We start from the raw sequence: 144,179 nt of genomic DNA, 5'->3' as shown, positions 1-144,179 counted from the left end.
AAGTCTTTATCTATTGCTTGCTTTATTTTTCAGTTAAAGATAACAGAGCAAGGTCAGTGTAATAGTCTTGACGAAAACCAAATTACGGAAGTGAAAGAACCTGATATTTATTGAGATATTTGGTCAGGCGATTATCGAGCAATTTTTCAAATACTTTACTGAAGAAAGGTATGATGCGAATGGCTTGATAACTGGATATTTGTGTACGGTAACCTTCTTTAAACACAGGAACAACTTTTCCACTTTTCAATTCTACAGGTAAGATACCAGTTTTGAAAGCTAGGTTGATTATAAATGGTAAAATATCACAAATAGCATGTGCAATCATTTTTACATGGTCTGGAAATATATGAGCGCACAAGGTAGAAGGAAAAGCATTTGACAGGAAAGACGCTCAACTTACAACTGAAGTTTTATTAGAAAACATTCATTGCACGAGAACACAAACGCGCAGGCACAACCAACTGTCACTTCAAGGTACCACCCCCTCCTCCCCCAAAAGAAAAGAAGGTATACGTTTATATACTTGAAGCGCTCCAAAAAGACACCTCTTTTTCACTTATTGCTACCGAAGGACCACTGATACACGTGCTTGAGTTAACCCTTATCTGTTCGGCTTCCATGATTTCTCTGGTGAATCTGTGTTTATATTTGCCCAGAATTCTCTTGCTGCCAAACTGCGGATTGCACTTACAATCTCCGCAGTGCATTGACAAGTGCGTGCCACCTGCGAGAACCTTTAAGGACGTCGCATGTTCTCGAAGTCGATCATTTAAACAACGACCCGTATGTACACAACCCCTGAAATACACAGTGTAAACAGCCTGGCATGTTTTTCAGTGCAACCGCTCTTGTTCACCCTTCCACGATTTCCTATCACGGGGCACAGTTTTGCCAGTTTGCAGGGAGCCGTGAGAACAACGCGTACTCCTTGCTTGCGCCCAATCTTCATCAAGGAGTGAGAAATCTTGTGCACATAGTGCATAGCTACAACTGTTTTTGTTGGCCTCGTTTCCGCCGTGTTGGTGGTACTTAACCTGTTTAACATCTTTAACATCGTACTGCCTACTGTCACAAGCAAGCTGTCCGGGTAGCCCGAACTGAGTAGGCATCTTACTTGATTCAGGAAACTGCGTTCCATTTTATGTGGACATGATTTGGTGAGTGATGAACTAAGGCAAGAATTAGATATCGCACTTTTCGCCAGCTTGCTCTGAGAAGAGTCAAAGGGTAACAGACCCATCTTTGACCGCGGGGAAAACTCCCAGCAAACGTGACCAACTGCACTAAAATCAATGTTAAGATCTAAAAACGGCAAAGCCTCTCTGGCTGGTTGTTCATGTGTGAAGGTTGTTCATGCGTGAATACCGTTTTCACCATGTTTCGCACGCGGCTACGTTATCGCGTGCGCCCATGGCATTTGTCCTCGTGTACTTATCTCGACAAACTATTGCGTGTGACAGATTTATTTATTTATTTATTAGAATACCCTCAGGGCCCGTAGGGCATTACAGAGGGGGTGGGTACAACATATATAACACACAAGAAAAAAAGACAAAATAAAGAAACAAGTATCAGATGCGCAAATCAGGAAGGCAACATAAGTCAACTAAAAATGTATAAGAATTCAAGCACATACAAGACAAAGATAGATAGTGGAAACTGCGTATAGTTACAAGCATTGCTGAGAAATTGCAGTCTTGAATAACAAAGGGTCTGTTATTGATACAACGGAAGAGGGAAGATTACGCGCCTTTCAAGTTTGAATGAGCCGCTGCTGTTCAAAAAAAATCATGCGTACAAAAAAATTCACGTTCATGGTGTTTGTAAAAGTTGCACAATAAATAAACCTGAAATGTAAGGGCTTTGAATTCCTAATTCATTCATTTTGAGAAAGCGCGAATTTAACTGTTCTTGAAAACTAGAGTGTAGTTCTGGTGTAGTTGACCACTCCTGAACTTCACGCGTCGCATCACCTATGTGGCCTTCGTGCGCTGATTACTTTATTTATAGTGGCAAGGTGGCGGTAGTGGTATATGTGAATCTAGATTCGGGAAGGCGTGGCCTGGCTCATATGCAATGATTATTCCAAAGCACTTTTTCCTTCTCAGTTTCTACGAACTATGGCTACCTTCTTACGTTACAGGACCGCCTCGAAACCATGACCGCCTCGAATATGTTCACATTTGATCTGCCCGTCGGGGATGCTACCATCGTCACAGTCGTTATTTGAAAATTAATTTATTTTGCTGATTTTTGAGCACTAAATTTTGTACCGGATTCTATTTGTTTACGCTTACTGTAAAGAAGCAGCTCGCATCTTTTCAAACATTGTTTCGGCAGATACGCCCAAGGTAACGACAAGAGGGAACGCACGGGCAGTGGCAGCGAATTCAGCTGGCTAGGCACAAAAGTGAGACACGTTGGGGCATTCGAGCTAGCTGCTGCTGCACCGCCTACTTCCAGTGTTCTCGGCGATCGTAATTCAAATTGGGTTCTCGAATGGTGAGTTCTTGATTGATTCATATGTGGGGTTGAACGTCCCAAAACCACCATGTGAATATATGAGACGCTGTAGTGGAGGGCTACGGAAATTTCGACCACGTGGGGTCCTTTAACGCGCACCCAAATCTGAGCCCGCGGGCCTACAACATTTCCGCCTACATCGGAAATGCAGCCACCGCAGCCGGGATCCGAACCCGCGACCTGTGGGTCAGCAGCCAAGTACCTTAGCCACTAGATCACTGCAGCGGGCGATGAGTGAGTTCTCTTTGCGGCCGTCAAGCTTCGTCGTGCTGCGCGGATAGTTTGCAATTGGAGCCGGTGTAAGCCACTGCCGATGCCTTTGCTGCCATGTTGAACCTGCGCCGGCTGTTTAGATGACGACGTCTGAGCTAGTGCAGTCAAAGCCGTGAAGCGCGAAGAGGATCCGCCTTCGCGCGGCAGAAAAATTGCTCTCGGACCTTTTTTTTTGTTTTTCTGGTCTCACGACGTGATTTTCAGGCTGCTTAGGCTGCAAAGCGAGTTCATTCCCGGTGAGTTTTGCCCCTTTCGCTCACTTTGAGGCTAAGTGTGAACCCAGCCTAAATTTTCTCACTATGATGACAAAGGCAGCAGACTAAAGAGGTTATGTATCGCTACATAGTGGGCATCCCAGTGCTTCAGAATGGACTATCAGTACAAACATGCTGACGTTTTATTCAGGTTTTATGTGCTGGCTTTTGGGGCATTGGAATCTGATAAGGAGACAGAAAAATGCGACAGATGAAGGCTTCGCCTTTCACACGGTAAGTGAACTGACTAAACTGAAAGTCTCTAGAAACATGCCTGTTTAATCTATCTTTGACTGCCCCGCCGCAGTGGTCTAGTGGCTAAGGTACTCGGCTGCTGACCCGCAGGTCGCGGGTTCGATTCCCGGCTTCGGCGGCTGCAATTCCGAAGGAGGCGGAAATGTTGTAGGCCCGTGTACTCAGATTTGTGTGCACGTTAAAGAACCCCAGGTGGTCGAAAGTTTTGGAGCCCTCCACTACGCCGTCTCTCATAATCATATGGTGGTTTTGGGACGTTAAACCCCACAAATCAATCAATCTATCTTTGACTAATGTTGTGATTGGCCACCATGTTTTGGCGCCGCTTAGATGCGTGGAATGGTTTCAGCTAGATCTATCTTGGTTTGTTTCTGCTTTGCAGTGCTTCATGAGGTGTACACAATCGGTGACAACAAAGCAGTTCGGCGAATCCCTAATGCCATGGGCTCATCTCGCCTCACCAGAAACCCTTTGGACATGTACGATCGGCGAATCACCTTGAAAGAGATATTTGCCGTCTGCTCCACTCCACTATGTCCACAACGTCCCAAAACCACCATATGAATATGAGAGACGCCATAGCGGAGGGCTCCGGAAATTTCGACCACCTGGGGTTCTTTACCGTGTACCGGAATCTGAGCACACGGGCCTACAACATATTTGCTGTCTGGGCTGCCTAGAAAGAGTGGTCCCATCTTCGTTGCTTGGGCCATTAAAATGCACCAGACAATAAGCCGGGCGCCAGGTAAGAATCTTCGGAGACGTATCGCACGTTCTACGGTGCCCTTCAAGTCTTCGATTCCCGCACCGCGCAGCCTGCCCTGTAGCGACGCCTCCTCGATGAGTCATCTCTGCGTGTGAGACTGCACGTCGTGGCACTGTGCTAGTTTTGTCTTGTATTTTGTGTGTTTCCCTCTCGCCGTGCGACAAATTGGACGTGTCTGTTTTCTCTTTCCTGTGTTGGGAAGGGGGTGGTAACTGACTTTTCTACTCGTGGGCGGAAATGAAGATGACAATTTCATTGGACTGTCCTGGCCTCAATTGTTTTCTCTGCAGAGAGTCTTGGGAAGACCAGCACATAAAAACGCGAGCACAAGACGCTCCAAGAATACTTCCTTCATTCTTGTGGAGTCATGCTACGTTCAACATGTAACATCGTGTAAATACATAGTTAAAGTCTTCAGCTCCCACTTCTAAGCTCGTTTTCGCCCTGAGACTTGGATGCCCCCGGTCCCGAGCAGATTACCCCAGTCGCAAAAATATACAAACGCTAAGTGTTCTGACAGGCGAGTGTGCACGCAACAAGTAAATTGAATACGATGCTAATTATGCCTTTCCCATTACTGTTTTCATCTATAGGCTGTCTATTCTTAGGCGTGCCAGTGTTGCCATTTTTTTCTTTCAGTAGCTTTCGCTCGCTATAATTTATGCTCACGTACGTGGACGTGACTGCAACTACATTATGCGAGCACAAGAACCTATGTGACGTTCATGGGCCAACTGCGGCGTAATGTATGCTCTTCTAAATGTGTGCTTTACCAAAGATGGAACGGTGAAGCACACCTGAATATCCGATCAGTTGTGTCGAGAATTTTGCAGCGTCTTCTTCAGCCTCTGCATTCAATTCATCGAGATTTCAATGTGAAAACTTGCACTATTACACACCCTGCTCAAACTCCGCACATTACTTTTTTGCAAATCACACTCAGTAATCTAAAAAAGAATAAAAGCGAGCCGGTAGGTACGTATACAGTGGGAAAACAGTGCTAAATAAACACGGACAAGAAATCACGCAGGACCACGGCTGTCTGCGTTTTGCGTGATTTCTTGTCCGCGTCTATTTTGCGATGTTTTTAACTACGGTCCAGTCGAATTATATGGAAATGCGCAAGTTGCTGGAGTTGTAATTCCTGAAGGCTTGGCACCATTGTGCAATACGTCTGTGTATGCTGTCCATAAGGCGCACGTTGTCGCCTTTCCTAATGCTTGTTCACGCACCCTTTTCGCATCTTTCATTGCAACCCCTTCTTTATATACTTTGCTATGATGTGCTTCCTCGAACTTTCGGATAAGCCCTGTCACGAAAATACGCATACTTAACAAACAGAAGATGGGTGACTGGATTCGCAAAAGAAATTTGACAAAAGTTGACATATTCTGAAAAAAGAAAAGAAATGGGCCCTGACACGATCTATTCGTGCAGTGTATTTGCCAAGAAAAAAACTGCCGCCAGTCAAGATGGTCCTTTGTATGCAGCTCAAAGTCCACTCGCATAACAATCTATATCCGCCTTCTGCACCCACCCCCATTGCTGGCTGGTGGGTACAGCGGGCCGTGGCCTGTCAATCAAACCTAAATCAGCAGGAGGCGTGCGTTGAGTTTGGGTGAATAACACAATGCTCGTCCTTCTATTGTCAAGAAACACGCTCTCCTTCACAATAGTTCAGTGTTAGACCTATGAAAGAAGCTTCATTCGTTTCTTTATTTTTAGTAGTGTTTTTATGAGATTACCATTTTTTAATGTACTCTATTTTTATTTCACTTTACTACTAGAGACTTGGAGGAGGCGGCAGCTTCAGTTACCAGAATCCAGAATCACTCATATGTGCTAAGCCTAACAGGTCACAAATTCTGCCAGCTGTACACGTGACGTGATGCAGTTGTGCTTCCTGAAGGAAGCACAACTGGAGCCGAAAGAGCTTAACAGAAAATTCGACAGCCACACGATGAAGCCGTAACCTTACCTTCAGTGGCAGCTTTGATTGGTGTAACGAATGAACAATATGGCTGCGACAGCGAGGCGAGTGACATATTGCACTGTCGTCTGCTGTGCGTTCCGATGGACGATGTCGCACAGCATTTCTTTAGCATTTTACTCCGGAACTATTCAAAATGCCCCTTGTTATCATTTAGATGGTTTATAAAAACTAAAAATGCAGCAAACCCAAGCAAGCGTTCAGAATCCTTCAGGTCCCCCGTTTTTACCCTTTGAGTGTGTGGTGTGTGTTCACCGATGAATAGAATGTAGTAACGACGGCTACAAAAACACTAAAACTCACACAAACACAAAAATAAGCAGAAAGAAAAGGGTCGTTGTACTACTGACCGCACCGAAGGATAGTGGTGTGAAGGCGGGGACTGCAAGCGTCTGGCTGAGGTGTCGCATCAAACGTCCCCTTATTTCGAGAAAGGCTTCGCAGAAGAAGCCTGGTGGCAGCGTCTGCTAATCGATTAAACGCTGACCGCTTGGTGACAGCGCAGTGTCAGTTGTCACTTTCAGTTTGACCTGCACGATCCGCCCATTCATAACATCGAAATGAAAAGACCTTATACGCATACATAGAAATCAAAGAGGTCATCGTATCACCCCTCTTTCCCTGCTGCTCACCTTGCTTGCTGTGCCTTGCTGTTGGTCATCAGCCTTTATGCATGGTGGTGTTGCCGAATGTGTTTATAGATAATTATTAGCTACCGTTCTCTTGATTTGCTTTCTAAAGATTTCTTTTTTGATGCCGCCGCTCCATGTAATCTTCGCATATGAAGAAGTCAACAAAAAGTCTGGAGTGCGGCCTCACAAGCGACCACCTGCTGGTAATACACGCCCTCACCAGGGCATGAATGGCCACCCTGGTGAGTACTTGGCCACTACCCATCATATCAAAGCAGGATTGAACTCCTGGCTCTCAGTCCCCAGCGGCTGCAAATTCACTTTCCTAGGTGGCGGTCAGACCTGTGACGCAGCAGAAGGTGCTGAGAATATCTGGGTCTGGACCGGTCTCCATTGGAATCTGAACTTGACTAGGTTCAACGATACAACGCAATCTTGAGAAGACATAGTCCAGTAGGGCTAATCGAGGAAATAGACGGCCTTAAATGGGATGTAATAGGGCTCAGAGAAGTTAGAAGGACACGTGAGGCTTATACAGAACGGACACGTCCTATGCTGCCGTAAATTAGTTGACAGAAAAAAAGTATGAGGGTTTTTTTATACACAAGAATGTCGCTGGCAACATAGGGAAATACTCTAGCAACAGTCAGAAGGGGGTAAGTATCGTAATTAAGGTTCACACAAGGTACACGACAAAGGAGGTACAAGACCACGCGCTTACATACAGTCATGTTGATATTTTGGTTGAACGTAGTTCTACGTAGTTTCAAAGTCAACAGTGTAAAATTGAGGGACCGTTAAATTTTCACCTTCAAGAGTTTAACGCGATAGTATCATTCTGCCCCTAGTGCGTACTTAAAACACTTATAGTGTACGAAATCTTTTCCAACTTGCTATGCACCAACTGCGAGGCCTTCATGGTGCAGTAGCGTGTGCGCGCTTTGTCATGGGGGACCAGCTTGAAACGTTGAAGTCATTATATGAAATTCCCATGTTCTGAGCCCGATGTCAGTCTACACTTCGACCACGCATTATTGCGACAATATTTCATGCTGTATTGAGAAGCATGCATACTGAACGCGTGTGTTTGCAAAGCATGAAAGTTTCTTTCACCGCATTGCCAAGCAGATGAACTTATTTCCACTCTATTCACAAACAGAGGCTTGGATGTGAACACCTGTTAAATTGTTCTCGCAGCCATGCCTCAGCTTCTGATGCTTGAGTGGCATATTTTTCTTAGACATATTGCAGAGAACCTTGGAAAACGAATTACCGTCTAGTCCCCACGACATGTTTTCTTTCCTTCGAAAAGGAAGAAGCCTACCTTATGATGTAATAATGTTACTGAGACTGCACAATATATTGCAAACCCGGTGTGCCTTAAAAAGTTCGGACGCAGAAGTGCGATCTGCGCGATAATATTTTCGGGAATCAGTGTGCTATTTTTTGAATTCCTCAAAGCGCAAGAGAATGCACAAGAGTGGAATGCATGCCTTGAAACAATTTTACAAAATGAAAAGCATTGTTTATTAGTCAGCTCGGAGATGACGGTTCATCTCTGAATTTCGTTGGCGTATTTTGTGATACGCTTGTATTTTGTCGAATATGTGAAATGTGAAGTCTGGATATTCAGGGCAATAAAGAGAGAATAATAAAGAGGCATTACTGTGTGCTAGAACACCAGCTTTCCACGTAAACGACGCAGGTTCGATTCCATCTCAGACCCGAACTACGCGAGTTCGATCCCCAGTCGCATGCAGACTTTTTTATTTTCTTCTTTCTCGGTTTTCAGGACACGCAAAATGCGCAATTTTCGCGTGACGCAAAGATGATTATTTTTTGCTCGCTACCAACGATGCCGACACCGACGCCAGAATTTTTGCAAAAGAGCTATTGAACGCTGTAATGCTTATTAATAAAGTAAGGACAGTACACTATACTCATGGGCAACTTCAGTGCCAAAGCAGGCAAAAAACAGGCCGGAGACCAAGCAACAAGGGAATATGACATCGTGTCTGGGTATGCTGGAAAGGATTTATTAGTAGAGTTGGCAGAACGTAATAATTTAGAGAGTTTGAATACCTTATTTTTGGAAAACACGCTAAATTTAAGTTGCCGCCGCAATGTCCTAATTGCGAAATCAAAAACAAAATAGACTTTATTCTTACACACAGGCAGTTCACGAGATTTAGAGGTAGTTGGCAAAATCTGATGCAGTGACCATAAAAGTGTAAGAGCTCAAATTACCCTATATTTAAAAAAGCAAATAAATAACCTGATACACAAGAAGCCAATTGATGAGATAGCAGTGAGAGAGAATGTACATGAATTCAAAGTTTTGCTTCAGAATAAATTCGTGGTTCTAAACGAGCCAACCGACGGTAGCGTCCACAAAATAAACTATAATCTTACAGTATCTTCAGCGAGTGTGCAATGGAATTCATAGGTAGAGTCACGAGACTGGACACTGGCAAACTATCTCAGGAGACGAAAGATAATAGCAACACACGACAAACAAAGAAAGCCTCAAATGCTACCGACAAAATAGAGCTATACTAATGAAATAATTGTTACGGGGTCAGTAGCTTAGAAACAGAGGAAAACACAGGCAAGAGTCACGATGACTCAATGACACAATCGCGCTCCAGTCAGCTCTTTATGCCCTTCGTCTTCCTTCACTTTATATCTGTAACAATACGTCCACCATACGAATGATGGATTCCACCATCCACCATCGTGATGAATTATGGTACTGCAACGATTAGCGGCACATGGTTCATGGTGGCGTACGGTGGATGCTGGAGTGCCCGCACTGCTGGAGTGCTCTACAGGTACGTAGCGCTAGAAACACCGCGACGACTTGCCACATACTATAAATATGGTATAGAAAGCGATAAACATTCATCTGTTAAAAGAAACTCGACCAAGAGGATTGGAACATGCAACCTTCGCATCACCAACCGAACACCTTAACTACACCGCCAAAGTTTTTTATGGTGTACAGTGGCTAGAACGAAGATACAGCCATCCTGTCAGGTTAAGATCAATTGTAGATAGGTTTTACGCTCTGAATTCGATTTATGAAGCAGTGTCTAGGAATACCATCCTCGCCAGCATCAGCGCTGCATATCAGCTCATCACTTTTTGTGTTGCTAAACTGATGTTCCTGTTGGCATTGTACCGCAACTGCAAACGATTGGTTGTGTTAAAATCTAAAACACTTCAGCATATCATTGCGCGTGAAGCATTTAACATATGTTTAGCGTCATTTCATGACGTTTCACTCAATAAAAAAGCAGCATCACGCTTCGTATAACGTTGATTCGCAAGGTACGTGAGATCTGCCAAATTAATTTTTTATAAAGCAATTTTTTGAAACAACTGATGCATTCGTGAGAAAAAGTTGAAACGAAATATAGTGAAGTATTAGACAACAGTATCAAGGGGTAATGGATTATTCAATGCCGTCATTTTCTACTTCCATGTTGCCTGAGCTGTTGATTTACGATGTAACTAATAGACTATGTTAGACTATATATTATTAGACTTCATAGACCTTATACGTGTTCATAAAAGCATCCGTACTTGGAAATGTGGGCTTGTTAGGAAGACTTTTGCAAGGATGAATCCCAGCAGACGGGGAGGTCACAATTGTAGTTGAATTGAATTGAATTTTATTCATCAAGCGTGAACATGGAAAAGTGCATGGGTACAGATTCACTGGGAGGTCCCAAGGTAAGAACCGCAGGCGGGACCTCCCATGATGGGAAAAAAGTTCATACAGAAATCAAAATACTCAAAGAGCGAACATGCGGTGCTTTTGTGTGTGTGTGTGTGTGTGTGTGTGTGCGTGTGCGAGTCTCTGGAAAACGGGTGAGAGATAATGTTAAAAAAATCTAAAAGCTGTTTTTCAAGGCCACGGTATGGTTATATTGTAGGCTTAATTAAAACTGTCTTAAAAATGAGGTCTCATTGTAACTACACGACGTAGACACGGTGTCGGCGCCTTGAGGTCTTAATACAGTCTCGGTGTATTTCAGGATTATTGACCATCTATTTGAATACTGTACATCTTCCACTAAAACCCGTTACGGTGGTTTACTAACAGGGCCACTCGGCTGCTGACCCTCAGGCCGTGGAATCAAATCCCAGCTGCGGCGTCTACACTTTGGATAGAGTCGAAAATGCTGCACGCCCTTGTCCTCAGATTTGGGTTCACGCAAGCCCCCGTATTCTAGAACGTCCCTTCACTCAACTTTCCGCCTTCACTTGAGAAAGCCGATGGGAGCACCGTCTATAGGCAGGGCAAGTAACTGAATATCAGCGTTTATATGCTGGGATTCTTGAGAAGCGCAGCGTCATTTTCAGTCGAGCAGCGGCACAGTGCTCGACTCTGTCAAGTGAAGGGTGAACGTCAAGTCGAGGAGTGCTTGTGAATACGGCGGTAAATAATCCCAGGCGGTCGAAATTTCCGGAGCCCTTTACTACGGCATCTCTCATAATCATGTACCGGTTTCGGGACGTTAAACCCCAAAAACATTTGTATTGATACTTCTTCCACACGAAAAATAAAGCCAATGCTTCTGATGTTTCTGGGTGTCGCGCGTACTCCACTGCTAGGAAAAAACAGGCTTATAATCATAATGAAAATGGCTATAATTGTTAAAAATAGGAAGGAACAAATTTCAGGTGCACAACTTCTGAAGTTCACGAAGATAACGTCTAGGTCACCCTAATGAAGTTGACGCGAAGAAAAAGATTGTTTTAAAAATCTGAGCGTCTGTGTTGCTTGCATGATTGTGCGACCATGCTTGTTATCTTCTTCCGCTGCCCTTCTAAAGGGATAACAAATAGGCTGATAGCGTAAATCACTTAAACGACTGTCTTCAATTATGTCATCTGCTCGAAAAATTATGTTATGAGTAATAGAAAGCGCATTTCCATGTACTAGTTAAAACTGCTACGGCGTAGCATAATCGCAATACAATGCGGTATACCCGCTGATATTAGCTACTGCCGGAGCTGTATACATCGAGGTCAACAACCCCACTTTGTGTTAAAGTCCTGAGAAAAAAAAGAGGGGGGAGGGACCACAATAGGAAATTAAAGCACCTTTCGCGCTCCCTGGTGAAGAGAGGGAAATCTTGTTCGCACGAGCGCTATGTGACCAGTGGTTCCTTTCATGTCTCACGCCACAACAAAGCAAGGCTGGCCGCTTTCTTCCGAGGCCTGCCCTCCCACTCACTCTGGTCAGCGGGAGCCCAGAAATCACGACTCCGATGTTCGCGTGATGAGTGAAAGCGCTCGCCGAGTACGTCTGCTTCGTGAAGCGGTTAATTGAGCGAGAAAGCTGGAGGAAAGAGCTGCGTGAAAGCCGAAGTTGCTCCGTTATACGCGCGCTCACAAAAGCGCCAGGGTGCACTCCAGGAGTCAAGGTGCCAGTCTGTGCAGCCGAGAAAGTGCGATCGCTTTAGGCCGTGGTGTGGGACGGCGCTTATTGGCGGGGCTGCAAAACTGCGTCGCCAATTACGGGAGGTGAAGCTGCCTGCCGGGATCATATATGTATATTGTTGTGCGAGTACTGTCAGTGAGTCTTTTGAAGGCACCGCATATGTCACCAGTACTACGTACAATCGGAAGGACCGAAAGAAAAACAACAAGAGAGAAGGCAGGCAGGATGCACACGCCCGTTTTGCTATTCTACGCTGGGGCATTGAGAAGGAGGAGTATAAATTTGAGCGAAAGAGGAAAAAGGGAGGAAAAAAATTGTCAGATTATCCATATGAGGCTACCACAAGAGCTGTAGTATGTTTCACATGATAGTCATTTTTCTAGACAATCCTGGATCAATTAGAAGGAAGTCACGTGCGTTGTATAGCGAGACCAAAGCAGCGCTCCGTTGGATTTCAATGCCATCGTTACAGCAACTGACTGTGCGAAACAACATCATAAATTCCTGGCAACGGAGGAGTCCCCAGGTTATTTCAGCCCCCCGGTTCAACAGTTTTACTGGAGTGCTGCGTCTGACATGTTAACCCCAATTGCATCCTTGTTCTCTTAGCATAAGGGTGCCAAGAAGTTTTAAAAAGGCCACAGCCAAACAGAAACGAAGTGCAGGTGTAGAATTAACAAGCTATTGCTGAACATTTGGTGAGTTGGCATAACATGCCTTAGAATAGGGTAAAAAAACAAAAAAAGACAATATAAAGAACGTTGCAGGAAATCTTCTGCACTAAGAACCACCCAACCTCCATTTGAGGCCTAAACCACAGTATGTTTCCGTGAGCGTATCGCGGAACACACGAATTTTCTTCTATTAGCGACTTTACAGCGACTTTTGCCATATGCAGGGACACATAAAAGTTTTTTAATACAAATACCGGCTTTTAATACAAATACCGAATAGCAGTGCCCGAATTTTACTACCTGCCAAATTTATTCTGCGTTTCACTGAACCCTTCTTTAAGTACTCGAATTTTTATTCCTGTCTGGAATCTTATTTCAATGGATTCTATAAACAGTCGTTTCTAGTTGAATAAGCTTTTGTAATAGGATACAAGTTGCAAATCACTGGGAGGAGGGGTAGCAATACATCGCGGCAATGCTCGACTGGTGCCACACTTAAGGCATCAGTAGTGACATCAAATGGCTTTCAGGTTTGAAGTTTGAAGTTTATTGAAGGGTAAGCATACACATAAATGAACAGATAAACCGAGTACAGTAGGATGTCCCAGAGTAAAAAGTGACGAGGGGACCTCTTAACACATTGTGAATAAGATTATGCATAATATGCAGCAGACAATTGGCGTTGTGGCGAATTTCTGAATACAATGTACAGCGTGACTATGATGCGAAAAGGATGGTCGTACCAATACAGATGTAGAAACAATGATACGAAAAAAATTATACAACAAGAAAAGGATCCATAAACACCATCGCTAAACTATAATGCCACGTTCATTTCCTCAAGTTTTGTTATTGCCCCGTTACACTCTACGTAATTCTCAGCGCAAACCACCTCTGCAGTGTTCGAGAAGCTTCGTGGCTGTAGTAGATCATTACGTTAAGGTTACGTCCCCTCCGCGAGCATCACAGATTATTCTGAAACCTAGGTAGCCGCTATTGATAACGCTACGACATTCTGTGGCAAGTGTACACATGCTGACACGCTTCACCACTTGTCAGTTGATCGACGGCCGACGCGCTTTTCACCGCTATAGGTGCCAGTGTATTACGCTGTAATCTTACTTTTCGTTTGTTAGCCACAACTGTGGCCCAAATAAACAGTTTCATCTTCGATCTATTGTTTGATGCCTTCCTCCACGTCACGACCTCGTGACAATACATTCAACTAAATATCGAGCGTCAAATATATATATATATGTTGTGCGAAGCGCATTTCGGAAAAAGATTGTCAACAACACAGTGGACGAACAGCTCATTAAACAGGACAACGAATACACAGGGCACTCATTATCTTGTGCCTTGTGGGTTAGCTGTGCTGTTTATTAAGCTGTTTTGCCGCAGTGTTGTTGACAACCGTTTCCCGGAGACCAAGTGCACTTTGCACTACATATGCAGAAAATAGATGCGCAAACTTCAGTAAAAGCATTAACCTCATATCCTCCAGTTGTACCTTACTACAACGCGTTGTTGCGCTGCTCAGTTCATGCTAAAGAGAGATTAAGGAACGCAACCCACGTAGACAAAAAAAAACGCCCTGTCTTGTCACCTTTCCTTTCTCTGTCTATGTGGGTTGCGTTCCTTAATAATTCTTTATTTATTCTCTGTACTTCTGAAGAGTCATGTGAAACACCGTTTGGTGAACAAGGACATATACAGGATAGGAAGAGATACACAACTCTAAACAGTATGGCCACTGTGCCTCTCTTGTGCATCTATTTGCCACAACCAAGTACTCCAGCTGGGAACGCTTTTCAAGAACGGACTCAGTAGTTGATAGGCACCAAAAGAATAGGGTTATGTTGCGATGTTCAAGTACCTTTGAAAAAAACCCCATTGCAAAGATTGTCGTAAAATGAAACGGACAATTAAAAAAGGGTGGGTCTCTGCATTCAGATGATTTCATCACTGATCAACTCGTAGGAACATTGCAGCCACTCTGAGCTCAATGCAAGAAAATGCGGGTCCGTGGGGGCTCACGTTGCTAAAAGCAGACTTATTCGTGGGGTCAGTTGGTGTGCATGATAATTCGACAAAGAGAAAGAGATTACATTGGAATATGAACAGCAAGTGAAGCTCTGCACGAGTAATACAGAGTCCGTTGCTTACAATAACTTCTACGGGAAGCGTTTGTTCAGCATGTCTACTCTATTTCGTAGCTATATCTGCTAGTAAATTTTTCTCTGAGGGGAAAGCGAGGCTGGTTAGTATGGTCGCCTAATTGAAAGAGAGCGAGACTAAACAACACAATGCAAGACTGTCTTTTCATTTGCTTGATGTATAGCTAATGTTCTTTAGATTAAAAAGACATGGCGCTACTTTTTAGGCATGTCCTTCTGGCTCAAGTGGTAGCCCGCGTGTCTTTATTTGACACTCAGTCCATGGTCTCTGTTCTCGCTCTCTTAGTGTATGGTGTTTTTTTTGTCGCACTCTCCTTTATAAACTAGACATAGATAGGTGAACCTACTAGACACATATCCACCCCGAACAGTTTGCCAGGCACGTGTGACTGGCATGTATATAGCTCCGGCTCCTATTCACTCCGAAATGAAGCGGATCGAGTCGCCGCCTGGGGGTCACTGGCTGAAGCGTATTTTGTGTGGAATCCTCCCTTCGTAATCTTTTAGCCGTATAAAGGTAACATCGTGAACTTACAGCGCAACACCAGAAAAATACAGGACAGGGAAGGAGCAAAAGAGAAAGAAAAGACGGCACTCCTTTTGCTCCTTTCCTGTCCTGTATATTTCTGGTGTTGCGTTGTAAGTAAGTTCACAATAGATCCTAACCAACTTGCCCAACGAGCAAGAGCCGAGAGTTGATAAGAAAACAAAATTATATTCTCAAGTATGGCAGATCAAATGAGACACAAACATGCACAGTCGGCAATAGTTCAGTACAATATTTCACAAATCAAACAGCTTGCTACCAAATACAATCAGCTACACTTGAAACAACGGACACAAACAACAATACGCGCTAAAATGCAATCACATGCATCGAACAACCAAGACAATTAAAGACTGAAGAGTCCGAAAACTTTGCAGTCCAATGTCCTTGGAACAAAGTCTGAATGTTACTCTCCCAAGAATCACTCCCTCAAAGTCCAGCGCTGTTGTCGATCTGCTGCCCCCGAAGTTTCTCTTCCAGGAAACCTTGCGTGTTCAATTGGCTGCTCTCCTAGCAACAAACTTCTTCGCCGGTAACACGTCAGTTTCCCACGCGTTGCGATTGCAGGACGCGTCTTCGTTCTTTGGCGGTAGACACTCTTCTGCTTGTAACCCAAGCCTTCACCCTTCAGGTGGAAACCCTTTTCATTACCTGCTTTGTCACAGACGACTAAAGCTTTTACCGACTCAGCGACATGACCTACGCACACCTGCTCAAAACTTTTTTCTTCTCCTGCCTAGGCACACTGGCGTAAACTGTCTTCATCTCCTGATCACCACTCTTTGCTGCTCCCTTAAATACATTTCGCGCTAGATTCCTAAAAATTCGAATTGTTTCGTCGGCGCGATGCACGACCAAGGCTGGGAAAGGGCGATTCGTTTCGAGAGCCGTCTGTGACACGTGATGTATTTCTGCATCAACACGCCCCTTTCCTTCGAGATCCTTTTAGTATTAGCTCGGCGGCCGATGTGAGGATGTTGGTCAGCGAAACTACACTTCCGAGGGGGAGAGACGGCACGCCCGGGGAGTTTATGGATGCTTGTTTTTTACTTTAGCGTTGACCTTGAGGCATCTCTGTGGTGCTTGGTAGTGTCACTGTCGCCAGAATTCGGCGGCGTGCTCTTTTTCTGAGCGCTCGTTTGTGACAGACGACTAGGTCCCACCTTGTGCAGCTTTCAGCTTTTTATGCTGCGAGAGTCGTCATTGAAGGTGCGATGTACCTTGTCGAATTATTAGTTTTATAGCGTTCTTCGCACCAACTCATCCTTGGGTTTAAACTTTCTTCCGTCAGATTCTGCTTTGGTCGACTGCGCTTGCTGCGAACTCACGTTATCTGTATCGTGCTTTGCCTCAGATGATGGCGCTTTGTGTAGAGTGTTTGCTGCCTCTGATGCTCACTATGCGCCTTTCTCAGCTGTTGTTGTCCTGGTGTCCTGTACCTTTTCTTCAAAATCATCTGTGCTGTTTATGCCATCATTCACATGTGCGTGCCGTCGGAATTTTATGCTTCTGTTCAGCGTCATCACTTTTGGGACAGTCTCGCTGCTGTTTATGTGTTCAATTCTTCGGAGAGGCCGTCATCCTAACTACGTGGAGAACGCCTAGCAGCTACAAAATTCACGAGTGCGTTCTTATATCTACTATTCCCAATTAGACGGCCTCGATCTCAATTTGTGCTAGAACGCCTCCCAAAGCACCTACTGATGCTCTGGACATCTTCTCGGGAGCCATTGACTCCGAGCTGGCACCAACTTAGCGCCAAGAGACCATGAACCTTCTACAATGGCTCTTCATTCAATCGTGACCCCTCAGGCTTGGACCAAGCCTGCATGGTCGTTCACCGTGTTGACACCGGTCAACAAGCCCCGCTAAGACAGCATCCGTACCATGCGTCATCTGCTGAACGCCGTGTCATTGACGAACAAATATATGACATGTTGAAACGTGACATCATCGAGCCCTCCAACAGTCCTTAGATATCGCTGGTAGTTCTCGTCAAGACAAAATACGGATCCATCAAGTTGGCTACCACAGACTCCACAAGACAACTCACAAAGACGTGTACCCTCTACCTCGCCCCAATGATGCCTTAGACCACGTACAGGGAGCCGAGTTATTCGTTAGATTTGCGCTCCAGCTGCTGGCAGGTGCCCATGGCAGAGGATGACCACCTTTGTAACTCCGCATGGAGTACATGACTTCATCATTATGCCCTTCCGCCTTTGCAACGTGCCTGGCATTTTCGAAAGGATGATGGATACCAATCTGTGTGGTCTGAATTGGAAAACGTGCCTCTGCTATTTGGACGATATTGTGCCATTCTCAAGCGAACTTGCGACCCACTTCAGCCAGCTCGAGCAAGTTCTTACGTCGGTACTTTCCACGTCGGGACTTCAACTTGACTTGAAGAAACGGCCCTTCAGCACTCGCAAGCTTATATTCTCCAGCCATGTAGTTTCAAAGAACGGTTTTCTTCTGGACCCTACAAACCCTAATACAGTCGCAGGGTTCCTAAAACCAATCACCATCAAATCCCTCTGAAGCTTCATCGCCCAATGCTCGTACTTCCGGCGTTACGTCCAACATTCAGCCTTTATTATCGCCCTCTTGACCAATCTTCTTGCAGGAAATTATGATTTGTTAGCGTGGTCGCAGGCATGTGACGATACATTTCGGGAACTCCGGCGGCCCCTCACAATGCCTCCCACACTGCAACATTTCGATCCGTGTATTCCAAAAGAGCTTCATATGGACGCTAGTAGTGTAGCCCAACTCAAGGATGGTTTTGACGAGTACGTCGTTGCCTATGGCAGCCGCATCCTCAGCAGAACCGAGAACTACTGTATCATAGATTTGGAGTGCCTCGCCATCATTCGGACAATCGAAAGTTTTCAGCTATATTTATATGGAAGTCCGTTTCATAATGTGACAGACCATCACATGCTTTTCTGGTTATCTTCACTGAAAGATCGAAATAGTCGGTTCTCTCGCTGGGTATATACCGCGTTATATACCTCTCATGCCGGGAGCATTCCAACGCCGTTGCCTCGTCACGCTCGACGTTGGCTTCCGAGCCTGTCTGCTCGTCTCTCTCCGCCAGTGCTGCCTTGGCCATCAGCATTTCTGACATGCCTTCTGAGCAACGTAAAGACGCTTGGATTTCTTCCCTTTTGGACTTTCTCTCAAACCGGACGCCCGCTCCAGTTTCCAGGACGCTACACCGTCAAGCTATACAAACTTTTCTATTCAGGATAGCCTGATTTACCGCCAGTACTGCTGCTCAATCAGCCGTGAGTTGTTGCTCGTCATTCCCCGACATCGGCGCTCTGACATCTGCGCCACGTTCCACGAAGACCCGCAATGTGGCCACGCTGGTGTACTAAACATACACTCGCTAGCAGCTGTGGTACAACTGGCGCAGTATGTACCATTCTATTCGCCGGTACTTAAGGCCTTTCCCTACGTACCAGCGACCCAAGTTGTCCGCTTAACATACCACAAGTCCCTTGCAGCCATTTACATGTCCAACAGGAGCTTTCGATTGCGTCAGAATTGACCTTTATGGTCCACTTCCCTATACTACGAGTAGCAACCGCTGGGTCATTGTCGCTATTGCTCACCTAACGCGGTACGCTGAAACATCTGCGTTACGTTGTGCTACCGCAAAAGACGTTGCATGTTTTATGCTGCAAAACTAGGTTTTGAGGCATGGATCATCTCGGCAGTTACTAAGCGACCGCGGCCGCGTTTTACGGCGAAATTTGTTATGAGATCACAACACGGCTCTCGTGCAGCACCGTAGTTGTCCGCCGCTGCTGCCACTGGTGTCTGTGACACCATCGCACGAAATTAGCAAAAAAAAAACCAGTACGAATGACACAGTGGATCTCAAACCCTGGTTTGCTGGGTGCCAGCCCAGTATTCTACCACTGAGCAACGCCGGTGCTTGGGACTTGTTGGCAATCTTGCCTTAGGCAGGCTTGATGATGGGAAAGCCATCACGATAATACGAGTTATAAAGCGTTTTAAAACAGCGAAAGAACAAGCAGTCGTCGCACAATGCGATTGCGTAACGAGTGGGTCGTCTAGTGCCCCAACAGATTACTAAAGGTTGTTTTAGTTGAGCAATTAATTGTGGCATAGCCCCGCCGCGGTAGTCTAGTGGCTGAAATACTCCACTACTGACCCGCTGATCACAGGATCGAATGCCGGCTGCGTCGGCTGCATTTTCGATGAAGGCGAAAATGCTGTAGGTCCGTGTGCTCAAATTTTGATGCACGTAAAGAACCCCAGGTGGTCAAAATTTACGGAGCCCTCCACTAAGGCGTTTCTGATATTCATGCAGTTGTTTTGGAATGTTAAACTCCACTTATCAATCAAATATGGCACATAGCCGCTTCAGGCATAATTCATCATCGTTGTCAGCCACTGCATGAACTATTGGCCCATTATTCCTCGCCATTGTTAATCTAATATCTCGATACTCTGAAGACTGACAAAAATAGTATAGCAAACGCCAGCCTACTACACTAAGTTTTATTGTTATTCTCGTAGTTGGCACCAGGAGAATGTGCTAGCAGCAGTTACCCAATAAGTGGTTAGAAAATGCTCTGAAAAGCCGCTCTTCAAGCTTTCGCTGTGCCTTCCGCGCCGGCCTGGCGTTTTTTGTCTCCGACGCTATGAAAGCGTTGTTGAGCGAGGGTCCCATCATAGATCGCACTACCACGGCCTATCACCCGCAAACTAATGGGATGACAGAGCATTTTAATAGTACACTTGGTGTTGTGCTTGCCGTGTACGCTTCATCCAACCAGTCAATTTAGTATAGCATACTGCCTTTAGTGACATATGCGTACAACTTTGCAATGCACTGTACTTTCGCCTGTCTTTCTTTTTTATGGACGCAAACCATCAACATTGGACACGATTATTTCTTATCGGCCAGATCCTTTAAAGTTGACAACCGTTTCATGATCAGCTGCATATATTGAAGAATGTCGAAAGCTTGCTCATGCTGTCACGTTACACGACCAGACGCGCCAAAAACGTCGCCACGATGCATCAACTAGGCTTATATGAGGTTTGCTCGAAACTCGCTGGTGTGGCTATGGGTTCTTTCTACTCTGCTGGGACTCTCCCACAAGCTTTCTTTGAGTTACCATGGTCCCTATCGAGCTGTACACCAAACATCACTTGTCGACTACCTCGTAGAGACGCTGAACATATTTCCGAACAAGCGTCTTCATGGATAAGAAATCATACACGTCTAAGGGATTAAGCAGTACCATGATCCTTCTGTGTACTCCTGTCCTTAGGTCACCATGATGTCTCCCTCGTGGCCTGGTGGTGATTGTAACGAGGGCAGTGGATACGTAGCTTGAGTGCAGAAAGAATATCGGGTACGTGAGCTTGCATACAGTTAGTCCTTGTGCTAATTAGGTATTCCGTTCAGTCAACTCCCGCCTGTCGAGCAACCCGCTTCACTTCATCAAACACACCCCATAAAAACAGTTTTGGTGAGAGGTGCTCGGTAAGATAACGGCTCCCCCGACGAACGACTACTCACTGACCACTGAGGAGCTACGCCGATACGAGGAGCTTCGCCGAAGTCGATGACTTGCTGGTCGGCCACCTGCGGTGGCTTTTCACGGCAACAATGACGACCTGTCATTTGCTTCCCGTATTTCATGGAAGACCTACATCGAGCACCCTACCTTCACCGGACAAGCTGGGGAAGATTTTGACACATGGCTGAGGTCCAACGAACAGGCGAGTGAGTTTTAATGGCTGGTATATATGCTACCGGCCAGTTTAACAATGTGCGACTCTTTCTCAAGGGAGCCGCGTTTGTATGGTTTGAAAACCATGAAGATAGTCTGACAACAGGGCAGACGTTTGTCGATCAAGTCAAAAAATTGCTTCGGGGAACCGGCAGTGAAGAGAAAGGGCACCGAGCAAACTCTCCTGCAACAAGGTCAAGCCTCCTGTAAATCCTGCATGACGTATATAGAGGACCTTTCAAGGCACTCGACCCCCGGTTGACAGAAGAGGATAACGTTGGTCATCTTCTAAAAGGTCATTTTCCTGCATTCAGTTCTAAAAGGGATCGTGGAGGATGTCTACAAGTTTGATTGATTGATTTGTGGGGTTTAACGTCCCAAAACCACAATATGATTATGAGAGACACCGTAGTGGAGGGCTCCGAAAATTTCGACCACCTGGGGTTCTTTAACGTGCACCCAAATCTGAGTACACGGGCCTACAACATTTCCGCCTCCATCGGAAATGCAGCCGCCACAGCCGGGATTTGATCCCGCGACCTGCGGGTCAGCAGCCGAGTACCTTAGCCACTAGACCACCGTGGCGGGGCTATGTCTACAAGTTCTTCGTTGAAAAATTACAGTTTGGAATCTGAAAGTGACGTCATTAAGCACTGCAATTTAATTGAAGCGCTGAAAGAGCGTCGAATTACACCAAGGTTCGGCCACCTGCCCAAAGTCGCTAATTTCGCCATTGTCGCCGTGCACCTAGCCCTATCGGACCTCGCGTCGATGATTTTGCAAGTAGGTAATGAAGAGCTCAACCAATGTGAGGCGGCTTCTCGGCTGGCACCTAATGCCCAATAATCCTTTCCTTCCCGCAAGTTAGGAGCGACGGCATCTCTCATAACCATATGATGATTTTGGGATGTTAAACCCCCCATATTCAGCAACTTAGGAGCGACGGCTATCAACGCCACCTCCCTTGATGCATACTGCCACGTTCCATTTTCGAAGTTTTGTCATCGCCTCGAAACACTACACAATCCTCAACGCAAACCGCGCCTGCAGTTATCGAGAAGCCTCTGGACTTTAGTAGATCATTTCGATAAGATCACGCCCACTCTGCGAACTATACAGATTATTCTGGAACCTACGCCACCGCCAGCGATAAGGCTAGAACGTTCGATGGCAAGAGTATAAATGCCGACGCACTTCGGTGCTTGTCAGTAGTTGATCGACGGCCAACGCTACTTTCACTGCTATCTGTGCAAGACTGCTACTGTAATCGGACTTTCCGTTTACCGGGCACAGGTTCGCCCAAATAAACAGTTAAATCCCTACACAAAGGCCTGTATTCACAAACGCTCCTTCACTCAAGGGCTCCCCTCGACGTGACGAAGTCAAGGCGGAGCGTGCTCCTCCACTAATGGAGCCGCTGCCTTTCATGAACGCTCCTCCGCACTTCCTTCGCCAAGGGAGGCCTCGGAAATGCTCCCTCTACTTGAGTGAACTGCATGGACCAAGAAAAGCGCCTGATAACGAGAGTATTCGCAATTGCGGTTAAGAAATGCCTATCTTTATATAATAAATGAACGCTTTTCTAACTCATTCTTTTTTTTATGAATAGACATTACAGCAAAATACATGCATTTAGATTGGTAGCATGGTTTCCCTAAGCCTTGAGCCGGTAGAGTTAGCGAAACCCCCGCTTCAAGTCTGGCAACAGTTGCGCCCAGACAGCAGCTGATGGCGTTTCGTATGCTGCTGAACGTTTCTACGTGCTTAGTTTATTTTGTCTCGTGTGCGTCTATTACTTGCAGTTTATATTTACGGTAGAGTCTGAGTGGGTGTTTGAGGCCCTGCTTTTGCCGGGGTGACTAACGAACTACGTGAGTGATGGCAGCAAGCAGATTATAAGGTTTGTTGCTTTGTTTACTTTCACTTTGCTGAGAGCCTTCTGATCACTAGTGTAGCCACCGAACGTGTAACGCGGTGGAGTGAGTAATCTCTACTTTATATCACATTACATTGTTGTACTTTTAGAATTCACCTCCGACAAAGATTACTTGTACGTGAATTCGTCTTCGCTACGGGAGTACATGAACAGTTCCTGATTTCAAGGGACTGTTCTATGTTCATTTTTCTCGTTTACTGCAAATTTCAAAGTGCGACTTTCGTAGTTGTTCCTCTGCATGTGATAAAAATTTTGGAAGACAATGCTCGCAACTTCTATTCAAGGTTACACCAGAGTAGCGTTGATCTGATTGATATGTGGGATTTAACGTCCCTTGGCACCATTTGATTATGAGAGACGCAGGGTAGCGTTAAAATGTAGGCATGGTAAACTCGTGGCTGAGCGTTTGAATTAGACTGCTATGCAAATTAAGAAAAGCGATCGTGTGCCTTTCTTCAACTACTGGCGAAAACATCATATTAAAGTTGTTGTTTTCTTCAATCAGCAGCATATATAGTCGGTTAACAATGCATGTTTGTGTTTTTGTGTCTCAATTTTAACATTTTAATCTTCCAAGGATACCTGAGTAAGCAGTTATTTTTTCCATCTTCTTTTCGCCCTGCACTTGTGGATGCTCTAATATGACAGATTCGAATAGACGTAACCTTTAAATCTCTGTAGCTTCCGTCTCCAAGTTCACGCAGCGGCCCCATTTTAAAGTTTGTGTCCTGTCTTCTTTACCTGCAAGCTCAGAAGCACACTCGTTAATGCAGGAATGACCTTTGCACTTATGTGTGGACTTTTGTTTGTAGAATATTATTGCCAGGAATACTTCTTGAAAATGACCGTGTTTTCTGTGCTTTATTCTAAAGTCTCGGCAGTACATTATATATAGGAGATGCTTTATTCTTTTGGAAATGATAAAATTGAAGGCGCTTTTGACTTTTGGCGCTGTTCTGTCTTAAAAACGACCGTGGTGATTCACTGAACCTTGGAGAAAGTGTCGTCAAGAAGCAGAGTATTTTACTCAGCTGATTTAACGAAGATCAGTGCAACAAAGTGCTAAAAAATGCTCAAGAGTATTGGAGACATCGCGGATATATCTGGTCGAACCCCTGCAATTAAGATGTCTACTATTGTTGCAACATTAGCATGTCTACACGCTGGAACCACGCCATCTCAGTTTCATGGAAGGGGAGTGGTGCTGGTGTATATAAAGCAAGCTTGATTTTTGTAGAACTGCTCTCCTGTAGAATCAGAGAAGAGGTTTTTGTGATTTTGTCTCATCCTGAAAAGACGAACATGACAATAATTATGTATTCAAAAATACACAAAGTAGAAATTACAAATGGAAAAATAAACCTTTATTACATTTGGCTGATGAAGAGCCATGTGGCAAACACAAGCGTGCAACTGCAAAGTGTGCATTAATCAAGCATATGCAGCTGCACACTGTCGAAATAAATTTCGAGATTTTAAGACACCATAAATAAGATCGAGGTAGTAGACACCATAGCGTGTCTTATGCAGTGCAGCTGCATGCGTTCAGTGCAGATTTTGTCCTTTTGTATACAGTCGAGCAAACTGCAGTTCAGTGGGAATACGCCAAGTTTTAGGAAACCTTTCCTCTGTGTTCTTCCGTCGGTAGCCTGGCCCCTGCACAAAAGAGGCAAGACATAATATTAGAAAAACGTAATAGCTAAAACACAAAAGCCGCATTTTTTATTTCTCAGGATCCACTCATTCATTATATTTCTTGCGTTAAAGAACCGACATGGTTGAGTTATTGAGCTTTGCCTATTTTGACACATGTTTGGCTCAGGCACTTGGGCAGCTCACCAGCCATATAGTTATGTAATTCGATAACCTAATTGCACGAATCAATGGCGTAGCCAGCAATATCTTTTCGGGGGAGGGGGTTCAACCATAAAAAAGCAATCCTATATAGTATCTGCTGTATTTCCATTTCGTACGTTTCCGTTTTTATACGACACTCCATGCATTCTTGCGTGCGTGCGCGTTTCACAGAGCACGAGCCTCTGCTCGATTCCCTAAATCTGGGTGTGGTTGTTTATTAGTATTGTGAGCTTCATAGACACAGTATATCAAAGCTATGTTTCACCACTCGTAGTAGCAACAAAATCACACGTATCGGGCCCTATTGCATTGTGTTTTGTTCTTCCTAAACTGTCTCTAATAGTGATCTGACCCAAGCAATGGGAAAATGAACAAAAAAAAAACAAGAAAAAGGAGAACTTACCTTCTCGTAAATACAGACGATCATCTAACGAAAGTGTGCTTCGCCGTATATTTCGGCTAGGGTAGCAAAGATTCACTGGAGAGGAAGCTGCTCAGGAGTATGGTGAATGCAGCGCATCGAAAGTTTGCTAATATGTTTCCTCTCAGCTTGTTTGTCAAGCTTTCGTGCCACGCTTGAACAGGTGTGGTGTGCAAGCTTCATCAAAACACTTGAAAGCACTGGTATCTACAGTTTTTTAAGTCTTGGAGCACTCGCACGACGAGTACACGCACGCCCGAAGGCAGGTAATCCACTGGCTCATACACAAAACACAACACATCACGGCACTGGTAAGCGCTCCACTTGACACTACGCCCACCTGTCCTGGCGCCACAGTAGCCGTTGTCGAACCATTAGAAGACAGCTCCGTAGTGAACGTGCACCGTCACTGTTGAAAGAACGCGGTGGTGGCAGCCAAATTGATCGATAAACGCTGTCGAAGCGAGACCTGCTCCGCCATGGACGCGATGTTGGTGCAGAAAGTTCACTCGAGGGACGATTGAAGGTAGCTCGATCGCTCCCTTGACAATCTCGAGGAAATGCTCGAGATTTTCTTAAGTGAAGAAAACGTTTCATTGATTGATTTGTGGGGTTTAACGTCCCAAAACCACCATATGATTATGAAAGACGCCGTAGTGGAGGGCTCCGGAAATTTCAACCACATAGGGTTCCTTAACGTGCACCCAAATCTGAGTACACGGGCCTACAACATTTCCGCCTCCATCAGAAATGCAGCCGCCACAGCCGTGATTCGATCCCGCGACCAGGAAGCGTTTCAAGTGAAGGGCGGTTTGTGAAGGAGAAAACGCCCCGCCACTAAGGAGCGTTTCGAGTGAAGGGTTGAGTCGAGGAGCGTTTCTGAATACGGGGGAAAGTCTCCTGTCTTCGGCCCACGTCACGACCACATGACATCTGGTGGAGGGGCTCCTTCGTTCATGTACCGGACGCCCCCGTCAAGCCGTGAACCCAGCCCACGTCGCGGAGAAGACACCGACGCCAACCAGGAGCAGCAAACAAGCCGCCGACAGCAAGGTCTACCACCGGAGAACGGGCTTCCACAAGACAAGGCGCGAAAGACCAAGGCCATGACCTCGACTGCAGCGATAATGAAAACTGCACCGTCCCAGCCCGCGATAGTCATGCATCAACCCAGGGAACCACCAACTTTCCATGGGTCATCGTTTGAGGACCCGGACACCTGGCCAGAAACATACGACCGTGTGGCCACCCTCAACCACTGGGACAATGAAGAGAAGCTCCGTCGTGTGTACTTCTACCTGGAAGACACCGCAGGGACCTGGCTCGAGAATCAAGAGTCCACGCTCCGAACGTGGGATGTCTTCTGCGGCGCATTCCTGCAAACGTTCGCGAGCGTCGCTCGCAAAGAGAGGGCCGCTGCTTTACTAGAGACCCGGGTTCAGCTACCAAATGAAAAGGTTGCCATTTTCACAGAAGAGATGACCCGCCTATTCCGTCACGCTGACCCAGACATTCCTGAGGAGAAGAAAGTTCGTTTCCTCGTACGAGGGGTCAAACAGGAGCTCTTCGCGGGACTAATGAGGAAGCCACCGAAAACCGTCCAAAAAGTTGTATCCGAGGCGACCACTATCGAAAAAAACCCTGGGCATGCGCACCAGACAGTATAGTCGTGGCCTGACTCCTGAATGCGCTGCTGCTCAAGCTAGTGACTCCGAAGACCTGTGTGAAACGATCCGAGCGATCATGCGGGAAGAGCTGCGCAAGCTGTTGCCTTCGGCGCAGCCTCAAGTGGAATCGATCACCGATATTGTGCGAGAAAAAGTTCGGCAATCGCTTCGAATTCCCCAAACACCACTGTCCGAGCCAGAATCTATGAGCTACGCCGCCGCAGTGCGCCACAACGCTCCTTCTCGTTCACGCCAAAACGCCGCCCCGTAGCACTTTCGTCGCCAGACGCCACCACCGCCACCACCCCCACCGACGTCCTATCGTTCGCCAGCGGGCCAGCGCCGAGGAAAATGAACGTTTGGCGTGCACCTGACAACCACCAGCTCTGCCACCACTACGACGAGGCCGGGCACACATACCGCCGTTGCCAGTATTGACAGATGGGACTGCGTGGCTTCGCCGTCAGTGCACGGCGTCCACAGCAAAGATAACGGCCACGTGACATCGCCGACTACCTGACAGGAACTCAGTGGACACCACGAAGCCCTTCGCGTTCGCCGTCGCCCAGCCACCGCACGTCACCGCACTTCCGGCAGTACTCTGGCCTAACGCGGAGCCGGTTTCTTAGCCCTTATCCGGGAAAATAAGGGCAGCAACTGATGGAGGTGCGGTTGCTGTGCGACGAACTACCGAAGATCCTCGGACGACGACGACGCCCCGACGGAGCTTTCCGAACACAACGCCAACCAGGCAAAGCCCTGACGGTGAAACCTCACTTACCGAAGGGGACCTGACGACGTAACATGGAAGCAGCGGAACAACCCGACGCAGCCGTCACCTGACGCCACGCCATGACTGTAATGCGAGACGGCGAACTAGCGTTAAGACGTTCATATCGACGGCCACAGTGTGACCGCTCTCGTCAATACTGGAACCGACTATTCCGTCATCAGCAGGTGGTTCACCACAAAGTTAAAGAAAGTTAGGACAGCTTGGGAAGGCCCTGAAATCCGCACAGCCGGAGGCCATCTCGTAACGCCTACAGGAATCTGCACAGCGAGAGTCACCATTAACGGCCGTATTTATCCTACAGACTTCGTAGTCCTACAGCGTTGCTCGAGAGATGTCCTCCTTGGCATCGACTTCTTACACCTCCATGATGCTGTCATCGATTGATATGTGAAGTTTAACGTCGCAAAACCACTATATGATTATGAGAGACGCCGTGTTGGAGGGCTCCTGAAATTTCGACCACCTGGGGTTCTTTAACGTGCACCCAAATCTGAGAAACCGGGCCTACATCATTTCCGCCTCCATCGAAAATGCAGCCGCCTCAGCCGGGATTTGATCCCGCGGCCTGCGGGTCAGCAGCCGAGTACCTTAGCCACTAGACCACCGCGGCGGGGCATGGTGCTGTCATCAACCTAAGAACAAAGTCGATAACGTTATCCACAGAAGCAGCACTACCACCGCGCACGCCGTTAGGAAACCATGCATTGAATGTGCTGGAAGAACAAGTCACCATTCCGCCTCGCTCTAGCGTCATTATTTCAGTCGGCGCTCCTAAACCACGTGACTTGGAAGGCGTCGTTGAAAGCAGTCAGCGTCTGTTGGTCACCCGAAATATTCGCGTCGCAAGAGGAATTGCAGAGCCGCGGGGAGGCAAAGCACGGTTATGCTCACAAATTTCAGCAATGAGTACAAACATGTGAACAAAGGAACAACGGTCACATAAAACGGAGAAATTGTCGAGGCTTCCATTGCTTTCGCCCTCGCCAATTCTGCGGAACCTGCTCAGAGGAACCAAGCCCCTCCCATAGCTTTCGACGTCAATCTCAGACTTCCGAACCATAAGCAATAACAGCGCAAGGCCCTGCTCCTGCAATACGAAGATTGCTTTTCGTCGTCATCAAAAATTCGGCAGACCCAATCACGAAACATTGCATCATAACTTGAGAAAATGACAGACCATTCTGTCAGAGTTCGTACAGGGTTTCGACGCGAGAACGTGAGGCCATGAAGAGACAAGTTGATGAAACGCTGCGGGATGACATCATCCAGCCGTCCAAGAGTCCATGGGCGTCCCCCGTGGTGTTAGTGAAGAAAAAGATTGGGACCCTACGTTTCTGCGCCGATGATCGCCGCCTGAACGAAATCACAATAAAGGGCGTGTATCCTCTCTCACGAATAGACGACGCACTTGATCGGCTCCATAAGGCCAAGTACTTTTCGTCAATGGACCTCAAGACTGGCTATTGGCAAATCGAAGTCGACGAAAGAGGCCGAGAAAAGACGGCGTTTATAACACCGGACGGCCCCTTCGTGTTTAGGGTGATGCCCTTCGGTCTTTGCTCAGCGCCTGCAACTTTCCAACGCGTTATGGATACAGTACTGGCAGGATTGAAGTAGCAGACTTGCCTCGTGTACTTGGACGACGTTGTCATGTTTTCCTCCACTTTCAATGAGCATCTTCGGCGCCTTGAAGCTGTACTTCAAGCCATCAAGACGTCCGGACTCACACTCAAGCCAGAAAAGTGCAGACTTGCGTACGAGGAGCTCTTGTTTCTGGGGCCCGTTATTAGCAAGTCTGGAGTTCGTCCCGATTAACAGAAAACTGCCGCCATCGCCGACTTCCCGCCGCCAACTGACGAGAAGGCGGTGCGCCGATTTCTGGGCCTGTGCGCTATTATAGGCGGTTCGTGAAACACTTCGCCCGCATCGCCGATCCACTCACTAACCTTACCAAGACCGACGTGGAGTTCAAGTGGGAAACGCCGCAGGAACACACTTTCCAGGAGCTTAAACATCGTCTCCTGACGCCTCCGTTACTTGCTCATTTCGACGAATTCGCCGAAACAGAAATACACACTGACGCAAGCAGCGTACGCCTTGGCGCCATTCTTGTCCAGAGGGCTGACGGACTTGAAAGGGTTATTAGTTACGCCAGCCGATCGCTATCCAAAGCAGAAGCCAATTATTCCACAACAGAAAAGGAGTGCCTTGCCATCACCTGGGCTACGTCGAAATTTCGCCCCTACCTCTACGGCAGGCCCTTCAATGTTGTGAGCGACCACCACGCCTTGTGTTGGCTAGCCACCTTAGAGGACCCTTCAGGTCGCCTCGCACGATGGAGCATGAGACTTCAAGAATATGACATTACCGTCGTTTACAAGTCCGGCCAGAAACACTCCGATGCCGACTGTCTCTCTCGTGTGCCTGTCGACCAACCACCACCCGACGACCCAGATGACGACTACTTCTTGGGAACAATAAGTACTGATAACTTCGCTGAACGACAGCGGGCCAACCCAGAACTTAGGGCCCTTATAGAATACCTCGAAGGCAGGACCGCCGAAGTCCTAAAGGTATTCAAGCGCGCACTTGCGTCATTCTTCCTGCGAAATAGTATTCTCTAAAAGAAAAACTTTTCACCGCTTCGAGCCAAGTACCTTCTTGTGGTGCCTTCATCTCTGCGACCAGAACTCCTTCAGACCCTGCACGACGATCCGACGGCAGGGCACCTCGGTGTTTCTCGCACGCTCGCGAGGATACACGAAAGGTACTATTGACCACGTCTTACCACCGACTTCACTCGTTATGTGAGGACACGCCGGGACTGTCAGCGACGCAAGATGCCGCCGACAAGGCCAGCGGGATTTCTGCAGCCAATTGAACCACCTAGCCGACCTTTCCAGCAGATTGGTATGGACCTACTGGGGCCGTTTCCGACGTCAGCTTTCGGAAACAAATGGATCGTGGTATCTACCTTCTACCTCACCCGCTACGCCGAGACAAATCCCTGCCCAAAGGCAGTGCATCCGAAGTAGCTAAGTTCATCGTCGAAAATATTGTCCTACGTCACGGCGTCCCGGAGATCCTTATCACCGACAGAGGAACGGCATTTCCTGCTGACCTAACTCAGGCCATCATGGCATACAGCCGGACAAACGACCGCCGGATGACAGCGTACCACCCACAGAACAACGGCCTCACCGAGTGGCGAAACAAGACGATCGCCGATATGCTGGCAATGTACGTCGATGTCGAACACAAGACGTGGGACGCCATTTCACTTTCACTTTCACTTTATTTCCTTAAAGACCCCACAGGGGGGTGTTACATAAGGGGTGGGTTGTACAACAAAGATACAAAAGCCACAGGTTAACATTGCAGATGCATTGACACACTTTGAATAAAACGTGATGGACAGGTGATTGAAACAACATCGTGGGGAAGGTCATTCCATTCTTTGGCGGCGCGGCAGAGAAATGATGCAGAAAATGTTGAGGTGCCAGATCGGGGTCGGAAGACTTCAAGTGGATGGCCAGTGCGGGGAGAAATGCGTGCGGCGGGAGCGATGTAAGGTGGTTGGTGGAGTGAGCTGTGATACAACTTGTGGTACAGTGACAACGTAGCAATTCTGCGGCGAAGGGAAAGACTTAATGAACCGGATTCATTTTTAAGGGATGAAACACTGACATCGTAAGAATAAGAAGAATGAATGAAGCGAGCGTCACGATTTTGAACTGCTTCGATAGCGTTGATCAGATAAACTTGGTGAGGGCTCCAGATGGGTGATGCGTATTCAAGTTTGGACCGGATCAGCGACTGATAGGCCACAAGACGAACGTGATACGGTGAGTGACGTAGGTGACGTTTTAGGAATCCTAATGATCGGTTGGCTGATGAAATCATGTTAGTGATATGCGTTCGCCAGGAAAGATCAGGGGTTAATGTTACACCAAGATACTTATAGGATACGGCTGTTTCGACTGGCATGTTAGCAATTTCATAGGAAAATTGGAGTGGGTTTTTGCGGCGGTGGAAGGAAACTAATTTGCATTTGTTAGGATTAAGGGTCATAAGCCAATGGTCACACCAGTTTAATACTTCATTAAGGTCATTCTGTAGTGCTGCTTGATCAAAAGTGTTGGTTATTTTGCGGTAGATGACACAATCATCTGCAAACATACGAAGGTTGCAGGATAAATTGTTAGGTAAGTCGTTAATGTAGATTAGGAACAAAAGCGGGCCAAGGACAGATCCCTGTGGCACTCCAGACCTAACAGGAAGCGAGTTAGATTTGACGTTGTTAACGAAAACAAACTGAGAGCGGTTAGTCAGAAATTGAGCAATCCAATTAAGAAGTTCAGCCGGTAGATTTATTTGAGAAAGTTTTTTTAGTAGGCGCTGGTGTGCAACTTTGTCGAAAGCTTTAGTGAAGTCAAGAAAAATAGCATCAGTTTGGAGGTTACCATCGAGGTTAGCATGCAGGTCGTGAAGGAAAAGGGCTAGTTGGGTTTCGCATGAGCGGCCTTTTCGAAATCCGTGTTGAGAGGAATGAAAGAAATTGTTAGAATCAAGAAAATGCATGATATGAGTGTATATGACATGTTCCATGAGTTTGCAACATACACTGGTTAATGATATGGGGCGATAATTTAACGGGCAGTCTCTTTTACCTGTCTTGTGAACCGGAATGACCTTCCCACACTTCCAGTCGAGAGGCAGAATACCTGAGGAAAGTGACTGGGAAAACAGCAAAAACAAAAACTCGGCTGATATGTGCTTTGTGTTCTTTAACAGCTTGGATGTAATTTCGTCGGTACCCGCCGAGGATGACAGTTTCATTTTTTCTATTAAAGACAGGATACCATTGAAACCTATGTTAAAGGGTGGCATTTCAGGCAGATTAGCAGAGACTAATTCTGTTTCAATGGGGTCAGATTCATTCGTAAACACAGACGAAAAGGCGGTATTGAATATATTGGCACATTCTGAACAACTTAATTCTTGACCAGTATCATTAGTAAGGGTGATGGGGGGCGTGTTGGGAGGGTTTATTATTTGCCAGAAACGCTTCGGTGAATCAGCAAGAATTTTCGGAAGTTCCGTATGAAAAAATGAATACTTGGCGTTGCGCACTTCACTTGAATATGCTTTCTCGGCAACCTTGTATTTTTCCCATGCAGAATCAGTGTTTTTATTCTTCGCAGCCCGAAAGAGGCGTTTCTTCTTATTTTCAAGCCTTTTTAATGTTTTAGTAAACCAAGGTTTTTGGCGGGTGGGACGAAAGCTTATTTTAGGGATAAATTGGTCAGCTAGCTGGTTTAACTTGTTTTTGAATATTAACCAGTTATCGTTAATGGGTCGCTCCCAGATGCCATCACGGAACGTCGGAAGAAAAACTTCAAGTTCTCGGGTGATGGCCACGTAGTTACCCTTGTCATATAACCTAATAGTTTTAGTGCAGGCTTGGCGCATTTGAGGAACGAAGGTAAAATTAGCGTGAATGACCTTATGGTCACTTATTTCATCAAGATATGTTATAGAAGAAAGGCTCTCAGGATCAGTTGTTAAGATTAGGTCAAGAATGTTAGCAGTATCTCGAGAAACACGTGTAGGTTGTGTTATCAACTGAGTGAGATTAAAGTTGAGGCAAACATCAAGGAAATCATTGGCCTCCTTAGCATTGGGTGCTGATGAAGTTAGATTACACCAATCAATGTTAGGAAAATTGAAGTCCCCCAGGAGGAGGACGTGAGCATTTGGGTATTTGGTCGTAAGTTCGGCTAAAATACCATTAAGCTGGCGCGCGAAATCTGGGCTACTTTTGGGAGGCCTATAACAAACACCTAATAGTACGGAATGTGGTACGGAACGAAAAAGCAACCACAATATTTCTAGGTCGGAATCAATGTTTATAAGGGAGCATGAAAGTTGTTCGTTAGTAGCAATCAGGACGCCGCCGCCCCGGGTGCCGGGACGATCTTTTCGAGAAAGATTAAAGTGAGGCAAGTCGGTCAAAATTTCGCTGTCGGTGACGTCAGAGGTCAACCACGTTTCAGTTAGTATAAGTAGGCTGCTGTTAGATGAAGATACAAGGTCGGACACGTGGTCGCGTTTGGAAAGATAGCTACGTATGTTGGTGAAAATGACCGAAAAAGAAAGATTGGCTTTGTGACCAAAGACGGGACAATTAGAAGATCTGGGGCGTGAAGGCAACTGCTACGAGCTTTCTTCTACATTTTCAGTTGCCTCGTTAAATACGTACCGTTTGGAGCCCATAAAAAGGGTCTTATACCGTAAAAGCAAGGGACCTGATTTTACTTTAGCAAAAGCCAGTAGGTGCTTCCGTGCGTTCCGGACCCGATGCGAGAAATCCTCCCCGATGCTAAAATCTGTATGTTTAAGCTGGGGGCCCTTAGCAAGGACGGCTTCCTTGGTTTTGAAGGATGTAAACTGCACTATAATAGGCCGACACCGGCCTTGCGAGTGGCGGCCAAGACGGTGGGCACGCTCAACATCCTTGGATTCGACAGTTATTTTTAGGTGGTCCCTACAAAACCCAGTAATACGCTCCTCAGACTGCGCATACGTTTCGGATGGCTTGTCGTCCGCTAGGCCGTAAAACAACAAGTTGTTTCGTCTGGAACGATTCTCCGCGTCGTCCAGTCGAGCCTCCAGTACAGAGACCTGTGTAGCTGTCTGGGAGGTGGCGGTGGCCATGGCGTCAAGATCGGATCGGAGTGTATCGACACTACTGTAGTGGGATTCTAGACTGTCGATTCTCTTGCCAAGTTCAGAAATGGCTTTATCAGTGGTAGAGAGCTGGCTTTTTAGGATTTGTACGTCGCTAATGAGCTGGGATTGACCGGAAGACAAGCTTTTTAGTTCAGTCATTATTTGCTCAAGGGTGGTCGGACCAGGGTTAGTTTCAATATCTCCACCCAACAGCAACAGCAGAGAAAACACAATGTTCATACAATCAGAAATAATGCAAACACAGCACTGGGGGCTCGGTAGCTGAACAAGGCATCGGTTGCTTGTTTTTTTAGCAAAAATACAGTGATGATTACTGACCTGCATCACGAACAGCAGTGGATTAGACTGCGTCGTGGCACAGCCACCGAGCCCACAGAGCGCGGCCGGCTGGTGGGGGGGATTTATACGCCGTGCGCTTGTTGAAGTCGATGACGGTGAAGCTGTGGGAGCTCTTTCGAGCGTCCAGTTTCCGGACTGCAGCGTCGATAGGGCAGTGGTGGCCAATGCTGGAAGTAGGCGCCAGTCATCTGCGTTGACGGACCTTGACGGGAAAGGGTTGCTCGCATCGATGCATGATACCGGGCCCAGAAGAACGGGTACGAGCACGCAGCTGATAGCGCGTACGAAATCCTGCATCACGAACAGAAGTGGATTAGACTGCGTCGTGGCACAGCCACCGAGCCCACAGAGCGCGGCCGGCTGGTGGGGGGGATTTATACGCCGTGCGCTTGTTGAAGTCGATGACGGTGAAGCTGTGAGAGCTCTTTCGAGCGTCCAGTTTCCGGACTGCAGCGTCGATAGGGCAGTTGTGGCCAATGCTGGAAGTAGGCGCGAGTCATCTGCGTTGACGGACCTTGACGGGAAAGGGTTGCTCGCATCGATGCATGATACCGGGCCCAGAAGAACGGGTACGAGCACGCAGCTGATAGCGCGTACGAAATCCTGCATCACGAACAGAAGTGGATTAGACTGCGTCGTGGCACAGCCACCGAGCCCACAGAGCGCGGCCGGCTGGTGGGGGGGATTTATACGCCGTGCGCTTGTTGAAGTCGATGACGGTGAAGCTGTGAGAGCTCTTTCGAGCGTCCAGTTTCCGGACTGCAGCGTCGATAGGGCAGTGGTGGCCAATGCTGGAAGTAGGCGCCAGTCATCTGCGTTGACGGACCTTGACGGGAAAGGGTTGCTCGCATCGATGCATGATACCGGGCCCAGAAGAACGGGTACGAGCACGCAGCTGATAGCGCGTACGAAATTCTGCATCACGAACAGAAGTGGATTAGACTGCGTCGTGGCACAGCCACCGAGCCCACAGAGCGCGGCCGGCTGGTGGGGGGGATTTATACGCCGTGCGCTTGTTGAAGTCGATGACGGTGAAGCTGTGAGAGCTCTTTCGAGCGTCCAGTTTCCGGACTGCAGCGTCGATAGGGCAGTGGTGGCCAATGCTGGAAGTAGGCGCCAGTCATCTGCGTTGACGGACCTTGACGGGAAAGGGTTGCTCGCATCGATGCATGATACCGGGCCCAGAAGAACGGGTACGAGCACGCAGCTGATAGCGCGTACGAAATCCTGCATCACGAACAGAAGTGGATTAGACTGCGTCGTGGCACAGCCACCGAGCCCACCCGTACGTGACCTTCGTACGTGTTCTTCCGTACGTGACCTTCGCATACAACATGGCGGTGCAGGAGACGACGCAGATATTTCCATACAAATTGGTCTACGGAAGGAGCCCGACAACGACGCTCGATGCCTTGTTACCCAACGTCACCGAAAAAGAAAACCTCGATGTGAGTGAGTACCTTCAACGCGCCGAAGAAGCCCGACAACTCGCGCGTCTCCGTATCAAGAATCAACAGGCGACTGACAGCCGCCGTTACAATCTTCGACGACGCTTCGTGGAATACCAGCCAGGTGAACGTGTTTCGGTATGGACGCCGATACGCCGACGTGGACTAAGTGAAAAGCTTCTGCGACGGTACTTCGGACCGTACAGGATAGTTCGACGTTTCAGCCTACTTGAATACGAGGTTTTCCCCGACGACATTACCAACTCTCAACGACGCCGATCACGACCTGAAGTCGTGTATGTCGCGCACCTCAAGCCGTTTCATGCGCGTTAACAAACTGAAACAGTGTTTTTTGGTATTATTATTGTATCGTAATTTATTCAATGTACTTTCTTGCATTATTGTTGCACCTTCATCTTTAGTTAAAGCATCGGGACGATGCCTTTTTCAGAGGGAGGCAATGCCACGTTCCATTTCCCGAGTTTTGTTATCGCCCCAAAACTCTACATAATTCTCAACGCAAACCGCTCCTGCAGTTATCGGGAAGCTTCCGGAGTTTAGTAGATCATTTCGATAAGATCACGCCAACTCTGCGAACTGTACAGATTATTCTGGAACCAACGCCACTGCCAGCGATAACGCTAGAACATTCGATGGAAAAGAGTATAAATGCCCACGCACTTTGCTGCTTGTCAGTAGTTGATCGACGGCCGATGCTCCGCTCACTGCTTACCTTGCGCTGGGATTCCCGCGACCAGGCACGCTGCCAGTCGTCGACCCCATCTTATCGAGCATCAAGCGAACCCCTGGACAACCCCCCGGCTCTGTCCAGGCCTTCATCGTGAGCCAACGCCCGGGCACCACAGCGCAAGCCGTGGGAGCCAGGGCCAGGACGAAAGTGTGATGGCTTTCGCAGCGCCGCCGCCGAAAGCTCATTGCTTTAACTTCAGCGCTCCGGAGGGGAGCACCGTCGACGACATCATAGATGCCCTCGAAGAAGTAACCGGCCCAGCCGGTATCAAGTCCCTTCAGCACAAGGGAGGTGCAAAGTTCGGCACCGCAGCCGCAAACGTCCATGCAGCCACCAAGCTGAAGAGCCGGGGCGCCATTCTTTTGAACGGCGAATCAGTTCCAGTAGTCAGCGTAGGTCCTGAAATAGTTCACTTCACAGTCTTCCGGGTACCGCTGTGGGTAAGCGACGCAGCCTTAGCGACTGCTCTTTCCGCCTACAGCAACGTGCAACATATCCACGAGCCAGTGTTCAAGGGCCGCCCAGGGGTTGGCACAGGTGTCCGTGTGGCGCGAGTGGAAATGAAAAGCCAAATACCGAACTTTCTGACAGTCCAAGGCTACAATGTCATGTGTGACTGCCGGGGTGTCAAGGAAGTGTGCTCTAAGTGCAGTAATGCTGGCCACATTGCCAAAGATTGTGCCACGCCCCGTTGCACCCGCTGCAACTTGTTTGGACATGCGACACAGGGATGCGTAGAACCGTGCCGCAAGTGATCGGGCAGCCATGCAACAGCTGACTGCGTACGTCCGAAGTCCTTCGCAGCGGTTGCAGCAGCGGCAACCGAAGAACAAGCATGCACCGACCTCACGCCTGCATTGCAAGATGGTTATCCGGCGCTCGAGCCTGCGAGCGACACTGACACAAGCGACACTGACGCCCATGCTTAACCACAAGACGCAGGAGACCTGCCTCCCCTGTCTGAGAAAGCTTCGTCAACCCTTCACACCCCGTCCGAGACCAGCGACTTCTCGCCAGACGCCTATAAAGAACACAGCTCATCCAAAGTCGAAGCCCGAGTGCCCGTACTTAGCAGAGACCACGAGAGCTACAGCTCTGACACAGTTTGCATCACCAGTAGCCTTGAGGCGCCGAGAGCTTCGATGGGATGCGGCACCCGAACGATGGGACGTGCAGACGCTCCGATCATCGGCCCAGACAAGACCACAACGGTGATTATGCCACCGACGACGACGAGCGCCCGCGCCAGCAAGTACTCGGCTCAGACCCGCAAACTGAGCCTGTCAAACCCCATTCACCAGATTACAGGTGCGGCTGCCGGTGCGAGTGTCGGTGCCAGCGCCATGGAAATAGACTGTTCAGCCACCAAACGAGCCCACCCACCGACCACGGACTCGGAGGGCTCTACGGACAGTAGTAAGCCCCAAAACTCGCTAATGCTCTGACGACGTCAGAGCATTTCTCTCTTTAGTTTTGTTCACTCGTTGAGCGCTCGCCCCACCCCCTGCAAGGGGTTTCTCTGAAGTTTGCGCGCACTCCCCCTATTTTCAAAATGGCTGCGGTGCATTATCTCTCCTTAAACGTCAGGGGTTTCAGACGACGAGATAAGCAGAGAGAAGTCATGCACTTCGCAAGGTCACGTCATGTCGATATCCTTTTCTTACAGGAATGTAATTTTAGAACCCCTTTTGATGTGCAATCATTTTGTTCACATTTTGGAGTCGAGGCCTTTTTTGCTGATTGATTCAAAGATGTGTGGAGTCGGAGTTGTTTTTTTGACACCAGCGTTACGTCGAAGAGCACAATGTTTTTATGGTTTGGACGGCCGCACTAGCAGTAGACTTTGACCTTCACGGCAGACGAGTAAGGGCGCTCGTAATATATGCCCCAGCTCAACGTGGGGGCACGGCCGACTTTTTCAATTCACTCGACTCATTTATGTTTGACAGTTACCCCACTTTCTTAGTTGGAGATTTCAACTGTGTTGAGGACACCGGCAGAGATGCGCGTGGACGCAGACAAAGCAGACAATATAGCGGAGTTAGCGCGTTGCGACAACTCATCCGCAATTTCAAGCTCAAGGGTGCGTGGGTCGACACTCACGGAAAGGACTTCGTTGCAACATGGCAACGGGGTTCCAACATGACAAGGCTAGATCGCTATTATTTTCCAGAAGTGGTAGCCACTCATGTCCTTAGTTGCGAGGTCCTACATTTCCCACCGGAAGTTCCATGCATTACAGACCACTTTCCAGGGTCTGTAAAACTTTTCTTTGAACAATACACTACATTTAAAACCATTGGATGATGGACACCACACTCGTGCACGACCCGGAAAGCGTAGCATTACTGCGCAATGCACTAGAGCAAGCGTGCGATAGGCTGCCTGAACCCCGCAGCTGGTATGCATTGAAACACAGTTGGCGCGCCGAGCTTATCAAAGCGCGGCGCGAAAGAAAAGCGCGCCTGACGACAGAGATAAACGACACGCTACGAAAAGCGCGCATTGTACGCAGAGGCAAGACGCTGACGTTCGCAATGCACGACTATCTCAATGAGTTAAAAGCGCGGTACGAACTTTTGCTACGTCTTAGTTCGCGCACGGCTGCGCAGTCTTTTATCAACGGACGACCAAGGTTTCAGATCCAGCGGTTCTTCGAAGTGTTCGCAATGGCTCCTTGGGTGAACACATGCATGTTCCTTTCGTTCAGTTGCCGAACGGCAAATAGTCTACACGAGCAGAAAACATAATAAGTATTTTTGAAACACATTTTTCGAATCTTTTCAGGGCGGAGAACGCAAGCGACGTGAACTACACCACCATAGTTAACGAGTTTTGCGCGGGAATTTCCCGCGTACCGGAGGAGCTCCGCGATGGTCTGTGCAGCCCAGTGACGCTGGATGAATTACGCGTCGTGCTTCAGCACATGAACGCAACCGCCACCGCCGGCCCTGATGGGATACCTTTGAGTTTCTACAAAACCTTCCTTGAAACAATACAAGACCAACTTTTGACAATGCTAAATTGGCTTCTTGCTGACGGAATCGGACCGAATACGTTTCGTGAAAGCAGAGTTATACTCTTGCTTAAAAGCGAGGGAGAGCCGTCCGACCCAAGAGTGTGGAGGCGCATTTCTCTACTTAACTCGGATTATAAGATATTGACAGCCATCCTTGCGAACCGCATAACAATCATTCTACCGGAAATAATAAGCGACATACAAACATGCTGCATCCCAGGTCATACGATCCATACCTCGCTTGCGCTGACTCGCGATTTATTCACGTATGCTACAAGAACACAAATATCTGGCGTTTTTGTTTCCTTGGACCAGGAAAAAGCTTTTGATCGCGTAGAATAGAACTCTCTCTTCGCTGTGCTTGAGTGTTATGGCTTCCCAGCACATTTAACCGACACCCTCCGTTTACTCTACACAGACTTAGAAACGTCATTATTAGTGAATGGCTATACATCTGAACCTATTGCATTAAGTAGGGGCATTCGACAAGGCTGTCCTCTCTCCGAAATTCTATTTGTATTATGCATAGATCCATTATTGAAACAAATCCAGAAATGTACTTTGATACGTGGTTTCCCTCTTCCAGGCTTGGGCGAAGTGAAAGTAGCGGCATACGCCGATGACATCTCGTTGTTTATTCGGAACATAGATAGCTACAGAGCCTTTCTGCGAATATTCCACACGTGTTGTTCCCTGTCGGGAGCACGTCTTAATCCCGGAAGAAGCAAGGCATTGTGCTTTAGGATGCACAATGAAGAGTTCCCTGATGGCGTCCAAATCGTTCAAGGCGTTAAAGTCTTAGGTGTAACTTTCCTTTCGACTGGAGAGGTAGCCCGCACCACATGGAAAGAAATCCAACACAGAGTGGTCAGACGCATTGAAGTCGCCAGAACGTTTCAACTACCTTTTACTGAAAGAGCTTATCTAATTAAGTCCAGCATAGCAGCGCCACTGCTTTATGTAGCCAGAATTGCACGACCATCTCGACGGGTTTTGCTGAGAGTGGAAACTGTGTGCGGCTCCTTTTTTTGGAATGGCCACGCCGAAGCTGTTGCCAGAGCCCTTGTCCGCCTACCAGTAAAATGGGGAGGGCTCAGTGTACCCTACCTTGATGTAATGTGCCGCATGTTGGCTCTCAACACCTGGGCACTCTTAGAGAACTCATCGTATCGAGGAAGGCAACTTGTAGTGTATCTGCTAGGAACCTCTAGAAGACTTTTTGATTTAGCAAACAACACGGGACCAGCTGGTGAGCAGCCACCAGCGTATTACACACATGTTTTAAAATCTTTGCAACACTGGCGAAACGATTTTCCTGTTCAAGAGCTTATGGAAATGTCTCCACCGACATGAGCGAATTAACAGCGTTTAAAAGCCTATCTGAAGAACAACGGCGGAAATGCCGGGCGAAAAGACGCTGGACTCTTACATACACGTCTCTCCCCTCCGAGGTCCGCGACCTAAACTGGCTCAGGGAATGGGGGGCTTTACCAACGGCCGACCGCCTTGCGGCGTGGGGCGTGGCACCCTCCGCCACATGCCCGCAATGCGGTCGCGTCGAAACACTGAACCATGTCTTCCATGAATGTATAGTAGCGCGCACTTCTTGGCGCATGGTTACCAGGATGTTCCAAACAAGTATGCAGTGGAAGTCTAGCCACAGGGATAACTTTGTCGTACTCTTTATGGCTATCGGAGCCTTCGTCTTATGGAAACGAAAGGGACTGGCCTGCCTGAGGGGACGCCCCCAGAGAGCCATGTTTCCCCTACTACATCGGCTAAGAAACATAACGCTTATGCATCTTAACGCAGAACTAGTCATGCTGGGAGAGGAGACTTTTCTCCGACGGTAGTCTACGTGATTTATTATCGTAAAAAACAACAGTGTCCATGCCTTTCCTCTCGTATTGTGAAGGTGGGCTAGAGCTTGTACCACTGTGACATTACAGTGTGTATTTTTCTTTTCCTCTTTAGAAACATGTATTTTTGTGCAATATTGTTCTTGAGCACGAGAGCAAATTGTCCTCACAGGTGAATGCAAAATATCACGCTACACTGTGAATGACCTCACCTTGTTTGTTCACATAGCCTTACTGTTCATTTAAGTTTATTAATCTCGATGTCATGAATGTCCTGTCTTTGTTGTACTTTTTTGCATTGTACGTCGCTGCATACGCTATAAGTTCTCTCGCGGTATATAACAGCTTGCATTGTACATACGCATTGTTCACCATTGTCCATTTTTATGTGTGCACATAGGCTGTGAAAGATATATCCGGAAATAAAATTCTCTTGAACGCTATCTGTGCAAGACTGCTACTGTAATCGGACTTTCCGTTTAGCGGGCACAGGTTCGCCCAAATAAACAGTTAAATCTCAACACAAAGTCTCCTGTCTTCGGCCCACGTCACGACCCCGTGGCAATACAGCTATATGCCTCGTCCTCTAGAGCCACTCCCCAATATGCATTCGTATTATGAGTTTTATGATGACTACGCACGCAGACCACCTGCCGTGTCTTTACAGGGGAAAGGCTAGGCCAGTCATCCTTCTGCTGACATCGGGGCACCCCTCAACATCCCATACACGTTGGACTCTGGAGTTCGGCACGAACGTAGCACCGTCTGTCGACGCAGTTTTGGGTAGTGCAAAACCCAATTCTTCGCGCATCTAGGTGTAACTAACGTGAACGAAACAACGATGGTGATAAACAATACCTGTTTCACATTGAACACTCGGAAAAAAAGCTACGATTCTCACTGCGTTTGTCGGATGCGATTCCGAACCACCATGATGTGTTTTACGGTTATTTCACCAAAACAACGATGAAAACAAGAGCAGACGTAAACACCTTCACGTGCTCTACGAAGAAAGACCCCAGTCGATGCTACTGTTGCGTTCTGAGTTGCCCCGGACGTAATGGACTTGAGTAGCTTCAGTGTTACCGATTTCCGTAGCTGTCGCGAAACATGATGGTGAGAGCGCTGGACACGGGCTGTGGCGAGCGCGTTGGGTAAGCAGATTCCTCGCGTTCTCCGCCGCTGCTTGCATCATAAAAAACTGATAAAGTAGGTCTCCTGTTATTGTTTTGAGTAGCCTTGATGAAAAGCCGTGGCATTTTTGATTATAAAGTTGAACAGAGCTTCTGACCACGGTGAGCGTCGTGCCACACAATACACGTGACGCGCGTGATAAGCATCACACACGCCATAACCATCAATAATCTGATATGGTTGCCGCCACACAGCACAGCACACGTAGTTTAAGGTTCTATTTTTCTGCTTCAACAATCGAATGAGGAAAACTGCATTATATAGGTATTGCAAGATGTTTGTCATGACCAAAATAAGGGTTTTCTTACCGCTGATGTTCGCAATTGCCTGAGCTGTCTCGGAACCCTTGGTTTGGCCTTGCGTTGTACACCTAGAAAGTGGACACGCATTTATTTCCATTTGCACTATATACAAACGGAAAACAACCATCAATAGAACATTTTATGAGGCGTTATAAAACATTTCAGCGCACATGAAGCGAGAGATAAAAGCAGAATTCAACTGCAAAGGAGAAAATTGCCGGGGCCACTCGTTCTGAATGAACCAAGCTTCGTATGATTGGTCGTAAGAAACGATGCTCGTGGATGCACCTCATTACTTTGGGAAGATACATATGCCCAAATTTACGCATTTAGGCGTTACAGAACGCAAAATGTAGTGCTTGCCTCGAACTCGATGTCATGCAATGCTCGCTTGCATTTAAATTATGAGTTGCAGCACGCCGACACAACTGAAGCATCTTTTGCATTGCACCCGCAGTTTGCTTTGATGAGCTTCCTACCCCTGTGAAGCGAGGTTGGATGGCCTGAAGAAGCTTGCCAGGTCTTTGATATTAAGGAAACCACGCGTTCACGCCAACAAAAAAAGAAAGGCCTATGCATGTTTTTCTTCGAGCGGCTCTTTTTGCACTACCTAGTTATGACCTCTGACTCTGACAGCAGGCCAAACCATCGGACTAATCTCCGCAGTGACTCACCGACTTCTAAGTGGAGCTTGATGCCGCTACCTTCACGCTACCGAAGATCTCCTCGACGACGTCAACGTTACCGCCCCCTGGAAACTAAGTGGCGTGACCATTAGAGGTGAGATCGCCAGTCATCGTCCGCTGCACGTCGCTATGCCACCGCCAGTGACAATGCGTCACAATGGGATTTGTGTTTCTGTGTACAGTGTTATGACGCTAGCTTCAGTGGACACGGGAGCGAGGGTATTGATTGTCAGCATGAAATACAATACCCAATTAGGCTGCAACGTGATGTTTCAATAGAATAATGCAAGCACAATTAGTGCTGTAAGTGGAGAATTGCTTCGATCCGTTCGTATGAGCACGGCGAACATCTATTTCTCCGATAACGTCTATCAAGCCGAACTCACAGTGCTCGCACTCGCTAATTAATGCATAATGTGATTCTTGGTCTAGAATTCTTGCAGCAGTGCGGTGTCACTCGCTAATTAATGCATAATGTGATTCTTGGTCTAGAATTCTTGCAGCAGTGCAGTGTCACTCTTGATTGCGATAGCTTTGAGAGGTGAACATTAAGAGGCGAAGTCTAACCTGGCCCTGCATCAAGCGTAACCGAGAAAAAAAGTGACCAGAAAAAAGAAAGGCAGTACTTTCTGAACAATATAATTGACATTTGATAAAGTTTTACTTGATTTCAGAAAGCATTTGATAAAGTTTCACACTAATCACTACTGCCTAAGCTTAGCGCGCTGAATATTGACCCTAACAATCTGCAATGAATTCAATGCTTTCTCACTAATCGCACGCAGTATGTTACTGCAAATTACGGTTCCTCGAATCCTTGAGGAGTTAAATCCGGTGTACCACAAGGTTTCGTTTTGGGTGCTTTCCTTTTTTTTAGTTTACATGAATGATTCAGCAAGTAACATTAAATTATCCATAAAACTGTTTGCGGATGACTGCATTCTGTACCGCATAATAACTAAGGAAGATGACAAATTACTTCTTTAAGCTGATATTATAGCGTCTCTGATTGGTGCAATATGTGTTTAATGTATCTTAAGGTTACTAAGTGTAAAAGCTTGACAAGCACACGCTCTTCTATCTCTCCAAAACATTTCGACTACACAATAAAAAGAACTAAGTTAGAGCAGGTTATTAGCTACAAATACCTCGGTGTTTACATAAAAATTGATCTATCGTGACATTCTCACAATACATACATTAGAAACGCCAACCGTTCTCTTGATTAGCTCCCCAGGAACTTTTTCCAAGCACCCCCACAGCATAAATTGCAGCTTTACCAAACATTAGTCCAACAAAAATTAGAGTACGTGTCTGTCATTTGGGACCCAGCTCAATTAATGTTAGTTGTAACTTTAGAAGCTGTCCAAAACCGCTCAGCCAACATTATTCTTAGCTGATAAGCTCGTACTGCCAGCGTGACCTCAATAAAATCAACTCTACAACTTCCTCATCTGGCCACTAGAAGAACTATCTTTCATCTGTCACTCTTGCACAAAATTTTCTTTCATAATCAAGTAATTGAAGAGGAATTAACCGGGCAACCTGCATATTTTTAACCTCGGGTTGACCATCCAAGTAATGAAGCCATTCTATTTTGCCACACCAACCATTTTCTGCAATCTTTTATTCTGAAGAGAATCAGAGATCGGAACAACCTTCCCTTCTCCATTGCAGCCACTAAGGGTCAAAGACTGTTCAAGTCAGCAGTTTCAAAACACTTTATAGTGGGACTATAGGCTACTGTTCTGTAGGCCTGCTCTTGTCTTGTTTTGTAATTTTCACTATTGTGATGTGTTGTGCTTCTTTCGATGCTGGTAAAACTTTTGCCGCTTTTATATTGTACCAACGCCCTCTGTAATGCCGTCAGGGTCTTGAGGGCGTGGTAATAATAAAAAAATAAATAACAATACACATACATACTTCTGTAATGTTGGTATGGTGCCTCACATATGCACAATAATTGCTTTTAATTGACAATCGCACAAGTATGAACGTTAAACCTTGAGCAATATTGGCTGGCGCTGCAGATGGGGTCGGCCGTTTCGAGTATCGTTTGGTAACTTTGTTGTCATTTAAGATACCGTTAGAGATTGGCAAACAGACAAATGTACAGACAGACAGACAGACAGACAGACACACCAAAGTTTTCGCGAAGGTCCCCAATAAGGACTATCGTCTTTAATAGATGGCGCTGTATCATAGACGTACATACAAACTGCAGTTGAGTGAGGATATTCTAGATGACGCTGTACTGCTACTCTACGATTGCCTGCTGTGTGAAATGTGCCTAGGTGGCGAGAAAGAAGTGCCTCCCTGACTCTCCAGAATCGTCACCGTACGTGGCGGATCGTTGACCGGGCATGGATGAAGCAGAACCACGGTCGCGGAGCGCCGCGGCTGCTCGTGCTTGTCACCTCACAAGTGCGGCATGGACGAAGAGGAGGGGAGGGCCTCGGTGGCTCGTGCTCGTCATCAGACAGAAAAAAAGACAGACAGACAGACAGACAGACAGACAGACAGACAGACAGACAGACAGACAGACAGACAGGCAGACAGATGTGTGGACGCTATAAAAAAAGTTCTTGATTGGGCTGGTTGGTGCTGCATGGTAGACGAAGAAAGTTCTTAACAGCGCAAACGACCGGAGGGGATAGAAGAGACGAGAACAGAGCGCTGAACAAACAACCAGAGTTTATTGAAAACCAACTGCCATATATAGGAAAACAGAATCTGCTCATAACCCCGCAACATCGTAAAATCGCACATACATGTGCCAAACGGCCTAACTTATCAAGAGTCAGTCTTATCAGTGAACCATGGATAACTAATTTCACAGCCGTGAAGAAAAAGTGAAGGTGGATCATGTCTGTTGGCGGTACAAGCCACGCTCAAAGAAAAGCCTTCTTCCTTTTATGTCCACCCATTCTAAGCTAGTCAAGCGTAGTATCACCTTTTCCTGCCTCAAGGTAGCTCTAACTCGCTATTGTAACCACCAGATAGAATGCAGTTTTTCAAGCCAAGTTCACCACCTTCAACAAGCAGGTTTTCGTAATCCCCTGCTGACTTCCATCGCCGAGACTCTCTTTACGTCACTAAGAGTGCCTGATAAGAGACAAAGCAACAGCCTACTTAACAAGCCACATTCTAGCATGGCTGTCATTCCCTGCGTACACGAGGTTTCGCACAGGCTCGCTGGGCTATGTCGCAGGGTTAACAGTGAAGTACCTAAAAAAGAAGCATGCACTAAGAAACACGCTACGCACTCTGTTGAATGTGTTTTAGCGATTGTATACAAGATATTGTTTACATGCGGGCTCTGTTACATTGGTCAAACAGGCCGATGCATTATAGATTGAGGGAGCACGCTTACTCTCCGTTCCCAGCCACTTGGCGGGCCATTGTAAGGAGTGTGATTGTCAGCCAACTCTTGACAAGTGTGTGATTATGGGGCGATGCGAGAATCGGAGCGAGAGTGAGATTAGTGAAGCCTTCCACATTCAACAATTTGGTGCTTTCTGGGTTAGCGTACCTTCAATTGTTCTTCCCTGCAGTCAAATTAGTTATCTAGGGTTCACTAATATGGCTGGCTTTTAATAAGTTTGGCCGTCTGGCACATGTATGTGCGATTTTGCTGATGTTGCGTGGTTATGCGCAGAATCTGTTGTCCTGTATATTCCAGTTGGTTTGCAATAAACTTTGGTTGTTAATTCAGCGCTCTGTTCTCGTCTCTTTTGTCCCCTTCTTTTGTTTATGCTGCTAAGCTTTTTCTTCGTCTATTAAGAGTGAATGCACGCGCACGCGGATGGACACATGCACAACGGGCGTGTGCACGGAAGCACGCACGGACGGACAGACAGATACTTCGCCCCACTCATCATCAGTCACTCCATGAATGTGCTGTGATTTTCGGGGCGAAGCTTATCTTAGTCTAATCTTGTTCTGCATCAGGCCTAACAGGCAGTATGAGACAGACAGACAGACAGACAGACAGACAGACAGACAGACAGACAGACAGACAGACAGACAGACAGACAGAGAGGCAGGCAGGCAGGCAGGCAGGCAGACAGGCAGGCAGGCAGGCAGACAGACAGACAGACAGACAGACAGACAGACAGACAGACAGACAGACAGACAGACAGACAGACAGAAGCATGGATGAAAGCACGGACAGATGCATCGACCGATGGATGGCCGGACGGATAGATGCACAGCCGGACGAAAGGATACGTGAACGAACGGATGGAGGAACACGCAGATGGACGGATGGATGAACAGGCAATATACAGACAAACAGATGGACGGACGAATGAACAGACGGACGCTTCACCCCACTCATCATCCTTCACTCCGTGGATATGCTGTGATTTTTCTTTCACTCTTTGCCTACCAACGAGCTACCTGTTCGCACACCCTCGCCCTCTGTGACAATTCCGTCGTAAAGCCACATTCCTTGTCCAGCGTTCAAGTTACTGTCAGTGCCGACAATGATGTATTCGATGCTATTGCTGAGCCGACACCTTCAGTTGTTGGAAATAAGGGTTTGCTTTTGCCTCGTTGTGCTATCTTTGTGGTCAGTGGCACAAGTACATACATTGAGGGTGTCTGATTTATCCAACCAGATTGTTGTGTTTCCAAGCGATATGCAACTTGCCTCATTGGAAGCGGATATAAGCCTCAACATAGACGCCTTAAGCAATGACGTCTGGCACGAAGCCCTATCGCACGAGACTAGCTCTGATGTCCCTGAAGACTCTTCGCCGTTTGTGGATGTGGCCAACAAAGCACTACCCTCTGAGCGGCGTCAGACCATGCTCAGCGTGCTTGGCAAACATGCGTGGTTGCTTAATTTCGCTCAGGACGCTACCAAAGTTCGTGTTCCCAATACGCGGGCTCGCCACAGGAGCGACGGGAGTCCGCACATCCCATAAGGCACAATACAGACCGCGTGTCCGCATCGGAGCTCAAGGTGATCGCCGACCAGGTAGAAGACATGTTGGCTAAGGGCGTCATCTAAGATCCTTCTAGCGCTTGGGTTGCGCTGGTCATCCTCGTGAATAAGACGGATACTGGGGGTTTTGCGTCGGCTACCGGCGCCAGAATGTGTCAAAGAAGGACGCGTGTCCGCTTCCCCGTATGGACGACGTTAGCGACTGTCTTCATTCGGCATCTTACTTCTCATCTGTGGACCTCCAATCGGGCTATTGGCAGATTCTCACGCGTTCGTCGACAAAGAAAAAAAAACACTTTTGTCACACCAGATGGCATGCTTGAATTGAATGTCATGCCGTTTGGTTTGTGCAATGCTTCAGCGACATTTGAAACCTTTATAGACGCGGTACTGCGTCATCTCGCATGAGAGATTTGTTTATGTTACCTCAACGGTATTGTAATTTTTCGTCGCGCTTTTGCTGAACACAGTAGTCGAATTGATGTCCTTTTGGCATGATAAGCTGCCCTCACCTTGAACTCAAATAGGTGTCACTTTAACCATTGTGAGGCACCTATACTTGGGCATCTTGTGTACAGACATGGTGTGCGTCCAGACTCTCAGAAAGTTGCTTCAGTCAACAGTTTTGAAAAACTACAGTAACAACGTAAACTAAGTAGTTTCTTGGGTCTCTGCTCATATTCCTAACATTTTGTGCACAAGTTTGCTAATACTGCACACCTATTGACTACATTACTACGCTAGATAAGGATTTGATACGGACAGCGGTGTGTGATTTCTCGTTTTGTGAACGGAAGTTCTTTTTCTTCTATGGACTCATACTGCGCCATTTCGACCCTAATGCCACAACAGAATTGCGCACGGATGCGAGTGGTATCGGTCTCGGCGCCATGCTCATACAACGCTTCGATTGCGCCGAGCATGTCATCGACTAGCCAGTCGTGCGCTGAGCAAGGCTGAGAAGAATTAAACCACCCCTGAACAAGAGTGCCTGGTGGTGGCTTTTCTGTGCATAAGTTCCGTCCACATCTCTACGGGCAGCACTTCACGATTGTTACTGGCCACTATTCACTATGTTGATTGGTTGGTCTCCGTGACCACTCTGGCCGCCTCACGCCATGGGCACTACGTTTGAAGGAAAGAGAGAAATAAACGTTTATTTAGAAACAGTGTTCTGAGCGAGTCCCGGTGTCACCCTAAGGTGGGAGGCTTCCCTAGTCCAGGAACCCTCTGGCTTAAACTGCCCTCTTGGCTCTGGTGACGAGTTGTCGCTAATATTCCAGGTCCTCGAGGACGAGGTTGGCCTCCCACCCTTCTATTAGGTAGTCGTCGTTTGTTCTTGGGGCTTGGTCTCACTCCAGTTGCATGTCGTGGTTAGCATGGCGCTGGCATTCCACAAGCAAGTGTGCCAGGGCGTCTGGTACGCTGCAGAGCAGGCACATGTAGCCATGTGTTGTTGGGTAAAGGCGGTGCTTTAATATGCCTTTTATATTAGTGTTGCTTTGTAGGAGTCTGAAAATCACGCTCTCTGTAGTTAGTTTTGGATGAGGTGGAGGGTACACCCGTCGCTCCAGTTTGTAGTGTTGAAGTTGCGACGAGTAGGTGTTTTCTACTACCTCCATCTCTGCGGCCACGGATCGGGTATCCTTTATTTGACTTTAAAATATCCTACAAGATTGGCCGCCATCGTGCAGACGCCGATTATCTCTCGAGGCTTTCCCTACCAACCACTGTATGTGACGTCGACAACTTTGACGATTTTCTAGCTGCCATAGACGGTACTGTTTTTCCTGACCTCACCACCTTTCAGGACGGTTAGCGCAACAACTTCCACTTGGATGATCTTTTTGACTCAGCCACGCAACCGACAGGTAGACAAGGCTTTATCGTCCGAAATGGCTTCCTTTGCAAAAAAATGCACTGTTGATGGTGCCCGCCTGCTTTTAGTGGTCTATGAAAATTTGAGAACGCACTTCATCCATGCTAAGCACGACGACGCATCTGCGGGGCATCTGGGCTTCGCCAAAACGTACTATAGCCTACCGGCTCGATATTTTCGACCGACCATGCAATGCAATTAAAAAAATGTAGCCAGTTGTGATAAATGCCAGGAATTCAAGGGACCAAGTACTGCTCCGGTTCAACTCCTCCACCCCGTGCCATCACCCACTTCAGCTTTCGAAATGGTAGGAGTCAATGTTCTCGGCCCATTTCTACGCCCATCAAACAACCACTGAATTATAGCCTGCGTTGACCACATGTCAAGTTATGTGGAAACCAAAGCGCTGCCATCGGCCACGGTCATTGATAAATTGAGGTTTCTTCTGTAATACTGCGTCATGAACGACCTCGTAATATTCTGGGTAATCGTGGTCGCCAATTCGTAGCAGATCAGTCGAAGAGCTCTTGCGTCTCTGTGCTTGTTAATTTCACCACGCGACCCCGTACACCCGCAGACAAACGGTCGTGTCGAGCGCACCGACAGAAGCTTTACCAACATGCTTTCAACGTACGTCGACTTCAGGCACAAGAACTTTGATAACTTCTGGCCCTTTGTCACCCAAAGCCTATAACACTGCAAAGCATGAAACCTCCGGCCACAATCCCTTCTACCTTCTTTATGTCAGACCACCCCACTGCTTCCTTCACACCTATCTGCCATTTCATACATATGCGAACACTTCTATTGCCCAGACTTTTTGCCGCACAGCAGAAGCACGGTTCTAAATAATGCTTTTTCTTCAGTGTTTCAAACAACAGCCTATCCCCATGTACCCCATGCCGATTTTCCGCCCATGGAACCAATTTTTGTTGGCTGGGTGGGCTTAACTAGGCTAATTCAGGGTTTAAAAATGTCTTCTGCAGGCCCCGATGAAATTTGCTCTAAAATGTTGAAATTACCAGAAGTGTATTCATCCATTGTCCTTGCAAAGCTTTTTCATCAGTCATTACAGTGTTCTTCGCTACCCGCTGATTGGAATTCCGGAAAGGTGGTTCCCGTCTATAAGTCAGGTAACCCGCATCTTCAAGAAAACTATCGACCAATATCTCTCACAAGCATTTCCTGTAAGCTACTCGAACATATTATTTTCTCTCATTTAATGGACTTCCTTGAAACAAATTCTTTTTTTCATCCTTCCCAACATGGCTTCAGCAGAACATTTTCATGCGAAACCCAATTAGTATCTCTCACTAACGATTTCTTTGCCAAATCTGACGAAGGTTACGACACTCATTTCATTTTTCTTGATTTTCATAAGGCGTTCGATACCGTTTCACATGAACTTCTCCTCATTAAAATAAATCAATTGAACCTTGACCCAAATGTGCTTGGCTGGATTAAGTCCTTTCTCTCTAACAGGTCGCAATCTGTCACTGCTAACAATTGTTCTTCCGATACCTCTGCCGTAACATCAGGTGTGCCGCAGGGCTCTGTGTTAGGTCCATTGTTAGTTTTGATTTATATAAACGAGCTTCCTAACTGTGTTAAGTTTTCAACCATTAAATTATTTGCTGATGATTGTGTGCTGTATCCCAAAATCACTAACCCAACTGATTCTATCAGACTTCAGAATGACCTAGATAACGTGTCTCTTTGGTGTCGTGACTGGCGGATGAAACTTAATTCAACCAAATGTAAAAGCATGCGTGTATCTCGAAAAACTTCGGCTTCTAACACTTGAATGTATCTTCCTAATGATGCTCCCCTATCCTCAGTGCACTCGTGTAAATATCTTGGGCTTAACAATACTAACAATCTATCCTGGCAGAAACACGTCGAATACGTCACTAATAATGCTAACCGCATGCTCGGATATTTGCGACGAAACTTTTCTTCCGTACCCATGTCAGTGAAACTAAACCTTCACAAAACGTTAGTACGCTCTAAACTGGAATACGCATGCGCCATCTGGGATCCCGGTCAAGTAACCCTAATTCTCACTTTAGAAACCGTTCAAAACCACGCAGCCCGTTTCATTTTGTGCAATTATTCCCGTCATGCCAGCGTCACAGCCATGAAAAAAACTCTGAACCTAACCGACTTATCGTTCCGTCGAAAATGCTCTCGTCTCTCTCTTTTTCATCAAATTTATCATTACCATCCATCTTTAAAAGAGAGCCTTCTCTCTTCCCCCTCTTACATTTCACCTCGTTTCGATCATTGCTTTAAAGTAGGTGTGCCATTTTGCCGAACAAACCACTGCAGTGATTCCTTCATTCCCAGAACAAGCAAAGACTGGAACTGCCTTTCCGCTGCCACCGCATCCCTCATCGACCCTGCAAACTTCAAACTCTCCATTTTGCAGCAATTGTAACATTTCGCTTACTTTTTGTTGTGCAACCCCCATTCCTTTCTGTAAAACCTTCGGGCATGGAAAGTATTCAAATAAAATAATAAAAAATAAAGCACGTCGTCTAGCTCAGCTCCAAACGTTGGCGTCTCAGGATCGTTCCAAATTCGTCTATGATACACGACACCAAGATGTGTCGTAGAAAAAAAGCAAAAAAATATGGCTGTATGCAATTTTTCGTAAGCGTAGCGTGTACCAGAAGTTGATGGTATGTTACACTGACCCTTTCGTCAACGTCGATCGCCTAAGTGATGTGATGTATTCCATCACTCGTCTCCTGCTTCATGGCTACCGTTATTGGCAGTATTGGCACACCCAGCTTGTGAACTTCTGCCTAATGCACTTTCATCCTCTTGACTCTTAGCGCACGTAATATTCACCCAGGGGCTTCGTCTGGGAAAAGCGGACTGTTACGCTGAGGTGGCAACTTGTGAAGGATTTAAGAGGAAAATGAAGTGTCCTGTCTCGGAAGCATGTTCGGTGTCAGTGGGGGTATCCTTTGCTTTTTATTATTGAATAAACACACCCCATCGTAGCAATATGTACTGAAATAAGGCCAGTTCGGCCACTTGTCCAGGGTGATGTGTATCGTCGTTGTTTGTCTTAATCGCCAGGATCATGACGCCATACGGGCCGCCCTTTAGTTGAAGCACATCATAAAGTGCACTTCGCGTCGTCTCACACTTGCTAAGTAATAAATATTGTGTGAATTCCGCGTTTTATTTACTGACTGAATAACGAAGTTTAGCATTGTTGTTAGGTGTCTAACAGCGGCGCTGTTACTTATAGGAGAAGTTTTCATTTGGCTTTAGTTAACCTTTATTGTACGACCTTGGTCTCCTACAGCGAAATATTTTGGTCATTCGAATTCTTACGCTTTGGTACATAAATTGTCTCTTTAAAACAGCAGAAGCTCAATTGATAAGGAAGTGAATAAACGTGAGTCGCCGCACGCAATTTTAACATTGCACAAAATTTACACAGGGACATCCGTGCGCCTGGACATAGATTAGGTTTTTGCAAATCTTGATGGTAAGCAATTAACTCAGATGGTTTGCAATAAACTTAAAATCATACAATTTCCCTCAAAACAAAATATATACACTATACTAAGCACTCTTAAAGCGTTGTAAGAGACTGACTGAAGTAGGGGACATCATTTTCTTGAAGAAAAAAAAATGTTTTGTGCCGTCAAATTACCGAACATTAGTCGCATAAATGTCAGGCAGATAATAAATTGTAGAGCACTGCGAGCTGAACTATTGCCTTTTTATACTACTATCAGCCACGATATTTTCCTGAATAAACTTATCAACTGTCCTACGTTCATTGCATGGATAACAGGATAAAAAATGCGGATGCGTGTTCGTGGTTCCTATCACCGAAGCCAACAAGATTTCTTTTCTTCCCCGTTTTTTTTTTTAGTATCCAAGACCGGCATGCACGAAGCAAAAAATCACTTTGGCCGCCCTACAGCAGAACGGGCAGGACACAAGCTCCACACATACAAATAAAAATGCAAGACACGTGACATATTCCGAAAACGTAGACAGTATCCAAGCGATGGCGTTTCTCTCACAGCTATTAGTAACGTCCGAGCTTTATGCATCTGTTCGGCAATGAATGAGATGTATATTACGAGTACATTGCAGTCAAAGCATATCATTTGCCGACAATCGGCTCACTCCACTCACAAAGTGCCTTTGTATGCGCGCATCAGAAGCCTATCCACACTAGCGTAGCGACGGTGCTGCCACCTATAGTGCGTTCTCGGGGTGACTAGTATTTATGAACTACGATTACCAGAATCTTATCTGGGGTTGTGCTACTGTTCGAAAATTTCAAATGATGAATTGAATTGAGTTTTATCTGATTGGGTACCCCAATTGAATAATTCATAATTAAAATAGTCAATGTATTTTGAAAATTTTCCGAAAAATAAATACTGATGAAACGTATCGAAGGGATAAAGCACTGAAACAATGAGGGCTAATGTTTGTGGATGATTAAATAAATTGCCGAGATGCATGCTGCCCAGCATTTTACGGGGCTATCGACGCTATTTTGATGATAGGATGAAGACGTTTTCGCTTGAGAGGTCAGTGTCATCGAAGCAGTATTCATAAATGCGTTATCTTCTTGATGAAATTTGTCATGGCATTGACTGATTAATATGTTGAATAATGATGTTAAAGGCTGCTTGATAACTATCATTTATTTGAATACTGTAGTAACTGTTGTATTTAAACCTTCCGTTACAAAAAAAATATAAGGGTCGCATTCTAGCAGTATAAGAACTTGGTTTAAACTACATAATTCGTTTATTCTATTTTGTCGTCTGGAAGTATTCGCGTGTTGTTTGTTAAAGCTTGTCGAATACTTCCTTAAAATACAAAGTTGCGAAATCGTGCAACTCTTCTGAAATTGCCTACGTCGTCATTGTAGGGTTGCCTTGAAAATGGCTGCCTAAATATTCTAAGATTATTCGGCTCATGTTCGTACTTGTTGTGGTGTCTTCATTATTCTATTCATATTCAATTCGATTTAATAACTCATTTTAGCACATGCATGAATATATCTTTAATTGAAAAGGCTCAGTTCTGCTGATGATATTACAGAAGGGATAAGTGACTAGTTTCATCACATTGTAAGCAATATATATAATCGTGAATAGAAACAAAGCCAAAGCACAATATAGTTTTATACAGCACAAATAAGGTATATCATAAATTGATATCTTGTTTAAACTAGTCCTGATGCATATTGATACCGATGGCGGTGCGATAGTTGTTTTATTGCTGACTGTTCTGCTATCCAACTGCTTGAATCTGCCCTGTTCTTTTCCAAAGCTGTATGTTTTACGTTCCCATTTGTACTTTCCTCATCATAAGGTTAATTACCTGCGTTATGCGCTTGGCCTCTTCATATTTCTCCCAAAGTTCATTTGTTACTTTACTTTTATAAGGTTGAAAGCCATTTCTCACAACTACTCGACAATAGTGCTCACGTGATATTTGTATACATATTCAAGCATTAATTGCTTTCTGACGTGTTTTATTGACGCGTACCCTTCAGCGAATGTCTGGACGTCACAAGTAGGGCTTAGGGACCCATGGCTGCAAAGCAGTCTCTTTCCGAGCAAGTGCAAGTTAGGGTCGCGATGTGGCCAGCTTGCTTCACTGCGTCGACCTCATCTCGTATCATTCACAACAATGCCTACAACTAGCGCTGCTTGACCAGAAACATGCTTTTGACATCGCTCCTACACTGCTACGAGCAAACGATGTAAGAAAAAAGAGACACACACGGAGCGCACCCCGTCTGCCTTTGTGTTCTCGTTACGCGCAACAGTTTACGAGTGATGATAAACCAACAAGCTCAAGTTGATTGCCTGCTTACATTGTCGAAGGAAAGACGAAAAAAAAACAGACGAAACTGTTTCAACATTATCTTTTTCAGCACCACAAAGAATAGACAACAAGGGATTACAAGGGGGAGACATCCCCTCAGGTACTTGCCGTTTCGTTTCAACTTCGTTTTGACGCTCTCTTAGAGCTCATCGTAGTGGAAGGCCTTCCACAACGTTAGCAGGTATATATATATATATATATATATATATATATATATATATATAAGGAAAGAAGTGTATACCAAAGGGCTCGTTTTTCTGTGTTTTTTTACAAAATATTAATGAGATCTAACACACAATAATGCCAAGTAAAGTATAGGGGAAGATATTAGACGAAATAGTAAAGTAAATATGAAGAAAAGTGGGTGAAAAGATAACTTGCCGTGGGCAGGATCTCACGATATATCGGTGGGCAGTATATATATATATATATATATATATATATATATATATATATATATATATATATATATATATATATATATATATATATATATATATATATATATATATATATATATATAATAATATATATATATATATATATATGGGTGTGCCGAAAGGAACGTGTAAAAAATCTGGGCAAATACAAGGTTTTCGTTGCCTTCAAGTTTTGTTTCAACAAACAAGAGTTGCCAGACATGCCTTGTTCAGTGTCATACTCTTTTTGTGCTCCATCTCGTTCGCGCCTGTTTCTTTACAGAATACGTCATTACCAACTCGCCCACATATTCAGCTTGCTGATGGAAAAAAAAAATAAAGCATAGACGAGGTAGGGCAACTAGACATTCATGACACTTGTTCGCGAGAGAGAATCGAGACCCAGGTACGAAACTACAGTTAAATTAGGAACTACTAAAATGTATACTTTCACCATTGTAAAAGCATGTGTGTCACTGCTACGACGAGGCAAATGTTACATGCGGAGAAAAGATTAAAGGCTGCTGGGCACGCTCCTTCTGTGCTGGCTGGAGGATTCCACCATATCACTCACTTTTCGCACGGAGAATGAGCTACACACTCGAAGGCGTCAGGGGCGTTCCTCGAGGACGAGGTAGTGGTCTGCGACTGACAACCCACCATTGCTTCGGGACTGCGCACATGTCAGGAGACGCCGTGTGAGCTCGTGTCTGGTTCTTCTTAATGACTTCAGTCGTTAGACCTGCCGGTGCTTGCCCGGTGAGAAGTTGAGTGGACAGTTGGTTACAGCCCCTTAGGCGGGTCTGCGTGGCGGAAAACCCCTGGCTAAGGCGTCTCAGGCCCCGATGTTAGTCTGACACTCACACGCTCACACTAAAAACATAAACTCATGAAAAGAACAGACTTCAACAGGCGTTGGTTTTATTAAAAAAAAGGTATTTTCCCTCTCTTTTTATTAATTGTTCCCAAAGAGGCACATCGATGTGTCCTTCTCAGTCCTGCCGTGTTAGGCATCAGAAGCTATGTCGACCAGCTGTATAGCAAGCCTCCAGAACAATTTGTAGCCGCCAAGAGAACATTACAAGAATATTAGATTGTCAAAGCACTCGTTTTGAAACCTCCGATACCTATGAAAACACGCACATGGTGTAGTGATTGACTATGAGTGTCTCTCTCTTTCTCTCTCTGTGATCCACGGGCTCTGAAATTTTATTCACATGGTACAAGGTTTTTTGAATGAAAAAATTATTTTGAGCATGCATGACAAGTATCGAAGAGCGCAGAAACCAGCTTCCGGTGAAATGTACTGGTGAGAAAAGTTCAACAAAGGTAGACCAGAAAAGCGTAAAAAAAATGCTGCTGATCCCTCTCATTAGAAATCGGTATTACACCAAAGTGAAACGCGTCTTCACAGAGACCATTTAGCGTTTATTATGCGTTGTTTTTCCACAATAGAGAAGGTATGAACGGTACAGCAACGACGTGCAATGTCATGCGAAAAACGACCTCACAAATTGCAGCGCGCACTTTAAGCAGAAAGCCCGCACGAAACGAGAACTCGCAGGACGAGTACGGACAAACAACTGTCGCCGCCCGACACTTTAGGCAAGCTGCTCAAACAGATAGACGCACGAAACGAACGCGCAGTGTACACCTGGGCGAACGCCTACAACTGTCAGAAATTTTACAAACTAGTGTGTGCGCCACACGCCCCTTCCGTAAACGCGGCCGTGCCAGCAAGCGAAGTTACTTTCTTGCTCTGGTTACCCACTGTAACTTCTAGGCAAGCTTGCGGTGGAAGCACAACAGCTTCGAAGCGCCTGAATCCCAAGATAAGCGTGCGCGAGACTGAGCGACCACGCCTCAGCTCATCTATACGCACCTTGACCACACCATGTGGAGGCGTGCATGCGCTCAACACATGACTCTCGCGCCATCTCTCGCTACTGATGACAAAAATGCGGTGACATCGCTGAGGTCTGACGGCCACCAGCGGCACATGGCACATAAACAGCTTGCTATTAACGAGCGCAACACCTGTTTCCTTTGTGGTGTAGCGAGTTACGTCTTGCGCTAGAGGCCGGAGGTCACTGGTTCAACGCCCCGATAAGGCTGGCTTTTTTTCTCGGTATTCCTTGGCAATTTGTTCTTATAAATTTTTGCTACTTCATATCCAAGATGGGAGACGGGAAAGGCCTTTGTCCTGCAGCGGACGTAGTCAGGCTAATGATGATGATGATGATGTTGATCCGAGGTGGAAATATGTCAGCGGAACGGTGGTGGACGCTGGCATTAAGCACTTTCTTGTTAACAAAGATCACTATCTAGTGACTCAATACAAGTGGTTAGCCACTAAAGTTTAAACATGCGGCTACAGGCGGTTGAAGACGTCACAGCCGAATCCAAATTGCTACTCTAGAAATTCTCTGCAATAGCAGGCATCTGCTGCATTGTATACGCTTCCGTTATTACCTCTTAGATGTTCCTCTGTTAACAAAGTCATTTATTCGGCTCGCCGTTGTTACTTTCATCCGGCTTGAAAAGCTGCTGGATCCTCGGTGCGCAGTTGCTGCTTGTTCTTCGCCAGCCATGCCTGTTCTTTTATCCAGTCTGCTGTATCGGCCCGGTGAACATGCATTCGTTCACAGATCGGCTGTCACCGCTGTTCTTGGAATGTTCATTGCTGGTCGGGCATTCGTATGACCGGTAGGATCCCCTTCCCACCACCCCCCATGTGAAATATGTAAGCTTAACCATCCTGCGACATTACACTCTTTACTAGCCCATGAGCCCTTCACGTGTTGCGTCTTACCATCCCTTCTTTGGCTGTCGATCTGCTTGATGGCTTTCCTTGGCTTAAAGGCAATGAATGCGCAATCGGGGACCAGGCGGGGCCGAGTTACCTCTTTGTTAGAAGCGAAGCTCCTTAGACCCGCATCCACCGTCACCGTCGTCATCCAATCTCCCCATCGCATCAGCATTTGCGCCCCTCTTGCACTTGTCTCCATCTTTCTCTTTCCTTGTCTATGTCCTCACCCTCACAACGGCGAACAAGCTAGACCATCGCTTCAGCCTCTCGTCTTCAACCCCGTTCCATTTTCTGTGGTTCCATTCTATCCAGAGGCTGGCTCGCCCTGCGCTGCGTGCGCGGCACACTAACTCGCTAAGTCGTTGCCCCCAACCAGCGCAGCAGATCATGCAAACACGGAGGGGGAAGCGCTTTGCAGTTTGGAGCCAAATTGCCTTGCTTCTGGAAAGATATAAAGGTGTTTGAGGTGTCCCGACTTCATTCATGTATTCGTGTTTTCACTCCCTGTCTCTTTTAGAATACCTATGAGACTGATCGGAAACTATAAGGCTGACAGTATAAGTGTTATGGTAACAAAGTGCACGAATAGTTGGAGAGGCGGATAGGAATTATTCTATACAATGATTGGGAAAAATAGATCTGATCAACGGCTGAAAAAGCAAAAAGAAATTAGTAAAAAAGACATTTGATCATTCAAGAAAAACTTTGCAGATTTAAACGGGATCGGGTTGTCTTAGAAAGCGTAGCGATAAAGCAAGACTCAGTAAAGAAAAAGAACATTGGGCATGCGGTAGAGAACTAAGGAAATGACGCCGAACGTTCTGGTTGAATGTGGAGATATCTATACAGGCAAGAGCCCACATGAAGCCTTCCGTTTTAGGGACAACACAGGAAAGCTGAATACGTCTGCAATAAAAATCAGTAGAGGTTGTTAGATTATTAGAAGCAGAAAACTCCATAGCAAGGGTAAAACTAATGAAGTACCAGTTTCGCCGCGAGGGCGAAGCAATTAATGCGATAGCAACAACTTGGAACGTAACGCTGAGAACGGCTAGAAGATCGAAACTTGCAGTACGCTGTTCACGCAGAAATGACCCACTAAAACAACACACACAGGACGGGAGCTAACAACGCTTATAGTTCGACGCTTAATGCGCTGTTTAAACAAAAACAACGCACAAAACGTAATCAAAGGTACAAATATGTGTGCGAACTAACGAGTGTCCTGGGTTGTAAATTTGCTGTGTTTGAAAAGCGCACTATTTTCGCAAATAGCGCCTGCCCCGCTAAGGAAGTCATCTTTGTGCGCCCCGCAACTAAACCCAATCTTTCCGGTGAAAGGCGAACGCGCGCGAGTCTCCCCACCGAAGGATAAGCGCACGCGCACAGGCACCTTACCCTCTCCCATCCGCGAGGCAAAGTACGCGTGGGAGATAAGCACGTGTTGGCGCATCGGCACTAGCTGGGGTATATATATATATATATATATATATATATATATATATATATATATATATATATATATATATATATATATATATATATATATATATATATATATATATATATATATATATATATATATATATATATATATATATATATATATATATATATATATATATATATATATATATATATATATATATATATATATATATATATACTGTGCTTGACGGCGGTGGCGGTGGCTACGGCAAAAACAAGCCGAGACTGTCCATGTAATTGCTATCGCAATAATAGGTGAAAAAACTAGTACATTCTGCCATAACTCGCGGAGATCTGTGATTTGAATTTGTACTCTTTAGGGCGATTTTTAAGGTAAGGTATAACAGAGTGAATGTGTCCCACTTTATCTTCTTCAGTAAAAACGTGTTTCTCTTCCATGCGTTCAAATCAGTGCTATGATTTACTGCTGTCATGGGTTATTGCATTCCCCCAACCCCCAGAAAAAAAAACATTTCCTAAGTTTATGATATGTCACGTTGGTGGTGACACGTTGAGCTGAATTTTTTTGGCTATGTAGCATTGAAAGAAATTATTGTTGAATTGCGTACGACACACCTCATGTTCTAGATTTATAGTGCTTCCATCCTTCTTTTTTTAATTTCGAGAGTAGAAGCTGTAATTTGTTTCAAAATTTGAGCAGTAAATTAACCAGTAGATATGTCAAACCGTACTTGAACAAAAATGAAGCCATTTCTTGTCAAGCCCAACTGAAAGAAGACCCCATAAATGTTTTGTTTTTTTTCAAGATTTCTCAGTAATTTTACGTTTCAAAACACGTTTCATGAAGAGAATCCCCCAAAATTTCTTTTTGTTTTCTGTTACGACTGCACTACTAGCTGCACTAGTTGCAACGAGAGCAAAAGCTGTGGCTACAACGGTGTTCCTGACTAAGAGGGCGAAAAAAAAAGAATAACAAGATTGATGCTGTATAAACAGTAAGTGGGTGAAAAATAACACGAATATACAGGACCTAAGAGTCTAGCTAATACCTGAAAAGTAAATGAAATTTGTAAGTGCTTATGGAGAATTTAGAGCATTCGGTGACACTACATTCAGTATTGCATTGATTCAGAACAACAATTTTTTTGAAGCGTGGGGATTCAAACACAACTGAGGTGCCTACTTTTACTTACACCGAGAGAAGCAATGGGAAGGGGCGAAATGTCTAGAAACAGGCCAGACAAGGCCACTGGCACATTACAACAAGCGCAGGTACCCACATTGCAAATGACGTTACAGCAGAGTTTTTTGCTTTTTGGTGCAATTTGTGAAACGCCCCTTTGTACCTCTAACTTCGGGCTTTTTGTTGGGAGAAATGTCACACATATTTCGTCCTGGCGCACACATGAGGAGGAGGAGGAGGAGAAAAACATTATTTATCCCAAGAGGGAAAGGTGCGGTGGTGGAGTGTCAGAGGAGCCTATCTAGCGTAGGTCTCCGCTACCCTCTTGTCCCAATAAAAAATCTGGTCCTGGACCTCGGGCGCCGAGCTGCACATAGCAGCCTCGTACAGCTTCTTACTATTCATTTGTACAGAATTAGGTGGGCGGTTCCGAGTACACCCTCACGTGATATGGTATATGTTAGCTCTTTGTTGACAGAAAATGCACAAGGGAAGAAGTATATCGCTGGGTGTATAAGATGGCGAAAAGATGGGATAGAAAACGTAAGGATCTGTAACTGGCGTCACAGTATTTCATGGTAGCGCGAAGCTCCATGGTTCAAAGGGGGGGGGGGGTATAGTGCGCTGTAGGCGGTAGTGATTGTCATATCGTGGAAGGTCAAAAGACGTTCTTTTGCGCTGAAAACGGCCGCGTAGTTTAAGGCGCCACCAGAGGCCGGAGCTCGGCCGGTCATTCCTCGAGCACAGGTATGAGCCATTTCATTGCCATTCAAGCCCGCATGTGCGGGCGTCCATATGAGAGCAACGTCTTGCGTGGAAGGATGTTTCTTAAGAATTGAAAGGGCAGTTGATGAGATGCGACCTGCAATGAAGTTACGTATGACAGTTTTGGGGTCACTTACAATCATAGTGGTAATAAGGATGGATAGGCCTAAAGCAATGGCAGCCTCCCCTGCCTCCTCCGAGGAGTTGACAATGAGGAGTCGTGCTGCTCGGGTAGTTCGCGACTTGAGCCGATGCGAGCCGCCGCCGATGTCTTCGCCACCACGGTGAATGTGTAGCCGGCTGGATAGGTCTCGTGGCTTGATCTAGCGCAGTCAAAGCCGTGAAGCGGAAACCGGATCCGGTTTCGCTAGGCTGGAAAATTGGTGTCGCAACAATTTTTGTGCACCGGCCGCACGGCGAGGTTTTCCGGCAGCTTGGACGGTGACACCAGCCAGTTTCCAGAGAGTTTCGCCGCTTTTGCTCTATTCGAGGACAAGTGTGAATGCGCCATAAGGATGGTCACGCCACACAACACCGAATGGAACTCGGCTATAAACTTGGCCGTAAGCTGCTTCGCATCTGAAAGGAAGACGAGAAGGCAGCGCACTGCGACGCCATGTCTGGGAGGTGCGTGCGTGAGAATATAGGATCCGGGTCACAGCATTTGAGGGACCAAGAGCTACAGAAGAGGTGGTAAAACTTTATTCGGTCATGGTATTCTGGCTTGTGCGTCCGAGGACCTAGGGTCCCCGCACGACCCCACTGTGCTACGCGTTCATGAGCTCGTGCAGCTCCATGACGTGAGCGACGCGGTCAGGGGAGACCTTCTGTTTGGCCTGGTCGGTCAAGCAGCGGAAGTTCTGGCTAGGTATCACTTCAGTTGGGTATCACCCCGAGCTGGGTATCGCCCCGAGCAGCTCCTAGAACTAGCACTGCAGTGGCTGTTTCGAAATTCGCGCCGCCGCTCAACACAGACGTGGTTTGCCGTCATTTCACTAAAGAGGGCCTTTCAACTGACTAGAGGGCGCGCCCTGACCGTAAGTGCGAGAACGATTGAAACGCAAACCATAGTGGACGCTGCGCTCCAAACAATTGCCCTGTTATTTGTCTTTGTTTCTCCGAGTGTAGGGGCTTTTATTTGTGTGGGTAAACTTTCCAATGTAATTTTAATACCATTGACGTCTGGGTTCATTTTGCATGGCAGGCGAGTGGATTAGGCACCAGCTTAAGCGTGAGAGTGGTATTTAAACCTTTATTTCTTTAAGACTTTCCGCACGCAAGTACGACATAAACTTGTTTTCAAAATCTTTCCGCATCTTTGATACTTCAGTAAAAACGCAGAGACATCCGAACTTTAATTAACGATTCCTTGTAATTGAGACACCTCGCATTCTAAATTGTTGCTGGATGTCTCTGTTTTTAATTAGGCAGCGCGATTAAGAAAAGGCCACACACGGCGACATCCATCATTCGGCTTTCCATCACGATGTAAGAGCAATTGCTGTAGTAGCGTTCGTTTCAGAAAGACTTTGCTCATTCGCCCATGCCTCCTAGCGCACGAAGGTAATTGCCTTTCCATGGGCTGCACCATCCTAACCCTCTGCTGAAGCTTGTTACAGGGCTCGCACAAGGAGTAGGTTTCATATACGCATACATTTAACAACAGCCTACTAACAAGTGAAGGCATGGCTATCGATTAAATGACTTTTCAAGAATACTTGAAAATTGGATGCATCCCTTGTCTGTTCGGCGTCCTCTGGTAAAGTGTTCCGTACGTGTATAGCATCGTGTAGGAAGACGAGAAAAGAAATAAAACAACTAGTTACACCCCTTTTCAAGCTGCTGTTCTGCATTTGTCCCTATTGTTTGGTAACTTTTTGTGTGATATCTGAAAAAAATTCCCACAAGTCTCCCCGTAAAGAGAACCGTCCATAGTATGCGAAGCAGCAATGCGTCGAGTTCTCTGAAGTGGTGCTCTTTATCCGTCACCGCAAACGTTCATGGTTGAGCACGCAGCCGCTTTGCGAGCCTTCGCCTTAGCCGCACTCTTGCTCATGTCTTCATTCGTACTACTACGCTGTGTGAGAGAGAGAGAGGAGTAAGCGCTTTTATTATACAGAGCAGCGCAGCGCCGCTAGCGTCTGTATTCATACCAGTCTAAACTTGTACTTCTTCTACCCAGGACAAGCCCCGACCATATACTTCATATAAAAAAAATCAGCGCATACGCACGAGGTGAGTCATTATGAGTGCGCGAAGCTGCAGAGATAACCTGGTAAACCATGAATCGTGCGTACGCAGTCCTCTCGCTTCGTCTTTGTTTTCGCTTCGTCTGCGGCGAGCCCGTGTTGCACTTGTGTTACGAACCTTGTCTAAGCGCACTGACAGTCGACAGCCGAAACAGAGAGAAAGCGCGCCGGGGGCGAGCGCGGATCGTAGCTCTGATCCTGTAGCCGTTGGTTATCAAACAAGAGCACGTGCCAGAATGAAGCAAACTCTGCAGAGAATTTAGTGGTTTCCAATAAAACTAAAAGCAACAGCACAGCAACGCCATTTGTGAGTGGTCACAATACTAGCGGCTGGCCACGGCGAGGGGGCGACAAACCTCGACCAAAAGGAGGTTCGCCACTAAAATTATTTCAACGGACACTTGGGTCTCATCGCTTGTATCAGATCATATAGCCACCCCTTGACACGTCCGTTAGTAAGTATGTTCGCCTATTTTAACGTGACAGTGTTGTAGAGCTCGTTTCGCTGAAACTCCTGCGTCGGTGTAGGCGTCGATGATTGTCACCGAAAAATCATCATCTTTACGTGACCAAAAAATCAAGCATCCTTGCAAAAAATTGAGAACTGTGCAAAAATAAATGGAAAAAGACTTCTGGGTCTGAGTGGGCATCAAACCCGGGTTGTTTTCGTGGCAAGCGGGTGTCATACGTTAAATACTTGAATGCAGTTAAAATACCTTCTTTTGCTAGAAAATACATTGACAGCAACTTTCATGTACGTATACAGGACACGCGCCATGTATACATGCTTCAAAATACGGCCTGAAATATTGCCGTAATGATGCGTGGTTCAAGCGTACATTGCCATCGGGCGTAAGAATATGCGAACAGTATAATGCCTTCATTTAAAAGCCAGTCAGCCATTACAAAAGGCACACACGCTCTTGCAGGCTGAATGCCGTGTTGCGGGTCCATAGCAAGTTCGAAAAGATTTCATAAACCAAGGGTTTGAAGTACGCGCTAGGAACAGAATATCGCTATCGCGTTCAACTCTTGATGGATCCATGACAGAAATACGTCAACATAGTCTTGGGTGTCTCCGGCATACAATAATTTCTGTTAAAATAACAATTGTAATGGCAATGCTCAAGAACCTTGGTGTCTAAGTAATCTTACCTAGCGGGCCAGGGTTACACGAGTTGGTTTAATTGTGACGTTTAACGTCCAAAAAACAACCATATTATTATGAGAGGCGCCGTAGTGGAGGACTCCGAAAATTTCGACCACCTGGGTTTTTTAACGTGAACGCAAATCTAAATATACGGGCCTACAACATTTCCACCTCAATCGGAAATGACACATTGGGGATTTGATCCCGCGATTTGCGGGTCAGCAGCCGAGTACTTAGCCACTAGACCACCGTGGCGGAGTACGGTTGCACGAGTTAAAAAGTTTGTAAATTTTGGCATTCACGTCAGCTCCAGTGCAGTCAAGTCTTCTCGAGAATTTGTTCTCAAGACGCATGCGTGCAGCTAAGAGACGACGCGAGTACTAAAGAAATATGAAAGCAAAAAAGCAACGAGAACAAGACTTCTTTGGAGCTTATACATGTGAGCAACACGTTGGGGAAGAAATGCACACGTGTGCAGTTTTCGTGGCTTTATATTTATATTATGCGCATAATAAATTGACTTCAATTTACGACATAGGGCCTGTCGTCTGTCTTGACATTTCGTAGGTGAAGCCAAACTCCTACATTGTAGTGAAATGTCCACTACAGTCAGCACTGATAAACTATTAAGTGTAGTTCATCAAGGGCCGATAGGTACGATAGGGCCAATAGGGCCGATAGGGGATAGGGACGAAATCAAAACGACGAGGGGGGGTGCAAGAATTTGACCAGGTTTGCTGCCTATCCGAGGCATTTTATTTAGTGTGTAAAAACGCCTTCGAAGGCAGTGACAGCGTAGTTCATTTGATAAATGTGTCCGAGCGTGAACTCAAAGTGAGAATTATCTCTTAATTAACTCCGAATTACGGCGATGGTGGCTGTGGAAGTTTTTTTTTCTTTCAGCTCACTATGGATTTCCCCATATGACGACACAACCTCTGTAACTACTTGATCTAGCCTAGCACGTCACCGGTGACGCTGGCTGTTCCTGTAGTATATAAGCCTCGCACGTGACACTGGGGGAGCCAATATGCACAAAAGATAAACAACGTAGAGAGCAAATTCCTCTTCGCTGTCCATCGCTAAACGGGTTCCCCCTGCCGACACGTTCGCAGACAGCAAATCTATTTCGAAGCTGACGTCGCATTGAGAGATAACTGACATGAGATTGCCACTTTACAAGTGGCTCGAAAAGCTTGCACTGATGTAAACAGCAAAAAAAAAAAAAAAGACCAAGCCTGCGCGGAACGCACAGCACTGTCAAAGCGAAAGGTTGAAAGGTCGCTTCTCAGAGTCTTTTCTTGCCGCTGTTTAAGTAACTGCTACAAGTACACTAGCTGGGTAACCACTACACCATAAATATGCATACTTTTTGTGTATAGTAGGCTGGCATTCTCTGTGCTATCCTTCATCGCTCTTCGGAGAAACGAGGTATCCGCTACACACTTGCTAGGAATATTGTGCAATATTTTAATGCAGTGACTGACAACGATGTAGAGTTATGCCTGAATTGGGTATGCGCCACACTTATTAAGTGAACAAGAACAAGCCTTTGTAATGGGTTGGAGCACTGGACGACCGCAATTCTCATTGTGTGACGCCCAGTTGTGTCTTTCGTTTTCTAAAATGCTTTATTACTCATATTAGCGCGATCCCCTTCCCGGCATCCAGCTTGCCTAAGGCCAGTTTTCAAATTAGTTTCGAGCGTTGGGGTGACTCAGTGGTAGAATACTGGTCTTGCACGCAGTGGACCCAGATTCGAATCCCATTGTGTTCACGGTGTTTTTTTTTATTGCAAATTTGATATTTCTTGCGATGTTGGCTACGGCGGACACGGGTGGCGGCGGTCGACAACTACGGTGGCGAACGTGACCTGTGTTCTGATCTCACTGCTTTCGCTGCAAAAGAACACATACGCTCTATCACCACTGAAATCAACGAGCCTAGGTCTGTTTTCAAAGCAACTGTCACCTGTGGTTAAAGCATGCGGTAATTTCGACTCCCGCATTTTGTCGCGCATGTGCGGCGCCTCTGTATACGATCGGTGGGTGCATGCAGAGGTGCCGCGCATACGCCGGTGAGGAAAAAAAATGAGAACGGAAAACGGATCAGCAAAAATTATCACCTGGAATCTCTGGCTTCTCGGACCCCGTTCTATGCCTATATCACGTAAACGGCTGCTATATGTTCCGACAGCTTATGCCATGAGAGCTTTCAAGAAGCGTCGTAATGGCACTGCAGAAGACGCTCGGTGCCGTTACCTGCACACTGGTCCTTAGAAGTTGCCGCGAACCCTTCTTGGCATGGAAGATAAAAATCTTCCAGAACTTCAGATGGATTGAAGGTCTTCAGAAACGTCATAAATTACGTCATCACCTTGCAGACCTGATATATTCAATGGAAACACCCCTGGGCGTAGCTGGCCACACACCTGCCCGGTAACACTACTGCGTGAAACCGGTAAGCGAGCGATAGCATCTCCGAGTTCATGGCGAGACGGAAGGACCTCTAGGGTAACTCCATTCACCCGATATATCGGTGTATCAGTCCTCCAAGCAAGAGCGTAGCTGTTAAATTTGCTCCCTTTGAAGGGTTCCTACGACATTATTTCTAAAATTTACCACCTTTTAGGAAATCGGTCGGGCCCTCACCTGAAAGAATAAATAGTAGACAGCGTGGAGTGTCTCATTGGAATTTATACTTAGGATACATACACATCATGTCCCTTTTCTTGAGATATGGTGCTTGATGCAGCGTGAAGCGATTCATCAGCTTCGTCATCGTCCATCTATCTTCTGTCGATTGCAGCACGAAGGCCTTGCCCGATGATATCCGTGGCTCATTGTCCCAAGGAGCAAGAATCTTTGAAGAGGCGATATTACGTTCGCTTCGGCGTCCTAATAAAGTCGGCCAGTCGGACACAGCACTGACTAGTTCTGTCGAAAGAGTTCACTAGCGGAAGAATGCGTACTTTGCGCTCGACGAAGAAGCTCGCCGGCACAATGTCATTCGCAACTGAATCCACAGTGACACTTAATGCTCGAAGAGATGCGTGTCTCGTGCCTCCTCGGTTGATGTAAATCCTAAAGGCTCCGGAGAAAAAAAAACACGACCACTTACCATGAAATAACCTGCGCAAGGTACTGTGCAAAACAAAGAGGCTGTAACACCTTTGTGTTACATCAAGCAGATTGCCTCTGCCTTATTTGTTTAAACGAATAGTAGATCTACATGACAATAAATCATATTTAGTACAATCAGAGCAAGTAAATTACAGGGAATATTATTTGTAATAATTATGACCTACTCGTGAAGAAATAAACGTGGATGAAAAGATAAGCTTGCCGCAATCAAACTTGCAACCTTCATATATAGCGCCTCTAATGCTTTACTTGCGGAGTTACGGTGGCTGTTGTTTTTTTTTTTGTTGCACTGTGTCGTGGAGGAGGCCATTTTCCCGTTCACTTTACCGGGTGTATCTATGCACTTAAACTTGGAAGGCACCGCTCTCGTATATGCTGGAGAGTGAGGGCCGTATTTTCGTCGAAGCGTTGATTTCGCTGTTTTCCACCTTCCAGCGGCAAGTTATGTTTTGCCCACTTCACTTTCTTTGCATTTACATTACAATTACTACTACTAAAATATTCTATATTGTTTTGACATCATTGTCAGTTCTCCTTAATACTGCGTCTCCAAAAGAAAACCGAGCCCTTATATTTACGCTTTTTTGCTTTATTCGTTGCAAAGGTTTTATTCCGGGAGACATCATCTGACAAAGGATGTCTGCCGGAACGAGACCGTCGCTATGAATTAATCTGTCTGATATTTCAGCTTTACTGGAACAGACCAAGGAACAGAACAGAACAGACCAATGAAAGCTAACACGAAGCGCAAGAGGTGGTGTTCCTCTGCTGAAATGAGGTTCACACAGGTTTCCTCTTCACAAGCTCTTCCCAACTTGAGAATGCCCTTGCTCCGGCTGTTTTATCCCAAAGGCATGTTGATGCGATCGCGAGGTGGTGCCTTCATGAGACATTGAACAGTGTTTACCCACTTTTTGAAAACATTCTCACGAGTTTCAACGTGACAGCGTTAATTAAAGAGCTCGTTTCGTAGAAATTTCGGCGTCCTTAGTTCTGAGTGAAAAGTCATCATCTTTGCGGGACCAAAAAGTTGTGAAAAAAGAAAATAATAAGATAATAATAAAAATTCTGGGTCCTTGTGGGAATCTTTCCTGGGTCATTTGCATGGCAAGTGGTGTTTTGCCACACAGTCACGCTTCTGCTTTTAAATGAAGTGAAAATAACTTCCTATGCTTGGATATGCCGTGAAAGTAAGTTTTATGCTTTACAAATCCATGCTCGCTGTATATTTTCTTGACAATAGAACATCAAATGTTGCCGTATTAATGCTTGGTACAAGTGTTCATTGTCATCGGGCGTAATAACTTAGGGTTGTTATAATAACTTTAAAGACAGTCACCCACTACAAAAAGCATACACGCCACTGCACGCTGAAGGACACGTAGTGGGTTCATAGCAAGTTCAAAAAGATTCATGCACTAAGTCTTAAACAGCAAGACGCCGTTCGTTTTATGGCCGATCCCCCATGGTGGGTTGCACCAGGATAATAGGGATCAACAAACAAACAAAGTGTTTGAAGTACGCACTACACTGTAAGCAAAAGCTATACGAGTTTGGGGTTGTCACGGCTCGTGACCTCTGAAAACTCTCTCGTGTTTAAAATTACTAAGTTGTGTTGGAGTAAAAGGTGGTACATGGCATATTTTTACCACCAGCACTGAGGTACGTAGTAATAGGATGTCAAAATCCAGTTTTACCGCATGGAGAGTTTTCTATCACGTAATTTTTAACCTGCGTTTAAGAGTTTATTACTACATGACTGCAAGCTGCAGCTGCTTTGGCAGCTTTTGGCCCAAGATGCCCTGACGTATGCTCTCACTGAATCGTGAATGTACGCGAGGATCACAGATGTTTTTTTTTTTGTAAGTTTGGTATCGCATCGTCGCGCCTCATGACTGACTTCGAGAGAGTCAACGCACTTTCACTGGAACTGCGGGCAGCATGAGCACAACGAGCGAGAAAAGCATTCTGTAAACAAAAAACAAAGAAAAAACAAAGAGGGTGGGGGGAGCTGGCACTTCAAGAAAAAAAAAACCTACTGGAAAGTTGTTTTGCATGTTTTCGCAAATCGTTGGCTTTTGCTGTGCGGCGATCCTGGAGACAGACGTTGGAAGAAGCTCGGGATATGTGTGTCTGGTTGAGCTGATGAAACTTGCACGTTTCTTACATCATCAAGCGACCATGCACGTCCTAGCGTGAGCCTCCAAACCTGTACGTCGTGGATACCTCGCTATTATGCTGATTCGCTAAGAGCTACCAGCGGTAACGAAATCAAGCTGGTGTCATCGTCCGTGGTTGCTTCCTGAAAAGTGACCAGTTACCGAAGCAATGAGCGAAAGGCTTCGCTACGTCGTCGACACGAAACCGGCCTGTATGAGTGCGTCGCCGGGGCAGGTAAAAGAAGCATCGCATATATTTTGTTCCACAGGAGACGATGTCTGCTGCAGTAAAGTGCAGCCCGAACTGTGCAGCCTGAAATGGTGAAGAAATTCGCACAGGAGATCTATTCTGTGATAGCCAGCTGTCGTTCATCGCATAGACGTGCTCCTCGAAAAGGCGTAGTACGCCGTTAATAAGAAGCTTGTATACAGGCAGGCACCGCCCTTCTACGCCCGTTGTTATGAATACGTGCTGCTACTGTGTTTGTGCGCCGCCGCTCAATGAAAATAATGGAGCTTCCGTGGTCTGTGTGTGCATAGGTATAATTTATGGACTTGTACATCAGCAGTGTTGACATGGGTGGGGCCGAAAGGCCGGTGCGCGAGCTAAATATTGGATATGAAAAAGGTGAGATCAGATGGGCTTATAATAATAGGTCGGTGTGACCCCTATAGCGACCTGCAGCCCACCTGAAATTTGTGCTTTTACGTTCAACCGTTATTGTGAATCGATGCAAGATCAGCTCTCCTACCGGCACTACACAGCAGGTTAAAAAAGTCATGTCAATATATACCGGATTGTCGAAGTAGCGTATAGTAACGCGTGCAGTCTGTTGAAAAGTGTTGTTTTCTTCTGCAATTGTTGTATGTGTGTGTTAGTCTGTATAGTAATTTATGTGTCCTCAATCCTGCCTTCAATTGATAATTAATAAATTTGTCAACTCTTTAGGCAAATGCACCCGTCGACTATTCTATTTCTGTTCCCCACCTGAAATAACTCCCAGAATTCACCTCAAAAACCCTGTGAAGGCCGTAAAAATTTACTCTATCTGCACTCGCTCAAAACCTAAGTGGGGTAAATAATTACTACCCTTCCTACCTTCAAAAACTCAGTTATCACTCAGTTATCACGAGAGTAAATTTTTACTTCGACTCGTAGGTGGTAAAAAAAAAAAAAGCCGGAAGCGGTTGTTCGCTAGAGGACAAGTGGTTTACCCCGGTTTTGAGGATATTTCAGGTTATTTTCGTTTAGTGTGCAGGAACAGAATATTGCTATCGCGTTCAACTCTTAAAGACAAAGCTTAAGTGTTTCTCAATATTATTCAGTAAACTACTAGGCTAACCTACAAAGAGTTAATTCAGTAAACTAATAAGCTTACCTACAAAAAATCAATTCATACAATTCGAAATCGCCGCGGAGCGCTCTTTTAACTTCCGCATCTTTAGAATACCAACAAACTAGACGCTTTCGTGAAAGGATAAAACTATTTCATGTAATATGCCATGGGATGCTTGAGAGCTGCAAAATCGGCTACTCTAAACCTCTCATCCAACGTCCCACTCGGTTTTTCCACCAAAAAAAAAGTTACTGAAATTTTGAGCGAAACAAAAACTAGCGTGAATTGCTTTTACACCCGTACTATGCGAGATTGAATTGAAAGCATCTAGCCATAGAAACAATCGAATGGGCTTTTCTTTCCACTTTTATCACCGCACTTCAAAACTGGATATGAAAGTGCCTGAATCTAAAGTGGTGAATCAACTTGTCATAAAATCACCGCCAATATTTGTTGCTTCTCTTTATTTGACGTTGTTTTAAACATGCTTCGATAACGCGCACCGTGGTTAAATGCTTAACACACTTGACACTTTTCTTTTTTTTACTTTCACTGCAAGTGCTGATTGATTGATTTGTGCGGTTTAACGTCCCGAAACCACCATATGATTATGAGAGACGCCGTAGTGGGGTGCTCCGGAAATATCGACCAGCTGGGTTTCTCTTACGTGCACACGAATCTGAGCACACGGGCCTACAACATTTCCGTTTCCATCAAAAATGCAGCCGCCACAGCTGGGATTTGATCCCGCAACCTGCGGGTCAGCAGCCGAGTGCCTTAGCCGCTAGACCACTGTGGCGGAGCGTTGCAAGTGTTGAACTTTGTAACTTAGAAGTACTTGTTGCTGGCCTGGTTGGTTAGCCATACTGAGGAAAACTTCTATACGCCTAAACCACCACTGAAAGAAAGACACACAGAGAAAGAGGGGTTTTTTTCTGGGATGGTTTAGTCTTCTAGAAGTTTCCCTCAGTGTTGAACAATGCATTGTGTAAAAGTGTCGCTACAGGTTTTGATATGCAGAATTTTCTCCACTATAAATCACACTTTTCTATGCAGTGTCGTAGTTGTTGCACCAGTTCACTTTTTCTGACGTTTTTTTAGCACTTTTATTATTGAAGTGCATTTGTGCTCACACTGTAATTGTTTCGCTCCTACATAAGACCTGAAAATTCAGATCTGCATATTTAATAAATAAAGAAAGAAATAGGTGTGAATTTAATCAGAATGGTACTCCAACGTTTTAAAAAATAACGGTATCTGATTGTGTTTCGTTTTCATGGTGGTGTGAAGAGGAAAAAAAACCCTCCCTTGATCGAGATCGTGCGGATGTGGGACACACTTCAATAACTGAGCGGGCGTGCCAAAAGTAGGCTTTCCGGTTGGTCTGCCTCTTTATTTACGCATATAGAATGAGGTTGTGATTAGCTGAAGGCAGTGCAGCCGCACCCCTTTCGATTTTCTGAGGTTACCGTCCCCTCCGGCGCCGCTATTGGAGCCCAACTAGGCGCCACCAACTACGGCGTCGGTGGCCTCAGTGGAGATGGTTCGGTCCAAATTGTTAAATGAGCTAGTGCAAAGTGATGCCATCAATGTGTTTCAGTCCCGTGATACTTGATGCCATCACCAGCAGCTCTCCAAGGTAATTCTTGTGATGTGCTGGAAAAATGCGACAGAAGTCAACTTCAAAAGACGTGCCTGCAGTCTTCTCCACATATACGCTAAATACAAGAACATGCCATGGCAGCCTGTACATGATCTTTAAATGAACCATAGGTTTCCGTTGCAGGCACTACTTCGCGTGAAACGCAATGGAATGTGCAAAGTGAAAGCGGACTAACACCAAACAGAAAATACTTCTGAATCACATTTATCGAAAACAGCTGGTTGACAAAGCTAGCTGAATAAATTATGCGTCCAGTGAAATCGGACAGCCCTTGCAACAACGTCACTACGGCGGTAACAGCGCCATTACCACCTCCGCCTCATTTCCTACGATTTCGTCTTTGCACTCAATTTCGATAGTAGGGACCTTGATGCGACGAGCTTGCCAACTGCTGAGACCGGAGGAGAGAGGGCAGTGAAACTTGCTCTCCTCATCGCCTCTGTTTTGAACCCTACACGTGCAGTTAATCGCTCAGGTTCTTCCTCAGCTAGTCGCATATCTTTCGCCTTTACTAAACTCTCTCTCTCCGTATACTGGAGGTGGCCCCGTCGTAGAATTCATCATCGGACAATTCCGAGAGATGAGGTGCTCGAATGCATGACACAAATTTATTTACTTGAAGGTTCGGAATTCGGCAAAAAGTGAGCAACTGATCAAATTTGATCAGAAAGGACAAACGTCTTTGGCATTTTGAGCTAGCTACGCTTCTAACCCTGCACGTATTGTTCGTACATTCAGCCAATATCGTGTCCGCTAGTTTTGGCATTCCGCGTACGAGTGAGTGAGAGAAACAACACAATACAATAGGAAAGGGTGCAGTCGAAGAAGACGCCCAAATATGATCACGAACACACAGCACCAGGATATTGCGCACGGCACCAAAACTTCTACATGGTCGAGGACAAGGCGCGGCGTCATACCAGAACTCTGCTGGCAAGCGGCATTATGGGACTATGGGGTGAGTGTACGAAAAGGCAGATGAGGGGGAGAAGTGGTCAACCTCTAAAAGACCAACCCCTAGGACAACGATAGTTATAGCGCGAATCGAAACGACGACACAAAGACAAGAAGGACACGAAGGACACAAGCACTTGTGTCCTTCGTGTCCTTCTTGTCTCTGTGTCGTCGTTTTGTTCTCGCGCTATAACTGTTGTCATGCCATACCAAGTAGCCCAAGCTGCCACACACCAGGACAAAGCGCCAATTCTTACAGATTAGTTCTAGAATAAAAGTGCAGCGGCAACCGCAGTCACTTTATCTGCAACCCCAACCAGCAGATATCACGCTTTCTGTTCGATTGACAATGTAATAGAAGCTTATAGCGCGCTCGCTGAGTGGCAGGGGGTGATGCGCTTCATGGCGCCGCCGAGAGGCAGCGCAGCTCCTAGCCTAAATTGAGAGTTACTGTAGATGTTACCTTTAGGTACCCAAAGGTATTTAAAGGTACCCTACACAGTAACTCTACATAAATTTACAGTTACTGTATATGCTACCAGCACTTCCTGTACTCAGAGATTTCTGGCGATTCAGCATGAGATCCCCCACCCAATTCTCTCCTGTTTACGCACGTCGCTGCCACATGCGCCACTGTGTTCTGACACTATCTCACGCCCCGATAGCGGTAGCACTATCGTAGCGTGCATTAGCCGTTACTTTATTACGATAGAAATTATATGGACACTCTCGGCTAGATTCTGCCACCAGCGTCGGCGTCACCATCACTCACCATATTTGTATACTATATATATATATATATATATATATATATATATATATATATATATATATATATATATATATATATATATATATATATATATATATATATATATATATATATAAATACACAAGAAAGAAAGAAAAAACCCAGAAAAAGACTCCACTGCGTGGAATCGAACTTTGGTCCCCTGAATCGTGAGTACAAACCGTTAACCACTGAGCCACTGAGCAGCATGTCCTTCACCGCTGAAACAAAAAACAATCAATTTATATCTACCACTTACCCCTGCTAACAGGCTTCTTGGGGGGTATTGTAGTGTTGTCAGCATTACCACCCAAATATCGAAATGAGCGCTCGCCACCACATCGTGCGGTGGCACGCGCTCTAATCTCCCACGCGTACTTTGCCCGGCTTAGAAGAGGGGAGCGACGCTCCCTCGCGCGACCTTATCTCGCGTTGGGTTGGAGGTTGAGGATCGTACATCTTGGCGCGCCTCGGGTTTTACGTTGAACTATTCTGTTGTATTTACCGGGCGCACAAAGGTCACTAAAATCATTGAAGTCTATGTTTGTGAAAAGCTTGCGCTTTTCAGACACAGCGGAGTTACAACTGAAACGCTTATTCGGGTGCATCTGTACGTGTGACTAGGTTTTGAGCGTCATTTGTGTGTGAAACCTGCGGGGCACATTTCGATTTGCTTTCCATTCTGCGCGTGACCATCTAATTTGTCGAAGTCACGCTTATTGCTTCGCCTTTGCGGCAAAGCAGTGACATTTTACCTGTCACTGCGTATGCATGGCAATATTTTAGGCTTCAAAACTCGAAGAAGAAACCACACTATGTGCGAAGGCACATACATGCCACACTTATGATCAAACTTCAGCACTCTATTCTCCTGTTTTCATTCATAGATTGAAGTATTGGTCCTGTTCGCGCTGCAGAGTTTTACTGCTATTAATCAGCGTTATGCTTTTAGGGGCGAAGCTCCTTATAGCGGCACCCGTTCATCCCTCGTAGTCATAGTAGTAAAGTGTAACCAGTCTTACATTTTGACCTCCAATTCGGTGCTGGTGGAAGATATCTTCTGTGCGTTGTTGAACAATGAAAATTTCGCAGAGTGCGCGTTCACTAAAAGCCGAATTCTCATGTCTCTCATTCCCCCTTAGCAGCCTTTGGCATGTACATTTAGTACCATCTCACAAGAAAGAGTTGCGACGTTGCACTTGCAGGGCGTAACCTCTTTGGTTTTAGAAAGGTTTAGTGAGCGTTGGGCCTCAGTGCCATGAATACAGCGTACTAGTATTTGGCATCAACTCGAGGTGGTTAAAGGTGGGAAGTGGACACAAAGCGCAAGCCGTAAGAAAGTGTGCGTGTGCCTCCTCTCGTTCCGTCCTTGGAATGTCCGCTGGATGGCGGTGCTTCTATATGAGGAATATATGATGAAAAGATGCGAGATGGTGGTACTTAGAGTGTTGAATAGGTGAACGAATGGACACACAAACAGATGCATGGACGGACGCACGGATGGCTGCACGGACGAACGCAGGAGCGGATGCATGGACGAATGCAGGACGGACGAACAGATGGGCGTGCGGACGCACGAACAGACGTACGCACGGATGTGCGGATCGACGCACCGGCGGCCACACAGACGCACGCATGGACGGACGGAAGCAAGAACGAATGAATGGACGGATGCTTCGCCCTACTCTCCATCATTCACTCCGTGGATATGCTGCCATTTTTTTCGGTTTGCACGAGACATCTGCCGACGCAACCCCCAGTGTATACGATGGTTGAAAGTTATAACAAAAATGAGCTAGCAGAGCAATTGGTTTTCTATTATTTTTGGATTGATTGTTATAACCAATCAATCATCTTTTTTACTGCGTTGGGGCGTTAGAAGTCAGAAGAAATTATCTGTAAGAATGGATTGGCATTACACAAAGACGGAGATGCCTCTGATTACCAAAAACATACAAGAACATATTACAATGCCTCATGAAGTAATGAGATGTCTGCAGATAACGCTACCAAACATTGGTGAAGCCAGGGGGAGAAGGAGGTGATTAGGGCGCTTCAGCCGAAGCCCAGAATTATTCTAGCTGGTTGTATGATTAGCACACGGAAAAAAATTTGGCAACGCTCTATCAGACCAAAATACACATCTGAAAAGCTTTTGCAGCACAACGTCATTGCAATCACACCCTTGCTTGTGTCTAGATGCGAAAGTGGCAACGTACGCAGACCAGCTAGTGTAAAACCCATATGCGAAAACTGCAATTTTCAAGCATTGAGCTGGACAGAAAAAAAGTTACAACACTGCAGTCTTAAAAAGGTATAACTAATTATTGCTATTCAGAAGTACAAAAGCTTAAAGGTGTTTTCTTGAAAACTTTATTTCATGGTCTGATTTTCCTTAATTCTCAGTGCGATATTTTCAAACTTTGGGTGCTTGTTAAGAAACGCTAGGTGGTAGATACTTCCGAAGCCTTCCACTTCCATGTCTCTCATATATACGGCGTTTTTGGGACGTTAAGCCCTACATAGCAATCAATCAAACAGTGTGCTATTTTCGTCTTACAGCAGATATGAACAACTCTGGCAAGTGTCATGAATATGGTAGCATTTATTCTCTCATCTTGTAATTTTTGTCTTGACCCTTTGAATGTACGCCTAGCTAAAATTCTCGAATACTGCCTCTCTTTTTTGCGGTGGCTCGCATTGATGTAAGTTGTTCTGTTATAGACGGCAAAGCAATTTTTTTCTTTAGTATTACCATTTAGTGGAAATTGGTCACCTTTAACATACCTCTGTTTTGCAGTGTGGCTTCCGTAAATAAACACTGCGTTATGGGTGCATTGCGCTCTAGTTTTCTTCTTTCATGTTCTTTGTGTTATAATTTAGTCTTCATAACTGGTCCATTTTTCCTCTGCTGAGCTCTTCCGGGCATTAAGCATGAAATCTATTCACACTTAAACGCTCAAACCTCTTTAGAGTTACCGACGCAGCGACATACTATGATGGGGTGCGCGAAGCGCAGTGCCAGAAGGTTGAGCCACTTTGCGGAAAGCCGGAGAAGCACATTGGCTCCGCTCGAACAATAGAAGCATGAGAGACATGCCAGGAATCTCAAAGTAAAGGAGGCGCTGATGTTATACCTTCAGAGCTGCGCCACTGTTTTCCGGGCACACCATGCTCCACCTGCAGGAGTTCGACACCCCTAGTCGCAGAGCCCCATGATGTGGTCATAGGTGGTTCATATGCACTGCATAGAAGCCAGCAAGCAATACGCAGACGATGCCGATGCTTCGCATATTTTGGGCAGACCAAGCGTAGTCGACATCGGCAGTTGTTAATTTCAGCGCGCTTCTACGGTTCTGAAACCATGTTGCCTGTTGGTGGTAGCATGAGCATTCTGTGCTAAATTGTTTTACGTACATATCATGTGTTTATACGAGGGTGCAGCGGGTGTTGCTATAAAAAGATTCATGTTCACTAAGGAAGAAATAAACACGTGCCTTTTTTATCTATTCACGGCGCTGCAAAGCTTCTTATGTTTGTCTTACTCACAGAAAAAGTGAATACGTTATACATGCAGGGTTGCTCAGCTTGTGTCGGCTGCATACGTCTAATTGGTCTGACAGTAGAACGCCAAAAGTAAAAAAAAAATTAAAATAGAACTGTTCGAACCAGCAAGGTGTTACAGCTAGCGTGTATATTTAATAAAGATTTCAAAGCTTAAGCGAAAGAAATGTTGGTCGCGACAGGGCTGTTGAACTACAATTCACGTCAGCTGTCGTGAGCCACGATTGTATTACGAACTTAATAGAAGAAGTGGACGTAACATGGGCGTCGTACGGCCACTCTCGATCACCATTCATCTCAATTCAGTTGACGCTAAACCTATATCTGGCTTCGTCACAGAGTTAATCAATGAGCCCAACGTGACGAAAAAATAACGTTTCAAACTGGCTTGATCGCGATCAAAAGTTCAAAAGTATTTTCACAACTGTAAATGGGAAAAACAGCGGAATGAAAAATGAGGCTAATGTGTGACCAAGCATAAATATATATATCTCAGGGATTCGATGACCAGACCCAATTTGTTTCATTATTACATACCAAGAACGTAGGCATAAAATCAAGCCTTCTATACATGACCGCAGCAACCGAATTTCGCTCATATCTTCATAAAAATAGAAAGAAACTGAAAAAATAAATAATACAACGATATCAATCCGAAGCACGTGTGCTGCTCCTACGTGAGTGAGGAGTGGCTTAAGGTTGAAATATTTCAACCCAAGAAGACGTAGTGGCGTGATTGCAGTAAGTCCTACAGATAACGGTATCGTACAGCCTTATCGTGTGCAAAATGCAATGTTGGGCAGACAAGCCGGTGTTTCAAATAGCAGTATATTAAGACTATAAACCTTCATTGAGCGAAGCTCGTTGTTCTAACGTTCCGCTACATTCCAGGGAGTGTGGCTGTGCACCCTTGCTATCAGAAGCTAAGGTGCACTCAGGATTAACAAAGGAAGTCACGCAAGAGGTCGAGCAAGCGTTTCAGGGGCGAAGCTCTTTTTGGCGTGGCTTGTGCGTCTCCCTTTGTTGTTGTGCGTAACCGCCGGTGGCACATACTCGAGAGAGCGGGTATGAGCCACAGCGGAAGGAGAGAGACGATCGAGCGACTGCAACCGCAATGAAAAGATGTGAGACGGTGGTACTTGGAGTGTTCACTAGAAGGAAGGATGGACAGACGCATGGATAGACAGACAGACAAGCAGACGAACGGATGAATGGGCACGCGGATGCACAGATGCACGCACGGACGAACGCAGGGCAGACCGGTTCTAATAATCTAAAAATGATAAGTGAACCGTCAATCGCTCTCCTTGCTAAAGAATTAACAGTTTTAGGTGATTGCCACTAAATTTGTTAGTGCAAGATGCCTCGTGTCTACACAGCAGTTGTTTTAGTTTATTTAGTTTGCTTAGTTTGCTCACCATGCGAAAGTATGCGAGAATAACAGTATATATTTGATGTTTCTTCATTAAACTTTTGAGTTGAAAGTCAGTGCTCGCCCGGTGTCTTCCTATTTTTCGGTCTTCGTTTTTTGCCCCATGTACCTTCAACAACGAATCGGAACAACCTTGCCGAATTTTCAATACTACTCATTACATAGAGTGTAGGTCCGTTGGAGAAGTGTCTTGAAAATAGTGAGCAGGAAAAGAAATAAAATAAAAGAAAGTGTCGCTTTCGGAGCAATAACAAGCTATTTGTAGACATGGAGGCAAATAGTTCCTTACGAATGAACGAATAGTAAAAAGCTTGCGGGAAAGCCACAGACAGTTCTCGTCGATTTATTTAAATGAAAGCGAACGCAATGGTGGCCCTTTATTGTCCTTGATGTGTGCCGTTGACAGGCGGGAACAGACGGCTTTTTGTATGACATTACCTGGCGCTGTTATGGATGAAAATTGTGCGGCTATAAAAGGCACCTCGTGATCATTTTGTAAAAGATAACGCTGCTAATTAGCAGGAATACTGCGTGTCAATCGTGATATACTCTGTTACACTTGTTCTCTATCCGTGAATATATATATATAAAAAAGACGGGGTTCCCGTCGAAACGTCGGCACAATAAACAGTTGTTATGTGAAAGCGCATCTACTTATATATATATATATATATATATATATATATATATATATATATATATATATATATATCCAGCGAGTGTCTTCTGTGAATCCAGTGATGAATAGAAATTGGCTTGAGCGGACAAACGTGCGAAAACTTTTATTGCTCCTACGTTTCGGCAGGGGTGCGGCCTTCGTCAGGGAATTCCCTGACGAAGGCCGGACCCCGGCCGAAACGTAGGAGCAATAAAAGTTTTCGCACGTTTGTCCGCTCAAGCCAATTTCTATACATATATATGTATATATATATATGTGGAGGCATGGTGGTTGAGTGGCTGTAGCGTTGCATATAGTCCAGTAGATCCTCCGTGAGCGGTCACAACGTGGTTTATTTCGACGTTTCGGCCTAGAGTCTTGCCTTCATCAGGATGACTGGCATCCTGATGAAGGCCAGACTCTACGCCGAAACGTCGAAATAAACCATGTTGTGACCGCTCACGGGGGATCTACTGGACTATATATATATATATATATATATATATATATATATATATATATATATATATATATATATATATATATATATATATATACGTAGCGAGGAAGGAAGCGCACTGGCTCCGTAGTAAAAACGTAAGCGAGAAAGCACGACGTACGAGGAAACACATTTAATAATCACCCACGTTTCGGCTGGTGGGCCAGCCTTCGTCGGTGTGACATCAAATGCGGCTTTCGTAGCCATTATATACATTTCTAAAATGTTCTGGGACATGCGCAATAGCAATCGGACGTGATTGGACACGATTATACAAAAAGGCAAAATACATTTAGTGTGAAGATGCAATGCGTAAAGTAACATGGACACAGCGGTCACCTTTTATCGTTATAGCGACATCAGTATGAGTGAAAGAGATTTTAAACATAAATATGGCGCATGGTGTGGAAAGCATTATGACAACCATGCGTGCAGATTGAAGCGCATGAACGAGCGGTATACATACTAAAGATAACCAGGTAAACTGAGTTTGTTAAGCAGGGAACAAGGATGGTTCTGCCAAAAACAAAAATTAGAAGTAAAATAACAGAAAGTGAACTAGAAATCTCGGAAGGGCATGAGACACCTTAAGTGGTGGAAGGTAGATTAGCGAGTGTGCCTGCGTCTTCGTTTATTCCAGAGTTTAGTGTACCGAACTTGTAGAATAGAAACGATTCGCGCATTTACCGCTCATGATGTGAGCGGAAACCGGATTCCAGTACCGTTGCTTCAATATTGTCGAAAGAATGACCAGGTATTACTAGATGTTTCGATAGAGGCAGATTTGGAAGGGTTCTGACATGCGACTTATGATTAATAAATCGAGTTCTAAACGGTGTTTCTGTATGACCAATATATTGTAGATTGCAGATATCGCATTCAAGCATGCATACTACGTTGGAACTGTCACAATTTAGATTGCCCCTGATTGTTAACTCAAAGCCAGTGGATGAACTGGTGACAGTTTGCGTAGTTACCGTGTGCGCACACACCTTGCACCACGACTTCCCACGAGAAGCGCAGCTATTTTGTTTACGGGCAGCGAGCTTAGACGATGAAAGAATATCACGGAGGTTACGTGCACGTCTGTACACGACTGCCCATGGTTCTGCAAAAACATTTAAGGCACTTTTTTTTGAATTATTATGTTATGGGGTCGCTTCAAAGTCACGGTGACGTTTCGAGCTGACGTTGAATGGGTAAGCACAAGGTTAACCTGGGATGTACCCAACGCCTTGGGGTCAGCGTTGAGCAGGTCAATTCGGTTTAGCTGGTTAGCGCGTTTTATGGCTTCATCGAATATTCCCCGTGAATAGTTACGTTGAATGAGCGAACATTTCTAAAACGTTTCTAAAAAAAAGGCGAACGTTTCTAAAAAGAAGTCGGCAATGTCTGAGGCAAAGCCAGTGCGTAGAAGAGTGGTCTCCACGTATTGTGTTAGGTGGTCGACGGCTGTGAGGATCCAGCGGTGGCACACTGGCGTTACGGGAAGTGTCCGACGAGTCTATTCCGACAACAACAAAAGGTGTATCGAGACATGGACTGGGTTGTAATTAGCCAGCAGAAGCTGAAGTTGGTCGTTTCCGGTGTTGACAAAGTGCGCAAGAAGCGACATAATTAGTCACAAAGGTAGAAAGGCCAGGCCAGAAGAAACGGCTTCTAACGCGGTTGTAGGTCTTCTGAAATCCAAGGAGTCTAGCTAATGGTTCGTCGTGCCACGCTTTAAGAACTTGTTTTCGCAGCGAACGGAGAAGTACTGGCGCCCACAGATGCCCATACGCATTGTAAGTATAGCACTGCAGGACATTGTTCTCTAGCTGGAACTGCCGTAGCTGACGACCTAGTTTGGCATTAGGTGGAGAAGGCAAGCCACTCAAGTATCCGATGATGCGGTTACAGTAGGGGTCGTCACGTTGGCACGTGGCAAACTAGGCGCTGCTGTTTAAATATAGTGACCCAGCAACTGCCAAGGGTGATATTGTGAGTAAAGAGGAAGCCGCTTGATCACCTGAGGGGCATTGATGATGCGTGGTTGGAGAGGAAAGTGGCAGAGGGCAGCAATAGAGAGCGTCGGCATCATTATGCTGTTTGCCAGACCTGTACACAACGTCAAAAGTGTACTCTTTCAAACGGAGTATCCAGCGACCAAGGTGCTCAAACAAATTCTTCAGCGAGGACAACCAGTACAGGGCATGGTGATCGGTAATCACAGTGAAGTGTCATTCATACAGATAAGGTCGAAATTTCTGGATGACGCAAACGACAGCGAGACATTTCTGCTGTGTTATCGAGTAGGTTTGCTGCGCAGGTGTTAGTGTGCGGCTGGCTTACGCAACTACACGCTCACGTGAAGTGTCGTCGTGCTGGAGGACAGCACCGATTCCGTGGCCGCTGGCATTTGTGTGCAGGAAAGTGGGTGCAATCTCATCGAAGTGACGGATGATGGGGTCTGATGTCAAAGCACGCTTAAGGGCTTGGAAAGCACACTCACACTCGTCAGTTCATGTGAAAGCCGTTCCTGACTTCAGTAGCTTTTGAAACGGCCCCGCAATGGCAGCAAAGTGACTGATGAAGCAGCAGAAGTAAGACGCCAGGTCCATGAAACTTCGCAATTATTTTTGATTGCCCGGACGTGGTAAACTAACTACGCCAGCAACCTTGTCGAGGTTGGGTGGAACGCCATCTTTGCTGACAAGGTGACCCAATACTTTGATGCTTGTGCTGGCGATGTGACACTTTTTTGTATTGATCTGTAGGCCAGCGTTTGAAATGCACGTTAGAACTTCGTTGAAACGCTTAAGTTGCGGAGGAAAAGTAGAAGAATAAATTACGATGTTGTCTAAATAACAAAAACAGGTTTTCTACTTGAAACCACGTAAGACAGTATCTATCATGCGCTCGAATGTTGCTGGAACGTTGAATAAGCCAAAAGGCATGACGTTAAACTCGTAAAGCCCATCAGGCGTTGCCAACGCTGTTTTCTCCTTGTCGGCTTCGCGCATAGGTATTTGCCACTACCCGGATTGGAGGTCAAGGCTTGAGAAATATTCTGCGCCTTGTAGAGAATCCAGGGCGTCATCTATGCGGGGCAAGGGATATACGTCTTTCTTCGTGATCTTATTGAGCACTCTGTAATCAACACAAAAATGGACAGAAACATTCTTTTTTCCGGACCAACACCACAGGAGACGACCAAGAGCTGGATGAAGGTCGAATAATATCCCGTTTGAGCATATCGGCGACGTTTTCTTCAATGATCTGCCGTTCCACCGAACCCAGACGGTATGGGCGGCGGCGTAAAATGGAGCTGCCTTCGGTTTCGATGCTGTGCTCTGCAACGGAGGTGCGGCCCAGAACTTTGGAATGTACGTCAAACGAAAGGCTGTGCTTTTGGAGAAGTTCTAAGAGGTCTCTCTTTTGCTCGGCAGTGAGGTGAAGACTTATGGTAGCATTTAAAGCAAGATTGGTAGCCTTTATATCAGTTGTAGCAGACAAACGCGGTGATTCTGTGTGAAGGGGAACCAGCGAAAAAGGCTCGCTGTCAGCGAAGCAGCTCACATCAGTGCCCTGGGGCAGCTTCACTGGCGAAGAAGTTGGGTTCAAGGCGGTGACCAATGCTTTACCATCGTTAAACCGCACAAGCCCAGGTGCAATGGTAAGCCCTGCAGGTTCGGAGCTTACTGATGGAGCTATTAACATGTCATCGTTAACTATAGTATCTGAAACGATCGTGAGAATGTGTTCATCTCTTGGCGCAATGAAAGAATCAGTGGCAGCAACGAAACGGAAGCTGTATGGATCGACATCGGATGACCTTTGAGTAGCTGATGACACGATATGAAAGCTGATGCCGAAGAAAGGAAGCCCCAACCTAAAATGAGTGTGTGAGTGCACAAAGGAAGTACAAGCAACGGAATGTGGTGAAGGATGCCATCTATGAAAACGCGGACTGTACAAACGCTTGAAAGCTGAATGGGGACTCTATCTACGCAACGAAGGGGAGGGCCGTTGCATGGCATCCTAACTTTTTCCAAGCGGGCACAAAGGTCTGCACGAATTACGGAAAGTGATGCGCCTGTGTCTACCTACCGGTGCCTCAGTCTATATGCGTTCAACATACACCAATAAAACATTCAGTAGTCCGGAGGATTTCGACGCTGTTTGAAGGATCCCGCCCGAAGCTGCACTGTTTAGTTTTCCAGTTGGCGGTCGGGAATTGAAGTGGAAGGCAGGAGAGGAGACGAGGCACGCCGAATCGGTGAAGGTGAGCAACGACGTAAGAAACGGGAACTGCCAACTTAGCCAAAGTTCTGTGGAGACGGCGACCGACGTGTGCTGTTCGGATACTGTCGGCGATAGGGTGGTCCAGTTGGGTAGAAGTCATCCCGTTCAAGGTCATTGTAGCTTCGTCTTTCGTCTTGCTGACGGTGTCAGCAAAACCTTGAGATATGACCAGCAAAACCTTGAGAAGCAAGTCGGCCACGTAGTGCGCCAGTTGTAAGGCTGGGAAGATGGTCGCGGTGCAGGTGAGTTGAGCGAACCATGAACTTTGGGCGCTGGTAGCTGCATTGGGCTTTGCTGGGGTGCAGGTGTTCTAGCAGCAACCTGAGCATAAGGTGGCATGGCTACAGTATATGAGCTCGGGCCATGTGTGACAGTCATTGAGGCCAGGTTTTGGTGGGGCTCAGGTGTCGTTGCAGCAACGTGAACATAACTTGGAATGGTCACGAGATGTGAACTCAGAACTGGTGTACCTGTGATCAAGGCCACTTCCTCTCTCACGACGTCGCGTAAACTAGTAGCAGGTGGCATCGTTTGAATATCAAGGTGGCGAGGTGGAGCCTGTGCATGAAGTTCCTCACAGATGATAGAGCGGATCATTGCACGCAGGTCCGTTGTGTCATGGCTTGAGCTCAGATGAGAGATGGCAGGTTGCACCCGAGTGGTATGAAGCTCCTCAAGGCGCCAACAGGTAGCGACAACATCGGCTACGGTCTGGGGATTCTGCACCACAAGTGCATTAAAAGCGACAGTCACAATGCCTTTTAGCAGGTGGCGCACACAGTCGTTTTCTGCCATATAGTTGTCGATGCGGCGGCAAAGGCTGAAAACGTCTTCGATGTAAGAAGTGTAAGACTCACTGGGGCGTTGAACATGTGCACCAAGCCTCTTCTTGGCGATATTCGAGCGCACTAACGGGTTGGCGAAAATCTAGCGTAGCTGACGTGTAAAGGCGGGCCATGTCGGAAAATCTGTGGCGTAGTTGAGAAACTACGTTTTTGCGACGCCGCTTAAGTACAATGCAACGTGGCTGAGTTTCGCAGGCTCATCCCAGTTGATAACACTCACGCGGTCATACTCCTCGAGCCAGTCTTCAACGTCCTCACCCGGAAGCCCTGCGAACAGCGGAGGTTCTTTTTGAGGGCTGGTGACCAGGTGAGAAGGGTTTCTTAGCGGTTGGAGCAGTGGCGAAGCTGGCGCGCTGGGCTGGTCGGCTTGCGACATTACCGAACTCAGGTCGTTTAAGCGGTGGCCTGAACGGAGCTCCAGGTATGTGTTCTAGAAGATGCTGGGGTTGTCCGACATCGTGAGAGGACGCAGAAACCAGGCAGCACTCTCCACCACTTGTAAGATGGCGTCCAGTACCCTCAAGACTCTCTTTTTATTGTCTCGAGTATTTGACCCGCAACCTAAACTTGACTGGTGATGATGAGTATGTACAGATGAAAAGATGCGACACATAAATAATGCCCACAATATATGTATATATATATATATATATATATATTGTTACACAAGGCGAGGTAAATTAATGGGGGTTTTTAATGGGCCCTGAGTCCGCGATCACCGTCTAATGATGATCACCGCCATGGCTCGTACCCACTCAGGGGGATCGCAGTGGAGGCAACGTCGTCTTCCTTCTCTGCCCACGCTTCCCTTGTTTTTCCTGGTAGTGGTACTTTGTATCATTCCTCCTCTCTCAGACGAAGCCCTCTGGGCGAGTCATTCTTGCATCCTTCGTGTAAACGGCTTCAGGCGGGCAACATGCGTCACCTCCGTCTTGCATGAACGTCGGCCACTAGTGGTGACACGTGCAATTTCATAGTTGACCTCGCTGACACGACGGAGTATCACAAAAGGACCGGCATAGTGTGCCAGTAGCTTTTGGCTCAAGCCACGTCTGCGTATTGGGGTCCACACCCACACTAGCTCACCGGGGGCATAGGTTACATGCCTGTGTTGACTGTCGTAGCGAGTTTTGGATGACTCTTGCGCTGCCAATGTACGTAAGCAGGCAAGTCGACGGGTCTCTTCCGCACGGCACAAGGTTTCAGCAATTGTTAAATCGTCATGGATGACAAAAGGAAAGATAGTGTCCAGCGTATGTCGAGGTGAGCGAGCGTAGAGAGAGAGAGAGATAAAGATACAAGGAAAGGCAGGGAGGTTAACCAGACGCAAAACCAGAGCGAGCGTAGAGCAGATAGAAAGGGCTATAGCCTGTCGTTTCGTGTTTCGACGTGTTGAAGGCGTACGTGACGAACGGTAATACTTCATCTTAGTTTTTGTGGTCAGAGGCGACGTACATTGACAACATGTTGATCAACGTTCGGTTTGTGCGCTCGGTGAGACCGTTAGTTTGCGGATGATACGCAGTTGAGTGTCGGAACTTGGAGGCACACAAACGAAGTAATGATTCGACAATATCAGCGGTAAATTGTCGACCACGGTCACTTATTATCACGCGAGGAGGTCCGTGTCGGAGGATGACTGAGTTCAACAGGAACTCCGAAACCTGGACTGCCGTGGCGGAGCATAAGGCAGCCGTCTCGCAGTACCGCGTCAGGTAGTCGGCACATACAATTATCCACCGGTTACCTTTTGAGGAGCGTGGAAATGGTCCCATCAGATCAATGCCGACCTTTTCAAAAGGGGAACCGGGAGGCTTTACAGGTTGCAGGTGACCAACTGGACCCGAGGAGGGCCGCTTGTGGCTCTGGCACTGCATACAGCTGGCCACGTAGTTCTGAATTGTTTTGCTCATTTTCGGCCATTAGAACCGCTCTTTCGTGCGACTAAGTGTTCGTGCGGTGCCTAGATGGCCAGAGGTGGGGTCATCATGCGTGAGACGCTAAACAGACGTTTGGAGGGACGCAGGAACAACCAGCAGAAAGCGGGCGCCCGTCGTGGACAAGTTTCTCTGGTAAAGAAGACCATTTCGGACGCAGAATCGGCCTTCGCCTAATGAATTTTTCGCTCCAGGGAAGAGTGCTTTCAAGCTTGGGTCATTACGCTGCTCAGTGGCGAAAGTCACGGCATCGGGAAAGCCAGACGACAGCGAAGCGATAAGGTGGTCAAAGTTATCGCCTTCACAGTCTGTCGATGGTAGCGGCATTCTGGAGAGGAAATCCGCATCAGCGTGTAGACGGCCAGTCTTTTATGAGATGGTGAAGACATGTTCTTGCAAACGAATGGCCCATCGTGCGAGGCGGCCGGATGGGTCACGAAGGTGGATCAGCCAACACAGGGAATGGTGATCTGTGACGATAGTGAACGGGCGACCATAGATGTATGAGCGAAACCGTTGCACGGCAAAGACTACCGCTAGGCATTCCTGTTCGGTCACTGTGTAGTTGCGTTCAGGCTTGTTTAGAAAACGACTTGCGTACGCCACAACGTGTTCATTCTTGCCAGAACGCTGAACGAGAACGGCACCGATACCGATGCCCCTTGCATCTGTGTGAATTTCCGTGGGCGACGAAGGATTGAAGTGCCGAAGTATTGGCTGCAAAGTTAACAAACACTTCAGCTTGTGAAAAGCGGCATCACACTCGGAGGTCCACTGAAACAGGCTGTTCTTGCGTAGAAGGCTCGTCAGGGGGTGAACCACATCCGCAAACTTGGGTACGAACCGGCGGAAATACGAGCAGAGCCCGATGAAGCTACGCAGTTGTTTCACAGATTTAGGACGCTCGAACGATTCAACGGCCGCGGTCTTTTGTGGGTCAGGTCTAGTGCCATCTTTATCGACGAGATGTCCTAACACCAATGTCTGTCGCTCGCCAAAGTGGCACTTTTTTGAATTCAATACAAGGCCAGCTTTTTCTATGCAGCTGAGCACGAGGTCTAGGCGAGTGTTGTGCTCCTCAAACGTACGGCCAAAAATTACGACATCATCAAGGTAACACATACATATATGCCATTTTAAACCACGCAGTATAGAGTCCATAAATCTTTCGAATGTCGCAGGAGCATTACATAATCCGAATGGCATAACGTTGAACTCGTAAAGTCCGTCGGTCGTAACAAATGCCGTCTTTTCTTTGTCAGCTGTGCGCATCGGAATTTGCCAGTAACCTGATCTCAGGTCAACAGATGAAAAGTAGAACGCGGAATGCAGGCAGTCTAGAGCGTCATCGATGCGCGGCAGTGGATAGACGTCTTTCTTGGTAACAGAATTCAGTCGGCGGTAGTCAACGCAAAATCTCCACGTACCATCCTTCTTCCTCACTAGAATGACGGGAGCAGCCCACGGACTCGCCGATTCCTGTATTATTCCCTTTTCCAGCCTCTCTTGAACTTGCTCGTTGATGATCTTGCGCTCCGATGGTGCCACTCGGTAAGGTTTCTGCCTAATGGGATGCGCCGATTCGGTGTGGATCTGATGACGTATCCGGGACGCTGGGATTAAGGGCCTTTGGCTGTATTTAAAAAAAATCGAACACTTTCGAGTGCTTAGACAGAACGTCGAGCAGGGTATGACGTTTGCTTTGGTCAAGTGACTTGCTGACCATTTGTAGCAATTGGGCATCTTCTGAACCTTCTAAGCCTAGATGTTCATTTTGGCTTGTAGCATCAACAAGCGCAACCAGCGTCGTACATGACTCGGGTCTAAATACTGCAAGTTTTATGCCGCCTGGCAGAATTGCAGGCTCCATGGAACTGTTCATTGTCCACACACCTGCCCGTCCATCAACGACTGACACTATACAATGGGGAATGAGAATGTTCTTTTTCAGGCATGCGGAGGGAATCGGTTCGAGCGTGGCGTCAAACGTGCCACAGTTGTTACTGGAACATGTCACAGGAACACACACAGCAGAAAATGCAGGAACGACTGTATCCACGGAGACGGAAAAGATGCATTCCTCCGGACAAGAATTTTCCAAGAGCGCCGTTGGGAAAGTACCGTGTATAGAAAGATGCCCACTTCTGCAGTCTACAGTTGCCCCACACTCACACAAGAAGTCAATACCCAAGATAACGTCATGTGTAGACCGCGGAATAACCGCGAACTCTGTGCAAAACACCTTGCCATACAGCGACACGTCCACAGTACAATATCCCACCGGACACAACACGTCACCACTTACACCACGAAATGTCAACCCACGGTTCAGGCAAAACATCACTTTTGGTCCTAGCAGGTTCTTAAAATTTACACTCATCACCGAAACTGTCGCGCCTGTATCCACAAGTGCCATAGTAGCCACTCCATCGACAACTACACGAACTTTGTTCTTCAACATGAACGCTGACGGGGGTATATCTGTAGATAGCACCTGTGATCTTGCGGCTTCACCCCCACTGGCCGCACCGACTAGTTTTCCGGCGGCGGTGTACGTGCGCGTCGTCGTGGCGACGGCGATCGTGGAGCACGGGGAGCTGGAGGTGGCGTCAAACTTCGATCAGAGGCTGGCGAGGGGTAGCGTGACCCGGTAGGTGCGCGTGGTTTCCGTGACGTGGAGTGCGGATAGTCGAAATGTTGGTGATACAAAGGCCAAGACTGTCGCTGATATGGGCGGTGGTCACAAAAACGTGCGATATGACCCGGGACACCACAGTTGTAGCATACCGGACTTGGTCGAGGGGCACGTTGTTGCTCAGAGTAACGACTCCTCTCGGAAGGCATGGGATAGTGGTACCGTCCTTCGGGGGCCCTGTAGGGAGGCGATGTTGGGTAAACAGGTGGGCGAAAACTTCGTTCGTAGTTGGGAGGTGGTTGACGGGGGAATCCAGCCTGCCGTGTGCCTTGATATTCATAAGCGTCTGTTGCGTTTATCGATGGTTGCCATGGTGGAAGAGAAGCAAGAGTTCGCACACGTTCTGGTTCGCTTACGTACCCATCCTGAAAACGCTGGGGCGATGATAGCTCTGCTGACATTGAAGCAGCTCTTCTCTAACGATCTGCCGTACGGTCAAAGCAAGGTCGTTAGGCGGCACTGTTTCAACACTAGCCACAGTGGGGACGTTGGACAGGCGGCCGAATTTCGGAGAAATTCGTCGCATTTTGAGGGATTCAAAGGTACGACAGTGCTTCATCACGTCGGACACGGAGTTCAAGCAGTCTTTCCCAATTAAGAAATTGTACACGTCTTCGGCTATACCCTTGAGAACGTGTCCAACCTTGTCTTCTTCAGACATCCTCCCATTCACGATCTTGCACAGCTTCAATATTTCTTCAATGTATGTCGTACATGTTTCTGCTGGAAGCTGTGCCCTCTGAGACAATGTCTGCTCCGCGCGTTTCTTCTTTGCATCCGAATCGCCGAAGCACTTCTGCACTTCTTCAACAAAACGTTCCCAAGTCGTTAACATGTCCTCGTGGTTCTCGTACCACATAAGGGCGGTGTCAGTTTACGAGAATACGACATGATTGAGCTGTTCGTTCGAGTCCCAGCCATTGCTTCTGCTCACCCGCTTGTAGTTCTTGAGCCACACGTCGACGTCTTCTCCTGAGGTCCCGCTGAAGTTTGGTGGCACTCTGTAGTACGGCACGGAACCCATCGGAGTTGGCCTCGAAGCGTTGGATGGCTGCTCTTGGGCCATTACGATCGGTGAAGGTGGAAGTCCGGCGAGGCGGCGGCTGCGACGAAGTCCTGGTAGTGAAGCTCCCGTCTTTGGGTTCGTCCTACCCAGCACCTTCCACCAAATTGTTACACAAGGCGAGGTAAATTAATGTTACACAAGGCGAGGTAAATTAATGGGGGGTTTTAATGGGCCCTGAGTCCGCGATCACAGTCTAATGATGATCACCGCCATGGCTCGTACCCACTCAGGGGGATCGCAGTGGAGGCAACGTCGTCTTCCTTCTCTGCCCACGCTTCCCTTGTTTTTCCTGGTAGTGATACTTTGTATCATTATATATATATGAATAAGAACAGCAGGCCCGAGATCGGGTGTTGTCTCTTGTTCTCTGTCTCGCTCATCACAATGGCGCAGTTCGATAAGTGAATCAAATGCGGACACCCTGCCACCGTTTCGCGGCCGGGATCCGCACTGGCTCCTGTCCTTTCGGAATGCCTCTCACGCTTCCCATGGCCTACATTCCCGTTGCCCCACTTTTTCACCATACGGGCTGCCAGGGAACGCCGTCCAGGCTTCTCTGCTCGTCAACCTCACCGGCGTGAGTGCTGCAACCGCTATTTATTCGAAGACCGCGATCACTGACTCCTCGGACTTCACACAGGACAGCGCGGCGAACCTGCGGCGTACCTTCGCACTACTCCGCGTCAAGACCAACAAACTGACAACGTCAATCTCCGAGCGAGCTCCTACAATGTTGCCAGAATTGCGTGCCACTAACGCCGTGTTGGATGTAGCTGCGTCGCATGACCTTGAGGCAAGCCGATTGGAGCAACGCAGGCAGCTTTGGGGCACCCTCCTGCAGCTCTCAGACCAGCTCGACGGCGTTGCCTCAGTGATATCCGACTTTTGAGGTGCCGCGCCACCATTGCCGTCCACCTACGAACTGCCGGAATTCGACGGGGTCCGGAACGACGCCGGCAGCTGGGTGGCAACCGTCAACGCGCTAGCAATGCGCGCGGCCTGGACAGAGAATGAGAAATGGTATGTGGCCATAGACCGTCTTCGGGAAGGTGCAGCGGCGTGGCACCGTTATGAAGGCTGGAAGCGGCAGTCATGGGTGGAGTGGTCATAGCTGCTTTTGGTCATAATCCTTACCACCTCTCCACCACCAACCCTTCCACCCTGACCGGTATCGAGAAGCAAGCTCCAGAGGCTTTCCGACTCGAGGCTGCAGCTGTGCGCTGCGGCTTACCACACGAGAAGTTAGACACTTTGCCGACACCCGAAGCAAGCTCACTGCGGCCAGAGGCCACTACCGAAGTCGGACCTTTAAGGGCGTTGCTCTAACGAAAGAGCCGCAGAGAATCATCTCGACTGTGCTGCATTGCCCTTCACCGACGCAACCCCATTCGCACACGGAGCTGAAGTGGAGCAACACCTCGAAAATTCCTCGGAGCCCTCCAGCCGCGCGGCAGGAAGCTTCTCCGCCTGTCCTAGGAATGACGTCCGACGCAGGTGCGACACGCCACAGCTGCTCTCTGTACCCGCGCCGGTACTAGATGCCATCATGTCAGTGGAAGAGGCTGATACCAGTCCTCATACAGCTCAGCTAGAGAAGCCCGCCCCAATATCACCTTTACTGAGGCAAGTGAAGACACCAGCATCGCCTATGCTTGAACCGCCTACGGTGATGGCGCCGGTAGAGCCCAAGGTATCCACTGCTGGTGTCACTGACAAAGATCATGAGGAGAAAGTTGGCGCTCAAGATGCAGACCGCAGCCAGTCTCGACCTCCCGATAGACTTGTGGCAGACTCTGGCTCCCAGTTTCAGCGTGGTCAAGGCCGACCTCCGAGATGCAGCCACTATATCGACCGCCAGATCTACCTTTGGCAGATACCGGGACCAAATCGCGGCCGAGAGCGTCGGGCGCAACGGGGCAGCCAGTGCCGGCCACCTGAGTCCACAGCACTTTTTCAAAAGACATCATGACATGAAAAAGAGCGACCAGCTCGAGGCAGCCAGTGCCGTCCACCAGAAACTTTGCCGCCAGCTCCGGGCGCGCGCAGTCATGGCCGAGTGTCATGATCAAGAAAGACGCTGGCGCTTCGGCGCGTGGGCAGCTAAGGGAAGGTAGAGGAAGATGAAGATAGAATAAGAACAGCTGGACCAGGATTGGGTGTTGTCTCTTGTTCTCTGTCTCGCTCATCACAATATATATATATATATATATATATATATATATATATATATATATATATATATATATATATATATATATATATATATATATATTTATTTATTTATATATTTGCCGCATGTCGTTAGGCACCTACCGAAGTCTTGCGCCGCTTCCTGCTCTTAATAATTCTGCCACACCAACTGACAAGCCAAACGCGCCAAGCTAACCGCGCCATGCAACGCTGGCTACCCGTGTCACCACATCACGCACTGGAAAAAGAAGGCTAGCGGTTTTTCTAAGGAGCAGAACGAGGCGAGACGCAAGAGAAGAAGTTGACGAGGTTTTCACAAGCGAGCGCACAACCTTTGCGTGTTAAGTTGACGGGCACAAATTCGCCATTAATATAAATAGCTGTTTTAGCTTCCGGCGCTGTATTTGTTCGTTACAATCTGGTGGAAGTGCGTGGTATGATTCCAAGCCCATCTCAGAATAGCGGACATAGCCCAGAACCCCAAAGATTGGAGCCAGCGGAATTGACTCCCGTACACCAACGCACGAGTCATCGCCTACGAGGTGAGCAGACCGAGTTTGGTGCCCTCTTTGATTCTTCGAGACCAGTGGAGAACGTAAGTTCCGGAGCCCCTGCATTGGCCACCCAAGCGACTTCATTTCCATCTCATATCGTCATGGACCCGCACAGCATACTTGACGCATTTCACGGTGATATTTTCGAGGATTCCGAGGACTGGCTTGACGGTTTCAAACGCGTTGCCAGACTGAACGGTTGGAACGAAGACAGGAAACTTCGCTACGTCTACGTGGCACTGCAAGATTCTGCGCGTACGTGGTTCGAAAACCACGAAGCGTCCTTATTGTCGTGGGACGACTTTCGAAGAGAGTTTCTTGCTACGTACCAAAACACAGACCGCAATGAAAAGGTAGAGGCCGCTCTTCAGACCCCAAACCAACGGAACAACAAGAGCGTCACCATGTACATTGAAGACATGTCCGACTGTTCCGCCGGGCCAACCAGAACATGGCTGAGGAAAAGAAGTTGCGGCACCTGATGCGTGGAGTGAAGGAGGAGCTCTTTACAGGCCTGGTGCGTAATTCACCCCACTCTCTTGCTGAGTTCAGGTCAGAGGCGACAATGATAGAAAAGACCCTGCAGCAGCGCGCGCGCCAATACATCAGGGACGTAAGCGTCTCATCTGTTAGCGCGGTGTCGACAACCCTCACGAGTAACATTGACATCTTGCGTGAAATTGTGAGGGCTGTCGTAAGGAAGTAACTTTAGAAAATACAAATCACTCAAGCTCATCCAGCGATGTCCTTACTGGCCACGTTGTGCGCGAAGAAGTGCGGCAAGCGGTTCTTCAACCACAACCTCAGGTACTACAGCGCGCACAACCGGAGCCTCCACCTCAGTTGTCGTATGCGCAAGTTGTACGACAGGACCTCGGACGCATGAATCATACGGCTGCGACTGCTGTGATGCCTCCGACGTTTTCTTCGAGTACGCCGCTACCAATGCCGGAAGCAAGACCACGTAAGAGCGATGCATGGCGCACAGTAGACCAGCGACTCTTTGTTGCCACTGCGGAGAAGCAGGTCACCTTTACCGGGCGTGCCAGTATCGTCGAGCGGGACTGCGTGGTTTCCCAGTCAATGCACTATGCCCACTGAACGGTGAACGGCCCTTCGAAATCGAAGAAAACTTGTCTTCACGCTATTCACTACAAGACACGCAACAACGGCAGTCGTGTTCGACAGCATCGTTGTGCTATCGGTCGCCGAGTCCTCGTCCGTCATCAAATCTCCGAATGCCACGTTCACCTAGCCCGCGGCGGATGAATGAATGAATGGATATGGCTGTACCCTTTAGATCGGGCGGTGGCTAGCGCCACCAAGCCGTAATACTTATTGAACTCAAAACTATATTTATTCATTTTTTCCTTAAAAAGTGAGTTTGAGGATTCGTACTTTGCAGTGAAGAGTTTAATTTTCCCTCGTGCCTTGACTTTAGCCACCAATCAGATAACCTCCTTCTAGTTAAGTCTACTTGCTTAAAGTCTATTTCGCCCTCCCGGTCCCTAAACCCCAGTGCTTTGAAAAACTCTGCGCCATCATCCTGAACTATAGGGTGAAGCCCTTTACAGAACATTATCAAGTGTTCGGCAGTTTCTTCTTCCTCTCCACACGCATTGCATACTGTGTCTACCCCTTCGTATTTCGCCCGATATGTCTTGGTTCGCAGAACTCCCGTCCTTGCCTCAAACAGTAGAGAACTACCCCGAGTATTATCAGAGATCCTTTCCTTGGCAATTTCCTGCTTAAACGTTTGATAGATCGCTAGTGCGGACTTCTTAATCATGCCCATTTTCCACATATCAGTCTCCGTTTCCTTCACTTTCTTCTTAACCGATAGTTCTTTTTGGTTTGGCCACCTGCTGTTTTCTAAGTATTTACCAGTCAACTTCCTGGTTCGCTTTCTCCATTTTGTATCGACATTCTTCATGTACAAGTAGCTGAAAACCTTCCCAGCCCAACGCTCCTGCTTCCTTTCTCTCAATCGCTTCTCAAATTTTATCTTGCTGCTAGCTTCCTTGCCCTCAAATGATGTCCATCCCATATCACCTTGTACTCCCTGATTTGGTGTATTCCCGTGAGCTCCTAAAGCAAGCCTACCTATTCCACGTTGCTTAATTTCTAATCTTGCTTGAACTTCTGATCTCATGCACAAGACCGCATTGCCGAACGTCAGCCCAGGAACCATGACCCCTTTCCATATTCCTCTCACAACATCATACCTATTGTAATTCCACAGTGCCCTATTTTTCATCACTGCTGCATTCCTGTTACCTTTAGTCGTCACGTATATTTCGTGTTCCCTCAGGTACTCGGTCCCATTGCTTATCCATACGCCCAGATATTTGTATTTATCTGTTATCTCTAGCGTGACCTCCTGTATCCTAAGCTCACTACCTTCGTTGTCATTGAAAATCATGACTGCTGATTTTTCCTTACTGAATCTAAAATCTAACCTATCTCCCTTATTACCGCAGATGTCCATCAATCTCTGCAAATCTTCCTTGTTGTTGGCCATCAGCACTATATAATCTGCGTACATTAATGCTGGTAGTGCCTGATCAATAAGTTTTCCTTGTTTGACTAAAGAGAGGTTGAAGCCCAGCCCACTTCTTTCTAATTTTACCTCTAATCCTTGTTGGTACATCTTGAATAATAAGGGTGACAGGGGGCACCCGTGCCTAAGCCCCCGTTTTACCTCTGCAGGCTTGGATACCTGTTTTTCCCACTTTATAACTACCTTGTTACCTTTATAGATACCCTTTAATAGATTAGTGACTACATGTACCACGCCTAGTGTGTTCAGTATTCCCCACAATTCCTCTTGAACCACGCTATCGTACGCTCCCTTGATATCGAAGAATGCTAGCCACAGGGGCCTGTGTTCCTTTCCTGCTATTTCGATGCACTGCGTCAGTGAGAACAGATTGTCTTCCAACCTCCTGTGTTTCCGAAACCCATTCTGCAGTTTCCCTAGCAACCCCTCATCTTCTATCCATGCCGGCAGTCTTTCCTTTATAATCTGCATCGCCAGCCTGTAGACCGCTGATGTCACTGTTATAGGACGGTAGTTGTTTATAACAGCTTTGTCCCCCTTTCCTTTATAGATCATGCTCAACCTGCTAAGTTTCCATCCATCGGGAACTTCACCATCGATTATAATTTTGCTCACTGCCTCTCTCAAAGCCTGCTTAGACGTCGGACCTAATGTCTTTATCAGCCTAATTGGAATGCCATCTGGGCCTGTTGATGTTCTACTAGGAACCCTTTTCTCAGCCCTTTCCCACTCTCGTGAAATTGGAGCCACTGCACCACTTGATTCTTCCTTGTCTATTGTGGTGCATCAAGTACTTCTTTGTTGAAATTTTTCTGTCACCCTTGCTCTTATATATTCAATAGCTTCGTCCCCTTCCAGCCTGGCACCTTGGGCTGTAGTTATAAAACTCTGCTCTAGGCTCGTCTCATTTCTTAGGGAGTTAAGATGGTTCCAAAATTTCGCAGCTGCCTTTCTATCTTTTTTATGTACTTCTGCCAGCCACTGAGCTCCCTTTCTTCTAATCTTTTCATTGATCAGAAGGGATGCAGCCCTTCTACAGCTTAGAAAGGTTTCCCATTTTTTTTCAACATCATCTCTCGGTTAACCCCGCTGCTTAGAATGTCTGCGTTCCCTAGAGGCTTCCTGACGTTTTGCTATGGCTCTCTTAACTTCCTCATCCCACCAACGTTTGGGTTTGTGCCTTCTTTTCCGGGGTGACTTGTTACGCGTCTTAGCAAGCTCTAGCTCAAAGAGTCTAATTAGATTCATGTATGTTCACACTGTCTTATTATCCTCCGTGATTACTTTCTCAATTTGTTTGGTGGCTATTTCAATTTGCCTTTCTGAATAAAAATTTTCCTGTAGTTGCTCATCTTGTCTCCTTCCCATTTTCACTGCTCTTCCAAAACTTAGCTTGATACGTTTGTGATCACTACCTAGACTTCTGGAGCCACCTTCATCTATGTGCATTCCCCTGAGCTCATCATCCATCCTAAGTGACATCAGTGCATAATCCATCGTCGACTGCAGCCTTCCTACCTCCCTTGTTATTTGCCCTTCACACTTCTCGGTATTGTTGCAAATGATCAAATCAAGACTTTCACACATATCCATAATCATTTTGCTTGTCGGGTCGGTATACCCAGTTATATCTTCTATGTGCGCATTCATGTCTCCTAGTATAAATATCTCGTACTCTCTTCTTAACTCCAGAATGTCCTTTAATATACACTCTACCATTGCCTGGTTTTCCTCTCTGGCCTTTGCTCCCGTCCCCAAGTACACGAAACCAAGGAGTGTCATTCGACCGGCCACTTTCCCTTTTAGCCATAAATGTTCCTTGCACTCCTGCTTGACCCTTTGCCAATCTGTACTTTTATGAATGAGTGCCCCATTACCACCCCCCTTTCTGCTGCCTTCTGTTCTATTACAATATTCCCACGCGTAGTCCGGATTGTTCGGAGGTTGTTCCATGTCCCTGAGATGTGTTGCTACAAAACCGTATACCATCGGCCTCTCTTCCCTTAGCTGTTCTTCTATCTCTTCCCACTTCAGCCTGTTCCTACCACCCTGCATGTTAATATACCCTATGTCTGAATGGGCTCGGCGCTCGTGGCTACGTCTATTTATGCCCCGGACTCTACCTATCTTACATTGGTGCCACTTTGGAATCGTATCTGTCCATAACACCTGTCGAAGAGTCTCCCTGGTTGTATTTCTCGTTACTAGCTATCCTCACCCCGTAGGGCTCGCTTGCCCCCCAAAAATCTACTGCGCGTCCTGCAAGTCGCCAACCCACCTCATGCCGCGGGCAAACTAGAGCCAGTGGCCTCTGGAGGTGAGGCCGCTGATATGCTGACAACTGAAGACCCTCCATTGTTAGCCTGACAGGATGGTGGCAGTTACACAATGACAGACAAGTGCAGTAGTAACGACGTTACTTCCGAGATATCAGTCACGATCGACGACGTCGATGCCATTGCGTTAATAGACACTGGTGCAGACTATTTCGTTGTCAGTAATTCTCTCGCAAAGAAGCTTAAAAGGGTGATGACTGAATTTACCAGACCCCAGATATGTACCGCTGGAGGGCACTTAGTCCCGTGGGGTTATGCACCGCAAGGATAGAAATGAGAGGATTTGTGTATGTCGGCAGCATTATTTTGCTTCCTGAGTGCTCCCGGGAACTGATTATCGGCATGGACTTCTTGCGAACAAAGAATTCAGTCATCGACTCGCAAGAGTCCCAGGTTTCGTTTTCTACGGAGAATGCCGTCACCGTCTGTCATGCGGAGAAAGCAATAGGTCTACCTCTCCGCATTGTGGACGAAGATGTAACCGTGCCGCCACGTTCCAGTGTGACTGTTCTAGTGAAGAGTGAAGTTCTCCGTGACTGTGACGGCTTAGCGGACGGAAACATCGGACTGCTTTTAGAAAAATGACTATGCGTGGCAAAAGGCCTGGTGAGCCTTCGTGATGGATGTGCGTATGTCCTATTACCTAACTTTCGAAATGTTGCGAAGGGATCATCCATAGCATCGCTGCATGAGTACGTGCAAGTATCAGATGTTTGCACTCTTGGTAAAGCTTCAGAGACAGTAGATAACGTACTCCACTCAGTAGACATTGACTGAGAGCTCTCGTCATCTCAGAAGCAACAGATTGCTGAGCTCATCAGAGAGTTCGCCGAGTGCTTCTCCACCTCGTCGAAAGTCGGACGTACTCCCATCGCAAAGCACCGTATCGTGGTCAAAGAACTCGTGAGACCTGTGCATCAGCGCCCATACCGAGTAGCGCCAAAAGAAAGGGAAGCTATCAAGAACCAAGTGCAGGAAATGCTCAACGATGATATCATCCAGCCATCCAACAGTCCGTGGGCATCAACGGTAGTGCTAGTAAAAAAGAACTAAAACAATCTGCGATTTTGCGTTGACTACAGAAAGTTGAACCAAGTCACAGAGCGTGATGTTTACCCACTTCCACGGATCGATGATGCCTTGGATCAGTTACGCAATACTCACTTTTTTCATAATTTAACTTAAAAAGTGGATATTGGCAGATCGAGGTGGACGAACGCGATCGCGAGAAGACGGCGTTTGTGATCCCAGACGGACTACACGAGCTCAAAGTGCTCCCTTTCGGTTTGGGCTCTGCTCCCGCTACCTTCCAGAGGATGATGGACACTGTGCTCTCCAGACTCAAGTGGCAAAATTGTGTCTTCTCTACCTCGACGATGTAGTGGTTTTTTCTTCTACCTTCAATCAGCACATCCACCAACTGAGAATGGTACTGGATGCCATTCGCGTGGCAGCACTGATCAACAAACCGGACAAGTGGCACTTTATATTTCGTCAGCTTCGGTTCTTCGGGCACATAGTGTGGAAGGCGTACGCCCAGACCCAGAAAAAATTTCAGCAGTTGAAAATTTTCCGAAACAGCAAGACAAAAGGGCCGTCAGACAATTCCTGTGACTATGTGCCCACTACAGACGCTTTGTTAAAAACTTTGCTAAGGTCGCTGAGCCTCTGACACGGCTAACAAAAGAAAGTGTACCATTCTCTTGGCGGGAAGAACAAGAAGTGGCTTTCTCAGAGTTGCGATACTATTTGAAGTCTCCTCCAATACTTGCCCATTTTGACGAAGAGGCCGATACAGACATACATACTGACGCGAGTAACGTTGGTCTCGGTGCCATTCTCGTTCAGTGGCAGAATGGAGAAGAAAAGATCATTGCTTACGCGAGCCGCACTCTATCGAATGCTGAGTACAATTACTCAGTGACAGAGAAAGAGTGTCTCGCAGTTATATGGGCCATCAGCAAGTTTCGCTCATACCTCTACGGCAGACCATTTCGAGCAATCAGTGATCATCATTCATTGTGTTGGCTGGCAAATATCAAAAACCTTTCAGAAAGACTTGCTAGATGAAGCCTGCGTCTGCAGGAACATGACATCACTGTGGTCTACAAGTCCGGTTTCAAGCACAATTACGCAGATTTCCTGTTTCGCGCACCTGTTGAGTCTCCATCATCTGACCAAAAACAAGACATCCCATTTTTTGGAGTTCCGAATGTGTCAGAGATGGCTCGTCTTCAGCGAATGGACCCGGAACTACGCCCGCTTAACCAATACTTGGAGGGTCACCAAATTGAGGTACCACGAGCTTTCGTCCGTGGTTTGACATCTTATGTCCTCCGGAACGACGTCCTATACACGCGCAACTTCGGAAACAGCGGTGAGACGTTCTGCTTCATGCACCATCATCACTGCGAGCATAAATCTTAGAAGCGTGTTATGAGGACCCATCGGCTGGCCATATGGGTAGTAGTCGCACTTTGGACAGAATTTGCCGGAAGTATTATTGGCTGAAATTAAGAGATTCGGGGCACCATTATGTTAAGTCATGCCGGGATTGCCAAAGACGCAAAATACCACCATCGAAACCAGCGGGTTCGTTGCAACCAATTGAGCCACCAAAAAGGCCATTTCAGCAAGTGGGAATGGATTTGCTTGGTCCATTTCCCCTCTCTTCATCAGAAAAGTGCTTGATTGTTGTAGCAACAGACTACATGACTCGATATTCTGAGACATCCCCTCTCGCGAAAGGAACGGCGAATGAAGTAGCCCAGTTTTTCGTCACTCAGATTGTACTACGACATGGCGCACCTAAGGTTGTCATTACAGACAAAGAAACAGCATTTACTGCCCGTTTGATGCAGTCTGTTATGAAGCTCACCCACACTTACCATACAAGGACTACAGCATACCGTCCGCAAACAAACGGATCAACCGAAAGACTCAATAGAACTCTTGCCGACATGATCTCGATGTATGTGGACGTTGAGCACCAGGCATGGGGCAGTATTTTGCCTTATGGTACATTTGCGTACAATACCGCAGTACAAGAAACGACACACTTCACGCCATTTCTACTTGTTTATGGTCGGACGGTCACAACGACCTTAGACGCGATGTTACCTGCCTACAATTCGAATGAGAGTGACCCACACATCAGCGACTACATAGAAAGTGCAGAAGAGGCACGGCAATTGGCAAGACATCGTATCATTTTGCAACAAGGCTCCGACGCAAGTCGCAATAATCTGAAGCGGAGAGACGTATACAGTACAACCCCGGAGACAAAGTGTAGATGTGAACGCCTATACGGGCAGCTGGCCTATCGGAAAAACTGAGCTATTTCAGCTCAGGAAAAAAAGCTATTTCAGCCCTAACAAAGTACTTCGCCGGTTAGGCACGCTAAACTACGAAGTAATTCCTGAAGCGCAAGTGTGCTCAACCCAACGCAGGAATCGCCCACAAGTCGTACATGTAGTACGAATGAAACCATACTACGAAAGGCACTGAACGAGTAAACTGATAAATGTGCTCAAACATCAGATAAATACTCCTTTACAAAACTGTTCGACATCAGCGTACGCATCGGGACGATGCGTTTCCGGAGAGGGACTAACGCCGCATGTTGTTAGGCGCCTACCGAAGTCTTGCGCCGCTTCCTGCTCTTATGAATTCTGCCACACCAACTGACAAGCCAAACGCGCCAAGCTAAACGCGCCATGCAAGGCTGGCTGCACGTGTCACCACACCACGTGCTGGAAAAAGAAGGCTGGCGGTTTTTCAAAGGAGCAGCACGAGGCGAGACGCAAGAAAAGAAGTCAACGGGGTTTTCACTAGCGAGCTTACAACCTTTGCGTGTTCAGTTGACGGGCACAAGTTCGTCATTAATAAATATCTGTTGTAGCTTCCGACCCTGTATTTGTCCGTAACAGTATATATATATATATATATATATATATATATATATATATATATATATATATATATATATATATATATATATATATATATATATATATATATATATGAAGCGATGGTTGGTAGAGGCCGAGAAGGAAAAAGTGCTTATGGAATAAACATGGGGTATGAGCCAGGCCACGTCGCCCAGTCATCATAGCGTCACACGAGTCGTCAGTATGAAGACCTGGCCACCGCTCATCAGCCTCACGTCATTCACGAAAACGAAAACACCACCAATCCGCCTCAACTGAATATCCAGCACTGAAGAGGTGATCTCAGGCGCATGCAGTTACCGGCATCGTGACCAGACCATCGACTGACCTTGCCATCCCCAAGTACACCGGAGCCGCAGACAATTGACCTGTACAGGACTGGTTCCACCTGTTCGAGCTCCACGCTACCGCTGCATCATGGTCGGAACGAGAGCGGGTTACAAACTTCAGCGACTACGTGACTGGTGAGGCCTTCAAATTTTACCTTACCCACATCTTCGACAACGACGAATCGTGGCAGAAGATCAAAAAAAAGATTATCACCCATTTTAACGACTACAATAAGTATTTTCTTATTACCAATCGAGTGGAGACAATTACACTCAGCCGCCACAGTTCACGCTCTTTTCTTAAAAGAGATAGCTTTCCATCTGGTTTCTCTTCTGCACGAAAATCGGCATTTTCAAACTACGCGCTCCAACATAATGCACGAGACATTGCTCACCCTACTGCTGCCATCTTCAGTGAAATTTTGTACAAGTTTACGTAACTCTCGTGTGGCTTGGAACTACTGCATTTTCGGATATTTTTTCCTATTATGAGAGACCACTTGTTCCTGCTTTCTAGTTTGTAACTCGTGCATTCTTTCGGGGAGAGAAGAACACCTGTGACGTGGGAAGGCATAGAGTGTTGACTGATGGTCGAGGCAGAGAAGGAAGAAATGTGCACACACACACACACACACATACACACACACACACACACACACACGCACACACACACACTTAGGATGACTTCCAGTTGGGCGTTTTGGTAATGGTTCATGATGAAACAAGCGCGAAAATACACACACTCGGAGAGGACATAGACAAGCGCTTGTCTGTGTCCTCTCTGAGTGTGTGTATTTTCGCGCTTGTTTCATCATGAATCACACACACACACACACACACACAAACACATGCACAAACACACACACACACACACACACACATATATATATATAAATATATATATATATATATATATATATATATATATATATATATATATATATATATATATATATATATATATATATATATATATATATATATATATATATATGTGTGCGTGACGCTACAAAATGGAGACAAGTCGTGGTCCAGATGCCATGCGTTTATTCTAATGCACGCGCACTTTCTCTTCGTCGGCTTCTCCTAGAATCACCTTGTGAATGCGTCACACTTCCTCCTCCCCTCGAGAAAGTCTCAGTTCAGAAGATTCAAAATAACGCCGCAGTTTGCTAACATGCACAATGTCAGAGTTTCAACGTAAGGGTAGCACGGAGCGGTTGATCTCATAGTTCACTGTTGAGACCTTGCGTAGAATCTTGTAGGGTCCTTCCATGACAGAACTCAGTTTGCCGTTGTTGGGATGCCATGGTGTCTCGTAAAGAACAAAGTCACCGACTTGGAACTCAATCGGAAGAAATTTTCTATCATAAATGACTTTGTTCTTATTATGGTAGGCGATAGAATTGGTAACTGCAGTTTTTCGCGCTTCTTCGACGGTTTCTTCTCGTTGTTCCAGTACAGTAGGATAAGATGGAATTCCCTACATCAGGAAGGAAGGTGCGTATCCGGTCACTTCGTGGGGTGTTCTGTTGTATTCGTCAATTACCTCCGGAAGCAGCTTAGTCCAAGACTTCTGTGGTTCGTCATTGATCTTACATTTATGTCTCGTTACGATAGTCTGGTTTGTCCGCTCGTTCATGCCGTTGCATTGTGGATGATGAGATGAGGTGAATAGTTGGTGTATACGATTATGTTTTGAAAACTGCTTGAATTTTCCGGCGGTAAATCCTGTTCCACGGTCTGAAAGGAGCTTCCGTGGTCTTTCAGAAGAAAATATTGTTTTTAAACATGAAATGTCGGCGTCGCTGTTCTCACTTTTATGAGCAAACGCCCATACGTAGCGAGTCACTTGATCAATAACCAAGTGTATAAACCTTTTTGACGAGCCATATCCATAAAATTCTCCTATGGTGTCTATTGCAAAGAGGTCGAAGGGCTCTTCTGCTGGAGGCAGTGGTTCAAGCGTCCCAAACTTTTTGTTTTCGTCTTCTTGCATCTCTGGCATGTATCACAATGCCGAATGTAAGCGGAAACATCGGTTACCATATGCGGCCAATAATATTGCGGAGACAGGAGTGATAGCGTGTTCTTCACTCCGACATGCCCAAAATGTTGATGTGCATTCTTCAGAATGTTTGGGCGTAGTTTATGGGGCACGTATGTTTTCCGTAGTCCTTTTCTTTTAACGATGATGATGTTATTTTCCAATAAGTGCGTTCTTTTTGGACCCTCATAATTGCATCGTTGAAGGTCGTCGTGTGATAGAAGATTAACTATTAGGGCTCTGGAGAGCGCATCTGCTTCGACATTACTTGTGCCCTTTTGATGTTTTATGTTCACATCATACATTCACAGTTTCAAAGACCACCGGAAGAGACGACGTTGAGGATTTTTAACATTCTTCAGCCACTGGAGTGCAAAGTGATCTGTTACAACAGTGAATGACTTTTTATGATGGTAGCAATGCCATTAATCAATGGCATCCACAATGGCAAGACATTCTCTTTCTGTAATAGCATAGTTCACCTCGTGCTTAAGTAGTTTGCGGGAATAGTAAGCAACAGGATGTTCTTTGCCTTTATCATCAGGTTGTTTCCGCACTTGCACCGATGCCTTCGCCAGATGCGTCACAGTACACAGTACATGGTCTCGAAGGGTCGTATATGCGAAGCACCGGTTCTTCAGTTATCCGCTCCTTCAGTTCGCGAAAGGCTTGCTCGCATGCTTCTGTCCACACCCACTTGCTGACTTTGTGGAGTAGTTTTGTGAGTGGAAGAGCGATATCGCTGAAGTGGGAGATGTACTGACGGTAGGTGTTTACAGTGCCCAGAAAACGCTGGAGATCTTTTTCTCGTTTTAGTGTAGGAAATTTGAGTATGGCAGCCACATTACTTTGCTTAGGTGTCGCTGTTTCTTGTGAAATTTTGTGGCCCAGGTATTCAATGCTGCAGCGTGCAAATTGGCACTTTTTTCGTTTGAGTTTTACGTTCTCGGTTTTGAGAGCTTTCGATAGCGCCTCAAGGTGTCGTATATGATCATTAAATGTTTCTGAGTATACGACCACATCGTCAAAGTAATTAATAACATTGGTGAGCTGATGTTTCGCTATTATTGATTTCATGGCTCTTTCAAATGTAGCTGGAGCGTTCTTCAACCCAAACGGCATTACCAACCACTCAAAATGACCATCAGGCGTGACAAATGCAGTTTTCTGAACATCGTCAGGATGCACTTGCACATGCCAGGATCCCAACGTTACGTCCAACGTAGTGAAAAACTCCGCCTTTCCTAAGAGGTCAAGAACGTCATGTATTCGTGGAATTGGTTAAAAATCGGGTACCGTTATGGCATTGAGTTTCCGGTAGTCAATACATAGACGAGTGCGTCCTTCACCTTTCTTTTCTGCTAAAATGACAGGTGCGGCGTAGGGCGATAATGAAGGTCTCACAACACCTTGCTTGAGGAGAGCGTTAACCTGTTTGTTGATCTCCACTTTGTCTGCCTGTGAACATCGGTATGGTGCTCGACGAATAGGGACAGCATTGGTAAAAAGTGCGATCCTATGTTTCTCAGTAGTGATGCACCCGATATCTGTCTGAGATTTCGAAAATATCTCGTCATACTTGCTTAAAAGAGAGTCGAGCGCCACAGACTCATGCTCTGATAAGTTTTCTGAAGTCAGGGTTCACATCAGCGGGGCTTGAATGGTTTTCTTTTCATTGTGATGCGGAAGGTTCATATTCTCACGTGCTTGTGTCACTGACTTGCTTTCCAGATTTACAGAAAGATTGAAGTATGAAGCGCTGTCTAGGCCAAGAATTAATTGCGCTCTCATGCCTCGCAGCACATGTGCATAAACTTTCTTGATGACGTTCCCAATTTGTAACTGAATGTTTACGCGACCCAAAGTTCGGATGCTTGATGCAACTTGCTGGAACATGATGCTGGAGTCTCTCATCAACTGAAGCTTTAGCTGTTTGTACACATCCTCGCTGATACAAGTAATTGTTGCTCCTGTATCGAGAATTGCATTTACTGGTTTTCCGTTGATGAGAGCACTGAAGTGTATTAATGAAACTCTGCGTCGCCCTCCTCGTTTCCCAGTTCGGTATTAATAGCGAACACATTGCCGCGACGCGGACATTCGTTGTGCCAGTGAAACTGTCGTGGGAAACCAGCAGCTGAGCAGTATCTACATTCGTTTTGCGGGGCACGCGGTTGAAGAGTTATTGTCGGTTGCTGCGATCTGCTGAGCAGACGTGGAGCTCTTGATGCGATACTAGCGTTACGAGTAAAGGGAACTCCTCTCACCCGTTTTAAAGATGTCTCGACCCGTTGAGCAGCGGTGAGCCACTCTAATGACGAGTTGAAAGACAGTCCGGCGAGCGCCAGTTCCACATCAGGAGGAACACCATCAGTCAATCCAGAAATGATGTGGCACTCTTTCAGGTCAGCCAAGGAACCCAGTCGCTTTTTCTCGTCGTAGTAGTCCTTGATGGTCTGCCCTCCTTTCAGTCGGTAGTGAATGAAGAGACGGAAGGCATCTCCATCAGTCGAAGCAAAGCGGGCTTGCATGTCAGGCTTGATATCGCCCCGAGTTGTCTCGCCGTTGCCGAAAATCTCTGTCAGGTACCACTTGAACGCTTCCCCTTCAATGTATTCGTTGAAGTGAGTGACCCGATCGCGGTGAGTCCATGATGCCTCGGCTGCCTTCATGTCGAAAAGAAGAAGCCACATGTCGATGGGGACGTCTTCTGGTGTTCCCTTGAACTTCTGTATGTTGAGCAGAGGCTTTGGCGTAGCCATGGCACGTTGATGAGGTCGATCCTGTCGACTTGTGTGACGCTACAAAATGGAGACACGTCGTGGTCCAGATGCCATGCGTTTATTCTATCGCACGCACACTTCCTCTTCGTTCGCTTCTCCTAGAATCACCTTGTGAATGCGTCATATATATATATATATTGTAAGGACGAGAAATAAGACACAACGCCTTTGCTGCAGGCCGGCTGTTCTTATTCTGCTTCGTCTTCCTCCTCTTCCTTCCTAGCATGCGAGTCTGTGCCAGAGAGAGTTCCAGTTTCGGTTTTCGTCATTACACTCGGCCATGACTGCTAGCATTGTCGTTGGGCCAACGACAATGTTCTGGTAGGTAAGGCTAGCTGCAGCAGTTGACAGTGCTTCAGGTGGGCGAGGTTGGCTACATCGTCGTGGTCGGTCTCGACCACGCTGGAAGTTTGTCGAAATTGGCTCCGGCGGCCGACACTGGCTATGTCGTCTGGGTCGTTCACCGTGTCGTGATGGAGACTGGGTCCTGTGCGCGCGCGGAGCTGGCGGTAAAGTTTTTGGTGGGTGGGCTTGACTTTGTCGCCGTGGTCGAACTCGTCCATGATGCAACGTTTCCTGACAACTCGTAGAATGCAGTTCAGGTGGACGGCCCTGACTGTTCCGGCAAGGTCGCAGAGTAACCTGGAAACGCTGGTGTTTGTCCCACCGTCGCTGGTGGACTGAACTGCAGCGGGATGCCCTGCGAGGCAGCCATGATGACGTTTGGGCCATTTCTTGAAATGAGATGGGACGCAGCTCATGGTTGGGCATAAATACCACAGCAGAACTCCCAGACGTAGTCGAGCCGGTGGCTTCTGGCGAACTGTCATGTGCAAACATCGTATGCTGGGAGGAAACAGCAGGAGGGCTGGTCCTCGGCAAGTTCTCGATGGCAGTGGCCTCAGCGTAGCTAGGTATCTGGGCTTTCTCGAAGGAAACGTTCCTTGGTAGCCGCGTGTCTGCGTGGCTGAGCATGATCGTGGTCTGGTAGGGTTCAGTTGTGTCTAATACAATAGGATTGAGTGCCTCGATGTCCTCAGACGACGAGCGCGAGGGCCGTATCTCCGGACGAAGGTCTGGTGGGGGTATTTTCAGGTCGAATACCGATGCAGAGTCCGGGACCTGTAGTGTAGGATTCCAGCCACTTCGGTCAGGGTCAGCAGCAGGGAACTCCTGGCAGCATTCCGTTGACGAGCTGCAACGAACGATTGCAGCCTCGAGGCGGGGCGCTGCCTGGGCTCCATCCTCGGCCTCGGGGAAGATCGAGCTGGACTTGCTGGAGTCACAGGAAATCCGTCCGAAAGCGGCAATCAGGGCTGCACTCCATTCTGCCCAGGACTGCTGCCTGACGCCTTCGTACCTGTGCCATGCTGCGGCAGCATCCCGCAGGCGATCTATGGCCATGTCCCACTTCTGCTCTTCAGTCGTTCCGAGAGCGTTGACGGTTGCCACCCATTCCTCGGCGTCGTCCTGGAAGCCGCGAAATTCCGGTAGCGCGAAGGAAATCGGCGATGGCGGGACGGCGGGCAGAACTCCGAAATGTGCCCCCGCCAAGCAGTTCACTTGCTCCGATACCTCCGCGAGAGAACGCCGGAGATTGCGACGGTTCTCGGGCGAGCTTACCTCGAAGTTTTGTGCGGCGGCCGCAGCCAACATGGCATTGAGTGCGCACAATGTTGGCAAGATGGCAGGACATAGCTTGGAACTCGACGCTATGAGGGCGTTGGTCGTGACACGGAGTTGCGCGATGGTATGCTGCAGCTCCGCTGCGCTGTCGTGTGATCCGCACGAAGAGCCAAGGCCCGCCTCTGCGGAGGATACAGTGACTGCGGTATTCGAGGTGGTACAATTCTTGACCAAGGACGCGTGGACGGCGTCCCTTGGAAATCCAGCTGTGGTCGGATTCGTGGACATGGGTTCCAGGGCGCTGGAAGCGTCAACGACGTTCCCAGGCAAGCGGAACCCGTGTGATGAGTTGTGACCTGGTACTGTGGCGTAGATGAAGCGGTCTTGCGCCGCCGGGTAGGCCTCGACGCCGTACACGGTGGGTGCTTGAAGCGCCGACAGGTTGCCAGGTATGGAGGAGGCATGTACGCCATCCCTAGGTGAGAGAGGCCCGTGCGCATGGTTGCCGCGACGTGTCGCGTCCCAGGACAAGTTTCCCGGAACCACAACGGAGGCCTGGACGCCATCCGTCGGTACTGGGATCGATGCTGGCCGCGACGGACGCCTTGCGGGTCCCATCAGCGAAGAAGCGTGACGGCGAGGAGGCCTTGACGCCGTCCCCGAACGGTGGTGTCAGTAAACAGCTGCCGAGGAGGGCTTGACGCCGTCCTCAAGCGACGCTTACCGCGGCTGCACGTCGGCGGGCGTTCTGGATGACGAAACCGAGACGTAAGCCGTTATCCTGTCGACTGCGCCATTGTAAGGACGAGAAATAAGACACAACGCCTTTGCTGCAGGCCGGCTGTTCTTATTCTGCTTCGTCTTCCTCCTCTTCCTTCCTAGCATGCGAGTCTGTGCCAGAGAGAGTTCCAGTTTCGGTTTTCGTCATTACAATATATATATTAAATACTTGACGCAATGCAAATCGGGAGGCCTAAAGTACCGCGTTTCACCAAAACAGAGGGAAGTTATCAAGAATCAAGTACAGCAGTTGCTTGAAGATGATGTTATTCAACCGTCTAGCAGTCCATGGGCATCTCCAGTAGTACTTGTCAAAAAGAAGGATAATACGCTGAGGTTTTGCGTCAACTACCGAAAATAAATTCTGTGACTAAACGGGATGTATATCCCCTCCCGCGTATTGACGACACATTAGACAGACTTTGGTGTGCCAAGTTCTTCTCATCACTAGATCTTAAAAGTGGATAGTGGCAGATCAAAGTTGATGAACGTGATCGCGAGAAGAGTGCTTTTATTACCCCGGATGGACTCTATGAATTCAAGGCTTTCCCTTTTAATCTCTGTTGTGCGCTGGCAACGTTCCAACGCATGATGGACACTGTACTTTCCGGATTGAAGTGGCAGTGTTGCTTAGTGTACCTTGACGACGTGGTCATCTTCGCCGCTACATTCGAGGAGCATATTAAGCACCTGCGAACAGTGTTAGAAGCAATCCGTTCGGCAAATTTAACCATCAAGCCAGAGAAGTGCCAAATCAGTTTCGAAGAGCTTCGACTCCCTGGGTACGTTGTCAGCGCCCACAGTGTGCACCCTGATCTCGAAAAGACAGCCGCCGTTGCAAGGCTCCCGGTGCCAGCTGACAAAAAGTCAGTACGGAGATTCCTAAGTGTCTGTGCTTACTATAGACGATTTGTCAGAAATTTTTCGCAGATTGCAGAACCCTTGACGACACTTACGAGAGAAGATGTACCTTTCCAGTGGGAAACCGAGCAACAAAGCGCCTTCAACGAATTAAGAAAACGGTTGCAAGAGCCCCCTATCCTTTCTCATTTAGATAAAACAGCTGACACGGAAATACACACAGATGCCAGTAACATCGGCCTAGGATGCTTCCTAATACACAGGCAGAGTGGCGAAGAAAAGGTGATAGCATACGCCAGCCGCACTCTAACAAGGGTGGAGACCAATTATTCGGCCACGGAGAAAGAATGCCTTGCCGTCGTCTGGGCCATCAGTATGTTTCGGCCTTACTTGTATGGTAGACCATTCAAGGCAGTCAGCGATCACCATGCCCTTTGCTGCCTCGCCAACCTCAAGGACCCATCCGGACGACTAAGAAAGTTTAGCCTCAGACTGCAAGAGTTTGACATAACTGTGTTATACCGATCTGGCAGGAAGCATACCGACGCCGACTGTTTGTCACTGGCACCTGCAGACACAACACTATCAGATGAAGAGGACTTTCCATTCATGGCTGTTGTCGAGACTTCTCGGATAGCCGTATTTCAACATGTGGCCGAAGAATTGCTCGCGCTCATTAAACACCTGAAAGGAGCTTACGTACAAGTGCCCCGTATATTTTCTCGAAGCCTCGTATCGTTCTGCCTCCGAGGAAATGTCCTCTGCAAGATAAACTTTAAGCACAACCGTGAAAAGTTTCTGCTTGTCGTTCCCGCAACTACACGGCAAGAAATATTACAAGCGTGCCACGATGAGCCTACGTCTGGACATGTGAGGGTCACTCGAGCGTTTGCACGAATCAGTCTGCACTATGATTGGCCCAAGCTATTGTCTTCAGTACAGCGCTATGTTAGAACATGCCGCAAGTGCCAAAGACGGAAAGCACCTCGTGCTAAGCCAGCGGGCCTTCTGCACCCAATATACCCACCAAAAGCACCTTTCTAACCAGTTGGAATGGAGCTCCTTGGACCATTCCCGACATCTTTACTTGGCAAGAAGTGGATCGTTGTAGCGACTGATTATTTAACGAGATACACGGAAACAGACTCATTGCATCGAGGAATGGCAGTTGAGGTCGCCTAATGCTTTGTACAGAGCATAGCGCTACGGCATGGCGCTCTGACTGTAGTAATCACCGATCGCGAACCGGCTTTCACGGCAGAACTCGTGGAATGCCTGCTGAACATGTCCCACACTGTTCACAAAAAAAAACTACCGTATATCACTCTCAAAGCAACGGCCCGACTAAACGCCTTAACCGAACTCTAGCTTACATAATATCTATTTATGTGGACGTCGAACACAAAAAAGTGGGACGAAATTTTACCATACGTCACCTTCGCCTATAATACCGCCGCCGTACAAGAGACTACCAAGATTACCCCGTTTCAACTAGTTTACGATCGTGTAGTTACCACAACACTGGACGCTATGTTACCTACAGATCAAGATGACTACCCTTCTGATCTGGATGACTATACAGAGAGCGGAAGAGGCCCGCTAATTAGCAAGGCACCGAGTATGTCACCAACAACGAATCGATGCCAGCCGCTACAACCAAGGAAAACGTGAAACACGGTATGAAGTTGGTGACAAAGTGTGGATATGGACCCCAGTACGACGACAAGGCCTGTCTGAAAAACTCATTTGTCAATATTTTGGTCCTTACGAGGTAGTACAGCGACTCAGCGACCTCGTTTATGAAGTCACGCCTACAGGACATGGGCATTCTAAACGACGCAACCCTGCCGAGCGTGTACACATTGTGCGCATGAAACCGTACTACGACTGGTACGAAGGCTAGGCACCCCACTTGCTTGCTCTACAACCATTTCACTCTTGCTCGAGGCAGAAGCTCACGAGGACCACCGCCCTTGGATCTTAAAAGGGCTTTTTAGATTTTTGCGTTCCGGAAAAATGATACTACCATCAGACAAATTGATTCTTCAATTCTATCGCCTAGCTAACTCACTGAAATATTAGAAAATGTTGCTAAAAGATTAGAAGAAAGATTCAGATCAACAATGCCAAGACACATAGTAAAGACAATTGCAGGGGAGGAGTTCAATGAGGTGACATTAGCGGAACTAGCGGGTGTAGTGAGGCACTTACCTCCTACAGCACCTGGACCAGATAGAATAACCTCAGCAATGATAAAAGTACTATATGACATTTCCCCACATAAACTCTGTAATATGGTTAATTACTCTTTGAAAAATTCTTGGATACTAGTGGATTGGAAACTTTCTAAAATTATTCCGATACTTAAAAAACAGGGACTTCGGTATACACCTGACAATGTGAGGCCAATTTCTCTTACAGCTTATTTGGTTAAATTAACTGAAAGAGTTTTGAATACACGTGTATAAAAATACATTGAGAAGAAATCAATACTGAACCCCAGTCAAATTGGCTTTAAATCGGGTTGCTCCATATGGTGTGCGCGTGCGAATTTGGAGAGTCGTATACAGTTGGCAAGGCGTAGAAGAGAGTATTGTGCATTAGTTACTCTGGATTTGGCCAAGGCGTATGACAAAGTGGAGCATAAAATACTAATAGAGCAGATGGAAATGTCAAACTTACCAAACTACATGACAGCATGGGTAGCAGAGTTTTTAAGGGAGAGAGAGTTTATTGCTTTCAAAGGGATTGTTTTTTTAACAGATATCGACAATACCGTGGCGTACCACAGGGGGGCAGTGCTCTCACCGGTGTTGTTTATCATCTTCCTCAGTTTGATTCCAACACATAGCGATACTCATTTATATGTGTATGCAGATGACATTGCTTTTTTTCCGACAAACAGTGATCAGCAATTACTTTATCAGACATTACAGAATTACCTAAACATGATAGAGGAATGGCTTGAAGAAATTGGAATGTCACTAAACGTAAACAAAACGCGCTCCTGGCTTTCTCGTTCAGGGATCCTGTCAACATCTCCTTGATGTATGGCACAGAGCATATTCCCCAGGTGGATTCACTCAAATACTTAGGCATCATATATAACAGCTCGTTAAATTGGGAAAGCCACATCGATCACACTGCGTCCAAAGCAACACGAGCCATGGGGTGGTTACGCAAGCTCAGCAACATAAGGGGGTTGCAAAGAAATACATTGGTAATGGTCTATAAAATGTACATTCATCCTATCATGGAATTCGGCTGTGTCTTATTTTCGGGCAGTGCGATACATAAAATGAGACCGCTAATACTATTAGAAAAGGAGGCCTTACGACTGTGCCTTGGACTGCCCAAGTTTGTTGCTAACAATGTGCTATACATAGAAGCGCGTATACCGTCATTGTTTAATAGATTCGAAATGCTTACTATCCAAACATTTTAAAAATATACACTGTGCCCCAGAGAGCATCGTTTTATGCTTTTATTAAAGAACCAAGCTTATTTTTTGAAACTTGGTGGTCACGATTCCAGTGCCCACAGATCTTGTTCGTTCAAGCGCTGCTAGAACCACTCTACGTCAACATTAAACATATTTTCTCAACAAAAAACGTTAATTTATATCTTAAGATAGAATTTGAGAATATTTATGCTTCTAACGCAAAGCGAATGCCATTTCAATTTTTAAATGATCGGCTGCAGGATTACTTGGCACATGTGAACATGAACAACATAACTGCGACTGATGCATCCGTATCAAATGAAAAGGCTGGGCAGGTATCTTTTCACGTTCCCTTGACTGGTTCTTTTCGGTTATACTCCCAGATTACACACCAATATTCATAGCGGAATAATTGGCTATTGTACTGGCACTACGAAAACTTCCTTTCGGCGAATCGGAAGCAGTCGTAATTACAGATTCTTTTTCAGTATGTGCTGCTCTGTCTTCAGGAGCCAACTTAACACTTACGCACATGTGTCGACAACTCATACCGACTAACTTGAAAAAACTGCAGCTCTTATGGGTACCAGGCCATCGTGGCATATATCTCAATGAGATGGCGGATGCACTAGCCACAGTATCTCTTAGCAGTCCCCTTATCCCGATTTTGCCTGATACGGCTTACGCGACAGCAATAAGATTTAGAAACCTCTGTTTCCATGAATACGACTGCTACTCATTGGATAAATATCGAGATTTCGCACATCTAAGATGGCGCTGGAATAGATAGTGGTGTGCAACATGGCACATGGAAGTTACTTTTACAAGATTGCGTTGCAGAATTCCGAAACTGAATTATTATTTGCATAAAGTTGGTCTAAAAGCGTCACTTTTATGTCAAAATTGCGAAGAAATAGAAACGATAGATCACTTCTTTTTGTTCTGTCGCCGATATTCTCATCAGCGGAAAAGGTACCTGGTAGCTCCACTTGAAAAATTGAGATTAGAAATAAATGTGGCAGTAATTTTGTCATTTGGGAGCATTAAATTCGGTTATAGCCACAGGGACGTCTGCTCTGAGGTATTTCAATACATAATTGAAACAAAGCGATTGCCATGTTAATCTGCATATATATATATATATATATAAATATATATATATATATTTTAACAGCGAGCTGTGATAAGATGGTTTTATTTACAGGAGGTGAACGATGGTCGTTTGCGGCAGCACACTGCGATCGTGCCAAGACTCTTCGTCTTCCTCTGCTTCTCTTCTCTACCCTTTTCTAGTCTGTTACATTCCCCCGCAAGCAGACGAAGCCCGTAGGGCGAGTTATGATGCACAAGGAGGGTGGAAAGGTTTCAGGCGAGCCACGTGAGTGAGCTGCGTTCTGCTCGATCGTCGACCATTGGACAAAAGACGAGCTATTACGTAAGTGAGCTGGCTTAGACGCTCCAAAACTACAAATGGGCCTGAATATCGTGACAGAAGCTTTTGACACAATCCCCGCTTGCGTTGCGGTGTCCAAAGTAACACCAAGTCACCTTTTTCGAATAAAACCGGTTCGTGACGGTCGTCATATCGTTCCTTCGAACGACGTTGAGAGGCCAGAGTACGAAGACGAGCGATTCGACGGGCTTCTTCCGCGAGGCACAGGGTGTTTGATACAGAGTCGTCATTGTGTAGAATGAAGGGTAAGAAAGTGTCTAGAGGGCTTAGTGGCAACCTTGCGTACAACAGATAAAATGGGCTGAAGTTCGTTGTTTCATGTTTTGCCGTGTTGTACGCGTACGTGATAAAAAGCAGCACTTCATCCCAATTCTTATGATTGGAAGAAACGTACATGGCAAGCATGTTGGTCAGCGTTCTGTTTGTCCGTTCAACGAGGCCATTCGTCTGTGGGTGATACGGTGTGGAATGACGGAACTGTGTCGTGCACATGCGTAGTAATTCTTCAACGGCATCGGCAGTGAACTGGCGGCCACGGTCGCTGATAATAACACGCGGTGGGCCATGGCGAAGGACCACGGAGTGAAGCAAGAAGTCCGCCACGGATGCCGCGGTAGAAAAGGGAATAGCTGCGGTTTCGGCATACCGCGTAAGATGATCGACGCAGACGATTATCCAACGCTTCTTATTGTTAGATAACGGAAATGGACCCATAATGTCAATTCCTACTTGCTCAAAAGGTGTGCTGGGTGGTGTTAATGGCTGAAGGGGACCTGGTGTAGCGGTGGCCGGGCGCTTGTGACGTTGGCACGTCTCGCAGCTAGCGACGTAACGCTTCGTTGTTTCGTACATCTTGGGCCAGTAAAAGCGTTCCTGCGTGCGGTTCAGCGTTCTAATGAAGCCGATGATGATGATGATGATGATGATGATGATGATGATGATGATATATGGTGTTTTTTGGCGCAAGGGCCATTTGATGGCCAAAGAGCGCCAGTTCATGCGACAAGGAATGTGGACAATGATTGTGATTAGCGGCTGTATAAGGGCCATAAAATTCCTCGCGGTAAGGCGGGTAAAAACATACAAGTAATAAAATCATGACCATGCCGTGAAAGGTGTGTGTGGTGTGAATAGATAACAAAAGTTGGTGATAATAAAAAACGATGGTGTATATGTATGGCATTAGCACAAGTGCCTCACTGGTTCATACCCTTGCGTGCAAGGGCCGTGAGGCAAGTGCTTTCCTGTGTAGCCACCGCAGCAAAAACCTCCCTGGAGAGGTCGAGCTACGGGATGCCAGGGTATATGATATGAAAATTACGAATTTCTTTTAAAAACGCTAACAATGATTTATGACTAAAAAGCGGTTCCCTACCAACGAACAATGCAGGGTGTAAAGGTATATGTTCTCGGTAGGGTAATGGAAAATGCTGTTTTCTTATAGTTTCTAAGTGTTTACACTGGATTAACACGTGAAGGACGGTCAATGGTTCACCGCATCTGTCACACAATGGTGGGTCGCCACCAGACAAAAGATATGTGTGTGTCGTGTATATGTGTCCTATCCTGAGTCTCGTTAGTATAACTTCTGTATGACGCGAATTTGATACTGGCAGCCAATGACCAAGGTGTGGCTTGATAACGTGTAGTTTGTTTTGTGTGTGTGTATCCCACTTGCTCTGCCAGTAGTCCCTGAGTTTTCGTATGAGAGACGGCTTAAGATCAAAGGCCGGGATTGATGTGGGTGTAATGGCGGTGCTTTTGTGGGCGGATGCAGCAAGCTGATCCGCCATCACGTTGCCTTGAATCTCACGGTGCCCTGGCACCCAGCACACTACAACACGTTGGTTGAGTGTGTAGAGTGTGCATAAAATAGAGTAAAGTGAGACGAGGACAGGGTTTTTTTGTTTTTTAAGACTGCGCAGAGCCGTTACAACACTGAGGGAGTCTGTATAAATTACTGCTTTTTGTATTTGTAGTTGTTTGATGTGTTTAGCTGCCACAAGTATCGCGTAAGCTTCTGCTGTGAAGATACTTGTACTTGGATGTAGAGGGCCAGCATCCGAAAAGGATGGGCCGACAGCAGCGTAGGACACAGAGGAGTTGGACTTAGAGGCATCTGTAAAAAACTCAGGACGTGTGTATTTGTGTTGAAGTTCCGAGAAGTATGTTCGGATATGGGCAATAGGCGCATGTTTTGTAACTTCTAGGAACGACACATCACAGTCTATAATCTGCCACTGCCACGGTGGCGGGTATGCTACAGGAGCCATTAAACTGTGTTCAAGTGACACTCCAGTTTCTTCAGCTAGACCCTTCAGGCGTACTGAGAAGGGCTGCCTCATTGAAGGCCTGTTTTGGAACAGAATGGGGCTCGACAGATCATTAATAGTAGAGTATGAGGGGTGCTTCTTGTCTGCTTTCACCTTCAGGAAGTATACAAAGGACATGTAAGTTCTCTGCAGATGAAGCGACCACTCATTTGACTCAACATAAAGGCTTTCTACAGGGCTGGTGCGAAAAGCACCCGTAGAAAGGCGGATGCCCAAATGGTGCACGGGGTCCAGCATCTTCAAAGCACTTTCAGTCGCAGACTGATAAACAACGGCCCCATAATCTAAGCGGGTGCGAATGAGGCTTCTATACAGGTTGATGAGACATTGCCTGTCACTACCCCACGTAGTACGTGACAACACTTTTATAACATTCATGGCTTTTAAGCATTTTGTTTTTAGATACTTGATGTGCGGTACGAAGGTCAACTTGTTGTCCAAGATTAAGCCTAGGAATTTATGCTCCGCATTGACAGACAGACGTTGACCGTTCAGTTCAATGTCAGGTTCCGAATGCATGCCTCTCTTTCGAGAGAACAAGACACAGGTGCTTTTTTGTGGGTTAAGTCGAAATCCGTTTTCATCAGCCCATTTGGAGACCTTGTTCAAACCCAGCTGAACCTGCCGCTCACACATTGCCAAGTGGCATGACTTGAAGCCAAGCTGAACGTCGACGACATATGTACAATAAAACATATTGCGGGGGATGGACAAGTGCAAGGAATTCATTTTGATAATAAAAAGTGTGCAACTAAGTACACCACCTTGTGGCACGCCTGTTTCCTGGACATATGTTCGGGAGAGAACACTGCCCACACGGACACGGAATGTTCGGTTTGACAGGTAACTTTCAATTATGTGAAACATTCTTCCGCGCACACCAAGGTGGGACAGGTCTCTTAGAATTCCAAAACGCCATGTTGTATCATAAGCCTTTTCGATATCGAGGAACACAGAGAGAAAATATTGTTTATGGACGAAGGCGTCTTTGATCTGTGCCTCAATACGAACAAGGTGGTCTGTGGTGGATCTACTTTCTCGAAACCCGCACTGAAATGGGTCGAGCAAATTGTTTGTTTCTAAGTAGTGGAGTAAGCGGCAATTCATCATTTTTTGAAATAGCTTACAGAGGCAGCTTGTTAACGCTATAGGTCTGTAACTTGATACAGTAGAGGGATCCTTTCCCTGCTTCAAAATTGGAATTAAAACAGCCTCCTTCCAGGAGGAGGGGATCACACCTGAAAACCATATGCGATTATAAAGAGAGAGGAGGGTTTCTTTAGTTTCGGAGGGTAGTTCCTTCAGCATCGCGTACATTACGTTGTCAGATCCTGGGGTAGATGTATTACACCAGTTGAGTGCTGTTCGCAGTTCTGCTAAGCAGAATGGTGCATTATATGCCTCATTTCTTGGGGATTTTCTTTCTAACTTTTGTTTTTCTATTCGTGCCTTGTAATTCTGGAAGGATTTGGAGTAGTGTGAGGAGCTCGATATGTGTTCGAAATGTGTGCCAAGAAAGTTGGCTTGATCCTCCAAGCTTTCGCCGAGGCTATTTACTAGTGGAAGAGAATACGTTTGTTGGCCCTTAATTTTCTTTACCTTATTCCACACTTTTCCCTCATCTGTGTACGAGTTGATACTCAATATAAACTTTGTCCAGCTCTCTCGTCTAGCTTGTCGACGCGTTCTCCGTGCCTGCGATTTGATCCGCTTGAAATTTTCCAGGTTTTCTGCTGTAGGGGAATCGCGAAGCAACGCCCATGCTTTGTTCTGAGTGGTCCGTGCTGTCCTGCATGCGTCGTTCCACCATGGGACTCGCCGTTTAGAAGACATGCCACTCGTTTTGGCAATACATTTAGATGCGGCATCAAGTATAAAAGCTGTAAAATACGTGACAGCGTCATCTATGGTCAGGGCAGACAGCTCAGTCCATGTCATGTGTGTAAGAGTTCTATACCCTTCCCAATCAGCTGACTCAATCTTCCATCGAGGAACCTGCGGGGGTAGTTGATCTTTGTTCAGCGCACTCAGGATGATTGGGAAGTGATCACTCCCATAAGGGTTTTTAAGAACGTTCCATTTAAAAACAGGTAAAAGGGACGGTGATGAAATGCTAAGATCTATGGAGGAGTATGTGTTGCTTGCAAGGCTAAAATACGTAGGCTCCTTCATATTTAAAAGACACAAACTAGAAGAGAAAAGGAGCTGCTCAATGAGACGTCCTCGCGCATCACAGTGAGCATCGCCCCACAGGACATTGTGTGCATTAAAATCACCTAGAACCAGAAATGGCTCTGGGAGTTCATCTATTAGTGATTCCAGATCACGTCTGTGTAGCTGTTGATGTGGTAATATGTACACAGAACATATGGTAATAAGTTTGTTAAAAAGTACAGCTCGAATGGCCACTGCCTCCAGGGCCGTTTGGAGCTTCAAATGCTGGCATGCTATACTACGATCGACTATAATGGCTACACCACCAGATGGTACAACAGGATCCTCCCGGTCTTTTCGGAAAATAATATATTGTCGTAGGAAGTCCTTGTGCTTAGGAGTTAAGTGCGTTTCTTGCACACATAGCACTTTCGCGTTAAACTTACACAGAAGTTCTTGGACGTCATCTAAATTTCTAAGTATTCCCCTTACGTTCCACTGTATGATTTTGTCGATAGTGGAAAAAAAGGGAAAAAGTGCTGTGTGCAAAGAAGACGGGGATTAACTCATTTTACAGGGCCTTCGTCAGGCCCTGTAATCGGCGGTCTGTCCTTTTTGGGGCAGTCGAGCGAAGCTCGCCGCTCCTTCGGCGCTTCCTGTGCCGTTTGGCTTGAACTGGTGTCCATAGCCTCTTGCGAGGCACTGGACACCCGCTCTAAAGAGCGATCTGTGCGTCGCTTAGACTTCGCCTCGATCGACGAAGTCTTTGTCCCCACCGAGCTGGGGGTTGATGGAGCCCCCTTGGCCTCGTGATTGCCCTGGCTGCTGCCAGAGCTTGTAGAGGTCACTGGTGTGGACAGGCTGAATGTGGGCAGGGCAGCGCTGGCTGCTCCCGCCGCAGGGGCGTGTGGCATTGGCCTCGGCACGCTAGGCGTGGTCCGGGCAACTGCCAAGGGCCTTTGTGGTGCCGCCCCTCGTTGCACCACTTCGGCAAAAGGTGTTTTTAGTGCTAATGATAACGAGACTCGTTGTCTTGCTTCCCTGAATGTGATGTTTTCCTTAACTTTTATAGTTATTATTTCTTTTTCTCTTTTCCAGGCTGGGCACGCTCTGGAGTATGCGGGGTGGCTACCTTCGCAGTTTGCACAGAGGATCTCGTCATGACTACATTCATCAGCACTGTGGCCGGTTGTGCCACACTTAGCACACATCAGCTGTCCTCGGCAGCTCTGGGATGAATGACCAAATCGCTGGCATTTAAAACAACGCCTCGGGTTTGGAATGAAGGGTCGGACATGGAGTTTTACATAGCCAGTTTCGAGAGTCTCGGGTACAGTGGTTGAGTTGAAGGTGAGTATCAAGTGCTTTGTTGCTATTTCATTGTTGTTACGTCTGATTTTGATGTGCTGGACTTGTATTACACCTTGATCCTTCCATCCATCAAGGAGCTCTTCTTCACTAAGTGTCATCAAATCTTCGTCTGATACCACGCCCTTCACTGTATTCATGGTACGGTGTGCGCTCACAGAGACAGGGATGTTACCAAAGGCCACGAGGTGCGAGAGTTTATTGTACTGTTCTTTGTCTTTTAATTCGAGAAGCAGATCTCCACTTGCCATCTTCGTGGCCTTATAACCGGTTCCAATGGTCTCTCTCAAGCACTTGGCTACAAGGAAGGGTGAGATTGCTCTAGCTTTTGTAGATAATTGTTCGCAGTGGAGGACATGGTATTTTGGAAAAGTTTCTTTGTTTTTGGGCCAAAGTAGGAATGTTGCATCGGTGCGTACCCTTTTCGAAACACGATCAGTTAAAGAGGGGGTCGGGGATCCCATGAGAAAATGTGTATTTTTCGGTAACGGCGCCTACCACCCACCACGGAGTCCAACGAGGGGACGTGGCAGAGCATGTGGGCATGTCTGCGCAACGCCAGCAGTACGCAGTTACTATAACCCAATATGGTTTACCCTAGTTTGGATAGCCACACAAGGTTAACCCGTGCCGCCAGGAAAAATTGGAAGTAAAATGAAGTGAGGAGAAGACAGGAAAGATGTAAAGTGAGAACAAAATACGAAGATATAGGCAGAGAGAGATAGGAAAAGGCGACTGCCGATTTCCCCTGGGTGGGTCAGCCCAGAGGTGCCGTCTACGTGAAGCCGGGGCCAAAGGGGTGTGTTGCCTCTGCCGGGGGGCCTTAAAGGTCCAATCATCCAGCGTCGGCTCAACCCCCAGGATCCCCTTTTCCCCGGACACGGCAAAGCCACGCACGGCTAGGCGTGGGAGGGAGTAGAACTCCCCCGTTAGCTCGGGTCCGTGGTGTCGCTACACACCAAACGCCTACTTGCGCAGGCGCCGTTGCGGGCTTCTAATGAAGCCGAAGTGACCGGACGTCGCATCGTCATGCATGGCACGTAGAACTTCGGAGCGAAGGCTCTCGGGGACAACTAGAAGAAAACGTGCTCCAGGTCTAGAGTAGTTAGTTTTATAGAGCAACTTGTCTCGGACCGTAAAGCGACCGCTGTGTTGGGAGGCACGTGCGGCGGCAAAAAGAGGATGCAAGTTGAGATCGTTGCGTTGTTCTCTCTGGAAATCAGCCGCGTTGGAGAACGTGCTTGTAACAGCAGCAAGGCAGTCGTCAAAATTCTCAGCATCGCAGTCAGTAGTCGCAAGAGGAATCCGGGAGAGGCAGTCTGCGTCAGCGTGACGACGGCCACTCTTGTACGACACCGTAAAGTCGTATTCCTGAAGTCGCAGCGCCCAACGTGCGAGGCGGCCAGAGGGGTCACGCAAACCGACCAGCCAACATAACGAATGGTGATCGGTAATTATCTTAAATGGCCTCCCGTAAAGATAACAACGAAACTTCTGTACAGCGAAAACAGCTGCCAGACATTCCTGTTCCGTAACTGTGTAATTGCGTTCTGATTTGCTCAGGCAATGGCTGGCATATGCCACGACATGCTCTGCGCCATTGTGACGTTGTACAAGCACCGCGCCTACACCGATACCACTAGCGTCCGTGTGGACCTCAGTCGGGCAAGATGGATCGAAGTGACGCAACAGTGGTGCAGACGTTAGTACAAACTTAAGTTGTGAGAATGCGGCGTCACACTCTGGTGTCCAGTTGAAGGTTGCATCCTGTCGCAAGACGTTTGTCAGCGGATACACGATCTCCGCAAATCGTGGAACAAAACGACGAAAATATGAGCATAGGCCGACAAATGAGCGAAGTTCTCGTGCGGACTGCGGTGATTTAAAAGAGCTCACTGCTTCTATCTTGCGAGGATCGGGTCTGACGCCATCCTTGTCGACCAAGTGCCCCAGCACGAGAGTTTGATGTTCGCCAAAGCGACATTTTTTAGAATTCAGAACCAGCCCGGCTTTTTCGATGCAGTCGAGAACAAGACTGAGACGGTTGTTATGTTCCTCAAACGTACGGCCAAAGATCACAACATCGTCAAGGTAGCACATGCATATCTCCCATTTTAGACCACGTAATACTGTGTCCATAAATCTTTCAAAGGTGGCTGCAGCATTACAAAGGCCAAAAGGCATGACATTAAATTCAAATAAGCCATCCAGAGTTATGAAAGCAATCTTTTCTTTGTCGCCGGGTTCCATAGGTATTTGCCAATAACCTGACCGCAAATCAAGCGTTGAAAAATAGGAAGCGGCATGCAAGCAATCTATGACGTCATCAATCCGTGGTAAGGGATATACATCTTTCTTCGTCACAGTGTTTAGACGCCTGTAATCTACGCAGAATCTCCAGGAACCATCCCTTTTCCTGACAAGAATTACCGGGGCTGCCCACGGGCTGGACGACTCTTGCACGACCCCTTTGTTCATCATGTCCTTTACTTGTTCGGCGATAACTTTGCGCTCAGAGGATGACACTCGGTAGGGCTTTTGGCGGATGGGGTGTGCAGAGCCAGTGTCTATTCTGTGACGAGTGCGGAACGAGGGTAACTGAAGGGGTGCATCTCTATGTTTGAAGTCGAAAGCAGCAATATGCCGGGAAAGGACATCCACCAGCGCTTGCCGTTCCGTCGTACTGAGAGTCTTGCTGATCATAGCGAGCATTCGATCTTCATTATGGCGAATATCACAAGCAGAGGAAGAGGTGGGGAGGTCCGTAGCTATTGCTGCTATCGAGTTGCATGAGGCTTCATCAAAGAGAGCTATCTTCATCCCGCGAGGAAGCACAACCGGCATGGCAGAACAGTTCAGCGCCCACAATGTTGCTACTCCTTTCGTCATGCACACAACAGAACAAGGCACAAGTATGTCCTTCTTCAAACAATTCTTGCGCAGAGGCCCCACTACGAGGTCAGCACAAGCATCATCAACCGCTGTGGAAGAGACTTGAACGGGTGTCAGGCACCAAGATGGTGCTATCACTTCATCAATCACACTAAGTGTGTTCCTGTCTTCGCCACGGTAGTCTTCTTCGGAAAGCGACGGTGTAAACAAATTGTTTAGTGATATTTCCCCATTACCACAGTCAACGGAAGCACCGCATTGTTCCAGGAAATCGATACCAAGAATGACATCGTGCAAACAACGAGATAAAACCAGAAATTCCGATACAGATACTTTTCCAGCCAATGAAACACTGACAGCACATACACCAATAGGATTAAGCCACTCGCCGCCTACACCACGAAAGGTGATTGTATCGTCCCATGAAAACATAACTTTGCGACCTAAGCGGTTTCTGAAGGCGAGGCTCATCACAGACACAGTCGCCCCAGTGTCAACTAACGCCATCGTCGGTATTCCATCAATCAACACATTCACTTTGTTTTTGATCATAACAATAGGCAGAGGTATATCTTGAAAAGACCGTCCGGCGACCTCACCTCCATTGACCGCGGATGCTAGTTTCCCGGCGGCGGAAAAGAACGACGCAGAGGAGACGGCGAGCGACGAGAACGGTTGGATGGTGGTGTCAAACTCCGCTCGGATGCTGGCGAATCATTGCGTCTGGTCTCGTGCAAAAAACGGTCCCTTGGAAACAAGTCCGTTGTCCGCTGGTCATATGAAGCACCGGGTCTTGGTGGCGAAGACATGGCTGGTGTCCTTCGTGATTGGCGCCGTTGTTGGCGGCAATACCGAGCAATATGCCCAGTGAAACCACAGTTGTAGCACACGGGAGGGTCACAGTTTATACTATCTTGAATGGAACGAATCCTGGGCCGCTGCTGTCGGTGAGGAAGTTTGTCATCACGCAAAGAACGGGTTTCTGCCACTCTCTGGAATTCATTGTATTCGTCGTAAGTCACATCTTGGTAGTAGGGTTGGTACTGTCCTTGCCGCAGCGGGACGTAGTCCGGCTGAGAACCCTGAGTATAAGAATGTGGCTGTGCTCGTCGTGATCGTGCGTCATAGGCAGGGCTTCTATCGTATAGACGTGGCTGATACTGAGGTGTGGCATCAGAATCCTCAAAGATTCCGCCACTCGGTGCGAGGAGAATGAAGCAACGTTTCGCTCGAACTCTGGTGGCTGATAGGGAGGATGAGTGCTTGGGCGGTTTGCCACTTGCGCGTACAGGCCGAGTTCTTCACCTACGATCTGCCGGATTGTTGTTGCAAGATCAAGTGCCTGGTTGCTGTCTATGCTCGCGATGGTCGTCACATTGGGCAGCCTGCCGAACTTTGGCGTGATGCGCCTCGTCTTTAGTTGCTCAAAATTGCGGCAATGACGAATGACATCGGTGACAGATGTCAAGGTGTCTTTCGCGATGAGGAAACTGTAAACATCCTCGGCGATTCCTTTTAGAATGTGCCCGACTTTGTCTTCCTCAGACATTCCGGAGTCAATGGTCCTACATAGCTTTATGACTTCCTCAATGTAGGTCGTGCAAGTTTCACCTGGCACTTGAGCGCGTTGCATTAGCGTCTGTTCTGCTCTTTTTTTATCGTTGTTGGGTCGCCGAAACGCTCTTTGATTTCAGAAACAAATCTGTCCCACGTCGTTAGCGTTTCCTCCCGATTCTCGTACCACATTATTGCAGTATCGGTCAGAAAGAACACGACGTACAAAAGCTGAGAAGCGGCATCCCAATTGTTAGCGGCGCTCACCTGTTTGTAATGGATGAGCCAAGCCTCGACGTCTTCATCTGGTCTGCCGGCAAAGGGACGAGCATCTCTCAGTTGTGGAGCCGAACTGGTCGGCGCAGGAGTCGAGAGGGGTCGGTGTTCATTTGCGTTGTGGGACATGTCCAGCCCAGATGAATTCGGTGGAAGTCCAGCAATGCGACGGCTCCGTCGAAGAACTTGCGGTTCACCTTCCGTCTTCGGGTGTCGATTACCAAGCACCTCCACCACAACTGTAACAGCGAGCTGTGATAAGATGGTTTTATTTACAGGACGTGAACGATGGTCGTTTGCGGCAGCACACTGCGATCGTGCCAAGACTCTTCGTTTTCCTCTGCTTCTCTTCTCTACCCTTTTCTAGTCTGTTACAATATATATATAAATATATATATATATATATATATATATATATATATATATATATATATATATATATAAATATATATATATATATATATATATATATATATATATATCATTTTACATCCACCATTACCTCTGTCTAAAATCGCATGTGATAGCCTGCATCGCTCCCTGCTCAGATATACTCCTTTTTGAATTTTCGGCTTTTCTTTCTATATTTTTTTTCAGCCCAAAATTACGTTTTGTTTGAAAAACCATTAGCCTTTTAGTTAAGATACTGCCGCCCGGTTTTTGGCCGATCCCTCTTTGTGGGTGTGCGCCAGAGTATCAAGGATCATCATCATCATCATCATCATCATCATCATCATCATCATCATCATCATCATCATCATCGTCTTGATTGCTGTGCGTCATTCACTTTGGGCACAAGTTCGCCCTTAATAAACCGTGTAAACAGAACATCCTTGTTTGAGGCTGCTACATTCGTTACATATTATCTGTGGACTTGTCATATACCTTTGTCGTCTATTCACGTCTCGTGATACCAAATTTGGCATATACGCAGCTAGCGGAACGACAACGAGCGCGTTGTTAGCGTAGCTAGTTAACATGTTTTATGACATGCATATCCCGATTATCAGGTTCGGACGTGTAATTAATCTTGGTCGTCCGTTCAAGTAAAATATTACCAAACTTTGCATATGTGGAGCTACCAAAATGGCGGCGAGCACCCACTGAGCGTAGCATGTAGTCATGTTTTACTTGACCCAATTGTCAATATTATCATGCATGAACGTGTCATTTAGTTACTTCGTGGACTCACGTCACATAATACCGAATTTGGTATACGTCAAGCTAGCGAAAAGGCCCCGAGCGCCTCATTGATTGATTGATATGTAGGGTTTGACGTCCCAAAACCACCATATGATTATGAGAGACGCCGTAGTGGAGGGCTCCGGAAATTTAGACCACCCGAGGTCCTTTAACGTGCTCCCAAATCTGAGCACACGGGCCTACAACATTTCCGCCTCCATCGGAAATGCAGCCGCCGCAGCCAGCATATGAACCCGCGACCTGCGGGTCAGCAACCGAGTACCTTAGGCATTAAACCACCACGGCGGGGCCCCGAGTGCCTCATGAGCGTGGTATTTTGTCATGTTCTTACCTGACACAGATAGATAGACAGACAGATCGATAGATAGATAGATAGATAGATAGATAGATAGATAGATAGATAGATAGATAGATAGATAGATAGATAGATGCAGTCAATGTCGCCGAAGTTTGCTAATAAATGCTTCTCTTTTAAAAACGACAAGGCAAGCAATTGTCGTGCGAAATCGAGCCAGGAACCTCTCGATTTTCGACACGCGGTGCTAACCAATATGCCACGGAAGGTACGTTGTCTGGAATGCAAACGACTACTCATTTGAATGCATGATACACCTCTTGGCAGCCCTCAGAGTTTTGAAGCAGCACGTTTTTGTTATGTGTAGCGAGATGGCCTCATGGACTTGCTTTGGGCGCGCGTTAAAGGTCGTCGCTTTCTCTAAGCACCGCGTACACCGAGCGTGGTCTCTCCTGCGCAGGCGCCTACAAGACTCGTAATTGGAGGTAGAACGAAGGTCACTTTTCTCGCTCCCACGGCCGTGTTTACAAAAAGAGCGCGCTGCTAACACATGACCCAAGGACAATTTGAGACAGTTTTTTGGGCTCGTTCTGTGCAGAAAGAAGCTCGTTTCATGCGTCTTTCTGTTTCATCAGCGCACTTTAGGTGTCGAGCTGTGACATTTGTTAGTCCGCGCTCGTTCCGCGTATGCCAACTTCGTGCGTGCTTTCGCCTGAGGTGTGCGCTGCAAGTTTTGAGCTTCTTACCGTTCTTAATATGTCTTTGGAATTTGTTACTATTGCTGAAACAATGTGCAATAAATGCTGAAAAATCTCTTTATTAACAAGATTCACTTTTGTGTTATACGGTTTCTACATATACGGGTATCAGCCACGTTTTGTAATATTATGCACGTTATCGGCGGTGACAGAAGCAAACAAGTCCACGCTCAAAGTGAATGATGGCGAGTAGGCGAAGCTAGGTCCTAAGGTCCATTATGCCTACGTCAAAGTCACCGACAAAGAATGAATGCACGCACAGATCGATGGACGGACTTATAGACGTGCATGGATGGACGGATGGACAGATGAATTGACAGCGCCGGCTGCATGAACTGATGGGTGGACAGATGGATAAATGGACCGATGCACGGATGGACTGTACATATGCGCGGATAGATGCACGAATGAGCAGACAAATGATTGGACGGCGCGGGTGGTCATATACTGTGCTGTAATTTACTTGATTGATGTAAACACAAAAGCTGTCTTTCGCACAGGTGTTTTAGTTGTGCAGATATGCTCAGTTTCGGTTTTGAGGAACGGGACGAACACCTGCATGGTCAAGGCGTGGCTGTAGCTTTTCAGACGCCAGATATATATCTATATATATATATATATATATATGTATATAATTATATATATATATATATATATATATATATATATATATATATATATATATATATATATATATATATATATATATATATATATATATATATATATAAGGGAAACAAGTGTATACTTAAGGGCTCGTTTTTCGTGTTTTACACAATATTAATGAGACTTAACAGACAATAATAATAGAAGGTATAGGGGAAGTTATCAGGCCAATTGTAATATAATTGAGAAGAAAGAAAAGTGGGTGCAAAGATAACTTGCCATGGGCAGGATCCGAACCTGCGACCTTCGAATAACGCGTTCGATGCTCTACCACTGAGCTACCACGACAGCCATCCCCCCAGCCACTTTATTGGGTATCTATGTCAATTTAAACGTCGGAGTGTCAGTCAGCGCCACTAGTAGTCATGGCGGGGAATGTGATACACTCTTTATGAGCCTGTTTGGCGTCTTAGCACGTGAACTTATTATTAACTGACGGCTGACCAATAGTCCTTCGTATACACCCTAGAGGCACCAAGTCTGCCAGTATGAGACCCTCGTTAATGAATAAGGGAAAAAAGTGTATACTTAAGGGCTCGTTTTTCGTGGTTTACACAATATTAATGAGATTTAACAAACAATAATATTAGAAGGTATAGGGGAAGTTATCAGGCCAATTGTAATATAATTGAGAAGAAAGAAAAGTGGGTAAGAAGATAACTTGCCGTGGGCAGGATTCGAACCTGTGACCTTTGAATAACGCGTTCGATGCTCTCCCATTGAGCTACCACGACAGCCACCTCCCAGCCACTTTATTGGGTATCTATGTCAATTTAAACGTGGCAGTGTCAGTCAGCGCCACTAGTAGTCATGGCGGCGAGTGTGGTACACTCTTTATGAGCCTGTTTGGCGTCACGTAGGACGTGAACTTAATACTAACTGACTGCTGACCAATAGTCCCTCGTATAAAACCTAGAGGCACCAAGTCTGCCAGTACGAGACCCACGTTAATGAATAAGGGAAACAAGTGTATACTTAAGGGCTCGTTTTTTGTGTTTTACACAATATTATTGACATTTAACAGACAATAATGCCAAGGAAGGTATAGGGGAAGTTATCAGGCCAATTGTAATATCGTAACGCCAAACAGGCTCATAAAGAGTGGTAGAGCATCGAACGCGTTATTCGAAGGTCGCAGGTTCGGATCCTGCCCACGGCGAGTTATCTTTTCACCCACTTTTCTTTCTTCTCAATTATATTACAATTGGCCTGATAACTTCCCCTATACCTTCCTTGGCATTATTGTATGTTAAATCTCGTTAATATTGTGTAAAACACGAAAAACGAGCCCTTAAGTATACACTGGTTTCCTTTATTCATTAACAAGGGTCTCGTACTGGCAGACTTGGTGCCTCTAGGTTTTATACGAGGGACTATTGGTCAGCCGTCAGTTAGTAATAAGTTCACGTGCTACGTGACGCCAAACAGGCTCATGAAGAGTGTACCACACTCGCCGCCATGGCTACTAGTGGCGCTTACTGACACTCGCACGTTTAAATTGACATAGATACCCAATAAAGTGGCTCGGGGGGATGGCTGTCGGAGTAGCTCAGTGGCAGGTCATCGAACGCGTTATTCGAAGGTCGCAGGTTCGGATCATGTCCACGGCAAGTTATCTTTTCACCCACTTTTCTTTCTTCTCAATTATATTACAATTGGCCTGATAACTTCCCCTATACCTTCCTTGGCATTATTGTCTGTTAAATCTAATATATATATATATATATATATATATATATATATATATATATAGAGAGAGAGAGAGAGATAAATATTTATTTATATATATATATATATATATGTGTATATATGTGTGTGTGTGTGTTTGTTAGTGTGTCATATCATTACAGGGTTACTTCAAGGCCCTCCATATTTCATTACAAGGAAATTGATATTATACCTAAATACTTGTATGGTATAGTAACTGATTCTAATTAGCTTTTAAATAAATATCTCCTGCCCTGAAATATTTGATGGTTACTTTTTGGCACAAACAACATAAAATATCAGGCAAAGAATCTGGTGCATGCTGCACTTTTGGTTAGGTGCATTTTGAACAACGAAGAATAGCGCTTTTCACGTTGCTTGAAAAAAGTGGCACGTGGCACGACTTGTTTAACATGGTAGTGCCTCAGAAGAGAGATCATACGTATCATAACACTGTGAAATGAAATGGAATGGCTCTTTTTTATCCTCAACTCGATGAAAGCAGCAAGAAGAAGCGGCGTACACAGTTGTGTACACAGCATCTCAAAGGGCTAAGCAGTTTCGCCTCTAAAACAAACAAGTGAAAGCTGTGGAAACAGCAGGTGACTGAGGATCCACCGAGCAGTTTCAAATTCACGCGTCTCCACGAAGTGAATCCAAACGAGTAGCCGAAGCGATAGATTCTATGATCCATCATTTTTACGTTGACGTCACCGAGTAGTATAAAAGGTTTGTGCATGTAAATGCTCTATAGATGCTAGATTGTGCCAATGTTAAACTTTTTTGTGTCACATTTCTTTTTACTTTACAGCATGTTATTCGAGAGTTTCCCCTTATATTGTAGCCATGACAACGAACAAGCCTGACTAATAGGATGTTTCGCCCCTAAATTCACAAGGCGTAATGTAGACGTGCCATCGCCGTAGTTTCGTACGACGGGTACCAATGTCACTTAGCCGCGGGTATGCCAAAGAGAAACAAACTTCGGGAAACCATGGTTTTGATAAGTATAGAATTGTTGTAGGTCCGTGCTTGAAATCAGCCAAGCCATTTACTGCGTTATTGTTAAGGTCAATGCTCTGGCTTAATGTTTCAAGTTTGATAAACAGCGCCAACAAGAAAATGTGCTTTATTTTTCGAAAAAGACGTGATGTGGAGTGCCCATTCCACTCCGTGCAAAAGGCTTATAATTCGATTCTCATTCAATTCCTGCAAAGTTTGTCCTTATTTGATTTCCAAGCCACCAAAATGTGAAAAGACTCCAGAGTCATTTTAATTATACAGTTACTACTCCGTCACACTGGTCACACCCTGCTTCATATGAATAATACGTTAAACTGAAGGCTGCTGCACTCTTACGCGCGTTGGAGCAAGCACAAAGAAAACCACGAAGTTGCAATGAACCACCATCTAACCTTGAAATAGTACTCAGGAGTAAGACAGATGTCTCCCAGGAACAGTCACCGAAAAGTCAAAAGACACCCGGCGTTAGGAATACTGATGTTACTGGAAAAAACGTGGGAAATCCATAGGCTTGTCACCGTTATAACAACCATTGCAACGTGTCTCACAAACCCATCATGCGAGCACTACCGTTATCTGCCTCATTCGCTGCAACACGACAAGAGGATCTGTGAGAGGCATCAAAACGGAAATGCCTACGAAGATGTCACACGCGTGCTGATTCCGATGTTTGCAGCATTTAAAGCACAAATTGCTCGGCGAGAATTCTCCCGGACGTACAAGTAATCGTTACAAAAGAGCCACTGGTGTCGACGTCCTACGCACTTCGCAGTCCTAAGCATGGTTTCCCCAACAAAGTCGACACCATAGTTGACAATCCATACAATTGTTCGCACATGCACCACATTCCAGTGGAACGTTCACGGGTTCACGGGAAGCTTCTGTCGAAGCTTTGGCTTTTTATAAACTTATGCGAACTTACCAATCTCTTTTCATCGTCATTTCTGAATCCCGCTTCGGGCCAAATTTCAGAATGAACGGATGGTATTTTCCTCTCTCAGAACAACCTGCTAATATTTGCAGACTACTTATATGCTGCCACCGATGTGTTCCGGCTTCCGAGATTGACATATCGCCCCAATGCGACAATAAATATCTGTGGGTGGTCCAGCAATAGTTAAACAAGAATTCACCTTCGCTAGAGTATATACAGATCCAGGCAGGACTTTTGCATTCAAAAACACCTTAAAATTTGATTCCAAGGACACCTTATCCACACGTCATTTGCGGAGACTTCATTGTCCACAATTAAATTTGGGGCAGCTGACACACTCATTCTATAGGAACCAGGCTCGCAAAACAACTTTCAAAGCAATCAGGAGTACTGTTCAGTCAACCTTCGTAACAAGCTCAGTTTTTCGTAACTTTCACTGGTGCAACAACTTGGAAATACATGCGAGTGATCACTACCAACTCATGATATCAGCTGTTGGCTCAAAGACGTCATCAAAGAAATTGGTTGAAAGATCTACATATTGAGATGCATACAAAGACGGCGCTAGCAAAAGAACTACGGTAGCAACGAAAACCGACGAACTACTCGCTACAATATCTCATTGTCTGACACAATGCGCAAGCGTTTCAACTTTGCGTGACCAATTTTCCTCAAATGATGTGAATTTCGAAAAGCTATGTGCTATCCGCAGGTGAGCTGAAAGAACATTATTTTTCACAAACTGTCTTGAAGGCATTCCACCTTGCCACCGCACACAACGTGATATCAGATTTATATAATGCACGTTTCTGAGTGCGTGGGTAACACATTAATAAACAACCTTCTGCGAAATGGACACAACGTTGTTTGATCACAACGGACGCAACCTCAACACACGTAGCTGGTGAAGATAGTGCGACGTTTGCTCCAGACTGAGTGTTCGTTAACGGGTACCCAAATCTGGCAGGTCTTTAAAAGTGTGGTAGTTTAGACTATTTGGTATTACATAATTGCTATAGCGCGAGCTCAGAACGACGACAAAGGGACAAGACGAGCACTCGTCCTCTTGTTCCTTTGTCATCGTTTTGAGCTCACGCTATAACAATCTTGTTTTTAGAGGGATGCACACACCACTCAAAAACCGCTCTCCCCCTACGGACAAACATCTGTCAAATAGCTCTCAGAAAGATACTACACACAGTTACCAGTAACTTTTATACCTTGGACCTCTTCCACAGGCAGTCAGCCTGACAACTCGCGTGTGTCAGTGCAAGCGTTGGAATTGCCTTGAAGAACGGAACTCTGCTATCTTGGCGCAGAAGACTGAGGCGCAAAAATTCTAACGTGAAGCAGGGAGAGCAGGAGAGAAGACAGAACAGCGCCAACTACCAACTGTTTAATTTAACAAAACTAAACAGTTGCACTAAGTATGCACCAACTAGCCCAAAAACAAGTCCTTTTGGAACTTTGCTATCAGTGAGCCCACCAGGCACACATCACTACTTGGTCGTGATGAACTAATCTATGAAGACATAGCAAAGCTACCACACACATCTCGCCTACAACTCCCAGAATATTGAGAGGTTCCCACCGAACGAGGGCTCGCTAAAAAAGTACGCACCTGAAGAACAGCCAACAAGCCACTTCTCAATCTGAGCGTCACCGTGCTGAGTTACGTAGACGCGCTCCTGGAGCGGATAACTTACAAACGATGGACATGGTTCCTATAAAGTCACAATGACTTTCCCCACAATATGAACGCATCCTTTCAAGGCAGGTGAGCTTTTGATGATGTCATCACTCTCGTCTCTTCACAGAAGACCTATCTGCTGGGCGCATCCACATAGTTGTCTTCCTTGCCATTAAAGTAGCTGTTGACTTCGTCTTTCGCTATGACATTCTTGCAGCCATGGACGCTGTAGGCCTCGAATGAAAGTTGTACCTATAGATTGAGAGCCGGAAGAAATATATGATTACTACAAAACAGTTCTACGCAGTGGAGAAGAGCATACCTCAGGGTGCTGTGCTCAATCTTTTCTTTTTCTACCTCAACCTGATACATTAAACAAAGATATTGCCGTGACGTGCGCACATCGCGATATCACCGGCGATATCTGTGTATGGAGCGCTTGAAGTCCGCGTTACACCCCAAAAACACACCTTCAAGAAGCATTACAGAACCTCTTCACGCATCACGCTCGCCAAGCTGTGCTTTTTTCTCCATAAAAGAGTGCCACCATCACTTTCACGAAAACTCCTGGGCCTTTTGAAGGCCTGCAATGTTCCTAAATAATTAACTAAACAAAATACAATAAACAAAATGTGCAAGTATCCGCTCCTCCTCGGTGGTTGGCTACTCAATGATTCCAAGGAATAGTCATCGACTGAAATGCTTCCTGGTCTCCTTCGGTGAAGAGACAACGAGCGAGAATAGCTGCAGTATCGTAACTCTCCTAGTTCACAGCAGGGACATTGTGGAGATGATTGTCTGCATTAAAATCGTATATATGGGCAAGTAATTGTGGCAAATAGCGTGGAACAAAAAGGGGTGGATGCACCAACACATGCCTTCTTCATTCGTGGCTTCACCCTGAAGCTACGAATCTGAAGCTACGTGTCCCTGCACACAGCAAATAATCGAAACACAGGTGCGAGCTGTAATTGGGCCGGGGCGCTTTTCATGACAACAAATTATTCAACCACAGTGTGATGCCAGCGCTTAAAACGTCTTCGAAAACATTTAAGCTATGCTATTCATTGTATCGGGGCACCCCGGCATTGAGTTTTGCTCTAAATGAGAATGAAGCCCCCAGGATAGCATGTGACGTGAGGTCTTCACAATATTGGCGATAGACAATTAACTTTCTTAATTTACGCCGCTGTTCCCTCTCGACCAACTGATGAATGGTAAACCTGCTCTTGCCATTTCGATAGGTAAAAGGCGGAAAAAGTGTCGCCGACAACCTAACTCATCTCTCAGCGCTTGAGGCAAAGAAACTGCTACCTAATCTTGCCCTCGATTAGTGCGGAAAAAGCAAATTGAGTCTCCATCTCTAAGAAACAAACACACTCACACCAAGAGTGTTGCCTCAGTGAATACGCTAGAATGAGTGGGTTGGTTCCATTAGGATTAGATGTCTGAAATATTCTATGCAATGGCTTGGACCATAATGCGACAAGACAAATTAACAAATAAAGAGGACTTTACAGCAAAATAACAAAAAAAAACGCTGACCAAGGTAAAATACACAAAACTTAAAAAGGCGTTTGTGTATTTCACTTTGATCGGCGTTTTTTATTACTTTGCTCCATGTTTGTCCTCGATTAGGCCAGATTCTGTCGGACTTTTGAATATAGACAAGAATTTTACAGGTTTCCACGAACACGTGGGAACGATATCCGTTGTGTACATGCTTTCCTTCAAGAGACAAAACTGTACAAGGTGAACCTTTGCAGTGTTTGAAAATTGAAAACACGCACACACACAAAATATTGAATACTTTTCTTTGGGCATAAGCACTTAGAGTACCTTCCTTAATTTGCTAAATTTGATATATATACCAAAATGCCGAAACTGCCATAACATAGTACTGTATTAGTTTTAACTACGGCTTTGTATTTCGCAGCTCTATTTTATTAAAAATAGAAGTGCGTTTTCGGTATACTCTATGCCGCAAAGGAGTGAAATGGGAGTAAAGGCTGCATTTCGTCCCTGCAACTAACAGTTATCCCTCGAAGGGATTAACCAGAAAGGCGCGGGTGCCTACTGCAAACTGAGGGAGAAACTGTAAGACTATACTCAGCAACATTTCCTCCCATGGAACTTTCCGGCTCAGTGGCCACCTCGAAGGAATGGCCAGCATGCGCTTAAGCAAATAGGTCCCTAAATAAATTAGCTGCTACCAGTTTAATCAAGTTTAAATAGTCGCGAAATTTACAGGAACTACGTCAGGAGCAAAGTAATACTGTTGTTATAACATAAAATAAGAAATGTGTAAGCTCCTTCCTTTCCCCGCCCCCGAAACAAGTGCTCGCGATGAGGCTGTATGAATGCGCGGTATGGAAATATCGCCGAGCTCACCCTCGTGGGTGTATTAGTGCGTTGTGCATGCGTTATCGTTACGTGGTTGTGATTGTTGTCTCATGTGGTGCACCGAACCATCTTTCCGTTGCGGTAAACGTGATCTGCTACTGGAATGAAGTGCTACATGATCGAAATGTTACGTGCCTACTGAGATATATTGCCTGAGAGGAGAGTGTGAACAGGGCGGACATCAGAGATTTGACCTGCGTGTTGTTCATATGTAACAATCGCCGCTTGTTTATTGCTCACGTTCTTTGTCAACAAAGCCTGCATGGTTCGTGAGCTCGTGCTTGTTACGAAGCGCGCCTCCAACGACGTTACGAAGGGCGTCACGAACCTCGCCGCTGCTACCACTGTCACGAAAGACGGCGACGCCAACACGGTCCCGAAAGCGCCACTGCTTCGAACTCCGCTGGGAAGGTCACCAGCCGTTCGGTAGCGTAGGTTTCTCAGCTCGCGACTACTTCTGCGCAGAGCTCATAGATGAGTGGACGAGACGACGGTAAGTTAAACAAGCTTTATGTACAGCATATATACAGAGGCGTTACAAATTTGGCACTGGAGCCAACAGTTTAGAGACTCGAAGATCCGAGCTCTCTTCTCTGACTCATAGGTCAGGCTCGCAACGCGCCGCAGGGCTTTTTTTATATGCACCGGGAGGATTCCTTGAGTAACCAGATGTCCTACCAGAAGTGCCGTAGGCCATGAGGTCAGAATCCTCCAATGGCGTCGCCGCTGGGCCACGTCATTCTCATCGAATCCGGAGCCACTGCGCGTGTTTGCAGCCAAGGACGAGTGACGTCGCCACGCATGGTGTAAGACTCGCCAGACAAGAAGGTGCCTATTGCACAACAGGCTCGTGGGCTGAGGTGACTCACTGTGCGTGCGCGACAGAAAGGCGCCGCCGACGATGACGCCCTCGAGTTGTTCGCGTCAGGTGGGCTCGTGTGCTGGCCTTGACACAGATTGCCTTGTTCAGAGGCATGGACGTTCGGCGTGGACTCGCAGGCATAACAGCACCCCGCCACCAGACAATGCGCCGGAAAGACGAGCTGCATCCACGTGGCTCGGATGTCAGGTGCGCTCGTTCACCAGGTCCCGCCAGGTTTACCTCCAGGGCCATTGGGAGAATGCAACTCTAGACTCTGTTCCGGGTACGCATTCCATTCTTGAGGACGTATCGCAGCTCCACTGGCTTGTCGCCACAACTTGTCGGCCAGCTTTGCTCGTCTCTTCTGACGATCTTTGGTCTCAGCACTTGTCGATGGTTCTGCAACTTGTCAAGAACGGTTCCACAACAGACAACACACGACACAAGCAAGTGCCCTCGGTAACCCAACAGAACACCAGACAAAGTATATTACAGCATATACTTAGCTACGTGTCTATCGGAATTTCGTTCCCTCTACATCAAGAGGCACATGTGGGACACAAGACTCTTAAAATGAGAACTCAAACTTTTACAAGTACTAAAACGTAACGAAAAAGAATAGGACATAAAGTTGGCTCCTCGAGCTCATTCTGGACGAGAGCGCCCAGCTAAGGCCATGATGAGGACAAAATTTTGCCCCGAATCGCCAGCGAGAAACCGAAAGGTGGAGAAGGTACCAACTAAACGCACGGCTCAATGCGTCTGCATTATCGTTTAGCTTTTCTTTTTTAGCGAACGTCAAAGTTGTGCTGTTGGAGCATCACGCTCCACCTCAGTAACCCGCCACATTTAGGCGACGATACCTATGCGGTACCAAGAGCGGCTCATACTTGCGACGTTGCACAGTGGATCAACAATACGGCTTGCTACGGATTGGTTCCTCACAAGTTAGCTCGATATCGTGTTCGATCACGGTCGTGTTTCCGGGACGGTCCGAAAACACGTCTTCAAACTCAGAACAATCCTTCTCAGGTCCTCTTTCTGAACTTCACTTAACCTAGGCTCTAGGTTCAACCGCTCCAAGATTACCTCTTATCCCCTTTCGATTACATCACTAGAACTCAAAATTTCTGCTCCCTCTTCCTCTGAAGCATTCAACAGCAGATTTACGATCGCTTGACGTCGAACGCATGGTTTCATCAAGTTACTGTGGTAAACTTTGTTCGGCCGCCTTCCTAATGTCACTACATAATTGGTATCAGAAAGCTTCGATATTACTTTGGCGGGCCTTTCCCAATGAACCTCAAGCTTGTTATTTATGGACGGCCGCAGCAGCATTACCTGACTTTCAACTTCAAAAGCGCGCTTCTTCACCGATTTGTCGTAGCACTCCTTCGACAACACTTGTGCACCCTTCAAGTGGCTTTCCACTAGATCTTTCGTTTTTCCAAGCCTCTGAAGGAAGTCTAGAACATACGCAGCTACATTAGGGTCCTCATTGAATCTCTCCCAGGACTCGCGCAGCGTTTTCAATGGTGTTCTCAAACTCCTGCCATACAGAAGCTCTGCAGGGCTAAAAGCAGTGCTCTCACGAGGAGTTGATCTCCAAGCGAACATAGCGGGAGGAATACAGGCTTCCCAGTCGCATTTGTGCTTGTGCAAAGAGCTCTCAATATCCGTTTCAGAACAGAATGCATATGCTCTACCGGGTTAGATTGTGGGTGATGGATCAAGCTGTGCACTACTTTTATTCCACATTTATCTATAAAGGTAGAGGTAAGGCAGCTGGCGAAGACACTACCATTGTCGCATTGGATTTCAGAAGGAAATCCGACGCGTGGAAGTATGGATAGCAGTGCATCCATGACATGAGGGGAATTGAGCTCCTTAAGTGGTATCGCTTCCGGAAATTTTGTGGCTACACAGGGAGCCGTCAGGATGTACCGACAACCTTGCCTTGACTCTGGCAATGGCCGACGATATCAATTACGAGGTACCGAAAAGGTTCTGAGATAATTGGCACAAGCTTCATGGATGGCTTCCACTTGTCCGTGGATTTCCCCGCTCTCTGACAAGTGTCGCATGAGCGTACAAAGTTTTCGATATTCTTCCAGCATTTCGGCCAATAAAATTCAAGGGAAACTCTTGCCTTGATCTTTTTTATGCTGAAATGCCCTGCCCATGCGTTTTCATGCACCAGTTTCAATAGTTGGCGACGATACTTTTGTGGCACCAAGAGCTTCTCATACTTGCGACCTTGCGCATTTGTGTAGCTCCAATACAGGAGCCCTGCTTTCTCAAAAAAAGAAACATTCGTTTTCTTTTTCCCCAAGTTTACGCTTTCCATTAGCGCTTTATTCGAGAGGTCCTCACGCTGCTCTCGAAGAAGCGTTTCTCGATCAACCCTTGACAGCTTACTCCAACTTTCCGCTACAGGCGAGAACGTTGCACCTTTCTCGCTCTGACTCAATGGCGCCATGTCGTCTGCCCCTGCTACGGAAACCGCGCCACTCGCTTCTACGACGGGCCACTCGAGTGACTGCTGACATGACTCACACGGAGAATTTCCTCTCTGAGGTTCCGTTGACTCGCCGCCAAGGTCACGTGATGATTCACCACATTGAACAAGATCAAGCTCCTGCGAAAGCTTCCGCGCTTGCGATCGCGTGAGGGCCATGTACGCTAAGTTGGGGAAGAACGATTTACCCTGCTCTTTGAGAAGCTGCTCTGAGTTGTTAGAGAAAAGATAAGGAAAACGATCGGGAAGCGTGGCAGACACAGCCGCTTCGGTGCGAAGCTTACCGATCGGGCTTTCAATGACAACCGTAGCGATTGGTAAGCAAGCACTCTGCTCCTCGGCGACTTGCCTGATCCACGCGCATTCTCCTGGAAAGTCATCCGGAGACACCAATGCAAGATGGACAACGTCCATGGTTGCCGCTGACTCTCGAAGTGCTCGACACGTTTTCCCATTCACACTAATTTCTTGGAGATACGGCTTTGACAAGCGCATGTTGTTTTCCGATACTGGGATTG

Source organism: Rhipicephalus microplus, unplaced genomic scaffold, assembly GCF_043290135.1.
Source record: "Rhipicephalus microplus isolate Deutch F79 unplaced genomic scaffold, USDA_Rmic scaffold_12, whole genome shotgun sequence".
In the NCBI taxonomy this organism is placed as follows: domain Eukaryota; kingdom Metazoa; phylum Arthropoda; class Arachnida; order Ixodida; family Ixodidae; genus Rhipicephalus; species Rhipicephalus microplus.
The sequence above is the reverse complement of the archived record's forward strand: the minus strand, read 5'-3'. Positions refer to the sequence as shown.